Below are 115,494 nucleotides of genomic sequence, written 5' to 3' on the forward strand. Positions count from 1 at the left end.
GCTATTTTATTTGCTGTGCCCCTTAAAGCACAGCCCTCGAAAGGAGGGCATGAAAACATACACGAGGGAGAAGCCTTTGGCTTTAACCACTTGCTATGCTTAGTGTATTAGATATATGCCACAAAATTCCACTGAATTTTATTCAGTTAAAAAAAATTACAGTTAGCAAGACACACAAACAGGCTGCTATAGATTGAATGTTTGTGTCCTGGCTCCAATCCCCAACCCCCTGATCTCCAAGGTGATGGTATTTGGTGATAGGACTTTGGGAAACGATTAGGTCATTAGAGTATACCTTCCTGGATGGCTCTCATGCTCTTATCAAAGATGCTCCAGAGAACTCCCTCACCCCTTCCACCATGTGAGAACACAGCAAAGAGAGCCATCTGTGAACCAAGAAGCCTGCTCTCACCAGACACTGAATTTTCCAGTGCCTTGATCTTGGACTCCTCAGCTTCCAGAACTGTGAGAAATAAATGTGTGTTGTTTATGTCAATGATATTTTCCTTATAGCAGCCCAAACAGACTAAGACACGGACATTCGTCATTTCCAAGTTTAGACATGTTCCTAACACCATCAGACATCCCTTGTCCCCTCCCATCACCCCCCACTCAGCATGAGGCAGCTTTTCTGTACTCAGCTCTTAGGTAGGTGCTTTTCCTATTAGTGCCTTTTATGCCTCCAGATTATCCTTCTGGCCAGAACTGTTAATGCATTTGCACACAGGATTTGAATATTTATTTGTTATCAAATACCTGATACTGTGTGACTCTCAAAAGTGTACCATTCCCCTTACCACACAGGCTCTCAATGCTTCAGGATCATTTATAAAAAACAAATCACTGAGACTCCCGTAAACACCAAGAGCTTAGGTGTATATGTCCCTCGAACAGATGCATGTACTTATTTATTTTTATCACTGTGTGCCCAAGCTGAATCAGAGAGCAGCCACTGTGCTTCTTGTTAGGTAGATGCCCCAATAAACAGCAATAACTCAGAGAGCCAGTAAATGAGTGCATTTTCCCCTTTCATTAGAGTTCTAATTTATTTGATGTTTGTATCTAGTGGGGAGAAAGGAGGTGTGAGACTGGAGAGCAGGCTAGATCTCTTCTGGGGGTAGAGGTGACATTTTGTGGCTCTTTGTATTTCCATCACACTGCTTATTTTCCTTTGTAAACTCCTTTCAGAAGTCCCTCTCCCCCCATTTCATGAAATTCTTCAAACCACAAGGAATCCATGTTAAAAATATGGCTGTAGCTCATTCTTCCAAAAACCAAGCTGGACCCACATTGACCCCATAGTTGCCAGCTCAGTTTCTATGGAATCAGAAGCATCTGATGATACAACTTCCAGTCTCCTGATTTTTTTCTTTTTTTTTCCCCATCCTTTGTCCACTCTTGTATTTCTCTACATTACCTTTTGGACTGCCAATGCCCTAGATTTGCCCATGGGGAGCTTCGTGGATGACACTCAGCAGCAAAGGGCTGGATGCCTCTGAGTTTGAGCTATAACTCTCCAGTTTTCTAAAGTTTTTTTCTTTGAGATTTATTACAGTGAAAGGTTACTAAGACACTGTAATTCTCAGAATATGACTGTATTTTATTCTAAATTCAAAAATTACCATGGCCTCGTATCTATGTGTCCACATCTATGTATCTTAAAAGTTGACAATTCTTATGCAGTATAGATTGGGTTTTAGATCAAAATTTATTCAATAAATATTTATCGTGTGTCTTTACATACTAGGATTGAGAATACAGTGGTGAAAAACAGAGAGGTCCGCGGTCTCCTGGAGTGGGCATTCGAGGAGAATGGGTTCCACAATTCATTTACTCCATAAGTCAGAGAGAAAAGCAGTGTTAGAAACTGGAAGGGAATAGGTATTTGCCGTGTTCTCTAGTACACATACCATGGCCACAGATTTGAAAAAAAATTTTCATCGCAAAATATTTCAATTACTTCTTTTCAGCAAGTACATGCTCATTATTTTCTTCAGACTAGAAATTACTTTATCCTTCTTTTCTTTGAAGTTCTCTTAAATCTGTTGTTATTCAGTGTCTCTATCCAATTTCTCGTCAAATTGCCCTATTTGTAGCTTCCTAACGTTAACACCTCAATGCTGAAATGAAGCCTATAAAATGACTTAGGGGCTTAAACTGTGTGTGAGGCAGAACTGGTATTTAAGTCCTTAATGAAATTATGAGCTTTGAAAGTGTTGCATTTTGAGTTTACAGGGGTCACTCCTCTTTTTTTTTTTTTTCTTTTGCAGAGGGCGGTTAAGGAAGGGTGAGGAATACTCTTACTACACATTTATTACATTTATTGTCTTCTCTTTTAAAATACAATTTTCATGAACTTGTGATTTATGAGCAGTTCACACTGCTTGAAGGCATCTGTAAAGTTTGTGTATGTTTTTCCAACTCCCAAAGCAGTTTCTTTCTACTGGTCTAATTCTCGCAGGCAGAAAAGCTAAAATATATCTCTCATTGCTTCCCCGATCTCTTGCCAGAAAAGTGAAAGGGGGCGGGGGACAAGAATATAGAGAAGAAAAGAGCATGAAGGTGGAGAGAGGGAAAAAGGAGAAGGAAGGAGAAAAATGAAGGAGCATTGGAGCGCTGGAGCACTGATTGCGGACCAGCAGATCCAGAGCGGCCACAGCGCGGAGCCACCGGCGCCCACTGGTCCCCAAAGCTGCCAATCGAGGCGTAATCCTGTAGGAATTTCTCCCGGGTTTAGCTGGGAGTCACATTGCCGCCTCCTCTCCCCCTGACGCCCGGAGGAGCTGGGAGAAGCAGGCAAGGGAGGGAGGGAGGGAGTGGGAGGAGGAGGAACGGAGGAGGAGGAGGAGGAGGTGGAGGAGGAGGAGGAGGAGGAGGAGGATCGGGGGAGGGAGGCGGCGGCGGGAGAGGAGGAGGGGCGCAGCCGCTGAGCCACTAGCCCCGCTCGGACGCGCTTCTCTCCAGATACTCCCGGAGCTCCAGCCGCGCCGACCGCCCGCCCTGACCGCTCTGCCCCCAAACTTCAGCTGCAGCTACATTCCAAGCCATCTAATTTATTCCTCAAAACCAGCAACTGAGCCGCGACACTGGGAAGGAGTCCGCGGAGGAGTGAAACAGCGGCAGAGCAAGAAGAGCTCTAGAGAACAGCCTCCCAGGAGCAACAACTCGGCTTCGGGAGTGTAGAAACCAACAAGTGAGAAAAGCGCCGCATTCCCGGGGCGCAGCCGCGGGCGGCGAGAGCAGGCGCAGGAGGAGCCAGCTAGCGCCCCTGAGCCGGGAGCCCCAGTCCCCGAGCCCAAGCCGCGGTCGTTGCGCCTGCTCTGCCCCGGATCCTTCTGTACCGGCTGCGCCGGGCGCTAGGCAGTAGGCTTCGTTTCGCCCTCGTTGCAAGCGGCGGCTGGGAGCAGCCGGTCCCCGGGGAATATGCGGCGCGCTTGGATCCTGCTCACCTTGGGCTTGGTGGCCTGCGTGTCGGCGGAGTCGGTGAGTGGGCCAGGAGGGGGAAGCGCGTGCCGTTTCGGGTGCTCGGGGCCGCGGGGAGTCCGCAGCGCCCGCGGGCAATCGGGCAGCGCCTCCTGGGGGATCCCTATCCCCGCTCCCCACCCGGACCTGGCGCTTGGTCCCCGGGGATCTACTGGGACAAATGCGCTCGCTCCTCCACCACTTTCCCCCTTGCCTTCCCTTCCCGCAGAAAAGCGCTGCTCGCCGGAGTTGCCGCGAGGTCCCCGGGGATGAGGTCCCCGCGAGAATCGCAGTTTTGTCTAACCGCAGAGGCCCGTGGAGTCCCTCGCAACTTCGCCCTCGAGGGGTCTTGCTGCCTGGCCCGACAAGGACCTAGGGAAAGGCGGGGGGGGGCGGGGGGGCAGAACAGTCGGATGGCCGGCGAGGGAACCCGTTCCCTCCGCGCGCTGGGCGAGACCCAGGGACAACCTGGAAACTTTGGGGTCCTCTCCTCCACACATCACCCCCCATGCTAGCTTAGCTTTCCTACTCAGTTGAATGCAAATTCTGGGGAGGTGGGGTTCCGATTTAAGAAACCTGAGAGTGTCCGGGGAGGAAAGTTGCAGAAGTTCTTTTGTTTGATGTTCTCTGTGGCTGGGGCCAGGTAGCAGACACTTCGTGGAAAGGCTATCTCCCCCCCCCCCCCCCCCCCCCCCCCCCCCCCCCCCCCCCCCCCCCCCCCCCCCCCCCCCCCCCCCCCCCCCCGCTGAGGCCCAGTCCCGGGTCCCGCGAGGTGCGCGGAACGCGCCGGAAAATGCTGGGGCCCGGGGCTCTGGAATCCCAGTCCTGCGGCGACCCCTCCTCCTTGAGGGGCGGAGGGCGGCCCCGCGGGCCCTTAGGGGCAGGAGGACATTTTAATACGGATTACCCTGGAGTGCGGCTTGCCGGACCTGGCCGGGTGCGGGTGACACCAAGCTCGGCCTCGGGTCGCCTGGCCATCGGGGACCGAGGCTTTCAGGCTGCCACGCTTGTCCTCGCGGGCTCTGGCAGGGGTGCTTCCGAGGGCCGGTGGAGTTTCTTCTCCCGCCCGGGTCGGCTGCGGGCACCCAGCCTCCCGCCGGCCGCGGCAATGGGAACTTATATTCTCCTCCTTTGGGTCGAGTTTCTGGGGCTGGAGTTTGTTTCCTACGTCGCCCGATGAGCGCCCTCTAAAGGGATCTGCCTCCTGGGCTTTTCTGGTCGGTGGCGGCCCCTACCTGGGCGCCCCGAGCTTTGCCAGGCTAAGGTGGAAGCCTGAGCACCCAGATACTGTCTGCAGCCTCAGTGCGTTCCGGGGCTTCGGTGACGGAGTGCAGCTGTTTCTGACCTTTTTTAGCTCCCCATACCTCCTCCTCTTGCCACCTAGTAACTTGTCCAGGGTGGTTTTGTGAATTTTTCCTCCTCGCCTTTGGAGTGTTACTTCCCTCTCCCTTCTCCCTTCTCCCTCTTTTTGGAGTTGAAGCAGCAGTTCAGGAGTTGAAAACCTCTTGGGCACTGAGCAGCAGATGGGCGTTTTCCATCAGTGTGGGAGCCGCTGTGTGTGCCCGCAAGGTCCCCAAACGTTACTTAAGATTGAAAAGCAGGTAGAATTGTACACTGTACACAGAAGAGATGAGTATTTGGGTGCTTGGGCTGTAAAACAGAACTGCGAGCCTTATCAGTATTTCTCTTTGGCAAATGATGGGCTAATCCGTTGGGACTGGTAATCTCCCAGCCAGTTATGAACTTTGACTCATTGTACACAAAAAGGAAGAGATTCTCTGTTTATTTCAGGAAAAAAAAAAAAAAACAAAACGTTATTGCTCATCTCGTTGCAAAACAGGGCAAAGGGAGAACTCCCTCTAAAGGTTTTCAAGAGAAGCCTGCCTAAAAGGCTGTACAGGGGTAAGGAAGTCCTTCTTTTGGTCAAATCCTGTTCAGGATTTGCCAGGAAGTGTTTGGGGATTCTCCAGAAAGAATGTCTCTATTTTCTGGTTCTCTGGATTTTTGCATAAATCTGATATTGCTCCTTAAGGAAGCTTTGTGGCTGAACTGTTTTCCTACCTGGTGACACCTTTCCCCTGAACTCTCTTTGTGGATCTAATATTTTTCATTTCCTACCAGGATTAGATGCTTTCCCAGTGAGCTCCTTCACTGTGGTCGATACTGTTTTCAGTAATTGGACTACCATCCAGAAGTGTGATTAGATATTTTTAAAATGTCAACTTGGAGACTCTAGCAGAGAGTCTTTGTTAGGCTGTTTCAAAGCCCAGGATGGCCACTAGTCCATATCAATTACTTTTTAGTTTCTGTTTCATGTATAGCGGCATCAATGTAGGTGAAGTTGATAGACTTAATTTTTTAACAATTAGCTATTACAGCACGTTATTTCCAGTACCTCGTATTTTAATTTGAAAACTGCAGCAGTTTCCTGGGAATTAGAAGTAGTTAGAGGTCTTCCGAGCTTTAAGTCTGTCTTTGTAAAGAGGAAAGGAAAAATGTCTGCAGTTATTGAATTCTTGAGTTTTATACTAAGCACAAGGCAAGGTAAGGGCGAAGAGGTTCTTAGCAATGAAGGCTCAAAGCTATCCGTGAGAAGAAACTGTGGCCCTTCCTTTCTGGATGCTGGAGACAGCAGTGGTGATGCATTCATACTTTGCACCAGCAGGTTAGGGCTTTCGCTGCGGGAACACCATGTGAGGGGAAAGACTGACTGAGTGTGGCGGTAGTGATATGCTGCTGTTTTTCTATCCATTTCTTTTTTTCTTTTTTTTTTTTTTTAATTTTTTTTTTTCAACGTTTATTCATTTTTGGGACAGAGAGAGACAGAGCATGAACGGGGGAGGGGCAGTGAGAGAGGGAGACACAGAATCGGAAACAGGCTCCAGGCTCTGAGCCATCAGCCCAGAGCCTGACGCGGGGCTCAAACTCACGGACCGCGAGATCGTGACCTGGCTGAAGTCGGCGCTTAACCGACTGCGCCACCCAGGCGCCCCTCCATTTCTTTTTTTAATGTGACTGTTTATCTTTAGAAATAATATATTGCAGACTGCTATAAACACATAATTGGAACTGGAAATATGTTTAAGAAGAGGAAGTGTTTTGAACTAGTGGAGTTTCAGTGTGTGTGAATTAAAAGAAACTGTCAAGTCATTTGGACCCATGCATTACCTCTCAGTGCATTATAAAAGGCAGGCTTTGGAAAGTTTGCATTAGAGAGAAAAATAGAATTGGAACCATATAACCTTTTTCAGTTCTTTAAAAAAAATATATTTTGGCTGCTCTAGTAATGAAACAAATTACTTTTGCTGGGGAATTTTATAGAATTTCTGTTTCTCTTTTAGTTGGGTGTTAGCAGTAGGTAGACATCATTGGAGAAAGATCTTGTAAGATCAGGCTTGTGAAAGATGGTTGTCCTAAAAGGAATTAGAGTTTGCTCTCCAATTCCTGTTCCTGGGGCCTGGTACATCTAGTTTTGAAGGGCTGGGTAACATGATTACTCACATAGCACCTTGAATAATCATTAGTTTGGAGAAGATTTCAAAAGATTACCTAGTTTTTTTCCTGGGCAGGAGTAATTCTCAAGTCTCCAGAAGCCCTGGGAGACCTGCCTGGTCAGCCACAGGTGGCCTGGAGTCTCCTCAGGTTGGCAAAGCCCTGAGGCTAATCCAGCCACCCAGAATCCCGACAGCTCTGTCATTAAGGTTTATAAGGAGTCTGGTCAAGCCACTGTGCTATTTGGCATGTCAGCTGGCAGTGATCCAATAGGTGGTATAAGGAATGTCATCTGGGTTTAGATTCTCACAACACAGTCCCTTTTCAATACTGCCAAAAATCCAACTAAATGATCTTGCTCATCATTTCCTTCTTTTTTTTATATTAAAATTTGTTTAATGTTTATTTATTTTTGAGAGAGAGAGAGACAGAGACAGAGACAGAGTGTGAGCAGGGGAGGGGCAGAGAGAGAGAGAGAGACATAGAATCCGAAGCAGGCTCCAGGCTCTGAGCTGTCAGCACAGAATGAACAGTGAGATCGTAACCTGAGCCAAAGTCAGAGACTTAACTGATTGAGCCACCCAGGCACCCCTCATCATTTCGTTCTTACCATGGAAGAAGACCTGCCATTTCTGCCACCATCAACAGTACACTCCAGTATCTCAAAATCACCTAATTCTTTCATGGCGCAGAAGCCAAAATAAACTTTTAGAGGGGGGGAAAAAAAACCCAAAAAAGCAGGAAGGAATGAGGAAGAGGCTTTGATGAAAATAAGCTAGTCTTATTTACTTTTTTTTAGTTGTGCCAGTACCATCATCTTCATTCTAGGCTTTTGGATTTGAATTTTGAAGACATCCTTGACTCATTCCACTTTGTTGATGTCCATGTCCAGTTGGACTTTAAATCCACCTATGTGGTCATTCCACAAACACTGTTCAGCACCTACTGAATGCCCGAGAGAAAGCATTGAACAAACCAGGCAAACTCCTCTGTGTTCTTGGAGCTCACATTCTAGTGATCCAGGTAGCTTCCTCTTTAGTTTTGTCTTTCTTGGGACCTGTGCCTTTATGTCAGCAGCTTTTTAGCTGTCCTTCCTGCCCGGATGTTCACCTGCTGTTGGATTTATCCTGTACCATTCTGATGGTGTTCCCATGGTCCTCAAACCTCCGTGTTTCCTTGTTATCATGGCATGGAATCTAACTAAATATCTCTGCCAGGTTTAGAAGATGCTCATAATATTGCTCTTTCCTATTTCTTCCCCCTTGATCACTCCCATCATGTCTCCCAGCACCTGCCTGCTGGCCTCACTGTCATGAACACTCTTGGGACACAGCCACCTCTTTAGTGTTTCTCCTTTAACATTCTGTTGATTCAGACCCAAGCCCCAGATGGCCTTTCATGTTTGACTGAGCCCTTGTTTTTATCTTTCTGTAAACGATACAGCAGACTAATGATGAGAATCGTTGGAAGCGTGTAAAAATACAGATTTCAGGGCTTCATCTCGGACTTACATGATTAGTAGCCTGAAAGGGGGTGGGGTATTTTTATGAAGCATCTCAGATGATTTTAATGAATCAGCCACATTTGGGAACCACTGGTCTGGGTCACATACTTTTCCCCTTCTTATATGCCATTCTGTGTTGGTTGGTGGGCTCCTGGCAGTGTATAGCTGTGTGACCTTGGGAACCACTGTAAACACGAAGGGCTTTGGCATGGGAGGCGGACAAGCTGGGTTCACATGCTGCTACTTTGCCACTTACTATAGTACTTGGACAAGATGCTACAACTCCAAGTCACTTGAAAAAATACATATGTACATGTGTATAATTTGGACCTGAATGCCTTTATGACAAGATTATTGTGGGCATAAAATGAGGGTGCATAGGAATGGTGGTTGAGGCACAGAAAGTACTAAGTGGTTTTTTTCTTCCTTTCTTGGCCTCTGTTTTCTTGTCTATGAAATGTGGGAGCTGTATAAGATGTTCTTAAGCCCTCTGACATTCTAAGAGGTGAATTTTCTCTTCCATTGAGATTGATGCCATATAAGGGGAGGGCCCTCTTTTCACACATTTCACCCCTGCTCAGTGCTGAGCTTGGTAAATAACTGTTAATGATCCATACTTAAATGCAGGTGCCCGTGGCAAGGGCAGCCGGGATCCATCATTTCTGCTGAAGCTCAGCTTTGCCCTGGCCACTGAAAGCAGTGTGTCTGGGATCAACTGAATCCACCAACCCATGGGTGTACCTGGGCTAGTTTGCCAGTTTTGACTCACTAGACCTCAGTTTCATCAACATTGCAGTGTTGGCGTGAAGAGTAAACAAGACGAGGTCAAGTCCTGCAGTCATTGGTGTACATCCATGCTTCCTCCTGTTTGGTTCCATTGAGATTGTAGCAGACTGGAAGGAGAGAGTCATGTCTGTATTGCATGCTGGAGTGAAGCTGGTCATCTGAAAGGAGGTAGCAGGGCTGGTGAGGGAATGTTGGGCAGTGGGGGTGGGGGGAGTGGAGAAAGAGAGTATTTTTTGAGAGTAGAAATGCATGAAATTTCTCCTTTTAGCAATTTGAGTTTCGGTTCCTACTATTAAAAAATCTCACTATGTTTTGACAAGTCTGTTTCTGGGGCCGCATTAGTTTTAGCAACAAGGCTGGAGGGGTGACTGCCTCTGAATAGCAAAGAACACTGTTGAAATAGAATTGTGAATGTTTTTCTTGATTATCTCAAAGAATTGGTAGGACTGGGAGAAGGGGAGAAACCTTGAAGTCTTTGGAGATTTCCTATTTGAATTTCATATCAGCAGAGAGAGGCCAACTGGTATGCACTCAGTGATGTGAGAGCCAGCTCCTGGTCTTGGACTTCAAGCTATGGAAAATGTTGTTAAAGACAAGACACGTTTTTACATTTTTTTCCTCTGCTGTTCAATTCGTTTTGTCAAAAATGTCACAAAGATGCAGAAAGTGCCCTTTACAAAGCATTTGGATGTTTATTTTCTTTGATGATTATACAGGTATATTAAATACAAATAGTACTGGTATTTAAGGAATATGTGCAATTAATAGAGTTTAGTCTCATGATAAGATGACACATGGAATGAGATACTCTTAATCTTAAGGGAAGATTATTTTTTTCTAGTTCTTATCAAGAAAGAATAAAAGTCAAGTATTAGTTTTGTGTGGTATATTATTAAATATAAAGACAGCAGAAATAAATGTACAATATTTAGGGCAAAAGTGAGGTTTTGCATACATGCAGTTCATTATCTTAATCCCTGTGGGACCTCAGCTTCCCTGTGTATAAAATGATGGAGTGAACTAGAAGAATTTTCTGTCTTTAACATTTAGTTTTTCTATATGCTTCCGGGTAAGATTGGAGAAATGTTAAGATTAACTTAATCAATAAGTAATTATTAAGCTCCTGCCAAATACTTACTATTTTATTACTGAAACAAGGAATTCATTCACATTACTGAAAGGTAAGTCATTTCCAAGAGCTGATGGTGATCAGTTAACTTGAATGGAGTGTTCATCATGTACTGGGATTATATACGTTGCTCTGAATGTTCATGATCTAGTGTTTTCTCATATATTTTCTGATACAAGCCAGTGTAGCATGAAGTTGATGTGATGGAATTCACTTTCAGTCTCGACAGAAGAAAACATAACTTGTTGATATAATTTGGGGGGCTTTTTTTCTTTTAAGTTTATTTATTTATTTTGAGAGAGAAAAGAGCCTGTGAGTGGGGGAGGGGTAGAGAGACAGATATTCCAAAGCCTCCTGACATGGGGCTCGAACTCATGAACCATGAGATCATGACTTGAGCCAAAATCCACAGTTGACACTTAGCCAGTTGAGCCACCCAAGCACCCCAACTGACACACCCCGGCGCCCCTAATTTAGAGGGCTTTAAAAAAAATTTTTTTTAATGTTTATTTTTGAGAGAGAGACAGCGCATGAGCAGGGGAGGGGCAGAGAGAGAAAGAGACACAGAATCTGAAGCAGGCACCAGGCTCTGAGCTGTCAGCACAGAGCCCAGTGCAGGGCTTGAACCCATGAACCATGAGATCATGACCTGAGCCAAAGTTGGACGCTCAACCTAGTGAGCCACCCAGGCGCCCGTTAGAGGGCTTTTTAAGGCATAAGTCACTGACGGGTCTCAGGCTTCTCATTTGGTTTCTGGCCTAGATGCCCATTTCTAGAGAGGGGACTTCAACTGGTGCCTTCCCCTCAGCACTGGAGGGGAACCCAGTGTAAGTGCTGTGGTCACCACAAACAAGAATCTAAATGAGCAGGCAGTATGGTAGACTGGCTCAGAGCCTGGTCATTGGAGGTCAGACTTGCCTGGGTTTGAATCCCCTTCACTGTGTAACTTGAGACAGTTTTCTTAACCACTCTGCTGTGCTCAGTTTTCTCCTCTATAAAATGGAATATTCTAAACAAGATTTTTAGGATTATGCGAGACAGAATATGTAGGAGCTTTTAACACATGTTCATGTTTTATGTCATGTGTTAGTTACTATTCTTCTGATTCATGGTTTTCTGCCTCCTTAAAGAGTGGGGGCTTTATACACCACATGGGCTTATCTGATCAGCTCCAGCCCAGAGACTGGCCCAGGAGATGAACGATTGAGCCTGCTCTTTTTTTTTTTCTTTTCTTTTTTTTTTTTTAATGTTTATTTATTTTTGAGAAAGAGAGACAGTGTGCGAGTGGTAGAGGGGCTGAGAGACAGGGAGACACAGAATCCAAAGCAGGCTCCAGGCTCTGAGCCATAAGCACGAACCGCGAGATCGTGACCTGAGCTGAAGTCGGATGATCAACCGATTGAGCCATCTAGGTGCCCCAAGCCTGCTCTTTCATAGCTGGGGTTCTCTTTGCTGATTTGAGGAGGCCTAGCTCTATGTTGAGACATTGGAGATATGTTTGGATTCAGCTTTTCTCTAAACATGGGTGATGTGAGAGGATATGTCATTAGTTATTTCTGAAAGGGTCTTTGCAGGAACTAGATGAAGCTGTGAGTGTTAAGATGTGAATGCCCATTTTTTCCAGTAATTTTACCTTTTCAAATCTATCCAAAGGAAATACTCATAGCTGGGTAAAATGCGTTTATTGAAGATTTATTAATAATCGTTAAAAAATGGAAACAACTTGAGTATATAATAATAGATTAAATAAAAGATTCTAAATTATACATTAAATATCATACAGCCATTAAAAATATGTTTGAAGAATGTTTATAACTTGGAAACTGTTTATAATAGACAAAAAGTCTGATAAAAAGCTATATATAGTGACACTAAGGTTATATTAAATAAATTTATATGTGTATGCATAGATCTGTACATGTGATAAAATGCACAGAACTAAATATATGCATCCACACAGATGCAAACGAGTACAAGTAAAATTTAGGAACTCTGAATAAGATTAATGGATTGTGTCAATGTCAATATCCTTGTGATAGTCATGATAGTTTTATGAAATGTTACCATTGGCGGAACTGGATAAAGAGTAGAAGAGATTTCTTTGTATTATTTCTTACAACTGCATGTGAATCTGTAATTATCTCAACAAAAAAAATCAGTTTAAAAAAATGGCGCCAGATGCAGAGAGTTTTACCAGTACGTTCTGCCGATCCTTGAAGGAATAGATAATAATTGTTGTTATAGAGCTTCCAGAATGATAGAGGCTGTTCTTCTTCATTTTATCAGGTTAGCATTACTGTATGTCAAAATCAGACAGGGAGGGCATAGGAAACAAATCTACAGGCCAGCTTCACTTACGATGCCAAAAATTTACGTATAACATTATCAAACTGAAAATGGCAGCTTACTAAAAAACTGATGGAGCCAAATAGAGTTTATCCAAGGAATGCTTCAACATCAGAAAAGCAATGCAGTCAACAGTTGAAGGGAGATAACAATATAATCATCTCAATAGATGCAGGAAACATCTGAGAAAAGATTGTAAAAATGTTAATACAAGCGTCTCTAATTTCTGGTTAACTGAAGGTTTACTATTTAAGGTTAGTACATCTGTGCTGATGGCTCGATTCACTTGACATGTTTAGCAACCAAAAGATCACTGTTTACTGAGTCGTGAGGCAACAGTGTCTAGTTGCCTGGGTGACAGGTGTGTGACAGTGCAATGAAGTATGGGGTCATAACATATGTAGATTCTAATCCATATGAACTTGTAGTTCTGGCTTTGCCGAGTTTCAGTTTTGTGCTCTCCCAAATTAAGATGACACAGGAGATGGTCTTCAGGGTTTTGGAATCCAGTGTATTGGGGTTTGGTTTTCGGTATTACCACTTGAAATCCACGTGACCTCGAGGAAATTTCTTATCATTTCTGACCTTGTGTTTTCAGTGTAAGACCGAGAATTATAATATTTTGCTTTTTGGTTATTTTGAAGATTAGCTTCAATAATGACTGAAAACTTCTAACGTGCTTTAAGCACATTTGATTCTCTTTCCTTCTAGCTTTAAATTTTGTGATTCTGGAATACATTCTACATGCATAAATATGTATGCATATTTTTTTTTGTTTCTCACTTGCATTTTGACCCCTGACACCAAGGGCCATGTATTTTCACAAATTTATGACCAGTTTATTTTTTACCAGGCAGGGTGTGATGCCGAATTATACTTTCTTTCTGCCATCATCTGTTTCCTCAGTTACATTCAGCTAAAGCTCAAAAGAGACTTGCATACAAGTTGAAAATTTAGTTAAGACTTCATGAAAGCTTCATAAAACCTGACATAGTACTTGGGATTACCATTGTCAATGCTTACAGAAGGTCAGTATTGGAATCTTATGCTGTAAACCCTGATTTATCTGTTAGGTTTGCTAATGAATTAAAATCTTAATTTTATTTCTGCCCCGCTTTGAACTCATTTAGATGAGAGTGGTGAGTATTTTTATTTCATAATTTGGGCATCCCCCTGCCTTTTGAAAGTTCACATTAGGCTATTGCATTTTTATGTAAGACCTATCTTAGTACCTGTTTTCACTAACTGAAAGAAATCTGAAGAGAATTTTCGCTTTTACGAAACAAGGCAAGAAGTGAAAATACGTTGGGCGTTTGTTTTGTGGTGAGCCATTATGGAGGTGGCATGTACCCTAAGCATCAAGAGGGGCACCGCCAGTCTCCTTCCTGCAGAACTACACACAGCATCTTCGCATCAAACCACTGCAGCTTTGAACTGTGTGAGCATCTGTGCTTTATCTTGATTCATTTTGTGTATCCATTAGCAAGATGTGTCCTAAGATACCAGAAAAGCCTAAGGGAGGTTATTTTTTGGGTCTGGGAATGCTCAAAGGTTTTTCCCGTATAAATTACTGGTAATTGCTTCTTCGCTTTCTGCCACTTTGGCTTACGAAAGGTTTCATGGGAACTCTCTGCTTTCGGATAGCGGGAGGAAACTGTATTAGATTTGATTAGATTTTTTAATGGTTCTGATTGGTTATTGAATGAAGTTTTATGTTTGGTAAGTCAGTCAGTTAAGACTTAAATCATCTTGGCACATCGACCAAGAGCAAAGCTCTTTGCTGGTCTTGCAAGGTAAAAAAAGAAATTACGACATGATACCTACCTTTAAGCAACTATCATCTACCTTTTGATTATTTAGGGGAATTGAAGATGTATTGGGCCCATAGATAACACGTACATTATATGTATCAGTCTGAATCTAGTTAGACATGCCTAGGAATCAAAACTGCCAAAGAACTATATCTACAATTGAGAGGGATAAGAAGAACCCCTTGTAGAAGAGAAGTCACTGCTTTCCCAGAAAAGCAAAAACAAAACCTTCTTTGAAGTGGCATGATGTGTTGGAGAAAAATAATTCTATTCATGACCTGAAGACATTTGATGTTCAAGTTTTTTTCTCTTTCCCCATCTGTTCTCTGAGGAAAGACATCTGGGTATTAAGATGTATGAAAGACACAAAGATTAAGAAATTGTTTAGAACCTGAATAATTTCTTGGTGTTTGTATCCGAGAGGAGAGAAACCTTACATTTCATATAGTCTAATTTTCCATACTGTATAAACTTGGGGCACTGTCAGGTGAGAACTAGACCTTATGTGTTTGGCTAAGATCAAATAGTCTTAACTGATGAATGAAAGAGGTATAAAAGTGTCAGGATGATTTTTATTTTATTCTTTTGGACTCTGCCTTTTCATTATGTAACAATGGATTTAGAGCTGGAATTGACTTTTAAAGGGAAACCTATCAGTATTTGTCCAATATCATATAGTTAGTGGTAGAGCTATATATTGGACCTAGGCCATCTGATTTGTTAGTAATTTTTTTTTTTTTTTTTTTTTTTTTTACCATAAAACATTCCCTTTCTGGCTCCTTCTTCTCCTTCATTGTGCACATTAATGATTAGCACCTAATACACTTACTTCTGGCCCATGGTTGGTACGTAAATGCAGTATCAAATGGAACATACATTATATGTTATATGCTCTGAATCAGTGTGGTTAATGTGTTCTGTGCAAAGTGAATAATTTAAAATGATGTTTAGATAATTTTTTAACTTGCAGCAAAACTTTTGCTCTGGTGGACTCGATTATTATCCACAAACATTTTGGCTAATTCAGGGAGGAGAACAGAAAGCACTAGGATTTGGAGATACCAGGGGCTGACGTAAATCCTAGGAAGAGTGTGGAGACTTGTAGACAGAAAAGGAGATGAAAGGTTCTTGGAGATAAGAATCAAAACTAGAAGCAAAGTCCTCATGAATTAATACCACATTTTATGGGATTAAAAAAAGCTGCTATGGTAGGTTGAGGGAAGAAGAGCGTTCCTTAGATTTTTATACTAAAAATATGTCAGTGCTTTCCTGGAAGAGAGAGGCTGAGGCACTTCTGATCCAGGTAGAAGTACTTTTTTGCTCAGTTCCTTTTGCTGGTGTTGGGCGTAGGGTCATCTTTTCTCCCAACATTTTTCTCTTGAAAACATTTTTGGTAAATCTTAGCGTAATAACATAAATATATTTGCCTCATCGTTTTTCAGAAAATTAGTCTGTGGGGTGGTATTTTTAAGAAATGAATTTTATTAAAGGACACTAACATTGAAAATTACTACACAGACGTCCTACTATGTACTTAGAGCCATGATAGGCACTTTCCATTCTTGTCTGTAATTGTCTCACAACTGCCAGGCGGTGTTTGCCACGACTGCATTTTATGATTTTATGTGGCCTAGCAGAAGTTAGATCCTCGTGTTTTGGGGGCTTTTTTTTTTTTTTTTTTTTTAGCTTTAAATAGCCCTGACATGATACTATTATCTTTCAAGAGAGCAGTGAAAGTATTTAAATGTATAACCAGTTTTTAATACAGTCTAACAGGTGTAGCTCAGAAAAATGAAGTGTCACACTTCATTTGCATTGGTTGTCCAAATACCCTAGATCACCCATATTCCTTTTTTTTTTTAAGTTAATTTATTTATTTTGAGAGAGTCACCAGGGGAGGGGCAGAGAGAGAATCCCAAGCAGGCTCTATACCAGTAGCACTGAGCCCCACATGGGGCTCGAACCCATCAAACCCACAAACGGTGAGATCGTGACATGAGCTGAAACCACGAGTTGAACACTTAACTGACTGAGCCACCCAGGTGCCCCACCCATATTCTGATTTCTTTACCAACGTGGAGCCTATTGCTTTGATGGCTTCTCTCCATAAGCTTGTGTCTGGTAATGGGGGAACTAAGGAGTAGAATTCACAGGGTCTCTTTAAATTCTCAGCTCTGCCAGTGTCTGGCTGTGTGACCTTGGGCAGATTACTTAGTCTCTCTCTGCCTCAGTTTTCTCATCTGTAAAAAGGAGATTAGTCACAGTAGCCACCTCATGGTGATGCTGTGAGGATTAGTGAGTTCTTGCATGTCAAGCATTTAGAAGCGTGCCTGCTGTGGAGTCAGCACTGGTCTCTGTTGATGCTGATTGAAATGGACGGCTGATTAGATGTGCTGATCAAAGAAGAGAGGATCCTCTTTGGAGGTTTTGAACCTGAGACTGAGAAAAATGATGGTGCCATGGACCAGATGGGAAAGAAAGGATAGGCTGATTTCTTTCTTCTTTTTTCTTTTCTCAATGTGGCTATTGTGTTTTGGTGAAAAGAAAAGGTGTTTTAGCCTCTCTAGCTCTTAGCTCTGGAGAGTGAGGGGCATGTTCTAGATCACTGACTCGCACCCCTTCCTGCTGATTAAACTCATCTGAGGAACTCTGAAAAGCTCTGTATGCCTGGGCCCCACCTGGGACATCAGACTCCGTGGGGGGTGGGGCCCAGCTGCCCAGCTGGCTGTAAAAGCTCGCCAGGTGATTCTAGCTTCCAGAAGGTTTGAGAACTACTGCTCTGGGTGCCTTCATGGACTCCTCCAGCTTAGAGGCAAGTCTAGCAGGTAAGATTTTTGTCTTCTTCTTCTTAAGTTTATTTATTTTGAGAGAGAGAGAGAGAGAGAGAGAGAGAGAAGGAAAGCATGAGTGGGGGCAGGGCAGAGAGAGAGGGAGAGAGAGAATCCCAAGCAGGCTCCTTGCTGTTAGCTCAGAGCCCGATGTGAGGCTCCAACCCACGAACTGTGAGATCATGCCCTGAGCCGAGTTCAGATGCTTCACCAACTGAGCCACCCAGGCACCCCAAGATTTTGTCCTCTTAAACCATGTTTCCTATTGCTTGTGACCAAGCCCCATGGATTTCAGTGGCTTCCCAGGACTGCCCTGCTGCCCATCACAGTCCAAAGCTGTATACAAGAGGATATGCTTGCTCCCTTCGGGATTCTTCCTTTTCTACTCTTCTCTTCAACATCTTTTTCTGTTGGCTCATACTTTTCTGATAGTTTATGTTGGTAGATTATGATACATGCTCTTTACACAGAAGATTATATACGTATAAATTAAGTCTTTCTGAGGATGTCTTTAAAAAAAGGAAACATTTCCCTTTCCTTTCAAAAACTTTCCTTAGTGGAACAAAGGATGCTTGTCCTCCTGGCCTGGTTGCAGAAAAGCATGTTTGGTCAGCTTATTAGATTTGCCTGAGTTCATGCTTTGAACAGAGAGATTGTGTTTTCCTGATTGGGAATGTGTCCTAGAACTTGTCTGAAGTTACTGATCATGTATAAGCCCCACACACGTGTCTTAATGATGGTCCTTTTCTTCAGTTTATACTTTATTACTTCAGCTCAGCTACTTGGACCTCGTTCAAGTTGAATTAGTTCCATGGAACTCTACTGTTTCCGGGGTTGAAGTAGGGAAGAGCGAGTGCTTTTGGCTATCCTGTGAATAAGACGTCTGAGTTGTCTTTAGTTCTTGCTTCAGTAAAAAAGCAGCGGCCCATTATCTAATCTATTCATAGTTTACTTTGTTCAGATATCTAATTTGGGAACATGTTTGCCCTCACTCAATTCTGAAACACAATTTTCCATCCCTTGAATAAAGGGGGCTATCTTTAATTTACTCAGGAAAAAAAAAAAACCTTGTTTAAGAATTCTAGAGTTTTCAAAGCTTTTAAAAATTGCTCTGCAGGATAACATTAAAGTGCTCACCCTTTAGAAACTGCCACTCAACATGTATCTGTCCCACAATGGAGTTGGAAGGAGGATTATTCTGAGCAAGCTGTTAAATAAACCATTTGCTAGGATTCATATGCTTTTAAACCTAGTAAGTCTGTAATATCTAGAATGAAATTCAACATTGCTGGGTTTTTTTTTTGGGGGGGGGGACAATCGGTGTAAATGTCTTTCCAAAGTATGAAGCGTACATGTAGACTAATCTTAGAAATTAAGGGAGTGGAAATGTGAATTCTACCCCCCCAACCTTAGTGTGTCCCTGACACATAGATGTTGCAGAGCGCTGATATAATACATTTTGTACATAGAAGTGTTTGTTCTCATGGGGTGCCTGGGTGGCTTAGTCAGTTAAGCTCAGGTTATGAGCTCATGGTTTGTGGGTTCGAGCCCCGCGTGCGGTTCTGTGCTGACAGTTCAGAGCCTGGAGTCTGCTTCAGATTCTGGGTCTCCCTCTCTCTCTGGCCCTCCCCAGCTCATGCTTTTCTCTCTCTTTCTCTGTCTCTCTCACAAATAAAATAGACATTAAAAAAAATTAAAGAAGTGTTTGTCCTCGGTGGAACTTGGAGTCTATCGGGAGAGTCATTAACCCAGGCATTAGGTCAGTTCTCTAAGTGTGGACAGGTCAGCAGTATCTGCATCACCTAGGAACTTGTTAGAAATGCAGCTTCAGGGCCTGACTCCAGACCGACTGAGTCAGAAATCTGAGAGTAGGACTCTGCTTTAAAAAGCCCACCGGGTGATTCTGTTGCATGCTACTAGAGATTGAGAGCTACTGAGAGTGGTTCCCACCCCTGCTGTCCCAGACACTATTGAATGAGAGCCCCTGCTTGTGGGGCCCGGATATCAGCGTTTTGTTTTTGTCTTTTTTTTCTGAGCTGCCTTGGTGATTCTAATGTGCAGCCATGCTTGCGGGCCGCTGCATTAGGGCCTCGCTACTCAAAATGTGGACGCCAGACCAGCATGAACATCACCTGGGAGCTTGTTAGAAATACAGAATCTCAACCCCACCTGAGACTACTGAACTGTAATTTGCATTTTAACAAGGCTTCCGGCGACTCATAAGCACATTAAAGTTGGTGAAAACAGTATAGAAATAGTGAGTTTTCTTCCTAGAAGCCGGTTCTAGAATGCCCTTCATTTACAAGTTTTGTGAGGTAGGCAGCACAGCAGCTTTGTTTGGCTTCTGCCTGGTGTTGACTCAGGGAAGCTGGCATTGATCCGGGGGAGACAGTTGGCATGGTAGCTATTGCTAAAAGGACCTGGGACCCTCGGGTGTAACAACAGCCTGTAAGCCGTCATCAAGGGAGTGATGGCAGTTAAGACACTTGCAGGTGCTAGCAGCAAAAATCCCAACGCAGATTGGCATGAAGAAATCAAAAGGAACATTGTGGCTCAGGTAATGGGGGAAGTCCAGGAATGTGAATAAAGGAAAAGATAAATCTGTTTATCTTTGGCAGATTGGTAAGTGCTTTTCTTTTAAAATGTTTTCAGTGAAGTGGTTTGCATCTTTAACTGCTAAAGATTGTATAAATAGAGGCCTTTAGCACATCAAACAATGGTGAGTGCCACACAAAGGATGAATTGCTGTGTTTACCCTCTCATTTGCAAGATTTTGTTTCCTTCAAAAATATATATATATGTGTGCGTGTGTGTGTATATTTTATATATATATATATATATATATATATATATTTGTATCTTACTCATTACAGAGAGGATTTGAGGTGATTTCCATGACTGCATACCTTTTCCACAACCTTTAGAAGAAATTATATAAATGGTTGAATTATACTCCTGCAACCAGAGCTTTCTAAAAGCTTACCGTGTAATGTTTTTCGAAAAAAGTTTTAACAGTCTTAAATGATAGAAAAATAATACATGATATTCACAATAACATGCTATTTCCAAGCTTCTCAACTGAATGCTTATTGTCCTTTTAATAAAAATGTGGACTGCAGGCACATTTGATGTAAATGAATTAAAAATTTCATTTGCCCAGAACTTTGTGTATTACGTTAATATGATTTACCCAAAACACTATTGTTGGTTTAATAAATATTAAGAGAACATTTGTGAGTTGCCTCCTGGTGTTTGCTGTTTCTCTCCTTGGGCATTAACTACTCTTGTGAGTCTTTACCAGGCTGTTTTTGTTGTTTTGTGCCTTGAGGTATAAATAGAGGCAGAGAACCCGGAAGATTCAAACAAATTCCATACCATAAACTATTTGCAGATGTGTTTAGTATTCATTCAGGAGAATTAGTCTATTTAATATAAAATTACTTTCTTTTAGTACTCTAGAAGTGCAAGAGGTTCAGTTTTTATTTTACTGGAAATTTCAAAAACAGGAGTAGAAAGATTTTCTGGGGGTGCCTGGGTGGCTTAGTTGGTTGAGCATCTGGCTTCGGCTCAGGTCATGATCTCATGGTTCCTGAGTTTAAGCCCCGCATTGGGCTCCCTGCTGTCAGCGCGGAGCCTGCTTCGGATCCTTGTCCCCCTCTTCTCTCTGCCCCTTCCCTGCTTGTTCTTTCTTTCTCAAAAAAAAAAAAAAAAAAAAACACAACAACAACAACAAAAAAACCTTCTGGAAAGCATCATCATCGACGAAACACCAGGAAGATATAATGTAATGACTTACATTTGACCCTTTGTCTTCCTGGATCTTCCTTCTTTTGGACAATCAGGAATGAAAGGTGTGGAGGCTTTTAAAGGGGCAGATTTTGATTGAATGGAAGGAAGACCTTTCTAAAAAGTGGTCGCAGAGGGAATAGACCACTTCAGAAGTAGCGAGGCCCCACACCTAGAGGTAATAAGCGTGTGTTTGGCTGTTTGACATCTTCAAAACCTCAGCTAGCTGGGAGGTTAGCTGATGTTTACAGCTTCCTACTAACCTTAGATTCTGTCGTTCTTACCGTATGTTGAAGTTGAAGGCTGAGCCACTTAAAATATATTTTGTTTCCTGTCCTGATAACTTGGCCTGACTGAAACTAGACATCAGGTTTGGCCCTTGGTTGAAGGAGTATGGCATTCTGGGACAAACTTTCTGTAGACTAACCACAAAACCTCTCTTTGCCCAATTCAGGGGACCGTGACTTGACTTGGTGTGAGCCAGAGAGATGTGTACCTGGGAGATAAAGTTGCAGTGGGTGGCCTTGAGGGGGTAGGAAGAGAGCCTCTAGAGGTGGAGAGGCAGAGGGAAAGGGGCCACTGGCAGAGGTTTGGGAGGTACCTTTGGCCTGCTAAGCATCCATTCTTCTACTGGTTTGCCACACCACACAGACCGACTGGTCGAGGGCAGTCATGTCGTGCCATGATCACACATGACCCATGGTTCCTAGCACAAAGCTTTCCTCGTGAGGCTCAAGCAGCCATTGTGAAAAAACAAGACTGAAACAAATGGTGCACAGGGACTCTGGGTTAGGAGCCATTTCTTTACCTCTTTTGCCCAAATAGCATGCACTGTGTGTTTCCTTCTTTATCCTGGGTGAAGCAAGGGAATAGCAGACAGGTAGCCAAAAGACTTGGATTCTTGCAGCTGGCCTTCCTCTCTGACTCTCGATTTCAGCTTAGGTCATGATCTCTTGGTTCCAGGGATCTAGCCTTTAGTCGGGCTCTGCACTGGCAGCACAGAGCCTGCTTGGGATTCTCTTTCTCTCTCTCCCCCTCCCTCACCCCTCCTATGCACACACGTGCTCTCTCTCTCTCTCTTCTCAAAATAAACATTAAAAGAAAGAAAATTTCCCAAATGCCTATAAAATTGATGGGAAGAGTTATTATGAAGCAGGTGAAAAATGTGATCATGACCTGTGATCTGACCCCCCCACCCCCTGCCAATACCTCCAGTTTCCAGCTCATTAGCCCCAGGCTGCCAGAGGAAAGGAGCCTTTCCAGGCTGATGGGCCTAGTACAAAGTGCTGTCCTCGTCCTGCCTGGATTTGAATTTTCTGGGTGGCAGTGGGATGGATTTGTTAAAAAGTCACATTCTTGGTTCTGACCTTAGTCCCTGTATTTGAATGTGGTCAAAATGTACCGAAGTTACAGAATAACTGCTCTGGCTGAGTGACCAGAAAGCTTGGACTAAGTTTCTGTGGACCCCACTTCTATGCTCATCTTTTGGTGCTTTTAGTTCCAGCTCTGAGGTCCTCTACAAAATGCAAAATTTGCCACTGAGCTCCGGATCAAGACCTACATTATTGGGAAAGCGGTCATTTCAAAAAAGTGCAGTTTATCTGGTCATGCAATAGGCTGAATGTCAAACAGTATCTTTTATGCTACTTGCAGTTAATGTACCTAATATTTAACAGCTCTCTTGAGATTTAACTCCCATGCTACAAAAAGTCACCCACTTAAAGTGTACTGTTGAGTGGATTTTAGTATTATCACAGAGGCATCGGTCACCACAGTCTAATTTTACAGCATTTTCATCATCCCCAAAAGAAACCCTGTATTCGTTAGCAGTCGCTTCTCATTCCAGTCCCCAAGCAAGTCCTAGGCAGCTACCCACTTACCTTCTGTTTCTGTAGACCTGCTTATCCCAGACCTTCCGTGTGAACGGAATCCTCCGATGGTTGGTCTCCGTGACCAACTCTCTTCACTTAGCATGACGTTTTCAAGGTTCATCCACGTCTGAGCGTGTGTCAGGACTGCATTGCTCTTTATTGCTAAACCACACCCCGTTGTATGGATATGCCAAATTTTGTTTAGCCATTCGTCAGGTGATGGACATTTTGGTGGTTTCAACATTTTGGCCATTAGGAGTAATGCTGCTTTGATCATTCACGTACAAGTTTTTTGTGTGGATGTATGTTTTCGTTTCCCTTAGGTCATGTGGTAACTCCATGTGGAACATTTTGAAGAGCTGCCAAACTTTTCCAAAGTGTCTGTAACATTTTACGTTCCCGCCACAGTGCACAAGGCTTCCAGTCTCTCCACATCCTTGCTCATGCTTGTTACTGTCTGTCCTTTTGCTTATAGTCATTCTGGTGGGTGTGAAGCAGTATCTCATTGTGGTTTTGCACTTACCTAATGACTAATGATGTTGAGCATCTTTTTGTGTTCCTATTACCCATTTGTGTTTCCTCTTTGGAGAAAGGTCTTTTTAAATCCTTTGTTTTAAAATTGGGTTATTTATCTTCTCACTGAATTTTAAGAGTTCTTTATATGCTCTTAATATAAGTCCCTTATCAGACAATTCATTGATATTTTCTCCCATTCTGTGGGTTGTGTTTTCATTCTTTTGATAGTGTCCTTTGAAGCACAGAAGTTTTCAATTCCTATCAAGTCCTATTTATCAATTTTTTTTTCTTCTGTTGCTTTTGGTGTTATATGTAAGAAACTATTGCCTAACTGAAGGTTGCAAAGAGTTATTCCTGTGTGTTCTTTGAAGAGTTTTGTGGTTTTTAGCTATTACATTTAGGTTTATGATTCAGTTTGAATTTTTGCATATGTTGTGGAGTGAAAGTACATTCTTTTTTTTTTTTTTTTTTTTTGCATGTGTTATTTATTTGTCCCAACACGTTTCGTTACAAACACTGTTCTTTGCCCCGATTGTATGGTCCTGGCACCCTTGGTGAAAATCATAATGTAAGGATTTGACCATAAATGTAAGGATTGACCATAAATGTAAGGATTTATTTCTGGAGTCTCAATTTTATTCCACTTATTTATTTACGTGTGTGTGTGTGTGTGTATGTACACAAACACAAGGGCATGTTAAACTTGGTTGTGAATGCTGTCTTTCCTTTGGCTTCAATTTAGGTGGATAGGAAATGGAACAAAATTTAAAAAGTAGGAATTTCAGACATTAACTGCATAAGGAGACTTGGCCATGAGGTCCCTCAAGCCTCTGTTGAGTCCACTTGCCAGGGATACACAGAGTAGGTAGCCGGGTGGTTGGTATGCTTCTCTTTTTATTCCTTTCTCCCCCTTCCTCCTGAAGTGGAATATGTTGTGGAATGTTTTGGAGTGGGGCACATTTTAGATCTGTGGTCTTGGCTTAGCCTTGCCGGTCAGGACTTGGTTAAGTGATCGTCAGGAGATCTGAATCTCCTTCACCCTGCATATGGATTCTTGGGCCTGAAGCCTTTGGCTGTAAAATGAAAGAGCTTGACTAGATTCTAATGCTTCTCCCCCAATACCCCCAATCAACTTGAAATTCTGTGATTTGTGTGCCTGGCCAGCCCCTAAAAAGTGGTACATCTCCTCATTGTCCTCTGTACATAAAACCAAAGGAATAAAGACCCCTTATTACTTTTACTCCTATTTTCCTGCTGATTCTGGTGGGAAGAGGCTGGGAAACAAACAAATAGTGGGAATGAGTGACTAGCCCTCCTGTTATTTAGTGTAATGGTATAAAAAGCCTAGTCATGTGCTCTTAATGTTTCTTGGTTATCTTAATGTTTAAAGACGGAATGCATGACATAGCGAAAGGAAAACACAAGATTTTGCTGTATGCAGTATGCTTCTGCCTTGTGGATATAGTTGGAGAGACTGCCTTACCTTGAGAGCAGTTAACTACAGATAAAGAGTGAAACTTACTTCAGAAATGTCTTAATTTTATTCTTGGGTTCCTGGGAATTTAGAAATATAGGCTTTTAATTATTCACAGCTGGTGCATGAATAGAGTGGTAATAATAATTAGGAATAAAATGGCTCACCTCTTAAGCTGTTAGTTTTAATCCCCTAAATTTTTTTGATCTGAAGTCTTGAAGTCTGGCAAAGTCTTGAAGTCTGGCAGAGTCTTCAAATGGAATATTTGGAGGAGGTCCATCCTAGGTTTTGGTCAGGAAGTATGCAAATCTGCCTTGTCTTGCTAATTTGTTACAAGGGTTTTGATGGTTTGATTTTCATGCCTTCCAACGAAAAGCACACGTCACACAAAGCTAACCCACACTTAACAGAATTTATCTGGACATCCTCACTGCAGACCCCCATTAGGCGGAAACCAGAAAGAAGTACCATCAGCCTGCATCAAAGTATATGGGGCACTTGTAGCTTCCGATGTGGTCCTCCGCAACAGGACCATTTCTGCTGGAGGAACTTGGGCTTGTTAGGGGAGAGAGCCTTCGCTTTAAAGGCTCTTGTGAATGGAGGCTGAACCAGGTGCTGCCCTCACAACTTCCTTGGGATAAGAAGAACTCTTTCAATTCTGATAGTAGTCTTAAAAATCATAAAGCTGATAAAACAAGATATTTACAACCCCCTTTTTATAAAATCCTCAGATTCCAAAGTATTAATACAGTTTATTGGAAGAGTTTACTTCCCATGGTTTCTTAATGTTTCATCAGAGACATGTTTCAAATGATCAATATTTATTAGAGAGTAAGTATAAAAAATAGCATGTGTTCTTGAAGAATGATTTGGATTGAAGTTGTATTCTGAGAAATTTTAAAACAGCACAATAGATGTTTTCTTTTTAATGTTTACTTATTTTGAGAGGGGGGGAGAGAGAGAGAGAGCAAGCAGGGGAGAGGCGGAGAGGGGGAGACACAGAATCTAAAGCAGGCTCCAAGCTCTGAGTTGTCAGCACAGAGCCTGATGCGGAGCTCGAACTCACGAACCACAAGATCATGACCTGAGCCAAAGTCAGACGCTTAACTGACTGAGCCACCCAGGTGCCCCAACAAAATAGATGTCTTATGAGAACATGTAATTGTATCAAATTATTACCTTGGCTACTTGGGGAGAAGAAAAAGCTCAACTTTATATTTCTTATGTCAAGTTTTTGATCGCAATTAACTTTGCATTATTTTAGAAGTAGTCGTATAACCTTATTTGTGTGAACAAATTGGTACTTTTCCTAACTAATGCTGGCCGCTAATTTGGCTGTTAGTAAATAGTTATTAACTGAAACTAAGTGATTCTCCTAATACATCATCTTTACCTTTGTCCCCGGACTTCCTGGAACAAGATGACTTTTGTCAGGTATAGTTGATAGAAGAATCCTGCCAGGGAGACTTAGCATTGACAACCTTTTTACACTTGGAAGCACACCTTGTAAAAAGCTCTCTTGAATCACAAGTGGAACCCATTTTACGAGGTTAACCTGTTTAAGTCACCTTATATTTCCAGGAAAACAAGATCGAATTATTTTTACTTTAGGGCCATGGCCCTTCAGTGAAGAGAGGCTGTGACTTCATGGAAACACTAATCAGTGTTAGAAATTAGTGTGATGTCTATAAATTCAGCAGTTTCCAAATGGGTGGTTTTTGCTACTTTCCTCACTTTTGCAATTTCATGAAATCTTGTTTGTCAGAGTGAACAGAGGAGCAGTAATAATTCCACTAATAAGGAGTTCTCTATCCCTGCCCCTCAAAGAGCCTCCTTTCCCATCCCAGACTGTTTATATATGATCAGCATGTGGACACCGTGCATGCTTATGTTTTAAGTATTTGCTTCTGGAGAGCCAGCTTGAAAAAGCAAAACAGAAAAATCCATTGGCGTTTTGAGAGTTGAATCTGCAGAAGATGTTGTTTGCAATGTGCCGAAAACATAAGGTCCAAACAGCCGGAACAGGCCTGGTGCCAGGCAATTTCACTGTGAGAGAAAGAGGAGGTCTGAAGCAGTCCTTTTAGGATTATCTCCAACTCAGCAGCTGCTGTCTGAGTTTGATTATGCACATCCTGCTCTGGGAGACCTGCATTAACCCTTGGGGCCCCTGGGGAACATCAGGGCTGTCTTTTCAACAAAAGACTCTTCCTTTGGACACCCAAGGGCAAAAGCCAAAACAGTATGGAGGTTAAAAGAAGGTGGAGCTTTTGAAGATTGAATTTGAGAGAACAATCTAGGAAGAAGGCTGTAGAATTTCGGGCTTGCAAGTGCCTTTTAAGTAAGACCCTTTAATTTTACTGATGGGGAAGCAAAGGTGAAGCTGGGTGACTTTGCCCGAAGAGAACTAGTCAGAACCAAAATTCAGGACTCCTCATTCTCTGGTTAGAGCTGTTCTACATCCTACCACATTCTTGATGACCCAATTCTCATGTCAATACAAACCCTACCATTTCGAAAACTGAGGACTAAAGGGAAGAAACTTTAAAAAAAGCATTTTGGAATTCTGTATTAACCACCTTTTATAGACTGCCCAGGCATATTCAGGTTTTCTTTCCAAGCAGTAGTGTTTTATCATTGTGTAAGTCTTAGGTGAGCAGCAAATACATTATTCCAGTAAATTCTGTGCATGATTCTTAAATCATGTTGGGAGGTGTTGGGAGGCAGAACAAGCATATTGGAGAGAGGTGTTGGGAGGGAAAACTGGAAATGGGAAGACCGCTCTGGAAACTAGGAAGGATGTTGGTGTAATGAATCTTTTGTTCAACTATGGCGGTCTGGAGCAGGGCTGCAGCCTCTGAAGATTTATGGCCTCCAGTCTGGAGAAGGTAGGTGGGCTCACATTATCTGTGTTGAGGAGCCTGTGTGGGGTCTTTGAGCCTAAGGTTGTCCAGGTAACAGAAGGCTTTGTCCAGGTAACAGAAGGCTCTGTCAATAGAAGATGGCCATCTCGCATTCTTTGAGAGTAATGTGTTGCTGTTTATTCCACGTCTGTGTCGGGAATTGAAAATTTTCCCTGCTTTGTGGTCAATAGGATCCCCAGTTTTCTTCCTTTTAAAGGCTGGGAGCATAATTTCTCTTGGAAAAGAATATGTTAAATCCAAGGATATCACCCAAATGGGGGAAGCGCTCTTGCCAGTTGAGCTGAGTTGTTTGATATAATGGAACTATTTACCATTGCTGACCTAAAAGGTATTGATTAAGCAAGAGAGAAAAATCATGATGCTCTTACTCATTCAAATTCCAAGTGAATCTGGAATCTGTTGTTACATGTTTTAACAGTGGGATTTTTTTTTTCTTAATAGCAGTGTTTTTAATTGCTTTATTCATCTTCAAAGGTGTGAGCTGAGTGTCCTTCTGTGTCCCCCATCCTTTCTACGAAGCTTGAAAGAAAATGTTACATTTTGGATACTCTTTTGAGATATGGTGAATGTCTTTGCGTTTATTCCTCTTCTAAGATTTTGGTGACCTCTAGCTGTAAATAAAGGGGAAAAGAGAGGTCTGGAGCGCACAGAAGGAGACCTCTCAAACAGGCAGTTGTAAGAGTTATTTCAGAGCTGTGCTTTGGGTAATATTTTTTATTCAGTGGCCTAATTAGGATATACCCATGTCTGCTTAGTGACTGAGCTTTTCGAAGTACTGTTGGCCTGAGTCTTTCAAGTGTTGACCAGATACTTTTACCCTCTCCTCTGGCGGGAGATGAGTTTGGGCAGAAGGGAAAGCTACTGTTGTTTTTGTTCTTCACCAAAGACCAACTTTTTGGATACCTTTGGAGAAGGTATCAAAAGGGGGTTGGTTAATCCTTTCCTCCTTTGTTTCCCTTAATGGAGGATAGCAGTGGCTCTTTGCCCCCATTGAGAAACACTGTGTCAATGCTGTTAGAATGTTGTAATGATGTCAAAAGAAGTAACTAAAGTCATTTTTCTCTGTAAGAAGTTATTCCAATTTATATGACCTATTATAAAACTTTTTGGAGAGCCCTTTGGACAGCTGTGGCTGGGAGAATAGATTAAGGACTTGTGATCTGTGTTTATTTCATAGTTATGAAGGTGTGCAATTGGATGTTTAGCAAAATGGGCCGTTTCAGGATATAGGGTGTAAGATAAATCCTCTGTGTGTACTGCTTCCAAATCCTCACCTTGACCAGAAGTAACAGTCTTCAGGTGGTAGCTTTCTCTAGGCAGAGGATCTATAGGTCTGTTTCTGGATTAGTTTTACACAAATGAAGTTCTCTCCTGCTGTTCTTGCCTGGGATTGGAATTTTTCCTTTTCACTGCTTGTCACTTGGCGTTTGAATGGAAATATGTCCTTCCTTTCAGAGCCAGAAGATTCTGGTTAATTCATCAGGAAAAATTTCTCCGTGGAGTTATTAATTCAGCTTCTCCATAGTATAGGGCTCACACTACAGTGATAAACCTCTGAATTTGAAATCTCTTCTAAGTATCTTTTTTCCTTCAAAAAAAGAAAAGAAAGAAAGCATACAATGCATTTCTGAGCAGCTAAAAATCCCACATTGTATAGCACTGTCATTCTCTATAATCTCTTTTTAGAAGATTTGGTGGTGTTTTGCTGCTTGAGCTCAACTACGTTAACATGAAGTTTTAGGCTTTTGAAGTGTAGAAGTGGTTCAGGATTAATAACCGGAAGACCCTTTAGATTCTCTTGAAGAAAGATGAATATCTGGTGAATATACATGAATATCACATATTTGAAAATGTTATTTATGAATGTGCCTTGTGAGTTAAGCTTGCCCTGGTGGGCTGGGCCTCTTCCAGGGGGAGTGTTTGGACTCCAAGGTGCTTTTGAGAGAGGAGTCTTTCATTCTTGGCATTCTGGGGGAGATTTACATCTGTAAGCCAGATAAAAATATGTGGAAAGGTGATTAGTTTAATTGGCCCAGTGTTATAATTATCCAGTAGGAGGTGACTGTGGGATGGCTATTATAGTCCAAAATGCCTGGTAGGAAGGGGAGGAGACTCATTGAGAGAACACCAGCAACATTATAAACGTGGTTTAAACGTGCACTCAGTAACAAATTACCGCGTAAGAAGGTAAGAGGAGTTCTTAACTATTTGGGACAAGAATCTATCCCCACAAAGAGGTGGGCTTTTTTTCAATTGTGGGGGAATTCTAGTGATTTCTCTTTCCTTAAAATAGTAACAGGATTTAGGGGAAGTAAACTCACTTGAAGTGTTTGTAACATTAAGACCATCATTCTACAGTTGTCGCTCCACTCAGGGTGGCCACAATGGTGGTGGTGTCTTAGCCTCTTTCGGAAAAAAAGCCCAGTGCAGGGTCATGTTATAAAGTGGAGTATTTTTCTTTGACATCAAAGGGCGGGGAATGTTCTGCAGACAGTGAGCTAAGAAGTAGGGAGCAGGCATTCAGTACTTGTGTTGGGAAACTATGTGTGGAATGTCATAGTTCATGGACCAGGGACCCTGAAGTGAATCCAGGTGCCTGCATGGTGCTGTTTTCCTGGAGCAAAATGACTGGAGGCAGAAATTGCAGCCAGATGAACCAAAAATAAAATTGATGGCTTTATTGGACATTCTTTTCATGAAATCTAACTTTCTAATGTGCACATATATCACCCTGGGGATGTCATTATAAATGGCTGACCTTTTGTTTGGGGGAGCTGATGTTCACTGTGCAGCTCCACTCAGCTCGGCTTTGATTCTGGCCCACATCTGTTGAACATGTGAAATGATGTATGTGTGTGTGTGTGTGTGTGTGTGTGTGTGTGTGTGTAAATTTTCCCCCCTCTGAAGCACACTGACAACTGACTAAAAAGATTTAATGAAAACCAGTCAGAACTAATTTCAGTTAGATAGTCCAGCTTAGGGTATTAGCTCTTTTGGTTTCAGATGTAGAAGTTATAGCTTCCTTAAAAGTCATGGTTGAAGGCAGGAAGTCTCCTTGGACCGGGAACTGGGTTTCTTTGTCTTAGTTTGCCCCACTGCTGCCCCGGGTTAATGATTGCAGGGTGGCTGGGAATAATGAGCCAGTGCCACAAAGCTTGTTATCAACACGCTTGAGTGATACTTAAAAATCTTTCCTCTTCCATCTTCCCCCTTTCCCATAGAAGTCAGAGCACTGCTGTGGTTACACCTCATAAATACTGCAGACCCCATTGGGCTATCGAATGGGACCTAATGTAGTGTCATTTCTGCACTTCAGTGGGTGGTTCTTATTTTTGTGTGGTTTACTGCTCAATCTTGCAACGATGTGATGTTTGAGAACTTTCTAACAATTATTGTTCTTTTATGGAACCAGAATTTGAGTGAGACAAGACTTTGACCATTATTTAACAGGCCACCTAGATTTCCATATGAGCTTTAGAGGACATGTCTAAGACCATACCCTACTGGATCCCCAGATCCTTTTTTTTTTTCCCCTTGTTTTTTCTTTTTTTTTAATCCGAGGTTACTTCCAAGCCTTCTGAATCTGCTGGGGGAGTGGTGGGACTGGCCTCTGGCCTGAAGGGGAGAGACAGGTATCCTTTGAGAAGGTGGTGGCTCCATACAACAGTCTTTTCCTGAAGGTTGGGTGACTGCAGTTCTAATACTTGGGCCTGTTTTGGATGTCAGAGTCATATTCTTCATTTTTGGTGACTGCTGCTGATTATTGGCATCGACCCATCCACGATTTATCTCGGCAGCTAGTATGATGCCTGACCTACGGTAGATGCTCAGTAAATATTGGTTGACTGAATGTAACCTCCAGGGGTAGAGAGGGAGGCCTGGTGGCATGTGGGGAGAATGACCATGCTTGGGGATAGGTTCACGAGTTTTACTATTTCTGCTTCTGATGTGTTGGAACCCACCCTCTACAGCAATAGAGGCAAGACTCTAATAGCATAAATACCACTAGAATCCTTCTGTTTTCCATTACTGTCGTCCCTGTCACTGCTTGTCTGCCACAGGAGAGTCCTAACTGTTCTCTCTGCCTCTGTCAGTGCTTTAACACTAATCCAGCTGTCCAGCTCTCATCGTTGTCTTTATCCTTCTAAGACAGAAATCTGATCAGGGCACTCTCCTACTTAAATGCCCTGCCGTGGCTCCCTGTTGCTTCCGATAAAATCCATACTTTGTTAGTGGGTCACACGGGGCCCCGTGTGGTCAGGTCCTGCATGCTTCTGCAGCATCAAACCCCAAAGTCTCTCTGCACCCTGTATGTAGTGTGTGCAGCCCTGCCGGCTGGTCAAGTGGGGGCTCTAATCTACTAGGTGGATTTAGAGTCCTGGGGTTTTAAAACCAGGGGATTTTAGAACTTGCATTGAATGTTTGGAACAGGAGTGGAATAATTCATGTTAAGTAACCAGGGAAAATTGAGATGTTAAGAGATCTTTGCATGTAAGCCTTCAAAAATCAGTTTAATAAAAAGTTTGTTTTTCAACTGATTCTATAGTTCATCTGGAAGAATACATGTGTGTGTATAGGTTCATACACACACATATATGTGTGTATATGTATATACACACACACACACACACACACATTTTAATTTGGAGAAAGAATGAGGCAAAGATGTGTACCACTGGAGATTAAAACATATTATAAAGCCATAATAATAAAAGATGATGGGAGTGTAAAAAATATGCAATCAGACAAAATAGCACGTCTCAAATCCTCAGTGTATAGAATAATAGGTGATAAGTCATTGGGGGAAGGGTACAGATTATTTGGTAAAGAAGGTTGTAAAATTGAATACCATAAAAAAAAAATCTTGCCTCAGGTCATATGCCAAAATATCAGTCATGTGAATTGGAGTTAAATATGTTTTTATCTTTATTTTTATTATATTTTCCTTTTTAACATTTATTTATTTTTGAGAGAGAGAGAGAGAGCACGCACGCGTGAGCATGAGTGGGGGAGGGGCGGAGAGAGACACACACAGAATCTGAAGCAGGCTCCAGGCTCTGAGCTGTCAGCACAGAGCCCTATGTGGGACTCGAACCCATGGACTAGGAGGTCATGACCTGAGCCGAAGTCACACGCTTAACCGACTGAGCCACCCAGGCATCCCTATAATTTACTACTCTTAATTATACGTGTCTCCGTATACAGTAATGGCAAAGAGATAAACCTTTGGGGAAAGCATGCCTTATCAAGGGGATTTATGATCCTTAATATCCTAGACCATATGAGGTATCCTGTGTAAGAGACAAGCTGTGTTAGACTCCAGCTTCTGAAATGCTCAAATTATAATTCACAATGTGACTTTGAACAAGATACTCTCTGGGCCTTGATGTCCTCGTCTGTAAAAGGAGAGAGTTGGGTTAGATCAGTTTACTGGGCTAGATTCCAGTTTACTCACTGGGATACCCTTGCACACTGTGCCAAGATTCAGATGCTCCTTGGCCCTTAGGGTAGCTGGATGGAGCCTAGGGGTAGCTGGTGAGAGCATGGGGAGGAGGCCACAGATCTATCACCTCTGGCCAAGAAGAGCCATTTGTTTCCCCCAGGGAGTTGTGCAAATAGTACCACAAATCACACTTAATGTTTGAAGCCTGTATGAGGTGAGTTGCTTTAAATTCAAGAGGTGAAAACTAGGTGGAAAAGGAGATAATTTAAAATATAATGGACCTCTCATCTTTCCCACTCAATATTCAATAGCCATATTAAAAAATGAATAGAAGAAAATACATCAAAATGTTATCAGTAAGGGGCGCCTGTGTGGCTCAGTGGATTGAGCATCGGACTGATGAGTTTGGCTCAGGTCATGACCCTCGCAGGCTCTGTGCTGAGTGTGGAGCCTGCTTAAGATTCTTTCCCTCTCCCCTGCTCACATACTCTTTCTCTCTCTCTTAAAAAAAAAAAAAATTATCAGTAATTACAGTAATCACTAACCTGGTGGGCTTATGGGTAATTTTTATTTTCTTATTTATAATATCCTATATCTTTCAGATTTACTAGGTTAAGAGTGGGTTAAGTTTAAAATAAGACTTGTAATTGAAAACCTCACTTGTAGCCATATTCAGAACTCCATGAGTGACCACTGTGGCTGTCAGTGTTAAGATTCTAACAAAAATAAAATGCCAAACCTGGACTGACTTCTCATGTAAATATCCTGGGGCACTTTCATACCCTGGTTTCTTGCCCAGTGCTTATTTTCAAGGCTGCTTTAAGATCAGCAGTAACCTTTGAGCAGAAAGCCTATCTGTAGAGTGTGTTAGAAGCCTTCTCCTTACTCAGAATATCTTATCTCCAAAGTTGTCTTCCTCCCAGGTTTTCTTCCCAAATGCTTTCTTCCCTCTTTTCCCCTTCCCAGTGATCCCTCCAATCAGGGAATAATCCTTCTTTCTTTGTTCCCCTTGATCCCCAGGGTGTATAGAGTTAGATGTCCCTTGTGCCCTCTTAGCTAAGCGACAGAGATTCTGTTTTTAATTTGTCCCTTATGTACCACCCTTCTATTTCCAGTATTGTTTTTTCCTCTCCCAGGTTCCTCTTGCTTATTTGCATCTTTCTGGTAATGAGTTGCCTACAACTTTCAGACTTGTAAGGGGAAGGTGGGGGGCAGTGGTGAGGGCAGGGAGTGTAGGCTTTTTTTCCTCCCTTTTGTTGGTTTTGCTTTACTCTGTGGATAAACACTATACACAGTAAAGGTGTTTAAACCCTATTTTTTTCTGGCTTCTCAAACCGGTACTTTTCATTGACTGTAAACATTTTAAGTGTCTAAAACCTATGATTGTTTTGTGTAGATGGTGGAGGTAGTGGACACATGGGGAATTAGAAGTGCCATTATAATTCTTTAGCAAAATTTTAGAGTGATTAATAGTGAGGCCAGCATAAGTAATGATGTATGGTCATTATTTATAAAAGTTAGAATATACTCTGGTGTTTGTATTAAAACTATGCTGAATACAGATAACTTTCTTTTATATAATACCTTAGGATCTTGTAGTGTGCCTTGACATTCTGAATATAGATATTTTTTTTTTAATTTTTTTTTCAATGTTTATTTATTTTTGGGACAGAGAGAGAGCATGAACGGGGGAGGGGCAGAGAGAGAGGGAGACACAGAATCGGAAACAGGCTCCAGGCTCTGAGCCATCAGCCCAGAGCCCGACGCGGGGCTCGAACTCACGGACCGCGAGATCGTGACCTGGCTGAAGTCGGACGCTTAACCGACTGCGCCACCCAGGCGCCCCTGAATATAGATATTAACTAAGTTATTAAGTAATAGGAATTTGTAATTGGTAGAATGCTAGTAAACGACATTGTAATTATAGATTTAATTTTTATAGTAATGTTGATTTCTTATAGTGGTGCCAGGGCAGTTTGAGCCATTGTGACAAATTTGTTGAGTGCCTCCTAATTATAAAGTATGCTCTGCAGTGTAGATGATAGAATCACCTAGTTGGCCAGGCAGTAGCTCTGACTTAAAATTACAGAGTTACAGAATGTCTGAATTAGCATGGACCTTGTGTCCCTCTCATCTAGTGCTTCCCAGCCATTTTCCCATCATGGTGTACCTTGAAAAGGTTTGCATAGCTAACTGTGGGGAAAACAAATGACCTCTTTTGGCTGAAGGTGATGGATCTGGGCCTCCATTGGGGGCTCTGCCCAGCTGCCTTGAGGGCCAAGGGCCATCAGAATCTTGGTGCAGCTGGGAAACTGTAACCTAATCTAACCCTCCCGCTTTATAAGTGAGACACCTCTGTGTTTACACAGGAGATCCAGAGAGATAAAGTAGCTTGTTCAAGGTTACATAATGAATTAGCGATGTCATAGTAGTTAGAATTTGAGCATTTCAGAAACTTGTGTCTCAGTAGGACTTTCTTTTACATCGGATGCCTCATTGTGGTCTTCTTCCAGGACATTAAGAACCATAAAAACATTTTATGGGGCATATTTTCCCAGAAGGTTTATCTCTTTGGCATGTTTTATACAGAGACGTATATGGTTAAGAGTCGAAAATTATATATTTCTTTCGCACAACCTGAAGACTAAAAGGTTGTTTTTCAACAACAACAAAACTAAGGTCACGAAACTAAAAACAGCCTAGTGTATGTAAAAAACAACCAAATATTTACACAAATCAAGAATGTGCTCAAGGTATAAAACCTGTACGCTTGGGAATTGTCTTGCTTTTCAAACTCACTGTTTAAACTCCTTAAGAACACTAGGAAACTGGTTGTCTGGCATGGTTTTATCATTGAGTTCTAGTAAGTTCTCTATCTACCCCATGATATGATTTACCAGTTCTATGTAATGGTAGCCTGGTTCAGTCTTACATACATCCATGTGTTATCCTTCACTTGATCATTCCTATCCATAGCTGTGGCAGACCTAGTTCTGCCTCTGAGAGAGGGATGCATACTGGAACATGGCATCTTGCCTTCGCTTCCTTGACTGAACTACAAACTCTACCAGTTAAGTATTACATTTAGGCAGCTTTATGAAACCTAGGAATGGCTTTTTCATGCAGCTTAAAGGCATGATGTCGAATGGCAAAACGCAAACAGGAATGATTTGTGTTTGTCAACCAGGAGCATTTATGGAAATGTCCATGAGGAGTACTGCAGTAATCTGATGATATGGACTTGCCCCTTGAGAAATTTAATTTATGGGTGAGAAATTTGAAAATAGAATGGCTTATTCCAGCTTTCTCATTTTGTTTCTTCATTTAATTTCCCTCTCTCAGAGGCAGAACTGGGTCTGCCACAGCTATGGATAGGAATGATCAAGTGAAGGCTAATTCTTCACTGCACTCTGAAACATGGATGCTTCCAGCTAGAGGTTGCATTAATGGCTCAGTGCAATTTCTTGAGTATCTGCTGGATGGGGGACACCATCATATTTAAGTGCCTAGTGTATGCGTGGCAGGGCTTTAGATGATGTGGATGCAGCAGTGACATAGGTACAGTCCTGGCTTCATGGAGCTTGTGCTCAATCTCTTTGGATACTCTGAGAAATATGAAGATGTACCAAGTCAGGAGGGAATCCTGGCCTCTGGGAGCTTGCTTTAAGATTGATTACCTATGAGCTTTCCCTCTGTGGTGATTAGACAAAGAGTCTGATGTTGGTCAGAATACTGGAAACCTGACTGTGTGTTGCATTTTTGAAAAGCTCTTAAGACCTCAGTCTTCCTCACTGAGGAATTTTATACCAGAATCTTCAGTAGCCAGTCCAAGCTGACCGTGGCAGTCTGTAATAAAAGAGCTAGTTAATCAAATATAATGCTTTATGAAATAATGAAGGTATATGTCATCAGTACCTTTGTGGGGCTCTATTATGAAAAATAATACAACGTGATTAATTCTGGGGACACTTAAATTTTAGGGGGCTGAAAAGATTGTGACAGTAAGAATTTTCCTCCTTATCAAAATAATTTATAAATGGTACAGAATAAGAAAGAGGACTAGTGGTCTGGCAATTCTAATTTTTTTTTTTTTTAAGATTAAGAAGAAAAAAATAAATCTGATCTTAAACCCCTTGGAATTTGAAATCTTGCCTGTGTCCTAGAAGCTTCTTGGGTTGCTCAGGATACCCAGCCTAAGGTTTATGTCATTATGGCTAATGTCATGGTGTCTAGGTATCTCAGAGCTGACACACAGTTCTCAGGAAATTCTGAAAAGAATATACTTAAGGAGCAAATGCATGCAGTGGGGGTACCCTTTAGGGCTAGCAGGGTTCTCTGTTGGGGGACATAACAAATCAGGCAGTCATATGGTGTCCTGTCAAAAAGACTGCATAGAAATCAGTGCCTTTACGTTCAGGGATGTTAAAAAAACATTACTGACTTAAAGATTTTTCTTTGGGACATGTTGGTTATTTTTTCTGGTTTCAAATGCTATTTTAATGAGTCCAGTACTTTGTAGTGGGGCTATATAACCTATAGCCATGAATTTTAAGGATAAGTTAGGGGAAAAAAGTCCGTTCTTTCATTCCTTGAGGGCTAATGCACTTAAAAAGATCTGTCAGCTTCGTCTTTAAACTCTTTTTATTTAAAGCAACCACCGACTTCAGGCCTAATTGGTTCCTGAACGTTTAGTCTTGAGGCATGGCCATAACACAAACTCTTATTTCCTGTAGGCTGTGTTAAATGTAAAGCTTATGTTTTATATTGGGCTTCCATTCCTGGAAGTTTGTTTTGTGATATAAAAATACATATGAAAATATACAAATGTACTTTTTTTTAAAACAAATATTCATTAAATATTTCATGCCAAAGATACTGAAGATCATAAAACATTCTGTAAATGCTACTTTGGGGGAATTTTTTTCTGTTTAGGCTGAATTGACTGAAGCTTGTTAGAGTCCAATGTTTAAATCTCCCTAGACCAAATGTAGGTATTTTTCCATTGCTTCAAGGATCTTTAAATTTTGTCACATAATAGGGTTATCTGCCTCAAATTGTGTTGCGCATGAAAAGTGTAGAAATGCAGCTAAGTTTCTTAATTACTAAAAGTTGGAGGGACAGTTGCCATGGCAACTTCTTCAGCCACCCATGCTCTGATATTTCAGAAGGATCTTCTTAGCTGAGCTCTGAATGAAATATTAAGAATTCAATCAAGTCTTCAAGATGCAAAGAGCAGTTGCTGAAGCAATTGATTTGCCATAAGTATAGTTAGATCAGACATCTGGGTCTGTACCGTCCCCAGCTGAGAGTCAGCCTTGCCAGTCCACTGACCAAAGCATTGACTTTGGATGTAGTCCTTCGTGGGCCTGATTGCCATCCATTTTGCTTATCCCTGTGTGGCTCTCATGAAAGGCAGTTGCAAGTTGAGCTGTCTTTGGAATTTGCTCCCCAAACATCATTAAGATGTTCTCCTTTAATCTGTTTGTGTCTTAAGAAAGAACGCAAAATACAAATTTTGACTAAAAGACCATTTTCTGGTTTTTCTTTCAAACAAGAGGACAAGGTGGTGCCTGGCATTATCTCATAATAACCAGTACTGACCATAGAATAGCATGTGTCTGTGTCTACATGAGCTGTTGGAGTTCCTGAAGAAAAGACATTAAAGGAAGATCTTTTATCTCGCATCTTTTCAAAGATGAAACGCATCTAAACGTGAATGACAGGGTATGAAAGTGTTTTCTTCAAACATTTTGGGGCACTTGCTTTTTTTGCTTACTGACCTCAACTAGATTTTGTACTCTATAGGGTTGCATACATGGTAGAGTATGTATTTGTGGATTCATGCTATGTTGACTCTGATTGAATTTGTATTTAAAAAATTACTGAGTTAGCTTAAGAAAGGAAGAGAAACAACAATCTTGCTTTATTGCTCATTGTCAGGTAAACATCAATCTATAAATCAATATGTGTTAAGTATAATAGATATTTACCTAGCAGTATATACCACAGGGATCAAACGGAAATATGAAGAATGATCCCTGCTCCCTTTATTTGCCTGGTCTGATTTCCTGGCCAGTTATTAGTGATTAAAAAGCAATAGTACATAAATTAGATTTTCACTAAAATGCATTCTATTCACATTCTTTTCATTCATTCAGTTTTCCTACGTTGCATAACATTTCTGGAATTTGTAGTCTAATGGGTTATTGCTCAAGTTTTCCAATTTTCTAAGGTGTCATATGTGGATCAAGGTATAATTTAACCCTTTCCTACCCTTAGGATGTCCTATGATAGAGATTAACAGAAGCAGTTCTAACAGGTTAATGTGGTTGGGGAAATGGGGCCATGTTGACAGCAAGAGTTGACAGAAGATATGCTTTTAAAACAAGTCATTATATTCAACCTTATTGAGATAATTAGATTAAGCCCCTAAGAAGTTTTAGGGAGTAAGAAGATAGAGTACAGTTTTTATTAGGAAAATCATGTGTGCTTATGCATTTCTGATGTTCGTTCAGAATCTCAAGATGGCGGGAGGAAAGAAAATGGAAGCTTCCTGCCAACTACAGCAGTAATGTCTTGAAGGCTATCAGAATTGTACACAGTGGTGGTTTTCAGTGGGGCCTCCTGTGCCCACCAGCCCATCTTGGGAGGTCGCGTTGTGGTGATAGTTGCTGCCCAGAGGCCTTTCCCCCTTCTTTTTTAAACTTCTGTGGCTTTGGAAGCCAGGATTTGAAAAGGTTTAGCAGTGTTTGTTCATTCTGTAGTGACTTTCTCTTTCCAGATAAAGAGGCTATCTTCCTCGCCTTTATGAGAGTAGATTTTACTCATGCATTGAACCTGTAGTGTTAAAATAAAAGCTGATAAAAGCAAGATAATTTAGGGGGAAAAATCCCAGATCATCAAGTGAGTTACCAACTTATGCATTCTCCTGGCATGGTAGAAAGTAGAAGAGAGCCTTGGGAAGTGTTGTCTTACCAGGTTTTTTTTTTAAATTGCCAATTCGTCTGTTTTTCTTAAGACATTTTAAATATTCTAGCCCGAACAAGAGACTTGAAGTTCTCTCAAGTTTGAAGAGACTGTGTCCTAGTCTCTGAAGTATAGTTAGTTCATTGATTAAAAAAAAAAAAAAACTATGGGAAAACAACACATGGTATATCCATACAGTGGAATATTACAGTCTTTAAAAAGAATGAAATTCTGACACATGTTACCATGTTGGATGAACCTTGAGGTCATTAAAATGGCCAGTCTCAAAAGAGAAGTATTGCATGACTCTACTAATTTGAGGTACCTAGAGTAGGCAAAGTCATAGAGACAGAAAGTAGAGGGGCAGTTGCCGGTGGCTGAGGGAGGGGGAAAAAAAGGGAAGCTGTTTAATGGGCTCAGAGCTTCAGTTTTACAAGATGAAAAATGTTCTGGAGATGGATGGTGTTGATCATTGTAGTGCTCTGTGAATGTATCTAACACTTCTGACCTATACATGTAAAAATGGCTGAGATGGTAAATTTTCTGTAGATCTTAACTACAGTTTTTAAAAGGTATTTATGAGCACCTGATTTTGGGGTTTGGGGAGTTGATTATACTTGTGACTGATCCAAAAGCCCCCAGCCTTGAGGGGGCTCACAGGTCAATGAGAGGTGAGGGTGCAAAGCTGCTGGGATGGGGAATCCAAGGTCATGTCACGGTTAAGGATGCTTTGGTCCTAAAGTTGGGTGACCCTGACCCAAGCCATGAAAAAGGATGTGAAATGGTTCTCTTTGGAATTCCCTTTTCTACCCACCTTCTCTTCCCAACACATAGCCCCCTATGCTGTATCCCTAAACCAGGACCTTGGGTCCTTTAACCAGCTTCTGCTTCAACTGGATTGCTTTCTGCTCTGCTTCTCAATCCAGCTTGGCTCTTCCTCACTGGCCTGTGCTTTTAAATCCCCTATTTGATGCGCATGTATCTCCCATTTACAGCCCGCATCGTTTTCTTTCTTGAACTATGAATTCAGAGAGGACGTGGGCTGTGTACTTTGACCTTTGCAGCACCGAGCACAGTAAACCATACTTAATGAATGTTTTGGACGAGGATGAACCCCTGAAGTTGGAAGCTGACATTGCTAATGCCTATTTAATTGAAGGTTATTAATGCCTCTTTAGCAGTGAAGGATAGTTCTGTTTCCAGCAGGGAACAAATGAGCCCTCCAAGCTTTTTCCAGTGGTCCCAAAGAATTCACAGTCAGGTATTACCCCAGTACATGCTGGCCTGGACTCCCCATCCCAGAGAGGGGTGATGGGGCAGTGGGACAGCTTCTATTTCTTGTGCAGGGTTCAAGGATGGGAACTCAGGGCTGGGGTAGGTCTGAATATTTATGTTCTAGTTCAGCCTATTAAATACAAGATTTTCTTTCTCTTTCTCAGTGAATAGGCTTTTCTTTCTCCCCAGAATAATAGTTGTAAGTAGGGTCACCATATGTCCCAGTTCCTGCTTTAATTATGAATACCTCCCCCCTCTCATTCTCAAAAATGCCCTGGTTTGGATAATTCATATTATCACTCCAAGAAGGCATATGTAGGAAGAATCAGTTATTAGGGGAAGGTGGGGAGAAGTAACTTGGGCTTGCCAGATACTCAAGAGGTGAGGAATTTAAGAAAGAGCTGTGTAGTCTCACATGTTGGATATTCTTTGGATGGGAAAAATTATTTGGCTTTTAAATTATATGCATGCTAGTGTAATATGTTAGAATTTGAAAGTCTTGAGGGCAGCATGGGATCAAAGGATTTATTTTAATTAGTCATACTATAGAATCCTTTAGTGCAGGTTAACAGGTTAATGTGTTTACTTAGAGCTTTAAACATTTTTATGGCTGATGGCAGAAGAGTTCACTGCCATGTACAAATGTGAGTATATACCTTGCATTCATTTCCCTAACTATGAAAATGAATTCCAGCCTGCTGAAATTCTGTTTTCTATGTGTATGTATTTAACTAAGATAATTGTATAGTGGATAGTCAATATTGAATGACCTTAGCTATTAAGAAAAGCCAAGCTGGTCATGAAGGAAATTAGGTAGGACCATATTAATATCTTTATATTTGTTAAGGGAATACCATGTAAACTGAACAAAGTAAGTTTTTAATGTTTTTTTTATATATTTTGAGAGAGTGAGAAAATAAGCGAGCAGAGGAAGGACAGGGGTTGGGGGAGAGAGAACTCCAAGCAGGTTCAGCACTGCCAGCGCAGAGCCCGATGTGGGGCTCGAACCCACGAACAGTGACATCACGACCTGAGCTGAAATCGAGTCGGATGCTTAACCAGCTGAGCCACCCAAGGGCCCCCAAAATAAGTGTTTTTTAAGCAAGTATCATTTAGGCAGTTTTTTGTTGCAAGTTTCAGTTTAAAGAGGTTTGGGCTAATTTTCTTTAAGGAGATGTACCTGTTTAAGTAAATGGAAAGTCTAGCTGCAAGGTGCATTCAGGGTTGTTGATCCAGCAGCCCAACTGCCTTAGCACTTTTCTGTTTATTTCCTTTCTCTGCTCTGGCATCTTTGGCATCTGCTTCAGCCCGAACCTAGCACTCCTTTCATTGTGGACAGTCATCGTATTGAATTTTATTTAATAATGACTGTGTGTACTTAATTTTTTTTTTAATTTTCAGCAGACCCAGTAATATTACCTTATATTTTGAAAAGAGCTTTTTGCAATTTTACCAAGGACCTTCACATCCGTCTTGTTGGATCAACAAAAAGTCTTACTCATGGAAGAATTACCATTTGTATTTTGCATGTGAAGAAAGGAGAGTGTGAGTGACTTACTCAAGGTGTTACAGCTGGCAGGAGGAACTTGGACTTCGACCCAGGTCTTCTGACTTTATGTCCATTGCTCTAGCCATGATGTTCCCTCTGACTTCTTCTCGCCCAGTTTATTTCAGAAAGATTGTTTTTTTCCAGTTGGCTTTCCATTCAGACCTAGTTTAAGGTTGTGCCACACTGTTCCTTTTTAGAAAAGAAATAACCTGGGTGCCTTTGGGCTGATTGGATGTGGTCTCCCCATCAGCAAAATCATGGTATTAATGCAAAATTATCTCCATCCTATGGGCATACCCAAGAGGGGCCAGGGGCCTCAGTTCAAATATCCTCTTGATGGCTCTGTTTCCATTGCCATTGCATTTCCAAGAATGGAAATAGGGATTTTTTGTTTCATCTGTGTCCTTTAGCTCTTGCCCTTCCTGTTGGACTGTCCTGTCCATTCTTACCTCACAGACTCGTTCCACATGAACCCGGTGAAAGGCTACTGCCTCAATGCTATTTTCTCTATTCTAGTAATCCCTCTCTTGAGCTCCTGTTGTAGCACTTTGACTTTCTCTTGTGACGCTTACCCCCCCCCCCCCCCCCCCCCCACACACACACAGTTTTGCACTCTAGGTATCTGTCTTTATTACATTCCTCACTCAAGCTTGGGCTGAGCTCCTCAAGGGCAATGACCATTTCTTATTTATCTTGGTGTCCCCATAGCACTTAGCACTTAGGTTTGTGTTTTGTTTTGTTTTGTTTTGGATAAAGGAGAGTTTTAGAGATGGTTATGCCCACTGTGATAAGATTTGAGGATTGCAGAAATTTAAAACACATGGATATTACGTGGAGCCTTATTATCGGTATAATTATCACCTAGTTTGTGCATAATTTGAAAAAGTAATTGCGTGTTTTTATGCAGTAGGTTATCACGTACAGTTTTAAGTCTGCCCTAGTTTTTACGGGCCTATTATTTCATTACATTGCTTAGGTGTTTTTCAGAATGCTGCTGTGAAGGGAGAAGAGGACATGTAGAGTTGAGGTCCTTTGCAGAAGCTGGGTGAGCTGGCTGCTCAAGCTGCTGCATATCCTGTTAGGCTAAGCCGCGGCACAGCTGTCCCTGCCTGACCAGCTTTTCTTTTATAGCTTGCGTTCACTGCATTGGCTGAGAGAACAAGTTTGAAGACTTTAATTCTCCTCTGCCTGGCCTCAGATTCAGAAGTATTTTGGAGGACTTTTGGAAAACTCAGTGGACAGCCTTTGGGTGGTTTTGGGAGTTTCCGCTGTTTTATGTAGACTTTTTTTTTTCTTTTTTTAACGTTTACATATTTGCATTTCATTCCACATTCTTCTAATTCAGTAGAACTTGGATTGGTCTAATAACTGGTGTTTTTAAAAACCAGGCAATTCTGATCAGAGGTCAGAGAAGAATTCTCCTTGGGAGATACCAGAATTGATCAGTGTCGGGGACAGAGTATTGAGATAGACCTTTTAAAATGTGTAAGATTTAGGTAGGTGGAAAGGTGGGTATTTCCATGTACAGGTAAGAAATAGAACAAAGTCTAGGGTGAGAATGAGTGTGTCCTGTTAGTGAGGGTGGGCAAGGAGGATCCTAACCAGGCTTCCATGGAAGACTGCTTGAGAGCAGTGGTTCTCAAACTGTGGGTACCTAAGTGTCCAGTGAACTTCTGAAATGTTCACATTCCTGCATTCTACCCCACCCTGAAATTCTGTCAATTTGGGGTGTTCTGAGGATTAGGGTGTGGCCTGCGCATCTGCATTTCTAAACATCCCACTGCTCTTGAACACCCCGGAGGGATGGAACCCTTGCTTCATGGAGTAAAAGAGGATAAGCTGGCAGGGTGGTGGGGACTACGTTTAGGTGGTCCTTCCATTTTTGGATTTATGGTGGGGAGACTAGAGCTCCAGCTGGAACGTCTGTCCAAGGCTGCTGGTCACCAATGCCCCTGGTGTGGTGACACATGCCTGAGGGGACTGGGAGAAGGGAGGATCAGGAATTAAAGGGTAGAACTTTTCTCACAAGAAGGTACAGACAGCTTTAAAAGGAGTTTCCTCTTCCGTAAACCGCTAAGAGATTGTAGAGAAAATTTCCATTTAAATAATCTGTTGAAATTTTTTAGTAAATTAGCCTTTTTAATCTACCCCTCTAGGAGGTTCCACATAGTCATCCAAAATAGCCTCAGAAAATTAAAAATAGACCTACCTTATGACCCAGCAATAGCACTGCTAGGAATTTATCCAAGGGATACAGGAGTACTGATTCATAGGGGCACTTGTACCCCAATGTTCATAGCAGCACTCTCAACAATAGCCAAATTATGGAAAGAGCCTAAATGTCCATCAACTGATGAATGGATAAAGAAATTGTGGTTTATATACACAACGGAATACTACGTGGCAATGAGAAAAAATGAAATATGGCCTTTTGTAGCAACGTGGATGGAACTGGAGAGTGTGATGCTAAATGAAATAAGCCATACAGAGAAAGACAGATACCCTATGGCTTCACTCTTATGTGGATCCTGAGAAACTTAACAGGAACCCATGGGGGAGGGGAAGGAAAAAAAAAAAAAAGGTTAGAGTGGGAGAGAGCCAAAGCATAAGAGACTGTTAAAAAACTGAGAACAAACTGAGGGTTGATGGGGGGTGGGAGGGAGGGGAGGGTGGGTGATGGGTATTGAGGAGGGCATCTTTTGGGATGAGCACTGGGTGTTGTATGGAAACCAATTTGTCAATGAATTTCATATAAAAAAAACATAGCCCAGTCAAAGACTGGTAGAGTCTTGGGGTTTGACTTGGAATCCATGAACCCTGAATGGCCCCAAGGACTTCACATATCAACTCCCAGAAACTGCAGTGTTTTGTGTGGACACACATTTTCTGGGGAGAGGGTCTATAGTCTTGGTCACAATCTCAAAGGAGCCCTTACTGTGATCTTGGGTAAGATGATTTAATATTTGGCTGATGGGTTGGCTTGCTTTCTCTCTCCTGTCTCTTTTTAAAAATCTAAAACCAATTCCTGGTAGTGGAAAAGATTAGCCAGAAGAACAAAGAAGATTCAAGTCTGTTGGATGGAGCGATAGTGGAGCCCTAGATTTACCTACAGAAGCTCTTCCATTTGTTTTTGTGTGGGTGGGCATGCCATCATTAATAATAAATCAGAGGAAGAAAGGAACAGGGAGCTTTCTATAGAATGTGTGATGAATTTTTCTGTTCCTCATGGAGCAATTTCGGTGGTCTCCGCCGAAGTACAAAGAAAGGGCTATTTCAACAGCAAGGAGGCGAATTACCGGTTATTACTATCAAGTTTGGAGCTGAGGAAAAAAGCTGGTGTGTGAAACAGAGCTACGTGTGAATGGATTTCTCAAGTGTTTCATTAAAGATTCGTCGGAATGGTTAGCCCTCTAACCATCCTAGAGTCTCTTCTTCCTTCTGATTCCTTTGTGGAATTAAGAAATGCTTTTGGGAAGAAGGACTAAACAAGCCTTTTGTTTGAATTTCCATATATTGATTAATGCGCCCAGCAAAGTATCCTGCTGTGAATTCCCTCTGCTGATGATGGTAACCATCACAAAGAGCAAGGCTTTTCCTGAACTGGCACTTTCCACACAGCCTGTAGGCTGCTATATTGGGTGTGACCATTTTTAAAAAGCCACAGTGCAGAATGAAAATGGGCCATTTCGAAATGGCCTTTTGATTTGCAAGACCTTTTTGTGTCAGATTGAATGGTCTCATATCTGAGTTGAGGGGAAAATGCAGGCTATTTTCAATTTATTATTGTGTCTTAAAAGTTTGATTTGACCATGTTTCAGTGGCAGTAGAGGTCTACTGGCATCTTATGCCTTGGTTAGACATGTATAAATCTGGTTCATTAGCTTACCTCTAAAAGACTTCTACAGTCACTTACACAGTGTGAGTCAGTCAGTATGTATGGATCTAGAATGCCTAATGATGACTCAAGCTCACCCATACACTTGGGGACCACCTCCCCGCCAACGCTCTCCACTGTGCTATTTATGGAAGAAGCCAACAGCAATTGTTAGGTGTCAGCCCGGACAACAGGGTCTGGGTTCATTTGCCTCACCATGCTAATCAGTCCTGCAGCCAATCTGGGCTCTTCTTAAGACTTGCAGATGGTGATAAACTGTGTCAGATGTATCTGGGTAGGGTATGGTTCTTGGCTGCTGATTCAGGATATCAGGGTGACTATTACGTAAAAGTGTGGCGTCTGGGCTTAAAAGATGCCTTCTTTTCTTAATATCTGAGTGGATTTGGTGTGGGTCCTGGTTTGAATTTCTATGCAGAGTTTTAATGCAGCTTTTATAGATGTTACTAATAGTGGTAATAAAGATAGTTGAGATATGAAGTATTTGTGTTTTCCCAAACATGAAAGGTAAAGGAGGAAGAAAGTTCCAAGAGTCCCAAGTGCTTTTTGTTGCAGATTTCTGATGTGGTTCATCCTGACAGAGGGAATTCTTCTCACCTCAAGGCAGTCTTCAGACTGGAGTGAGCCTGGTGTCACCTTCCACCTGTTTTAACCTCTGTTTTAGCCCCTCATGTTAGGGCTTCCTTTTTTAGTTCTTGAAGTGGCAGGGATATTCCTGAATATTAAGGACCTACTGGAAGTAGTTAGGACTAGAAATGGATGAATGAAATTCCTGGTCTGAGCCTTCTCTTTAATAGACTGCCAGTTTTAACATTGAGAATCTGCTTTGCAGTGAACACAAAACAAGGAATTTGCAGACTTTGAAGGCTGCGCACTTCACTGTCTTGATGTCCATTTTGGTTGGTAAGTAGGACCGTGGCAGTAAAAGAGCTCTGACCCCAACTCTGTGTGGGAGACATAACTTCCTAGAATGTCCTAGAAAACAGTGCACATGTGAAGCAAGCATTCTATTTAATGAGTTTTTGCAGCAGATTGTGTTTGTATAAAATTTTCTCTTATCACCGTTCTGGCAAATAGAAATCAAATGTGCCTATGTATCTTTTATCTCACATATAGCAAATTACATCTGTCAGAAACATTTCTTTGGTAGTCCAAGTATATGAATCTAAAAACTGAGTGTTTAACAGAACACCCTGATACTGAAATCGAGACACTCAGTTTCTTAAGCAAATTTTAGGAAAATGTGTTCTTTATGAACAATTTTGGGAATTTCCAAACTTTCCCCCTATTTTCCTTCTTTGCATTGCTCACCCTCCTCCAACCAGAGGACTTGACATAGGGGTGTGTGTGTGTGTGTGTGATGGGGTGGGGGGAAGTTGGGGGAAGAACAGACACAACCTTTTTTCCCTTAGGTTTGCCTGTGTTTCCTATTCTTGACTTACAAGCCCCCTGAGAAGCTCTGAAGACTCGGACTTTGAGGGTGTCTTGCAGGATATGGGAGAGGTTGATGTGAATAACAAAAATCGTACCTGTTAACTCTGAATATGGGACTGAAGCCTTGATCTCGGAGAACTGTCCAGCAGCTGCCAGGAACTGAGCAGCTTTTAGAGAAATGAGTGGCCTATCAGCTACTGAGAGAGAGGAAGTTCCTTCCTAGTAACAGGAACACTGAGAAGCACTAATCTAGCTTAATATAGCTGGTATGCAGAACCAGGTCTAGGTATGAAATAGAACCAATTATAGGTATATAACTACTACAGCTGGCAGATAGAACCAGTTGTTCTTCACCTAGTAGGTCTTTGAAGCCAGTAATTTGGGGGATGTTTATTATTGGCCCTTTGTTTCTCCTTGTTTAGAGGATCTTCTTGGGCTGATCTTTGTGCCTCCCGTCAAGGAAAATAGAGCTTGAAAAATCCTGTCAGTCTCTCTTCTGAGAGCTGGAACAATCAGTCACATGTCTGCACACCCTGAAATGCCTTTGTGTAGGGATTCAAGAAGTGTTTACCATTGAATTTGATTTCTCGAAATTTAATGAGCATTGTTAAAAACAAGATCTATTTCTTTATGTGGAACCAGAGCCTAGAAACCTTTGTAAATGTAGTGACACGTATACTCTCCTTTCAGGTGAAAATAGATAGAATAACTTTTCAAATTCATCAGTTTTGAAATCCGGTTCCCCTTTGGAGATGGTTTTCTCTTTTAGGTTTGAAACTTACACTCGGGCTTTCTGGGTCTCCCCAGTGTGGTACTTTCCCCGCAGCACAGTGTGGGGACTCTCTGTTTATATGAAAATGGGAACCTAAAAAGTTCGGCAAAGACCAATATTGATGAGTAAGTATGCCGTATGATGTAAAAGTTGAAATAAAATGGAAGATTGGATGGCTGGCCCAGTCTGAGTCTAGGATTTTGGATAGGAGATAGTTTAATTCAAACAACTGATGTATGGAGAATGCTGACCATCATTCCCAGAGAGAGAGAAATTCCACTGACAACGAAAGTTTAATGGCTGACAGTTCATCGTTACTGACACAGCACTTGTGTCAAAAATGCTCATGAAAAAGGAGTTTCAGTACTCCTCCTTTTCGTGTGTATCACATGTCTGTTGACTTGGGCTGATTCCCACCCAACACACAGGTCCTGGGGAAATCATTTAGTAAGACAGCCTGAAACAAGGCCCCTGACCTCCCTTTTCTAGGCATGTTTTATTAGAAAATAAAAAATGTTCGATTGAAGTATGCAGCAGTGATTCTTAAACTGGCCAATCGTGACCATCTAGTGCCCTCTGTGATTATTCCTCTTCAGTCTCTAGAGCCCCCAGAAGCCTCGTGTGTAGCTTTCACTGATGGGTGAGAAGAGTCCAATTGCTTCCTGTTGATGGGTGTCCTGATCTTTTTTCTAGTCCTGGTTTGACAAGTCAGCTCTTGGTTCCTACCCACAGTGTCCATGATCCTGTGTCTGACAAGGCCCCCAGGTGTACACAGCTCACAAATCCCTGTTGAGGAAGACTTGGAACTTGCTCAGCCGGGGATTACCATGCTCTCACCTAAGTCCTGCTGGCGAGCAGGGCTGCTGGAACGGTGGCTAACTGTCCGTGGGGAGCTTCTACTTCATTCAGGCCCTTCTCCCAGGGGGCATTTCTTTGGCCTATTCCTAGCCTAGGCAGGTGGTGTAGATGCAGAAGAGCCCTGTCATCCCCTTGCTCTGGGCTGCATCACCTTCTTTCTATAAGCCTCCAGAAATTCACATCTCACCCACTAATTGAGATTAAGCGAGCAAATCTGCCCGTGGTTATAATTTTCCTAATTAAACCCATCTCTTCTTCATGGGACAGTATAAAACAGTTTAAAACAGACCATTTCCTCAGTAAGTAATTACTAATAACTAACACGATGTATTGCTTACTTTGTGCCAAACTGCTATTCTAAGCAATCTGTGTTTGTTAGTTCATGGAGTCCTCCTGGCCATCTTAGAAGGCAGGTATACTATTTTTAGCCCCAGTTTATAGGTGAATTAACCAGAGAGACACAGAGTGGTTAAGTAACTCACCCAGGTCTGGTGGAACCAGAAATTAACCCATCTAAAGAGGGCTCCAAAGTCTGGCCCTTTACCTACTGTACTTCTCATTAGCAAGTGTAGGCTAGTTTCAGGGTGCTTAATTTTGGATTCTGATGGGCTTTTCAGGTGATTGAATTTGATCATTTATGAGATAGGAAGGTCATTTCTGAATCTTCGGAGGAGAGCTGCCAAGGAAAAAGATGTGATTTACACAGGGCATTTGGCAGACCCCAGTGCTCTGGGACTTTCTCTTCTTGCCCTCTGAATCCAATGCTGTGAGCTCGGATGCCAAGCCCTCTTGTGACCATTTCCTTTTTCTTGGAATATATGTTCTCAGATATCTTCATCTTCCTTCAAATCTTCTTTTCCTCTTTCCTTTTTCTTGAACAAGATCAGCCTGTGTTCATTCTTAGGGTGCAGGATATATGCCCCATGAGTCAGGACTTGATTGGTGGGAAGAGATGCCAGTTCTTGCTGCCTCCCTGGAAGGCTTAGATGTCTTCTGGTTTGGGGGAAAGTAACAAATTACCTACTTCAGCATCTGGGCCATTTATATCAAAATCAAAGAAGCTGGGCCACATTGGTATGTACTTTTGGCTTGCTTCTCCCGCTAGGTGTGGCCCCTGCTTTAGCCAGACCCTGTTCCAGTTAATGTTTGAGGCTCTAGGTGAAATGAGGAATGAGATACAGATTCTAGTATCTAATATGTAACTCTGGCTTGTTTTTACTCTGAGCTCCGTTTTGGGATTATATTCTATCCAGAAGCCCCGAGAAACTTCTTTCCCTCTTTTGTTTTGATATATTAAAGTTCTTGAATTATATTCCACATTATTGATCTTGGCAAGTGTGGGTTTTGAAATTGAGAGAGAAGTAAATGGTGCTTTGTTGTTACTGTACATTTGTTTGAATTCTATCCAACGTCTCCAAGGAAGGAATCCTATCAAGCCAGTCTTTTGACATAAAATCAGTTTGTGCTTTGCCTTTTTAAAAAATTGATTGATTCATTCAATCCGTTTGGTGTGCACCGTGTCTGTTTATTCTGATTCAGTATCATTGTCAAGTCATAAGTTTTTCTTGAACAGACTTTTCTAGTAGTTCCACTTACAGACTGTCTTCCTCTTCATTCAAGACTGAAAAGGACAAAGGAGGTTTTAGGTTTTTGTCACTGAATTCTAATGGGATTAAAAATAGTGTTCTACTGTTTTTGAACCCTCTCCATTTTTTTTTCTTGGTTCTGTTGTTCTTTAGAAGAGACACTTTACAGGTGTTTAGTATATTTGGTTAACTTTTCATAGAGCATGGTATCCCCTCCCTGCCGTGTTCAGAGAATTGGAATGATGAAATTCCTGTGGAGTCTTGAAGCATCTTGCCTTTGTTACGGAGTAATGCTTCTCTAGTCATTAAGCTTATAAGAGTTTTCTGGTATTGAATGAAGGAATTGTAGGTATTTCAGGAATTCTTGATTAGCTATTTTTATAATCAGACTGATGAAGAGAAACCAGTTCTCATCTTGGGGGGGTTGTATAAACTACAAGTTTCAGATTTTAAAATGATGCAGACATCTGACAGCCTGATTTTATAAAAATGCTTTTACACTGAGGGGGGATTTTGCCAAAAAACATAAAATAAGTTTCATTTGATGAATATTTGGGAGAAAAATGTGTTTTGTGAGGCATCATTTGAAAATAGACTCAAGCCCTATAAACCGGGATGAATTTCAGAAAATATCACAGGCATTTGATTTTGATATAAGTAATCTATAAGTATATGTATCCATATAGGTTGTATAGGAGAATGCATTTTTATAAAATTGTATGCGGTTTGGTTATTTTGATTTTTAAAATTTTTAAATTTTTAAAATTAAAAAATTTTTTTTTCAACGTTTATTTATTTTTGGGACAGAGAGAGACAGAGCATGAACAGGGGAGGGGCAGAGAGAGAGGGAGACACAGAATCGGAAACAGGCTCCAGGCTCTGAGACATCAGCCCAGAGCCCGACGCGGGGCTCGAACTCACGGACCGCGAGATCGTGACCTGGCTGAAGTCGGACGCTCAACCGACCACGCCACCCAGGCGCCCCTAAAATTTTTAAAATTTAAAAAAATTTTAAAAATTTTTTAAATTGAAGAGACCTCCAGCAATTGTAACTATAAATGACTGGAAGGTATATGTTTTAATATATAAGTTGCCTAGTTCTTGCTTTTGTTTTTGTTTTTTGTTTGTGTTTTGAGTCATTACTCTTGCCAAGTTTGATTGCTTTAGTAACTTCCTTTTCAGAAGAGATAAGGGTAGTAGGAAGTTGTAGAGATAAGCAACACTTATACCAACATCAGTTTTAAAGCACCTTCCTCTTTTTTTTTCCCTTGGTATTTTTTTGGAGGCAAGAACTGCACACACCAATAACAGAGTAGATAATACACCGTTTGTCCATCATAAAGAGTCACAAATCTATTCTTCTCTTTATGCTTTATTGCTCTACTTTAGAATATTGCCTTCAGACCATGAGAGCTACTTGTATTTTCAACTTATTTGCGTTTAATTTTATATAAAGATTCATAATCTGTCTGGTTTGGCTCCAAGCTCTCTATATAATGAGATAATTGATTGATTACCCACAATTCTGGATTTTTACCCAGGATATTTTTCCTAAGGAGCTTTACGTGGTGATTATTTAAGATACAAGATTCTGGTGTATTGAAATATAATATATAGGAGTATCTGAGCAGCCTGCCCTCCATTTGTAAAGGGTCATCATGCAGATTAAAATCCAAACTTTATTAAAGTCTCGAGTTCTGTGAATATCATTCCCTTCATTGAAGCACAAATATGAGAGCATTACTCTTAAAATGATATCATCTTTGGGCACATGTTTCCTAATTAAAAGGAAAAAAGTAGACTTTGTGCAGATCGTGGTTTATGTTCCAGCCCTTAATTAAAAATAATCTTTAATCTTACAATGCTGTTAATTTTCCAGATACTTTACAAAGCAGTTTCACATACTTTTACCTAGTTCGTTCCTCACAGGGGTGCTTGGATATGGGTGTTCGTGTCTTCAGCTGACACTCTGAATGGGACAGAGGCCAGGTTGAATGCCACCAGCCTGTTTTTGAACTGAAACTTGGGCCTTGGGTTGATTTGGGATCCAGTCCATTTTCTAATGTGCCTTGCAAAGCTCTGTGGTTTTGATTTTCCTCTTTTTAATGCTACGATAAAGACATATCCTCAAGGCACTACTGGTCCCTGTCTCCCCACCCCAAGTGTACCCTGCCCTCGCGCCATTCAGTAGCCAGCGGCAGCCTGACAGCTTTCCTGAGCTTCTCCTGCAGATTCCACTTCCTCCAGTGGGGGGGGGGGGCGGCGGAAGGGGGCAAAGGGTGGTTTGCATAAGTGGCTGTCTACCTGTAGCTCTCTTCTCTCTCCTTGCGCGTCCTTCTCCCTTTCCTTCCTCCCCCACTGAAGGCTGGTTGTCCTTCAGGCCTCTGCAAATTTTTTTTGACCAACCCTCCAGCCCCCCACCCCCACTCTGCATGGTCTTAACTCCGCTCCTCTCTCCATGAAAGCAGTTACCTCTCTGGGCTATTTTTCTGGCATTTGGTTGCCTCCCTGATTAGAGCAAGCTTGAGAAGCATGGGGACTTTGTCCAGTTTTGCACCCGGTGTTGTTTCCTTTTTTCTATTTTTTTTTTTAAACATTTCTTTGATTTCTCATGCAGTATTCTTTTTTTTTTTTTAATTTTTTTCAACGTTTATTTATTTTTGGGACAGAGAGAGACAGAGCCTGAACGGGGGAGGGGCAGAGAGAGAGGGAGACACAGAATCGGAAACAGGCTCCAGGCTCTGAGCCATCAGCCCAGAGCCTGACGCGGGGCTCGAACTCACAGACCGCGAGATCGTGACCTGGCTGAAGTCGGACGCTTAACCGACTGCGCCACCCAGGCGCCCCTGCACCCGGTGTTGTAAATGGAATTCATTCCAACGTGACTACAGAAATTCTACTCGGAGACACAGATGCAATTAAAGGAGTTGCTACACTCACAGGTCCTAGAAAGGGGTGGCAAGACGTGCCATGCAGAGGGCCATGTGAGTGCCCAGGAAGCAAGCTCAGCCAAGCAGGTGGGGAGCTGGAGAGAATGAGGTCCCCTGGGCAAGCACCTTCATTGGACTCAGGATGGAGCGTACAAGCAAAGGCTTGAGCAGATTTCACTGGTGCATTTGGATGTCACTGGGTCAGAGTGGAATGCAAGAAGGAGAACTTGTGGCAGGGACCAGCCTCATCACACTCTTCACTGGATGCCTGAGCCAGGATACCGACATCCTATTTGTAGGGATGCAGACGCATGGGGAAAACAAAACTCTAGTTTTAAAAATCTACAGTGCACTCCTGTTCTCAACCCTGGCACGGTGCTTGGCACATAAGAGGGCTCACGTGTCTGGATGAATGGACCGATGAATGAATGATAGAGACTTTGTCTCCTTTCTTAAGCCATTAGAATAATGGGGAGCCTGTGAGCTTCCGTTAATGTCCATTAAGAGGAACTGGTAGAACACTCAGATTTGACCAAAGTAGACCTCCTTTATTTTGCTTAGTCCTAATACCAATCACTTAACCGATATTTATTGAGTGGGGGACAGGGCGTGAAGTGCTGTGGCTCTTGGTTCTCCATCTTAGCATTGCTTCATGTTTACAGAGCCACGAGGATGATTTAATTAGTTACTGGAAGCCCCCAGGTAAAAGCACACAGATAACAAATATTAGTATTTATTTAGGGCAGCTGCATAAACATTGAAACGTGAATGTGTGTCACTGGTGGAGTTTAATAAAGTGGGCTAGATTTAAAGTTGTTCTCTTTGGTGTATAATGCTTTCCGGTCTTAGAAATTTTCAGGAATGAAGCCACTTCTCAGTTACTCTGGACAAAACTTACTCTTCAGATTTAATAGCATTTTCTGCACCAGTCACCTTCCTTTGTTCATCTTTCAAACTCCCTTTATTGACCTACAGTTGAGGCATCCGTACAAATCCGCATACTTCTTTGCTGCAAAGAAAGGTTTGAGATAGTATAAATTTTCTCTTGGTCTAAGAATAGTATATTTCCAGGTTGAGCTACAATAAATCGTCAAACCTAGTAAAAGCTAGACCTCTCAACTTCCTCCTGGGCTTGCTTGTTAAAATATAGTTTGTTTGGAGTGAATTCTCAGACTGTCATACACATATATTCAAATGTGATTAGGTGACATGCGTGGACATACTACTTGAACTAGAAAGCTTATGATGTGGGTTATTTTTGTAATGTTATTTCCGATTTCTCGCCATTACGTTCTCTTCTTTGGGGCTGATTTGAGAAGTTAACTATATATAAACCAGCTGTGGTAAGACATTTTATTATGTTTAAAAGAAAAATGCTCCTTCCTGTTTGGTTATGCAATCCCCCCCACCCCCGTGCACACACACTTTTAAGCAATTTTAGGATTATTTTAGTATCGGTTTTGCCATGTGTCTGGTCAGTTGGTGTCTTCATAGAAGAACGGTGCTGTTTCTTGCTGCATGGTATTTTTATCTGTTTGATACTTGCCCCAAACCCAAGAACATGATACCTGTGTTGTGTAGTAGGAAGGTCCTGAAATGCCAGGCTTTTTTTTTTTTTAAGAAGATACATAAGTACAGGAAGAATACAAGTACATTAAACTGATCCTGAGGATAGCTGTCAGGGCATGTCTAAACTTTTTCAACACTCAGTGTACTTTGTAAATAAAGCCCGTAATTGGTATGCATGAGTAGTTAGAGCAGTTCTAATTGCATGAAACCCGTCTGAGAGAAGGGACCATTCTGTTTTTGGCGGTTGAAGAGATTATAAGTGTAGGGTAGAGCTGTGTGTCATTTAGAAATGGTTTGCTAGGGTTCAGACATGCTGCTTTTCTGGTGGGTGGAGATGGGGTTGAGAGGAAAATAACTAGATTGGCCCTGGTTCTTGGGAAGGGAGAAAGGAGTCTGCAATTCCAGCTCAAGAGTTGGGTAAGTAGGAACAATGCTTAGGCTAAAGAGACGGCTGATGGTCTTGTGGCAGACAACTGACGGGCCTTCAGTGGGTAGGTATTGTTGCCTCTGTGACTGCTTGTGTTGGCCGTGGTCTTCACCTACACCCTTGATGTGTGTGGAATAGTTCTTTTCAAAGTAAACATGCAAAGAATTTCTGGATTTTATCTCCTGAGATGGGCTTAGGGTTTGTTGACGAACGTTCCTGACACTTAGTGGGTGCTCTGAAATATTTAGTGACTGAATGACTGAATGTAATTTTTCAATGGGATAAGTCCATGTAAACCAAATACCCATTTTTGAAGCATTTCCACAAATCTAATGAAACTTCTTACTGTGTGAATAACTAATGATATAAATTAGTCAAGCACTTCAGTGGAAAACTCTGAAATCAGTGCATTCATTATCTTCAAAGTCCCATATAAAGGCAACGTTCAGAGTATTTTATGAATTGCTAGTGGAGGAACTGGTTTATTTTTTAGACTGTTTCTCCATGACTTCTTGGAACTGCGGAGTTAAATCTCCTCATGGTAGTCTAATGGCTAAAGTTATCTACTTCATGCTCAGTCTGGGGGTAACTGCTGCTATGTGGGGTCTCCCCAAGGAATAACCGTGGAAACAAGGTTGCATCATTTGACCCAAGAGCCAGTGGGGACCAGGTGGGATATGATGACAGGAGAGGGGAGTCAAGGCTGAATGGCCAAGGAGGAGGGGAAATTTGAGGTGGGGCTTAAGGGATCTAGGATTTTGACAGCTAGACGGGAGAAAGGAAGGGACTGCTGGAGAATCTCTGTTCACTTGGAGATGCAGTTGAGTGTGGACAGTGAGCGTGGGTGACCACCTTGTGGAGTTGTTGGTAGAAGGTGGGAAATGAGGTGGAGTATGGGGCCAGGGAGGGGGTTTGGGATTTAATAAGATAAGTAATAAGAGGCTATTGAAGATCTCTGAAGAGAGAAGTGGAGAATGAAACCATGGTTCATACTTCTCTAAGTTAGAGTGCAAATAAGCAGTGCAATCATCCCTGTTTTATAGGAAGGCAGATTGATGAAACTCGAGAGTTCTTCAGCTGAATTCTCACCACGTTGGCTCTAGTCCAGGATTACTAAGCCAACTTTTCTCTTCCAGTTATTACCAAACTTTCCAGTGTGGAATGAATCAAATACTTGGGGAAACAAAGCACCTGGACTTATATGAAGCCTTTATAGCTTCACATAGGACCAGATGCGAGTTTTTGAGTTGGTATTAATTTTGATCTTAAAGATGACAAAGTATCATTCATTCCCCCCCTCAATTTTCGGTTGGTTTAACAGCCTCTTTGAGATATAATTCACATACCATACAATCTCGCCATTCAAAAAGTATACAACTCAGTGGTTTTTAATATATTCAGAGCTATGCAGCCATCACCACAATCTAATTCTAGAATTTTTCCATCAAAGTTCCCTTCCCCACCCCTCCCAAATCCCTGTATCCATTAGCAGTCGCTGCCCCCCACACCCCACCCTGCAGTTTTCACCTCCTTTCCCCCCACCCCTCTAGCTCTGGGAAACCACTAATAAAATTTCTGTTTCTATAGTCCACTTGATTTTTTTTTTTTTTAACCAGTATACCAAATGTTACCACGGACTTTGGCATCAGGCAACCTAGGTTCAAACCCCAGTTTACTAGTTCTGTGACCTTGAGAAAATTTCTTAACTTTGTGAAGTCTGCTTGCATCTCTTTAAAATATGGATAATATCTACTTCCCAATTGGTGAAGACTAAAGGATATTTATGTAGGTGTGTTTTGTGAAGTGCTACAGGAGTTAATTGCTCCACAGTTAATTGTTCCACTGAATTATTAAAGGGTATCAAATATTAATCCTTTAAAATAGTTGGTGGGACATTATAGAATGCATAACAAATGTTTGGATGTGATGGGGTAGATTTTTTGTTGTTGTTCCTGTGACTTCAGGGTTTGACTTTCAGGATGGAAGACGTATTTGTGTTTCCAGGTATAACCCAGGATGGTAGTACTTAAACTATTTTTGGATCACAAGCCCCTTGGAGAATCTGATGAAAGCTATGCACGCACACTTGATTTTATTTTTAAAAAATCAGGAGGTTCGTGGATCCCTTAAAACCATCCCTACACTCCCTACCTACCAGGTTAAGGACCCTTGGTCTTTTAAAAGAGAGATAAAATGATGCTTCAGAGCTGGAGCGAGCAGTCTGGCACATAGACAGGAAAACACAGCCATCAGCCAGAAGTGTGTTTACTGTCCAGTTCATAACATCCATGTAAAAGTGTACATGTGTTTGGCCAAGCAAGGTGGATACTGATCTAGGCACAGAAATGCACCTACATCTCACATTGAGAAGTAATCTCTGGAAGAGCTGGCAAGAGGAAGAACAAGCAACCAGAGTATCTTTCATATTGCAAGTAATGCCCCTCCAGCCTGCACATTTTAGAACCCTTGTATAAACTAGCATCGCATTCCGAAAGGACCAGTGGGAAGTGGGAATTCACAACAGCCTCACTTACAAAGGTGAGTGGGATGGCCTTGATTGAGTTGATTCTCCAGATGGCTGTTACTCACAGGCCACTCGATAACACTGCTGTTTATCTCATACCTGTTAAATGGCCTGATGGTGCAGCATCCCTCAATGGATTCTTTTTTTAAGTTTGTTTTTTTTTTTTAACATTCATTTTTGAGAGGCAGAGAGACCGAGCACAAGCAAGGGAAGGGCAGAGAGAGGGGGAGACCTTGAATCTGAAGCAGGCTTCATGCTCTGAGCTGTCAGCACAGAGCCTGATGTGGGGCTCAAACTGACCAAATGTGAGATCATGACCTGAGCCAAAGTCAGATGCTCAACTGACTGAGCCACCCAGGCGCCCCTTCTCAATAGATTTAATAGAGAAGTTCTTACCGTGTCTACAAAGCAGATTTCTTCCTTACCAGTTCTGGTTTCCTGCTTACTTAATTTGAAATGCACTGTTATGGGAAGTTGTTTGGGCACCCGTGGTAAAAGGATCAAACTAAGAACAGATCTCAGAGGTTTGGGACAGGGAGAAAAGGTGGGGTGAAAGCCAAACGAAGAGTGGCCAGGTGGCCCCTGTCAAATAAGAAGGAAGATCCCACATGCTGCACAGCCTTGAGAGAACAGTCCTTTATCAGATCTGTCTTCTGCAAATATTTTCTTTCAGTATGTGGTTTGTTTTCTTATTTTCCTGGCAGTGTCTTTTGCAGAGCAGAAGTTTTTAATTTTAATGAAGTCTATCTTATCAGTTATTCCTAAGCAGTGGATCCTGCTTTTAGTGTTGTATCTAAAAAGTCATCGTCATAGACCATATGAGTTCACTTGTGTGGAATCTAAAAAAAACAAAACAAATGAATAAACAAAAAACAGAATCAGACCTATAAGTACAGAGAACAAACCGATGGTTGTCAGAAGGAAGGGGGACGGAGGGTTGGGCAAAATGGGTGAAGGGGAGAGGCTGAAGCTTTCGGTTGTGGAATGACTGAGTCACAGGAATAAAGCACAGCATAGGGACTACCGTCCGTGATATTGTAATGGCATTGCATGGTGACAGACAGGAGCTACACTTGAGGTGAGCATGGCATAACATTATAGATGTGTCAGATCACTATGTTGTACACCTAAAACTGATATAAATTGTGTGTCTACTATGCTTAAATAACATTAAAAATAAGATGTCATTGTCATACCCAAGGTCATTTAGATATTGTCCAATGTTATTTTCTAGGAGTTTTATAGTTTTGTGTTTTACATGTAGGTCTGTGATCCATTAAAAAAAAAAAAAAGTTTATTTATTGAGAGAAAGAGAGAACGAGCACAGAGCCTGATGTGGAACTTGATCTCATGACTTTGAGATCATGACCTGAGCCAAAATCAAGAGTTGGAAGCTTAACCGACTGAGGCACGTAGGCACCCCGATCCATTTTTTTTTTTTAATGCTTTGTTTATTTTTGAGAGTGAGAGATAGGGTGCGAGCAGGGAAGGGACAGAGAGAGGGAGACAGAGAATCCCAAGCAGGTTCCACACTGTCAGCTAAGAGCCCGACTTGGGGGGCTTGAACTCACGAACTCTGAGATCATAACCTGATCATGCCTGAAATCCAGAGTCAGGCATTTAACTGACTGAGCCACTCAGGTGCCCCTAGGTCTTTGATCCATTTTGAGTTAATTTTTATAAAGGGTGTAAAGTCTATCTGGACTTGTTTTGTTGGTGTTTTGTTTTGTGTTGGGGGTTTTTGTTTTTGTTTTTGTTTTTTTTGCAAGTGGGTGTCCAGCTGTTCCAGCACCATTTGTCAAAAAGACTACTTTTTTCTCCATTATATTGCCTATAGTCCTTTCTCAAAGATTGGTTGACTGTGTTTATGTGGGTTCATGCCTGGGCCGCAGCCTTTTCATGATGTAAAGATTACCAACCGGACAGAGGTGGCATCTCCAATGGGGCTGCTGCCTTGCTTGCCCTTGGCAGGGTTTCTGAAGGTGATGGTCTGCCTGGGGAGCCTGGATGGTAGGGGGCTGGCATGGAGGGCACTCCCTGTGGGTGTTAGTAGCTCTGCAAGTTTGAGAAAAGGAGTCCTTGTTTTCAGAGTGAAAGGGAGAGGGTCTGCATTACTGGAATAACGGTGAGTCCAGTCCTCACCTCCTCCTCTTCTGCAGGCTCCTCGGCCCTAACATACTCATTCTAACTGATAAGATAATTAGAGCAAAATTTTGTGTAACCACTGGAACCAGGGATTCCATTGAAACAAATATAATTGGTAATCCTCACCTTCAATTCTTCCTTCTAGTGAAACCTACAATAAAATTAGGGATGTTTTCAAGCAGAGCTTTTGTGCTTAAATTACCCCATTTCTCTTTCCTTAGCTGTAGGCTAACCTAAATTCCCTCTTTCCCAGTGGGGGACTTGGATAGTTCTCCTGTGGAGGCCAAGGTTAATTTAGTGATGTGTTAGTGACTGGGAGAGGGGACATGTTCACAGTAGAGTTCCATTCCTTTCTTTCTTTATGTTTCTCCCCGGTAATAACGCTTAACTTTGTGGCTTCAGACCATCGTTTTCACACCTGTCACCCCAATTTGTTTTTCTGGCTCTGTGTTCTTTTCTCTCGAACCATTCCAGCCACCTGATGGACATTTTCCCTTGGACACCCTGTGGGTACCTCAAATACCAAATGCAAAAATCTGCCCGTCTTCTCCCAAACTTAATTTCCATTGCTGTGTCTGTAAATGGTATCAGCAAGAGGTCTCTGTTGCCAAGTCGTTTTGGAGTTTCCGCTGCTGACATTTTATAAATCTCTCCCTTGGCCATATTCTGTTGCCTTGCTCTAGATTAGCCTTCTTGACAGTCTTCCATCTGGCCTGCCAAACCCAACCTTCTAGGGTCTCTTTCTTGCTCCCCAAATTTTCAAGAGCTCAAAATTTCCAGTTAAAGTTTGGGCTTCCCAGGCTGGCACTCAGTCTCCTGGCTTTCAGCAACTTTCATCTTTTCTAGTGCCCCCCGCCCTCCGCCCTCATGCTCTTGGCTTCCTAACTAAGCCAAGTTCTCTTCGTGTTCTCTTAGTCCTTCCATTTCCTGTAAATATCTTCTGTGTTTTCACTCTTATATCTTTGTTCTCAGACTTCTAAGCTAGTGGTCCTCAAACTTTAGTGTGCATTGGGCCCACATGGAAGGCTTATGACCACATAGATGGCTGGGCCCCATCCCCAGATTTTGATTCAGCAGATCTAGGGTGGGGTCTGAGAATTAAGTCCTAATAGGTGTCTGTATGATGCTGATGTTGGTGGTCCAGTAACCCTACCTTGCATCTTGAGAACCGCTGTTCTAAGCAGTTTTGAAAAGCTGGATGTAGAAGTACTATAGTTCATACTTAATACATTTAGGCTAGGGGATAAATTTAATTCCTAAGGAGGCCATTAGTTATTCAGATCTGTGAATTAGAGTTTATGTACAAAAGTGCTAAAATTATGTTTTTGAGCTCAAAAAAATATATATACATATACTTTAAGCTCTTAATCTGTGCCAGCTGACAGGCCCTTTGCCTGTAAAAGCATTGTTAAATTAAGGGTTATACTTGTGTTTCCTCTCTACATATTGGATGAGGATACTTGCCATATTTATCCATGAGCCACCGATGACCACACTCTGTCATTACAGACCAATGGGCCGTACAGCCAGTCAACTGCCAATTACGAAACTACAGGCCTGTGTTTCAAAAGTGGTTTAGCCAACCTGTGCCAGCATCTTGGTGGTTCCTTCTGTGACCAGCCTAGGCATAGTCTTGTAGCATGTTGTAGCTTGATGACTTGGTAATTATGACCTTTTTTTTTAAAGACTCAGGTGTCCCCAGTTGTCCTGGTGAGAAGGCTTACGTTGTAGTTTTATTGTTAAATGTAGGCATCATTTCCCTGTCTCATTCAAAATGGAAATGTAAGCCACCTGTACCCCCCTGTGGGGCTAGGAGAGGAGGGCCAGGAGGGCACTGTGGCCATAGGTCCATGGCTCCTGCCTAGGCCTATGGGCTATTTAGAGGCACTTTCGTGTTTTTAACTTTGCAGGGGCATGTTCAAGCATGAATGTGATTTGAGTAGGGCATTTGGGACTCCTTAGAAGGTAATCAGTACCTCATAGAAGAGCTTTCACTTCTGTGCTCATTCGGGTTGCATTCTCCTGGCCTCAACTACAGCCCCTTGCACACAGAACTGCGTGTGTTGGTTGCCTATGGCCTAGCCTCAGAGAGAGAGGGAAAGGACCTGTAACTTAACAGGGCTTCTTTCGTGAAGGATTCTGAAGTGAAAGCTGGAAGAGTGCTTTCTGATTGGTGAACGTACCTAAGGTATTTCCCTTATATATCTGGACTTTTGATATCTAAGTGAAATAAAACTTCCCAAGGGAATACCTTGAGATTCGTCATTTTTTCCCCTGTGGTTCATCTTACAAGTTTTACTATTGCTGGCAGTTAAGTGATGAAATTAGCCCTTCCAGCACTTTGGGAAGAGTACCTCACCCCTCGTTTTTGGAGTTGAATTTTGTGGTCCTTTGGAACACTGACTTACTTGTCTGTTGCCATATCTGAATTCATTCTCTGTACCTTCTTCACTCTGCATCGTACACTTTGATAAGTTAACAATAAGATATCCTTTTCTGCCCAGGCGTATTTATTTATTCTTTTAAATTTTTTTTTCAATGTTTTTATTTATTTTTTGGGGACAGAGAGAGACAGAGCATGAACGGGGGAGGAGCAGAGAGAGAGGGAGACACAGAATCGGAAACAGGCTCCAGGCTCCGAGCCATCAGCCCAGAGCCTGATGCGGGGCTCGAACTCACGGACCGCGAGATCGTGACCTGGCTGAAGTCGGACGCTTAACCGACTGTGCCACCCAGGCGCCCCTATTTATTCTTTTAAAGTCATGCATTGAGGAAAGGAATTTTTAGGAAAATTGTAATGCATTAAGCATGTGCATTAAAGTTATGAGATGTATCAGGTATTTTAGTTATAGTTCATTATGAACGGATACCATATGAGCAAATTCTATGAATATTATGCATGAATACACTAAGCCCTCTTTTCTGAAGTTTGTTTTAGAAAGGAGATGCCCATTTAATATTAGTCTGGTTAAGTGAGTCGATATTTGCCATTTGTGAATTTTCAATTTTTAAAAAATGTTTTCATTTTTTTCTAGAGATGAAAGTTTTATTAGAGATGTTCCAATCCAATCTCTTGTTTTATAGGTGAGAGCAGTGAGGTCCTGATAAATCATACCGACCCCCAAAACCACCTTGAATCTGACTTAGGTTTTGATTTAGAGGAGATCTTGGGGTCTTGTGGGATTATCAAATCTTCATTGTTTTTCTGTGCTGAAGAAGTGAATTTATGTTAAGTCTTAGTTTAGTAAGTTTTGGATATACATATGTAAGAATATAACATATATAAATCTCAACAAGTGTATGCATATGTGGTCTTGTCTATGAGGATAGAGACAAAGTGGGAAATAGGGTGGCGAGGGTAGAGAATTGAACATCTGTGACCCCGGCAGCAGCCTCTTCTGTGACTACAGTGTTGAGTGGTGTCTCGAGGCTGTGTCTCAATTTTCCCTGACCCCAGTAATACCTACATCACACATAGATTGGGAAATACTGCATTTTCTTCAACAAGGGCTAGAAATAACTGATTGGAAAGGCCACACGGCCAACTGCTATGAAGAAAATGTAGACATTTGAAATGTAATGGTGTTTCCCCTGCAGGTGGGAAGGAGGGGCCTAGGGATGGATAATTGAGGAATCAATGAGTTGGAAGTTTTGGAGTTGAAATTCTGCAACCGGTTGAAATGCCTGAGTTGCTACTCCACAAAAGAGTCATACTGTTAGTGAAAATGCAGTGGGCATCCCAACCACAAGAACTGAGTCCCAGTCTTCTTTTCTGCCCCTTATGCCACTTAGTAGCTGTGTCATCTTGAGTAGGACCCTCGACTCACATCCTTTTTGACATTGATGATGTTGACTACCTGGTCTACCTTACCTGGGTGCAGTGAGCACCCACTTTCCCCGGATGACATAAACGTGTGTCACAGACATAAAGCAGCAAAAGGAGATGTCTGGTGTTTTATCATGATTATCATGGTTATATTATTTTGACTGTTATATTGACTAATTTTTATTGTGGGTTTCTTAGATTCTTCTCTTAAAAATATATGGAATTTTACTTTAAAAACACATTTCGTGTAAGAACATTGGAGTTGACTTTGGTAAATGAACTTAAACACTTAAACTCTCTCATGGCCTTTAAATATTTCCTGACTATTTAAGGGAGTTTAATTTGTCCTAATGCTGTAGAGTTAGGAAACCGTTAATGGTATTGTAGCTCCAGAAGCAAAGGCTGCAGCTAATTTGTTAGAATGGTAAGGATTCGTGTGAAAGTGTTTTCAAGAATTCTATTCACAATATTTCTGGGAAAATAATGAAATGTGAATAATAACAGATTCTTTTTTTTTTTTTTTTCTGTTGAGAGAGAGCCAGCAGGGGAGGGAGGGAGAGAGAGAATCTCAAGCAGGCTCCACTTTGAGTGTGGGGCTAGATCCCACCACCCTGGGATCATGACCTAAGCCAAAATCAGGAGTCAAACGATCTCAACCGGCTGAGCCACCCAGGTGCCCCCATAACAGGTTCTAATTGGGCATGTTTTACCTGTCTAAAGAAGTTCCTATAATAACTATTGTACTCACTACTTTTATATCAGATACAACTAAAAAGCATATATACGATAACAAAAAGTGTTTTAGCTGGTTGTGCTTAGTTTCCCTGAGATTGGTGGTCTCTATTTTTTTTTTCTTAAGTCATTCTGACCTTGCAATATGAGAAAGATGTTTATAATTTTTATACTTTAATCCCATTGTGAGCATTTATATTTTGGGAGCGCTGAGTGTGTGTGTGTGTGTGTGTGTGTGTGTGTGTTTAAGTGTGTCTTTATTTATTTTCTAAAGTTTACATAACTGAAAATGTTTCAGTAAGATGACTATAACACATTGTATCGAATGTCATCAAAGTCTGACTTCCCAGAATTCTGGTAGCAAGAAGATCGGGAAGAATTCTTATTTCTCAATTGCACTTTGAAGAGAAAATGGAGTCTTATGAATGTCTTAAGTTTTGGCATGTTCTGTCATCTTTAAGAGTATTCACAAGAATAATTTAGTTGTCATAGATAACTTATTTTTACCAAAAAGCCTCATTACCCAACTGTATTCTGAGAAGTGGAGTGGGAATAACATCTATTGAGCACCTACTGTGTGCTAGGCACTGTTATTTCCTGGATGGGTGGTCTAATCTAATCTTTTTTAGAAGAAGGAACTCCTATAAGGTGGTGTAGTTGTTCGAACCTAAGTCTGCTGCACTTTGGAAAGTCCATGTTTTTCCCACTGCTTCCTTATAGAGGCATAATTACTGACTCTTATCTAACATGCCAGTGGAGCTTATTCTAAACTTAGGGTTGCCTCTGTTTTCTTTGCTTTGTCTTACAGAGTTATCGAGATAGGAGCCAGGTAAACCCTCTGTCTGCAGCGAAGCATGTGGGTTTTTCCTCTCTTCCTCAGAAGTTCTTAATTAGTCCTGGCACATCTTGTGGTGAAAGAATACATCTTGTGGGGGTGGAAAATGAAATGTTAACTGTAATGAATAAACTTGTTGGCCAGCCCAAAGAGTTGGTTTTTAACCAAAAGGCGGAGCAGCTCGAATGAATTTGTTTTTCATAATGGGCCTTTAAAACATAACCAGAACCTCTTGGAGATCCTAAACAATGGTCCAGTTGCTGAAACGGTTGGATTAGTACTTGGCGTTAGAGCCCTGAAGCTCCGCCTGTGTTAGCTAGGCAGGTAAGGTGGCCGGAGGGGTGGGTAATACATGTGGGTCAGAAAGTTCAATGACTTGCGTAAGGGAAAACCTGGAGGTGGGACTGGTGCTTGCAGTTCCCGGTTCATAGATGGGAAATGAATTCCACAGGGACTGAATTGGAGCCCTCTTTTCTTGTGTCTGCAAGTTTGTAGAATGTGAACTGATCAGGTGCTATGAGTTGAGCCTGGGTCTGCGGGAGCCAGGAGCTGGTTCGTACAGCCCTGGTCTAGCACCATAGCTCAAGTCACCATTTTGAAAATGTGGGTCTTTAGTCACAAGGGAAAGGAGGAGAAAAGCAAATTCATTCAGGAGACAGTTATTGAACATTTTCTGTGCTCAGTAGAGAAACAGGTGGCATGGGGAAGCATTCATGTCTTTGGGGTAGGCAGATATAAGTCACAGTGTAATACAAGTAAGAGGCATAAAGAGAAATGGGAAAAGTCATTATGTAAGCACAAAAGGGTGAGAAGTTTCATGTGGCTGGTGCTTGGGTAAGAGTGGTAGAATGTTCTTTCATGCCCATTCCCCCTTCTTACAGTCTCAGCTAGATAGTCTTTCCTCCATGAAGCCCTTTCCCTGACCTCTGCCCCAAGACTGCGGTAAGTTCTCCTGTTGTGGGTCAGAGCATACAGTGGGTCACCCTTGGCACGTCATCTACCCCCTCGATTATAACTGGCTCCTACCTGTCTCCTACCTAAGTTCCCATGAATGGAAGAACCGTGTTGACACAGCGCCCAGCACTTAATAGGTGCTTAAAATATTGGCTAAATAAAATGAAGCTCTTAAGGGTGAAGTCTAGTTGTGGAGGGCCCTGTAATAATAGATATTTATTGATAGTTTACTATGTGCCAGGCACTGTAAAAAGTGCTTGGCAGGTATTAACTCATTTAATTTTTAACAAACTGGAAAATAAGTGTTGTCATTCCATTTTATGGATGAAGAACCTGAGGCACAGAAAGTTGAATGTGTTCTCAAGGTCACTCAGCTTGTAAGTGCAGGGCCTGGCTCAACCCTTACCATTTGGATCTGGAATGTGGCTCTTTCTGGCTTCCTGTCTGTCTCTGGCTTGCCCTGCAGGGGAATTTAGACCGGCTTCTGGAGGCGTTGGGGCTGTTACTGCTGTAAGCAGGAGAGTGTGTGAGCCCATGCCCCCTGTGGTAAAGTAATCATGGTATTGATGTGTAGATGAACTGTTCGAAGAAGAGAGCTGCCTGGAGCGGTGAAGTCACTCCTAAAATGGCAACAGCAAGACATATTAGTGTGATTTATTGACCTAACAGACAGAGCACTTACTATGCATCAGACACTGTTCCAGGGACTTTACAAATATTAACAGATCGAATGCTCATGGGCAGGTCTCTTAGGTGGGCACGGTTACTATCATTTCCCTTTTGTAGATGAGGAACCTGAGGTTCAGAGACGCCCCACAGCTGGTAGGTGAGGTGGCAGGGCCAGGCAAGTCTGGTTCCAGGCTCTTCCCCACTTTCTCTCATGCTGCCACTGAGTCGTCTTGTTAAAGGGAATAATTACTAAGTAGTCGCTGGTGATGTTTCTATCACAGATAGTACAGGATCTCAGTGATATTTTGGAGACCGATCTTTCCATTTCCAGAAGAATCTGCTCCAAAGATCTTTGTCTAGAAATATATATGTGATTATATTCTATTTAATCTATGCTTGGTTTAGAAGGAAAACATACACATACACACAGACACTGGTCTTGCCCTTGAAGAACTTCTATTCTGCTAAGGGGACATAGGAAAACAGACATATAAAAAAAATTTTTTTTCATATAGAGAAAGATAAGTGAAAAAGACAAAGTAACCCGGTAGGTACATATCCTGTTACGTAGTGCTATCCACTATGGTAGCCACTTGCCTGCCACACGTGTCCAGTGAACATTGGAAATTTGGCCAGTCCATATTGAAGCCTTTTGTAAGTGTAAAAAGTACACTGGAATTCAAAGACTTAGTATGAAAAGAAAATTATAAATCTCCCGGTTCTTACATTGTGTTAAATTAAGTTTTTATATATCAGATTAAATAAAACTTACAAGAAATAAGTGAAGTAAGCTAGGCACAAGGAGACAAATACTGTATGATTTCACTTATGGGAGGAATCGTCAAATTGCTAGAGACAGGCGGCAGAATGGTGGTTCTCAGGTGCCCGGGGGTTATGGTTTGATGGGTAGAGTTTCAGTGTGGGATGATGAAAAAGATCCCGGAGATGGATGGTGGTTATGGTTACCCAACAATATGGATGTACTTAATGCTACTGAATTGTGAACGTGAAAATGGTAAAATTCATGTATGCGTTACCACAATTCTTAAAAACAAAAAATGAATTTAACTTAAAATTGGACTACTAGAAAACTCAAAATTCCAGATGTGGCTTGTGTTCTACTTTTATGAGACTGTGCTGGGAAAGAGGGATGGGTACGATGGTCAGGAAAGGCTTTTTTGAGGATATCCTCAAAAAGAGAAATGAGTCCTCTGAACTGAGAACGAATTGAGCAGACAGAAGCTTGAGGGAAATTTTAGGTAGATGAGATGCTGCAAAGGCCCTGGGGTGGGCACAAGTTTGTATGTTTGGGGAGATAGGGTGAGAAAAGGATGGAAAGTGGGGAGTTCTAGATAATGCAGTCTAACAGGCCATGGTGAAGTGTTCAGATACTACTTCAGCTCAACTTGAGAACAAAGCAATAAAAAAAACACCATAAATTCTGTATAAACTAAATCATACAGAATTGCTGATGTTTTTGACCTACAAAATGGCAATTTCATCTGATTAAACCTGATATTGTGTTTGTAGTTTGGAGATTGGATCTTTCATATGCCTGGTCTGCTAGCAAAGAACACACTTTATTGTTTTCTAATAATTTTTGCATTGCTAGGCGTTCAGAAGACAGCACCCCCTACCCCCACCCCGTTGGCTTGTGGATCACCATGCCTGGCAACAAATCTGTGTTGAAACAGAAGAAAACCTAGCTGACCACAAACTAAAACTGTCAAAAATAATAAAAAATCTTGTACTACCTTGAACATTTCCTATCTCATAAACCTCCCTCTTTGTCAGCTTGGTGGTTATTTGGAACCCAGAGGGAGAGATAATAGTGTTGTTAGCACGTTTGGATCTTGTCTCTGTCAGGTCACGGCGGCATTTATTATTGCACAGGTAGACTTTTTCTTCTGGAAAGGTTTTGGCTCAGGACAAATGGAAGGGTTAGCATTCTCAGTAGGGGGAGGGTCATTAGGAAGGTAAGTTGGGGGTTGTCCTTGCATTAAAGGCCATCAGTGCTGGCTCAGGTAGTCTTGAGGCCGTGTTCTGTTTCCCGGGTCCAGCTTGCCAGCCTCATTGTGTGTTATTACTGCCTTTTCCCGAGCAGGGGCCCTGAGACAATGAGAGGTGACCCCATTGGAAGTGCTGCAGAATGAATCTTTTTCTTAATAGTCCTTGACTCCAGAGCCCCTGGTGGAAAATGTTTGTTCATATGAAAGGGGAAGGTGGTTAATGCCTAAAATCTTTTCATGGAAACATTTTCTGGGCTTTGAAACATCTCTGGCCACCTGCTGGGGAGTGAGTCCAGCCAGTGATGATGATTTATCACCTTGTGCTCTGTTCTTTGGTGGAGGAGTTCTGTGTCCTATTTGAACTCCTCAGTGAAACGGTCCTAGTGGCTCTGGGCATCTCAGGTGGCATGAGGAGGAGAGGTCATGACTGTGGCTTCCCAAGGCTGTTTAGAGTTTAAAAGTTGAGTGGATACTTTGTGCTCCCCTGAGATGACTAGACCTCTCATTTCCCGAGAGCCTAGGTGCTATGTGGGCTGATTTTCTAAAACTAGTAGAGGTATGTTCTGTCCCTTTATTGTGTAATTATTGATATCTGAGCCACAAACCAGAAATCCCTCTGGATTTTTCAGCTCTGCGTATATTGTGTTCCATTTCTGTGGGATTACTGTTACCTGTTTACCATCAAAAGGTCAATTAACAGAAGTCATTAATTAATTCAACACTTCCTAATCTCATGAAGAACTCCTTATTCCGAGAGGTTTTTATGGAGATGGAGTGAGGTTAAGACTTAATTACAAAGCCTACAAATCCTTTCTTCATTTATTTCTCAGCCCTGATCAGCTTCGTTTGTTTTTCTTTGGTTTTGCTCTAGCGAAGGTTTGCCGCATCGTTGTGACCACTGTCTTAGCTGTGACACTGACTAACAAAGCTGTGTGACCTTCCTGCAGGTGGCTTGTGTTTGGGGAGCAGTCAGTGGCTTTTTTAACACGGCACCTGACCTTCCCAAAAGAGCGAATGCGTCTACACAAACATAAATAATCATTTGTGTTGGGTTTTTATTTGTCAGCTTACACTGGCCGTTTCACAGAGTGCATCTCCTTGGTCTTCCCGTGAAACCCTGGCACTGGTGGCTTGATTATTTTCTCCTTTAACCCACAAGGAGACTTGTCTTCAGAGTTTCAGTCCACATGGATTCTCTTCCACCTCCCCGCTGCTACCACGTTGCCGAACTTTCCGGCACATGGCCAAAGGGCTACATGAACCCAGTCATTCAACAAAAGAGGAGAAAACTATCATCTCTCAAGTATCCTTTCCAGTTCTTACTTTAGTAACCCCTACTGGCACATCCTCCTTGCTCATTCTCCGAATGTCTCATGTCTCAAACACAACTTAACGTCTGACCACACCCCTGCCTCTTCCTACATGCCTGAGTCCGTGAAGGACCTACCCTTACTTGGGGGCCCAAATCAGAAACCTGGGTGTTCTTCTCAGACTTACTTATGTGGGTGATGGTGGGCAAACCATGTGATCCCCAAGGCTCAGGGAGCTGTAGAATGGGGATAATGTGATTGTCCTGCCTTGCTGGCTATAGAGAGTATTTTGGGGTCTTATCAACACACAAATACTCTATAAGGACAACAGCTATTGTCATAAAAAGAAAAAAACCCAACCTTTATGTCCTCTCACTTATATCCTCTCACTTATTCTGCCAGTTTGGAGACCCTGTAGATTTTATCCACATTAATACTGTTGACTTCATCCTCTCCTTTGCAGTCCGTCTGCCTTAGATCTCTTCCCTAATTATTGCCATAATCGAACTCATCACCCTGACTGCAATCCGGGCCCTCCAGTGCATTGTCTACAATACACCAGGCAGATCTTTCCAAAAGCACAGATTTAAACTTCTCCTTGAAGTCCCTCATTTCCCTTACAGAATAAATAGAAATCCCCTAGTTGCTCCCCAAAGGCCCTCCATGATCAACCCTTTCTACAGCCTCTTCTCACACTGTCATTTCTGTTCCAGCACACATACTCTCCCCTCCATGGTGCAGGCCTGGGACTCCCCTGGGTTCTCCATCCTGTCTTGGACTGTTAAATGCCAGTGTTTCCTGTGCCTGTTTCTCCTGTCTTCCTCATTCCCTCCGCACCTCCTCCCTTCTGCCTAGCTAGACCAACTCGCCTTTAGCTCTGTGGTCTCAGCACCTGGCACAGCACCCTGCACGTAGTAGGGGTTCAGTAAGTGAATGAGTTAACTCTTGGCTTAAGTAGATACAGAGTGGCCAGCATCTTTAGCCTCATGGGCTCCACGTCTCAAGCCTGTAGCCTCTCTGGAGGGTTGGCTAGGGTAGACACAGTCTGGGTCTTCAGGGGAAGACTCTGGGTTGGTGGCTGAGCCACCAGGAGATGTGGAGTGTGCACTCAGGAACTTGAGGTGAAGAGAAACGAGATCACTGTCACCACACTTTGCCTTATCAGCAGCAACTGTCCCATCAGGGATTTATCCAGAGTTGCCATGTGGCTATTCAAAATTTAAACCATAATGGCCCCTAAATACCTCATGCAAAAGCAATCATCTTTCCCCCCAAGCAACATCCAGCTAAGAGTGGTTATCTGTGGTTACCGGGTACAAAAGCTCTGATAGCTGAAAAGTAGCAAAGCCTGACCTACTGTCCACACAGGCTGTAGGGTCCTATCCTGTTGTGCTAGGAACCACACCTGTCTCTAGTCATCTGACAGCTTTCTGTGGAAGGTTTTGAGGCACTAGTCTGGTCTTACTGTTGTTCTGTGAGAAAGACATTTAACACCTCCCATCTCTATGTTACGCTTTACTTCTTGGGGAAACTCAAGAACCATGGGAAAATTATTGCATTACATGTATGTTCTAAACAACTCGAAATCCAAACCTGGGGGATTTGCTTTGCTCCCATAAGATGCAAAGCCTACTAAATATGTTTCCTGGGTGAGTGTTGATGTATCTGACTTTAGTGCTCAGATTATAGGTGTGCCTGAAAAAAAGCCACATGACCTTGGCTTTGTGTCTTGTAAATGTATGTACCTGCAAACCTGTGTCACAGAGAATGCTGTGACCAGGGAAAAGGGTTCTGTAAGACTCTGGTTGCTCCCTTTGTGTTTGTTGCTCCCTTTATGTAGTATCTACTGAAGTAGAACATAATCAGAAAAGTACACAAATCAGGAGTGTATGGTTTGAATTTTCAAGGAGCCCTTTTAATATATAAGTATGTAATACGTTAATCATTTAGTGTTTGGTGCTACCACCAATTTCTTGTTTGATTAATAAGGGGCTGATGAGAATGGAGATAGGAAGGAAGTTCTGAATTCTGTTCTTCTGACACAACTGTTCAGCGACTTTCCTGTCACACGCTCAAGAGGCAGAATTTTGTTTTCCTGGTGGTAATATCTGAGTTACTCACAGCCTGTAATTTTTACCTCCAATCCTGTTTCTTGAATGAATTCCATTAAATCCTTACACGTAAAAATGGTCTGTTCCCATCTCTGTGTGTCAGATGCTTATTTGTCCAGTGAAGGATCACCTAAGAGTCTAGCTGTACATGCTGTTCTGGTAAGTCCCTTACCTTGATTGGTTTTGTTTTTTCCCCTTACTCGTATATCTTCAAAGGTGGAAACCCTTTCCCTTTGGAACTGTAGTTTATCTTTCAAGTTCATAGCTGCCTTTTCTTCTAGAAGACTGTCTGATCACCTGTCTCCCTTCCCGTGCAGTCTTTTGTGGATCCAGGTAGTTTAAACCACCTAAAAACAGGCTGGTTTAATTTTCAGTGAAGTTCAGCTCACTCTTCCGTCTGGCCTGAAAAGCATGTTTTCTTGTCCCATTAGTGAAGAACTGTTTGTCTTGTGATCAGCCTTAGTGTCCCCTGGAAGTTTTTTCAATTAGCATTCCCTCTCCTCCCCAACTTTTTCATTACGAAAATTCTAAAACACACAGAAGACTTGAAAGAGTAGGACCGTCTCTTCCACCTACATTCAATAATTGGTAGTATTTTACCATATTTGCTAAACTCTCTTTTATAGAGAGATTTTTCTGAGTTGTGCTGTTGATAGCAAATGTTAGTCATCTGGATACTTCACTCCTGAATACTTCAGCATTCAGCCCCTTTAAGGACAGTATCTTCTCTAGGAAAGTTAATGATGAGTCTAGGCTATTTCTAATAGCCAGTCTGGATTCAGATTTCCCCAGTTGCCCTAAGTATGTCTCTTTCAGTTCTTGCTTTTAAACCAGAATGCATTGGAGTTTTTATCCCCTGCAATTTATTAATGCATCAGACCACGAAGTTGGGCAGGGGGGAAATGGTGCAGCTCATTACTTAATACATGAACACAAACAAGCCATCCTCCCAGGAGAGGACTGCACTTGGCCGCCTGTTCTTGGCAGTTTGCTTCCTTGCTTGATGGCAAGAATGGGCGAATGGGAATGAATTCATAACACTGTCACTACTGTGAATGGGCCTTATAACTTCTAGAAATCTGGGAATGTCTCATTTGTTTGGTGAAGCTAATTGAGTTTGATGCCATGGGGGTGAGGCAGCCAGGTACACACATTGTTAGCAACTTGGAGCCATCTCTTGTGTGCTGGTTTGCCAAAAACCTGTTGTCACTCTAGCAGGAGGCTTAGCTCCGGGCAGAATATTTGGGCAGGCTTCAGGAGTTCTCCAGGGATAGGGACTTCATGATAATTAATAGACTTTCTTATTTAGGGGGAGGGGGCAGGGGAGGAGTCTTTAAAATTTTTAGAATAATTTTGGTGCACAGACTCCTCCAGCCTTCCCTTTTACCTTATTATTGGGTACCTTTGTGTATGCAGTCATCATGGAGCTGGTGTTGGTACGTTATTGTTAGCCATAGTCCACAGTTTATGCTAAAGTTCACACTTTGTGTTGTACAGTTCTGTGGGTTTTGACAAATACATAAGGGCATCATGTATCTACATTCATACAGGATAGGTTCACTGCCCTAAAAATCCCCTGTGTTTCCTCCCTCCTTCTCTGGCAACTCCTGGTCATTTTACTGTTTCCATAGTTTTGCCTTTTCCGGAATGTCCTACAGTTGAAATCTTGTAGTATGTAGCCCTTTCACATTGGCTTCTTTCCCTTAGAAGAATGGAAGTTCTGCATGGAAGTTTCCTCCATGTCTTGTAGTGGCTTCAGAGCTCATTTCATTGTTGGGCTGGACCATATTTTGTTTATCCATTCACAAACCTTGATGTTCTATTTTTAAACAAATGGTAACACATTTCAGTGCATAGTAGGTATTTGACAAATAGTCATTAAATGACCTAGTTAGAGCGAATCCTTAATTCTTCTGACAGGTGTATAATGCCCAGGGAGAGTCGTGATGGAAAAGGCAATTATGTTGTTAGGCCCTGGTTTCTCCCAATGTGCGGTGATTATTTAAGGAGAGCACTTGTCCCTCAGTGGCTTAGCCTGGCAGCAGTAGATGGCTTCCAACAGCAGTTTAAAAATTCTGTCTAGAACTGCACTCTCCAATATGGTAGCCATTAGCCACATGTGGCTATTTGAATTTAAATTGATTAAAAGTAAATAAAATAAAACACTCAGTGCCTCTGTTGCACTAGCCATGTTCCCACTGCCTGATAGCCATGTGTGGCTAGTGGCTACCATTTTGGACAAGGCATGTATAGAACATTTCTGTTAATTGTACTGTTACATGTATAGTAAATTTCATCAGATAGCCCTAATCTAGGGCATCCAAATAAAAGGATGGGATTGGCATTAGCTGACCAGGAGACTGACTCTAATTCTGGTTTCTATTTAATGCCTGAGTGTTTTGTGCTGCAATGGTTTTACAATGGAGGAGAGGAAGGCCAGAGATTTGTTTGCTGGAGGAAAGTTGCTCTAAATAACAGACTGGGGATAAAAAGGCTGCCCAGGCCAGTGAAGCTGTGAGACCCTCCTTGTGTGGAAGGCCTGGGAGGTATGGCTTGACAAAAGTTTAGGCCCTTGATCAGCCAGTGTTAAGGAGTTTTACAGAACCCTCAGCTCTTGCTTATTTAGTTTGGTGAAAAAGCGGGGGCCCTCTCTAATTTGAAGGGTTGGGGTGGGTGTGGAGAGGGAGGTAAACTTCTCAACTAATAAATTTGCAAAGCGTATACCCATCCCTTCAGTAAACCCCTGTGGTCGTTGGATGCTGGGAACAGGAAACCTGAATGAAGATCAGATACTTACCACAGAATCATGGTTCACTCCCTTGAAATTAAAATTATACTTCCTTGGGAGCAAAGCAAAGGGCAGCTAAGTTTTCTTGTTTTTTTGGCTTTATTGCCAGCTCTTTGGATTTGACCAGATCTCATTTCATTCACGTGGTAAGTGCCACGCTGACACAGTGTTACGGGCTGTCTGCTTGGATTCCAGTTCTGTATTCATTTTATGTAAGGCGTTTTAATAAAGTCTGGGTTTTTTTTTTTCCTTCTAAACAGAAGTACAGATAACAGGACGTTACATTAAACTGTGCTTTTCCTTAATGTCTAATCTAGAAATTGGCTGTTGAGAATTTTTAATATAATTTTTAAATGAAATGCCAAGTTGTCCTATCTGCACATTATAGTTTTAAACATTGACTTTTCATTTTTTGGAATATTTGAGTTTCTAAGAGGCCTAATGTGGAAAGGCAGATTTGACAGAATAATAGATCTACCATAATTCCTGGGAAAAGACTTGAAATATTCTGGTATTTGGAAGTTCAGTCAGGATGTGACCGCTTTGGAATCATGACTGTCTATAAACACAGGCTTAAAATTGATAGTTTTCTCTAAGAATAGGCATAGGGAAAACAGCATATATTGTCTTGCAAATAAAGAATTGGGAAATGCTAGAACTCAAATGAAGACAGATTTCCCTTTAGTCTTTAAGTTAGTGTCACCTGCTAAAAGACTCTTAGTTCCTGATGTTTAATCAGTATTTAATAATTATCAAATTCGTTCAACTGACTTTCCTTTACAAAAAAAAAAAAAAAAATGTTTGCCCTAGAATGAAAGGCAGGATAACAGATGGGTTTCTTATATCTGCTATGGTTTTTATTTAATTTGAAAAAATATATTGTAATTTAGATACTGTTTCATGTTAGCCAAGTCTAGAGAAATTGATTATGGGTTCTTAGCACAGGATTGTTTTCTTAAAAGCCGTGAAAGGGGAAGGAATCAATATTAGGGCTTTCTGAGTGGCAGCTTTTTACAGAGCCCCGCCCCCCCCAGCACGATTGATTACAGCTGCTTTTGTAAGAGATTTAAAAAGAACAATCTGTATTAAAAACATCATCTTTGGTATGAGCTTGCACAGTTCCAAATGGGTTTCCATGGGGGCTGTGCTGCAATGTGACTGCTTGAAGGGATTGTGGCCGTCCCCGGCGGGCCAGGGCAGCGAGGCAGAGGAAGGCTATTAGGTGAGGAGTTGCTGGCATGCATGCCAAAGAGGTTGCCCCGGCAGCTGCAGTCATTCAGGCCCGGATTCTGCAGTCTCCAGTGCAGGAGGGCAAGAAGTGAGTAAGTTTTCGACAAGTGGTGTGTAAGGTTAAGCATCAGAAAAAGAGAATCAGCAGGTCTGCTTTTATTCCAGAGCACCGGCCAAAGGCAGGTATGTCCAGCTGAAGTTGGGAATCATAGAAACCGAGATCTCCACAGCACTCCATATCCCCAGCTGTTTCCCTGAGGCCCATGGACATGTCTTCATTGGGCATCTATACATATGTGCCATGACTGAGTTATTCTAGGACTGCACATGGATCTCCTACCAATTAAATAATAAACACTCTGCGGGCAGAGGCAGGGTCTGGAGGCAGGGTGCCTGGAACAGTCCAATCTATTAGAAATTGGTCCCATCTCAGAAGGCTTGTGATGGAACCCAAGTGAGAGACCATTAATGTGGACCCGGCCCCCGGTGTTTTTCATTGTCCGTGAGACTGCACTCTCTAGGAAATGAAGAGGTACAGATAGCCCTGGTGGCTTGCATCCTGAAAGGAGTGGGACGGACTTTTTATATAGACTTTGTCATTGGTTGTTTCACAGGGGCATTTGTGGGAATGGGGGTGGTCCACTAATTTGGGAAGACTTGAAGATCCTGGGGAATGTGGGAATTTTTAGAAACTAGTGTTAGGTGTAGCATCATCAAGTTTTATTTGGCATTCTTGGGTGCTAAGTCACCGCAGAGGCCTTTGGTACGGCTTGCTTTGGAACGATGGAATCAGCTGGTGGGCTGCTTTTCCTACTGGATTCACTTGGAGAAAAAACAGATTTCCTTGAGATGGTCTGCTGTATTTTAACTCATAACTGTTTCTCTTCTTTGTCTACCATATTTTTAGAAAACTAAGTGCTATGTCTCTTATGAAATGGTGCTTATGAATGTGTGTTCCAGCTGAGACTTTTAATGATCACTAGTGAATCAGCCTCCTGTGGGGGCAAAAAATAATAACGGTATGCTCTTTTTAAATAGATACAAAAGCCCTTCTTAAATATTATTTTTTAATTGAGCAGGTAATTTAACTGTCCTGCAGGCTGTCTTCTGCCTCATCTTCCACACCCCTCCTAACAGTAGTGCACAGTTCCATCAGCAAAATGTCAGAATGTCTTTTCCCATCTAGATTCTGATAGACGTAGATCAGAAAGACAGAAGGCAGCTCTAGGTTACCTTTTGGAATTTGGGGAGCTTTGGTCAGATGTCCGTTTACAAAGCCAATAAAGTGTTTATTGTTGGTGGGGAAAGAATAGGACTCTTTCTTCCTCGTCATTTGGCAAGTCAGCAAATGTCATCTTCACGTAAATGACTCAAATACAACACTTCAGCATACCAACAGGAGCACTTTCTAAAATGTGTTTGCTTAGAGGTGGTGCAGGTCATGTGACACACATAAACGCACTCTGTGAGGCACATGCTTGTGTCCAGGAGCTCATGCTCCTGCCTCAAGTGCTATGGTATAGCCTGGGGAGGCTCCATTTCTTGGAAAATTTCATGCAGGGTCTATGATGGATTTCATAATAGACTCTAATGATATTCTTAAATCTTTTTTTTAAATTTACTTTAACATTTATTTATTTTTGAGAGAGTAGTGAGCGAGCAGCGGAGGAGCAGAGAAAGAGCGAGACACAGAATCCGAAGCAGGCTTCAGGCTCTGGGTTTGAACTCACGAACTGCAAGGTCATGACCTGAGCTGAAATCGGACGCTTAACTGTCTGAACCACCCAGGCGCCCCAATATCTTTAAATCTTATCCTGGTTTCTCTGTCAAGGAAACCATTTCTTTAAAAGCTGCTTGGCCCTCGCCTTTTTTTTTTTTTTCCCACTTGGTTAAAAAGTTTGGTCAAGAACAATTCCTTTATATAATAAAAAGAAATATGGGGCCTGGGGCTATGAGTCTTGGGCAGAATCAGGGTGTTTGTTTCCAGCAGGTATCAGGAATGTGAATAATCCCTTGGGCATACAGTACAGCTGCTGCTTTGAACTTGGCCCTGGGTCTTAAAAGCCAGCTATTCAGAACAGCTTGGCTCTAGAGTGAAATCAGTGGTCTTACCGCCTTTGGATTTATCCCCTTCTTTCTTGTTTTGTTACTTTTATTTAGAGAAGTGTGGACACACTTTCAGTCTTCCAAGATAAGAAACCAGCAACAAATGTCATTGTTATTGAAAAAGTCCTCCTAGATCAGGCAATCATTGTGTCAACCCAAAGGCTTTCTGGAATTAGCAGGAGAAGCAGAATGCAAGGCTCCCCTTATAGACAGACAGACAAGTGTGGTAGAACAGACTCTGAAAACCAGGAGCGATGTGGAATATTCAGGGGTGCACTTGGCCTGTCGGCCCTGTGGGCATGTCAGGGCTCAGCGTTCCAAGTTCAGGTTTTGTCCTCCGTAGGCAGGGCCTAAGCTGGAATGGAAGCTTGTGCACTGGGAAGCTGGGCAACCTCACTCTGACATGGAGTGGCTTCCTTGCTTTAACCTAGGAGCCAAGAGTAGCTAATGAGATGGGTAATTAAACCCAGGAAACTTTAGAACCTGGAATCTTGTAATTGAATATCCATTGTGCTAGACCTTTTGCTATTGTGACCCCTGATGAAATGGATCGGGTGTAGACCAAGCACTGTTGTGTCATTCTGTGGCACTTTTCTGAAGTGTGAAGTTTTCTTTTTAATGCTTGTCACTTATACACCTAATATACACCTAATATAATTCCATGTTTCTTTCTTTAGATTCTAAATATAGATATACAGATATATATGCACACACATGCGTATGCACTTGTCAATGTTTGAATGCGTGAACTGTTAAGTAATAAGTTTGTTTTCAGAAGTTCATTTGTAGTATTGATGTTTAGAAACTAGCCCCTGGTTATTTGTGACTGTGACTCACTGGTTTTGTGCTTTCTGAGCACTTAGCACCATATGTATATATGTAAAAATGCACAATAATATCATTTAGGAAAGAAATCACTCATAAGCCACCACCATACCCTCACCAATGAACTCTCTTCATTTTCCATTCCCCTGCCAGTGTTTGGCCAAATGATATGAAACTTTAACGGTGTTGTAATATTAGGAAAAATTAAAACAATATGTGCTTTCGAAATTTAATGTGTTGTCTAAACATTTTTCTTTGTTGCACTGTGTATATGATTTTTAATGGCTATGCTGAGAAAGTTAATCTAGCACACGTAATTTACAGAGCTCCCCTGCTACAGTTGGCCTTTAGGTTGTCTCAGTGATTTTACCTTTAATGCAGCAGTAAACACCCTAACTTTTTTTCTTCTTAGGATATTTCCTTAGGATAATGCCTGAGAGTAGAAATATCTAGATTTTGTATCTTTTTTTTAATGTTTACTTTTGAGAGAGAGAGAGAGAGAGAGTGTGTGTGTGCACGCGCACACGCACAATCAAGGGGCAGAGTGAGAAGAGGACAGAGGAACCCAAGCAGGTTCTGTGCTGACAGCAGAGAACCCGAATATGGGGCTCGAACTCACAAACCATGAGGTCATGACCTGAACCAAAACCAAGAGTTGGATGCTTAACCGACTGAGTCATCCAGGCACCCCAAGATTTTCTGTCTTCTTAAAACACATTACCTGTGTGCTTCCCAAAGGGCCTGTGCCAATTTCTGTTAGTTGGCATCTTTTAATTTTTTAAATGTTTATTTTTGAGAGAGAGAGAGAGAGAAAGACAGAATGTGAGTGGGGGAGGGGCAGAGAGCAAGGGAGACCCAGAATCCAAAACAGGCTCCAAGCTCTGAGCTGTCAGCACAGAGCCTGACACGGGGCTCGAACTTATGGAACTGTGAGATCATGACCTGAGCCAAAGTCGGCCGCTCAACCGACTGAGCCACCTACACACCCCTGTTAGTTGGCATCTTTTAAATCGTCAAAGTGTCTCTTTACAGGCCAGTACTCAAGTGTCCCGTATTCCTAGTAACATTCAAACTCAGGGCTAGGTGAGCCCTCTGAAGTACAGGCTGAGCTGGAAATTCCATCCATCAGCTGTTGCTAGCTAGCCTCAATGCAAGTTGGTTCTGGGCATCAGCTGGAGCCTGGGAGGGTGTGGTCTACCCTCTGGACAAAAGGTCTTTCCCAATTTCCTGTCCCATAGGCTTCCTGTGGCATTCTGTCAGCCCCCGTGTAGGGTGGAGAATATATGTGTTTGTGCCTTGGGACCTAAAATTGTAACAGTTGAAAACCCTTAGAGTGAATTATTAAATCTAAACCAGAGCCTGTTGGCTTCTTGTGCTTGACTGGGAGTCTGTTTCGTTATGGTAGTTTTTACAAAACACTTCTGAGTAAGAAATAAATTCCAAATCTTTTTTTCCCCCCTCTCTTGCCAAACTCCACCAGGAAACAGAATCTCGTTATTTCAGTTAGAATATATTAATACTGACCCTCTCCAGCAGTTGGGACTTTTCAGGTTAGGATCACACGGCTTCTATTTTTACTCTAGTCTAAACTGTGGTCATATGGATAACAAAATAAATACTGGAATATTCTAGTTTAGAGGGGGAGAGGCGGCAATGCTTATAATAACATGGCTACAAACCTCTTGCTTTCCTCTGTTTGATATTCCAAAAAAGGAAGAAAGCACAACTTGGAACACATCTGTAAGTAATGAACATTTTCCTTTTGTGTATCATGCATATTCAACATAATCCCACTCAAAATCCCAGCATTGCTTTAATATACATTGCTTCGTAGAGCCCTATTTTTGTTGCCAACAGATTTAATTCAGGACAAAGCTTCTTCCCTTCTCTCTTTGGATTAGGAATATGAACCCTTTACCACAAACAGAAGGAAGAATTGTTGGTGTGTAAATTAAAATAAAAACTTAAAAAAAAAATTGGTGTGTCCGACTTCCCTCCCCTCCTCTGCCGTGCCCCCCTTCACTTCCTTGTTGCCTAAGAGGAAGACTGGTTTTTGTTTAGCATTAGCAATAAACCAATTTCAGGAAGAGTATTTTTTAAAGACATATTGATTGAATTTTTGTAATTCCAGTGTTTCAGAATTCAAAAGCTAGAAAATCTAACTGCTTTGAATCACTTTGTTTTTTTTTTTAAGAGGAAAATTTTACCATTAAGTACACTAACTCAGTGTTACTGTAAAAAAATTTTTTTAATGTTTATTTTAGAGAGAGAGACAGAGAGAGAGAGAGAGAGAGAGAGAGAGAGAGACACAGCATGAGCGGGGGAGGGGCAGAGAGAGAGAGGGAGACTCAGAATCTGAAGCAGGCTCCAAGTTGTCAGCACAGAGCCCGAAGTGGGGTTTGAACCCACAAACTGTGAGATTGTGACCTGAGCCGAAGTTGGAGCTTAACCAACTGAGCCACCCAGGTGCCCCACTCAGTGTTACTTTTTAAATGCTCTTCAGCCATTTTAAAGTTCTCCACAGACCAACACTGTCTCTGGCTCATTGGAGGCATCCCTAATGAGTTGGTGGTTTCTTCTAAGGTCATACTTATCTTTATGGCTCTTCTCATAGTATAAGGCAGAAGTGCAGATTGCCCTTTTTAAAGAGACCAGGTAAGAGAATGTTGATCTAATTTTCCCAGATGTGAGGTAACCAGGTAATGTCATTAAAAAGCGTGGTTATTTCCTTTCCCCAAGTGGCTGTAAGCTTGGGTTCAGCCTTTCTGAAAAATGTGACATCTTCCTCTGTTGAGCCTTTATCATGTGTTGTCTCTTGGAGCACAATGATATAGGTCTGGTAGAGGATGCAGAAAACAGCAGACCGGGTCCCGATTCTCAGACCGCTTCAAGGAATGTACATTCTAAGGAGTGAGATCAGATTCCCACTCTGTGAGGCATCCAACAGGAAAATCCCAACCAGAGTGGTAATTCCAAATGAGTGGTTGGAACTTGAAGAACTGTAAATAGATACTGTAGGAATTCTGTCATATGCTATGGCTTGGTTTGTTTCAGAAGGTTCATGGAACAAGTTGGATTTCTCCATAGTTGCCTATGATTTTACGTTAATTTGTTTTAAATTTGCCATTTTTATGAGCAACATCCTGCCTCACACTTCATACCTTCATGTGATTCTTCCTTCATAAAAGCAATGATTTTTTTTTTCAGAGTTTGGGTTTATTTTCCTAATATGCACAAGTAAATAATTTATAGGCATACCTTGTTTTATTATGCTTTGCAGGTATTACGGGGTTTTCTGTTTTTGTTTTTTATGAATTGAAGTTTGTGGCACCTCTGCATTGAGCAAATTTATCATCACCACTTTTCTAACAGCATTTGCTCACTTTGTGTCCCCGTCACATTTTGGTAATTCTTACAATATTTCACACTTTTCATTATTATTGTGATCTGTGATCAGTGATTAGAATTCATTGAAAGCTCAGATGATGGTTAGCATTTTTTAGCAATCAAGTACTTTGTAATTAAGATATGTACATTGTTTTAGACATAATATTACTGCACACTTAACTACACTCTAGAGTAAACCTAACTTTTATACGCACTGGGAAACCAAAAAATTCATTTGACTCTCTTTATTGTGATATTTGCTTTATTGCGGTGGTCTGGAACCGGACCTACAATATTTCTGAGGTATGTCTGTGAATCCATTCCTCACTTTATGGAAGGTACCCTAAAGTTTTTCTTAAAGTAAAAGGCATTAGCTTTCTGGGTAAGTAATTAAGGACTAGTATAGGTGTTTGAAGCAGTTCTAAAGACCTTTCTTGAGGATTTCTTAAGTAGGGGATTTACGAATTTTCTTTCATGTGTGACCTCACCTTTGACCTTGGCTTTTGTATGTATTATATACAGGATGGTAGAATAAGCATGGGACATGATTGGGTACCAGGTAGTTAGTTGTCTGTAAACAAACCCTTAAAATAAGTGCTTGTAAATACAACAGTATTTGCTTGTAAGCTTATGTAACAAGCAAATGTCACATACTCAAGGACAGCAGTATCTTTTTCTAACAATAAACATAGGGTTCTTTCCTTCTATTACATCTTTGGTTTGGATGGGACACTTGAGAGGGATGAAGGTATTACTGAAAATGAATGGCAATTGATAGTCACGACTCCAGGGATCCTTCATATGGGAAACTTACAGGACATTAGGCAGAGAAGAAACCGTTAAACTCGAACTCTAACTCTTAACATAGAATTTTCTCCCTATCTATGATGCCAAGAATACTAGTTCTGAAAGATGTTAAATAGATACCCTGGAGGGAGGATTTCCATGGCTAAGGTTTGTAAGTGCTGGATCAAGCAGGGTTCACCGTGACTGTATTGGAGTTCTTCTCGTGACCTTTATTATGATTAGGTGTGAATCACAAGAAAAGCAGGTGAGACGTTAGGCACAGCATGGCCAGCACCCTCAGTGAGCATACAATTTGAAGTCCAGACTTGGATATGAAGCCTGCTCCCCACCTCTGAGCTGTAGGTCTTTGGGCAAGCCTCGGGTCCTTGGTCTGCAGTGGAGATTGTTGAGATGATTAAATGTGCCAATGCTTATAAAACACTTAGCACAAAATGCCTGGCACATAATAAACACGTAACAGTCACCTACAGCTAATCCTTTTGAACCCCAGGCTGAATGGGTCTGATATCTTCATGTTCTGGGGAATTACAGTGTAATAGAAAGAACCTAGAATTAGGTGTCTGAAGTCTTGGATTTATCTTTGGCCACCAACTAGACTGAACGATTTTCAGCTACTTTGCCACTGTGGTACTCTGTTTCTTCACTTTTGAAGCAAATAGATGATCTTGATGCCTATAGTGTCCAGTCATGCTCTAAGATTAATATCCCTTTGGGCTAACCTAAACCAGAATTGGCAAGTTCACCTTAAGGACAAGTATACCATCTCTGAGTGACTGTATGGGAGAAAATTTTAATTATTATTTCATTTACGGTGTATGTTAGCTATTAATAAAATAGTTTATTGAGTCATCTCTGGAAAGATAAGCTAAAGTTAACAGCCAGTTTGGCACTTTATAGTCACTATAAAAATTAATATGCATTTGAGTCTAAATTGGGACAAATGTGCCTTTATCCCAAAACTAAGAGAAGAGTATCATCTAAGTGTTTGTTTTCTATGGTATGATACAGAATGCAATATTAGGCCACATGAATATTTTATTTTTATATCCGAAGGCTACTTTTCTGAAGGTCAGTTCTGGGGTGTCTGGTATCCATGAATAGTTAGGTTTTCTACTTTCTGACTTTGTTATTAACCTAAGTTTAAACCGTAAAGTGAATTTAACACCTGCTGCTTTGAGCTCTAATTATCTTGACCACTGTTTATCGCTTGCACTAGTTTAAGGCACTTAGAGAACATTCATCTAGTAGATAAGGCAGTGTATCTTTCAAGGAAGACCTCAGATTTCTAAATAACTGATTTCCACACTGGCAGTTTGAAACGTAGTATTTGTTCAAAGTAGGCTTTATCTACGTGAGAAAATCCAGTGCGTAGATTTGTTCAGTTGCTATGTCACAAATTTACTTTGTTGAGAAAGTAGACAGGTTGGTGATATTACTAAAACCAAGACTGGTCCACTGGATGGTCTTTTATGTGTTGAATTAACATTTCTCTGTTCATTTATATTCTAGATACAGTTACAAGTTTGGGCTGAATCGTGTTCTCAAAATACTGGTTTCATCATCCTCAGGCATGTAAGACCTAGGTCACCATTGCTTTCCTCAATTTGCCATCCTGAAAGGAGTTTATTTCCTCTTAGAGGCGTTACATAAAAGAAATCGGTGTGACTGCATCTCTTGAGTATGTCGTGGAGCCTGGGGTTGGGTAGAGGAAGTGGCAGCAGCTGATACTGAAGTGCAGGTGAGGCCATATGGTGAAAGCACTTCTTTCAAGGCTAAGGAGTTTTTATTTCATCCTGTAGGTGACAGGGAGCCAATAAAAGGTTTTCAGCTGGGAGTGACACCGTCACATTTAAGGGTGGTCCCTCTGCAGAGAATGGATCCAAACACAAAGACGTAAGCAGTGACCAAGTAAGGAGGCCTTAGTAGTTAATGGTCCAGGCCTGGTATGATGAGGTTGCTGTGATTTGGGGGCCAGGGGAGGGATGGAGTTAGGGTGGAGGCAGGTATGTATCTTGCCTTCCCTGAGGCATTTTGGGGATGCAAAACTGAGTCCAATATGCATTCTCCTCTGGGAAGAACTGCCTCCTCTCTGCAGGCAGTTTGGTGCTCCGGGTTCGGTGGCTGAAGGTGGCGTAAAGTATCAACCTCTATCTCGGTTTGCAGTAGATTCCCCCCCCCCCCCCTCAGTATACCAGGCGGCTTTCCACAACTTCCCTTTGCTCTCCTGTGTTCACATCTTGCATCAGCCGAGGGGGAAAGGTCTGAAAGACCAGCTCTATTTTTCTTGCAGCTCGTACTCTGAGCCCTCTTAGCCAACATCATTGGCACAGCCTCACAGAAATGGTCAGTCCCAAATTAAACAGCCTCGTTATGAAATCCTCCAGTTGGCCGGCTGCTCCGAGCTGCTGGGCTGTGTCTACGTACATTCTCTCCCCATTCCTTTTGTCCAGTGGCTCTGTCTCGTTGAGCAAGAAAGTATTCAGAGTATGTCCCGGGGTTTTCTGCTTAGTGAGGCAGACCACATTTGGCTAGGTGTAAAAAGAAGTCCTCTTGAGTCACCCCTTTCCCTGGCTTTCGAGAGATGCACATCTTCTTTCCCCAGGGGAGTGGTGGTGCATAATCCATTTCTCTCCCCAGGCATGTTGACTGCAGAAGTCTTCTGCAGTGTGGAGTCTTCACAAAAGACATTTGTCATGTTTGGGAAGGTGTTTTTTATTTAAAGGAAAGACAGTGGAGATATTCTTTGAGCATCATCTGTTACAGTGTGAAAAGGGCCCTGCTTATTGTTCAGTGGACTTTGTGGAAGGATTTTGGTAATTCCTCCTATGCGCTTGGCGCCCCTGACATCAGAGCAGGTGATAACTTTTAGTTTGAGGTCATAATTATGGGCACCACACTGGAGGATGGAGGAGAACATACACGTAGCTGCCCTCAAGCACATTAAACATCCCATTGGCCCCACGACCATGCTGGAGCCCCGCAGACCCCGACTGGCTGAGGGCAAGCCAGCTTCTCCAAATGCGCCCAGACTTCTACCCCAAGTCCTGTGGCAACTCAGGCCTGACACCATCCTCGTAAGGGTTGTCCTGGGGAAGTCTGTTGCTCGTCAGGGTACCCAGTGTGGCTGAACTGTGAGGTGGCCAGAATCCCCTGGAGACGTTTTTGGCCCAACTGTCTGTTCGTTGTGACAGATGTATTAGTCCGGACAGCCGCCGCACCTAATGAATAGAAACGCAGTTTACCCGTAGGGGTTAAATATCTTCGTGTGACCCATGCCCCATCAAACTTCTTTGACAGAGCCAAGAGGAAAATGAAATCAATATGAACAAAAGACAGATAGGTCTCTAAGATGTGAAAAGATACTTTTACTTACTTTTCAGACTCTGGGCTACTTAAATAGATGCAGTGCAACATGTATGGCAAGTTTGGGGGCAGATGATCGCGCAGGCTTAGAATCGAGAGATTTTTAACCTTAGGAATCCTGGAGGTCTTGTGACATGTGTAAACTCTGAAACCTGAGTCAAAGGCCAATTTGTTTTAGGTAATCTCAATGGACAAATATTTATTGAGTGCTCATGTACTTTGAGAGAGGCAGGGAGCACGCTGGGTCATTGAAGACCTGCCTTCAGCAAGTTGGACCCAGCTGAGGCACAAGAGAAAGTGTACATGAAACAGTGAGAAATGGCAGTAAGAGTTTAGGGCTTAAACTGTTCATACCCTATAAAATCCTCTAGCAGCTTCTAGCTAGATGCCGTACAGGGACGGGGAAGTCAGAACCTTTTTCATAGACAGGATTTGAGAGAAAGAATGAGAGGGTCCTCCAGACGATGTTCACAGGACAGAGTTTAACATAAGCAGGACTGAAAACTGTTCTTCGGTGTGAGCACAAACAGCCTAAGCAACGTTTGCTGAGCACCTAGTGTATGCCAGGAGCTGTGATTACAGGGAGCCGAGGTGGATTAAAGATGAGTGTGGCACCGTCCTCGCCTCAAAGCCGCCGAGAGTCTGATAGGGGTCAGTTGGGTTGATTGTAGAGCTGAGGAATGTGGGCCTCCTGACACGCTTCACAAGCTTTGGGAATTACTGCCTGGAAGGGTGATGATGGCTTTGGAAGCCAGTAGGATGCAGGATGGCCTCAGATTGCAGAGTTCAGCTCTGACCATTCTACCAGAAAAATTCCAGCACGCTCTTGGCTCAGGGTGGTCACTCGATGCCTACAAGCCAGCCCACTGGAAAACCAGTCCCTAAGGTTTTAGTTCTCGATGTGCCGGTGTTGTGGCTCACAAAAAACGAGTTCCCATACTTTTCCATCAGTTGGCACTGAAGCCTGGTGGAGAACATGGGCTCAGGTTTAAAATGCTTCAGCTTCTTGAGGCAGCCACTGAAACCCGAGAGAATAAAGTTGGTCCTGTTACGGAGGGCTGGACCCATCTGCCCTCTTAGGAAGGTTCCAGTCACGGCGACCGCTGGAACACAGTTTTATTTTAAGAGGAAATCTAATGAAAGCCAGTGTTGTAAGGAAAACATTTTTTTTTTTTTATAATTCCTGTTAGGAACAAACATTCAATTTATATTTAAAAATAGGACAATAACGAGTGTTGCCCGTTTCTAAACACAAATGTTGTTTAGAATCTGACAGTCTGCTTTGTTTCTCGGTTTTCATGAGATACTGGTGGTAAAATATCAGTTTACTGAAACCATTTAAAAAAAATTATACGTCTCCTCTGCCTCCAATTCATGCGAGTACTCTTCTGGCAAGATTAGGGTGAATTTTAATACTAAAACTCTTACTGAAGAGCTAAGAAGCCGGGGAGCTGGTATACTTAGCGAACGATCCCTCTCCATATGAAGTGTGTGATTTGCTGTTTCCAAGTGCCAGTAATATAAAAAGAATGTGCTCGTGTGGGTTTATCTGCATTTGTCATTAAGGCTCTGCTAAGCCAGTGAGCCCTAGAAGCGGGCTTGTGGGGGCTTTTGCCCTTGTCAGATGAACCCCACAGGCACTGCTGCTCACAGGGTGCCCTGCCTGGCGTCGGCATGGATCTGGGCTGCCTGGACAACTGGGAAGCTCTTGGGTGTAGTGATAAAGGTCTGAGTGTGGCCAAGCCTGCGAATATTTGCAGGGCCTTGATGGATCCTTGGGTCATGATTTGGCAGAAGTGTGGTAATACTATTGTATTCATCCCCAAGAAAGTCTTAAATAATTTGAATGGTTGGTAAGTTTCCCGGTAAGGAAGCCTCACAGTGACCCTGTGACAAAGAGAATGCCTGAGCTGGTGACCCTGTAACAAAGAGAATGCCTGAGCTGGCTTATAACTAGCCCTGGGACCACCAAACTCAGGCAGCTTTAGTGGAATATAATGAAATAAGCCCCTGATAGGTGCTTACGTCTCTGAGCTGTTTGGTTCTCCTGGATTTTAGGCTACATAGGCTTCCTTGGGGGGCTTTTGCCTGTGGTTAGCCTGTGACTTATCAGGATGTCCTGAGGAAGGGGAGGGTGGAAATGCGGGTTCAGAGGATTGGAGGAGAGAGAGAGAGTCACTGTGGTGTAAACCTGAACAAGTAAGATAAATGAGCATGTTTCTTGATCTCTCACCATCCTGAATCCCTTCTCATTCTTCTCTCAGAGAGCAGAGCCGACATCTGATAAAGACATGTACCTCGACAACAGCTCTGTTGAAGAAGCTTCAGGAGTGTATCCTATTGATGATGATGACTATGCTTCTGCATCAGGCTCAGGTAAGGCTGGCTACTTCCATGCCCACCTCCGTTCTTTGTGCTTGCACATGCACCCACACCCATGCACATGCATAGGTGCACATGTGTGCGTGCACGTGCGCACGCACACACACACACGCATTCTACTGGAACTCACTTCAAGGAGGCAGGCAGGATGCAGGGTGGTTAAAAAGTCAAAATGCCTGGCAGCATATTCTAGCTCTCTGCCACTTAAGCTGTGAGATCTTGGGAACGTATTTGACTTAGCTGAGCCTCCGTTTCCTCATTCATAAAATGGGAGGTAGTAATAGTCTCTATCATGTAGGTTGTTGTGAGGATTAACGGGGTGAACATATCTACAGCTCTAGGAGTTTAGTGCTTGGCAAGTAGTCAGTGTCCTGTTAACATTAGTTTTGATTTTATTATGAAGGCTTTCAGAGTGGTACAAGTGGAATCTACCCTTAAATCCCTCAAATGCTAGTTTCATGAAACTACCAATCCTGTGTTATAGATTATGGGTGGGACCAAGAAGAGTTATGCCTTCTTACTCAAAAGTGGGAGGGAGAATGTAGCAGCCAAATAAAATCATGATACAGTGATATCCTTACTCCTCTGGTGTATCACTTATCTAGTAGCTCAGTAATGCTGCATAACAAACCACCCCGAAGTGTAGTGGCTAAAAACAACAATCATTTATTTAGCTTATTATTCTGTAGATGGCAATTTAGGCTGGGCTAACTGGGTTCCCTCATGTGTCAGTGGCCAACTGTAGGTTGGGTATGCAGCTTTGCTGATCTGCACTGGGCTCTAACATGTCTTTGGGGCAGACTTGGCTCTGGTCTACACAGTCTCTCATCCTCCAGTGGGCCAGCCATTTGTTCAGAGCAGGAAGCAGAGATCCCAAGAGGGCAAGTATAAGTGTGCAAAGCCTCTTGCACACTAAGCTTAGAATTGGCACAGCATCACTACCACGTTTTATTGGTCAAAGTAAGTCACAGGTCCAGGCCAGACTCCAACTCTTAATGAAAGGATGTACAAAGTCACATTGCAGAGGATGTGGATATGGGGTAGGGGGTGGGTATTAAAGGATTCTGGCCATTTTTGCAATCTACTGTAGTGATAAATGTTTCACCTGTACCAGGAATGCACCCCCCTCCAAGAAGCTGGGAAGGAGGAAGAGCTTGTGCATATATTCAACTAACAATCAAGTCAGGAAATTGTGGTCAGCAGTATGCTAGGAAAGTCTTCTCCAAGACCCTTCTTGTTTTGAGTTTTCACTGTAGATTCAACAGATGGCAAAAGTTACCCTGAATGTGGATGTCTGTAATCAGATTAGCCTGGGCTTCAGAATGACCAAGAACAAACTAAAATCAATTGTATCTTTGGTAGAGATCTACCTATATAGGAGTGAGTGTTTTAAGTTGGAAAAAAGCAAATCTGAGAAAGACAAGAGAGGTGGTGGCTGACCTAGTAGCAATGAGCTTACAATGCAATCTTAATGTAAAAATAGCCCTCGTTATTCTTGGGGAAGTGATATATATCACACATGCAGAATGAGTGTGGAAAGAGTTGTTCTCCATGGCCCACAACACTATTAATATCTTTCACTCATGGCACCTCTTTTCTTCCTCTAGCACCTCAAAAGTGCTTTGTAACTGTCATCATCAGAGTATCCCAGGAAATAATAACTACGGACCCCTTTTTTCCCCCATTTCACAGATCTTAGAACCCAAGAGTTGTTAGATTTGTAGCTATTGTTCAATCACTTTGCTGACTTCTGCCAAGATTGTGCTGAAGTTTAATGTAAAGAAAGCAGGTACACAGTCCTGCTTCTCTGCCACCCTTGCAGATGAAAGGGGTCTGGAGTGGGTCATTTGAAATCCTGAATACATTAATGAGATGGATCGAGCTAAGGCTTGCTTCCACCTCGGCTCCAGCCCCAGGCAGATCACTGCTGCAAAGAAGTGCATCATTCTGGACTTTGGAAACCTCCTTATGCTGCTTAAAAGTATATTGATTTGCAGCTTAAAGGTGGTAGAAGTTGTAACCAAAATTTATAAAGCACTTCCTGTGTGTCAGGTACTTTTCCTATACTTACAACATCTACGTAAGGGCAGATTGTTATTGTCTCCACTTTTCACATGGGAAAGCCTGAGGCACAGAAGGATTGAGTAACTTGCCTTAGATCGCACTGTCAGAGTAATGGAGCTGGGGTAGGGACTAGGGAGTTGGGCTTGAGAGTGTGTTCTTTTTTGCTCTTTTGTTGTCCTGCCTTCTTGTGTCATAATACCCCACTCTAGAATTAGGCCACCCTGCCTAGCTGATGCCCAATCCCAGCTGGAAACTGGGATCCTCTCCAGGGTTTTGGCCATTGTTCCTTCTGTCCTCACTCCTATCTTAACTATCTAGTGGCAAAGCAAATGGACTGGAGGAAATGGCTGGAGGCCTAAAGGGTACTTCCTGGATGAAGAGATGGGGCCATGCTATATGTGTGGACTCAAGAATGGGCATTAATGAATATGAACACTCCGACCATTCACTTAAATATTTCATAGGCATTCACTGTATGCCAGACATAGTGCCTTGTTCTTGGGACACAGAGATGAGGAAGACTTGGTCCCTGTCTTAAGGGGACCAAGCACCTGAGAGAAATGTAAAAATGAGAAAAAACAATTATAACACCATGTCAGGAGTGATATTCTTTTTTTTTTTTTTTTTTTTTTATTTATTTTTTTTTATGAAATTTATTGACAAATTGGTTTCCATACAACACCCAATGCTCATCCCAAAAGGTGCCCTCCTCAATACCCATCACCCACCCTCTCCTCCCTCCCACCCCCCATCAACCCTCAGTTTGTTCTCAGTTTTTAACAGTCTCTTATGCTTTGGCTCTCTCCCATTCTAACCTCTTTTTTTTTTTTCCTTCCCCTCCCCCATGGGTTCCTGTTAAGTTTCTCAGGATCCACATAAGAGTGAAACCATATGGTATCTGTCTTTCTCTGTATGGCTTATTTCACTTAGCATCACACTCTCCAGTTCCATCCACGTTGCTACAAAAGGCCATATTTCATTTTTTCTCATTGCCACGTAATATTCCATTGTGTATATAAACCACAATTTCTTTATCCATTCATCAGTTGATGGACATTTAGGCTCTTTCCATAATTTGGCTATTGTTGAGAGTGCTGCTATGAACATTGGGGTACAAGTGGCCCTATGCATCAGTGCTCCTGTATCCCTTGGATAAATTCCTAGCAGTGCTATTGCTGGGTCATAGGGTAGGTCTATTTTTAATTTTCTGAGGAACCTCCACACTGCTTTCCAGAGCGGCTGCACCAATTTGCATTCCCACCAACAGTGCAAGAGGGTTCCCGTTTCTCCACATCCTCTCCAGCATCTATAGTCTCCTGATTTGTTCATTTTGGCCACTCTGACTGGCGTGAGGTGATACCTGAGTGTGGTTTTGATTTGTATTTCCCTGATAAGGAGCGACACTGAACATCTTTTCATGTGCCTGTTGGCCATCCGGATGTCTTCTTTAGAGAAGTGTCTATTCATGTTTTCTGCCCATTTCTTCACTGGGTTATTTGTTTTTCGGGTGTGGAGTTTGGTGAGCTCTTTATAGATTTTGGATACTAGCCCTTTGTCCGATATGTCATTTGCGAATATCTTTTCCTATTCCGTCGGTTGCCTTTTAGTTTTGTTGGTTGTTTCCTTTGCTGTGCAGAAGCTTTTTATTTTCATAAGGTCCCAGTAATTCACTTTTGCTTTTAATTCCCTTGCCTTTGGGGATGTGTCGAGTAAGAGATTGCTACGGCTGAGGTCAGAGAGGTCTTTTCCTGCTTTCTCCTCTAAGGTTTTGATGGTTTCCTGTCTCACATTGAGGTCCTTTATCCATTTTGAGTTTATTTTTGTGAATGGTGTGAGAAAGTGGTCTAGTTTCAACCTTCTGCATGTTGCTGTCCAGTTCTCCCAGCACCATTTGTTAAAGAGGCTGTCTTTTTTCCATTGGATGTTCTTTCCTGCTTTGTCAAAGATGAGTTGGCCATACGTTTGTGGGTCTAGTTCTGGGGTTTCTATTCTATTCCATTGGTCTATGTGTCTGTTTTGGTGCCAATACCATGCTGTCTTGATGATGACAGCTTTGTAGTAGAGGCTAAAGTCTGGGATTGTGATGCCTCCTGCTTTGGTCTTCTTCTTCAAAATTCCTTTGGCTATTCGGGGCCTTTTGTGGTTCCATATGAATTTTAGGATGGCTTGTTCTAGTTTCGAGAAGAATGCTGGTGCAATTTTGATTGGGATTGCATTGAATGTGTAGATAGCTTTGGGTAGTATTGACATTTTGACAATATTTATTTTTCCAATCCATGAGCAGGGAATGTCTTTCCATTTCTTTAAATCTTCTTCAATTTCCTTCATAAGCTTTCTATAGTTTTCAGCATACAGATCCTTTACATCTTTGGTTAGATTTATTCCTAGGTATTTTATGCTTCTTGGTGCAATTGTGAATGGGATCAGTTTCTTTATTTGTCTTTCTGTTGCTTCATTGTTAGTGTATAAGAATGCAACTGATTTCTGTACATTGATTTTGGATCCTGCAACTTTGCTGAATTCATGTATCAGTTCTAGCAGACTTTTGGTGGAGTCTATCGGATTTTCCATGTATAATATCATGTCATCTGCAAAAAGTGAAAGCTTGACTTCATCTTTGCCAATTTTGATGCCTTTGATTTCCTTTTGTTGTCTGATTGCTGATGCTAGAACTTCCAGCACTATGTTAAACAGCAGCGGTGAGAGTGGGCATCCTTGTCGTGTTCCTGATCTCAGGGAAAAAGCTCTCAGTTTTTCCCCGTTGAGGATGATGTTAGCTGTGGGCTTTTCATAAATGGCTTTTATGATCTTTAAGTATGTTCCTTCTATCCCGACTTTCTCAAGGGTTTTTATTAAGAAAGGGTGTTGGATTTTGTCGAAGGCCTTTTCTGCATCGATTGACAGGATCATATGGTTCTTCTCTTTTTTTTTGTTAATGTGATGTATCACGTTGATTGATTTTGCGAATGTTGAACCAGCCCTGCATCCCAGGAATGAATCCCACTTGATCATGGTGAATAATTCTTTTTATATACCGTTGAATTCGATTTGCTAGTATCTTATTGAGAATTTTTGCATCCATATTCATCAGGGATATTGGCCTGTAGTTCTCTTTCTTTACTGGGTCTCTGTCTGGTTTAGGAATCAAAGTAATACTGGCTTCATAGAATGAGTCTGGAAGTTTTCCTTCCCTTTCTATTTCTTGGAATAGCTTGAGGAGGATAGGTATTATCTCTGCTTTAAACGTCTGGTAGAACTCCCCTGGGAAGCCATCTGGTCCTGGACTCTTATTTGTTGGGAGATTTTTGATAACCGATTCAATTTCTTCGCTGGTTATGGGTCTGTTCAAGCTTTCTATTTCCTCCTGATTGAGTTTTGGAAGAGTGTGGGTGTTCAGGAATTTGTCCATTTCTTCCAGGTTGTCCAATTTGTTGGCATATAATTTTTCATAGTATTCCCTGATAATTGTTTGTATCTCTGAGGGATTGGTTGTAATAATTCCATTTTCATTCATGATTTTATCTATTTGGGTCATCTCCCTTTTCTTTTTGAGAAGCCTGGCTAGAGGTTTGTCAATTTTGTTTATTTTTTCAAAAAACCAACTCTTGGTTTCGTTGATCTGCTCTACAGTTTTTTTAGATTCTATATTATTTATTTCTGCTCTGAAATTTATTATTTCTCTTCTTCTGCTGGGCTTAGGCTGCCTTTGCTGTTCTGCTTCTAGTTCCTTTAGGTGTGCTGTTAGATTTTGTATTTGGGATTTTTCTTGTTTCTGGAGATAGGCCTGGATTGCAATGTATTTTCCTCTCAGGACTGCCTTTGCTGTGTCCCAAAGTGTTTGGATTGTTGTATTTTCATTTTCGTTTGTTTCCATATATTTTTTAATTTCTTCTCTAATTGTCTGGTTGACCCACTCATTCGTTAGTAGGGTGTTCTTTAACCTCCATGCTTTTGGAGGTTTTCCAGACTTTTTTCTGTGGTTGATTTCAAGCTTCATAGCATTGTGGTCTGAAAGTAAGCATGGTATAATTTCAATTCTTGTAAACTTATGAAGGGCTGTTTTGTGACCCAGTATATGATCTATCTTGGAGAATGTTCCATGTGCACTCGAGAAGAAAGTATGTTCTGTTGCTTTGGGATGCAGAGTTCTAAATATGTCTGTCAAGTCCATCTGATCCAATGTCTCATTCAGGGCCCTTGTTTCTTTATTGACCGTGTGTCTAGATGATCTATCCATTTCTGTAAGTGGTGTATTAAAGTCCCCTGCAATTACCACATTCTTATCTATAAGGTTGCTTATGTTTATGAGTAATTGTTTTATATATTTGGGGGCTCCGGTATTCGGTGCATAGACATTTATAATTGTTAGCTCTTCCTGATGGATAGACCCTGTAACTATTATATAATGTCCTTCTTCATCTCTTGTTACAGCCTTTAATTTAAAGTCTAGTTTGTCTGATATAAGTATGGCTACTCCAGCTTTCTTTTGGCTTCCATTCGCATGATAAATAGTTCTCCATCCCCTCACTCTCAATCTAAAGGTGTCCTCAGGTCTAAAATGAGTCTCTTGTAGACAGCAAACAGATGGGTCTTGTTTTTTTATCCATTCTGATACCCTATGTCTTTTGGTTGGCGCATTTAATCCATTTACATTCAGTGTTATTATAGAAAGATACGGGTTTAGAGTCATTGTGATGTCTGTATGTTTTATGCTTATAGTGATGTCTCTGGGACTTTGTCTCACAGGGTCCCCCTTAGGATCTCTTGTAGGGCTGGTTTAGTGGTGACAAATTCCTTCAGTTTTTGTTTGTTTGGGAAGACCTTTATCTCTCCTTCTATTCTAAATGACAGACTTGCTGGATAAAGGATTCTCGGCTGCATATTTTTTCTGTCTAGCACCCTGAAAATCTCGTGCCAATTCTTTCTGGCCTGCCAAGTTTCAAAGGAGAGGTCAGTCAGGAGTCTTATAGGTCTCCCTTTATATGTGAGGGCACGTTTACCCCTTGCTGCTTTCAGAATTTTCTCCTTATCCTTGTATTTTGCCAGTTTCACTATGATATGTCATGCAGAAGATCGATTCAAGTTACGTCTGAAGGGAGTTCTCTGTGCCTCTTGGATTTCAATGCCTTTTTCCTTCCCCAGTTCAGGGAAGTTCTCAGCTATTATTTCTTCAAGTACCCCTTCAGCACCTTTCCCTCTCTCTTCCTCCTCTGGGATACCAATTATGCGTATATTATTTCTTTTTAGTGTATCACTTAGTTCTCTAATTTTCCCCTCATACTCCTGGATTTTTTTATCTCTCTTTTTCTCAGCTTCCTCTTTTTCCATAATTTTATCTTCTAGTTCACCTATTCTCTCCTCTGCCTCTTCAAGCCGAGCTGTGGTGGTTTCCATTTTGTTATGCATTTCGTTTAAAGCGTTTTTCAGCTCCTCGTGACTGTTCCTTAGTCCCTTTATCTCTGTAGCAAGAGATTCTCTGCTGTCCTGTATACTGTTTTCAAGCCCAGCGATTAATTTTATGACTATTATTCTAAATTCACTTTCTGTTATGTTATTTAAGTCCTTTTTGATCAGCTCATTAGCTGTTGTTATTTCCTGGAGATTCTTCTGAGGGGAATTCTTCAGCTTGGTCATTTTGGATAGTCCCTGGCGTGGTGAGCACCTGCAGGGCACTTCCCCTGTGCTGTGGTGTATAACTGGAGTTGGTGGGCGGGGCCGCAGTCAGACCTGATGTCTGCCCCCAGCCCACCGCTGGGGCCACAATCAGACTGGTGTATGCCTTCTCTTCCCCTCTCCTAGGGGTGGGATTCACTGTGGGGTGGTGTGGCTCGTCTGGGCTACTTGCACCCTGCCAGGCTTGTGATGCTGGGGATCTGGCGTATTAGCTGGGGTGGGTAGGCAAGGTGCACAGGGGCAGGAGGGGCAGGCTTAGATCGCTTCTCCTTAGGTGATCCACTTCAGAAGGGGCCCTGTGGCAGCGGGAGGGAGTCAGATCCGCTGCGCTGGCTGCCGGAGGTTTGGCTCCGCAGAAGCGCAGAGTTGGGTGTTTGCGCGGAGCGAGCAAGTTCCCTGGCAGGAACCGGTTCCCTTTGGGATTTTGGCTGGGGGATGGGCGGGGGAGATGGCGCTGGCGAGCGCCTTTGTTCCCCACCAAACTGAGCTCTGTTGTCAGGGGGCTCAGCAGCTCTCCCTCCCTTTGTCCTCCAGCCTTCCCGCTTTCCGAGCAGAGCTGTTAACTTATGACCTCCCAGACGCTAAGTCGCGCTTGTTGTGGGAACACAGTCCGTCAGGCCCCTCCGCTTTTGCCAGCCAGACTCGGGGGCTCTGCTTGGCCGGCGAGCCGCTCCTCCGCCCCGGCTCCCTCCCGCCAGTCCGTGGAGCGCGCACCGCCTCGCTGCCCTTCCTACCCTCTTCCGTGGGCCTCTCGTCTGCGTTTGGCTCCGGCGACTCCGTTCTGCTAATCCTCTGGCTGTTTTCTGGGTTATTTAGGCAGGTGTAAATGGAATCTAAGTGATCAGCAGGACGTGCGGTGAGCCCAGCGTCCTCCTAAGCCACCATCAGGAGTGATATAATATAGGAAAATGCTGTACAGCAAAAATTTGAGAGTTAAACATAGTATTCTGGTGCTATGGAACATACGTACCTTGGGGCACCTGGGCAGCTCAGTCAGTTAAGTGTCTGACTCTTGATTTCAGCTCAGGTCATGATCTCAGAGTGGTGAGATTGAGCCCTGGGTGGAGCCTGCTTAAGATTCTCTCTCTCTCCCTCTGCCTGCGTGCCTGCCTGGCTGCCTGCCTCCCTCCCTCCCTCTCTCTCTCTCTAAAAACAAAAACACCCCAAAAAACTAAAAAACAACAAAAAACAAGGGAACACACATACCATCCAATGTCCAACTAAACCATCAATAAAGGAATTGGTCCTAACTCACAAGGACACATAAAACAGTAGAGGAGACAATAGCCATGATGTTTTGAAAGCTGGAAAGCAGATGGTCTTGTAATGGAGAGAGGGGATTACGTTGATTCTGAGAAAGACAGTGTGAGCAGTAGTTTCCCAGGTGGAAACGGGCTCTGGGCTGGGATGTCTCAGGCCAGAGAGAACAGTGAGAGTTTGAAAGTCAGGGATGACAGAGATGTGATCAAGGGGGCTCCCGGGTCTCTGGTTCGGGCAAGAGGGTCAATGTACTTTAATAAAGATAATAAATACAGTAGAAGAACCACCCGAGGCAGATCACTCCTCTGTCTCTAACGTAAGAAGTGTTAGCTGGAGGGAGTTTTCTACTTTACACAATCTCCTCTCTTCTCAAAACAGATTCTCCTAATTCAGTGAGTCATATTTGTAACTGCTGTGAACAAAGGGGGGTCTTGAAAGCCCTTAATGGAAAATTTTTCATTTGGCATTGAAAAACATTTTTTTGCAAGGAAATGATTCATTGTAGGAGCAAATCAAGCATATTATGTGTCAAACTTTGACAGAAAATCAGGTAGGCTGTTAGAAATGAGAAGTGTGTTTCTAGAGCCATCATTATTAATGACACATTTACATACCATTTTATATGTACGGTGCTTCCAAAATATATCCCATTCAGACCTCTGAGAGTTCGTTCCTATCCCCACTTCACACACGAAGACACTGACGCCAGCATTCCTTGCCAAAGGTCAAAGCTAAAGATGCCAGAACCAGTCCTAGATTTGTTTTCAATGCCAAATCCCATATGTATTTCAGATATACTCTACCATTTCTTCTCTGTATGATGAGTGTACGTGCTAAAGTTGAAGGAGATAGTTGATAGAATAAAATATTTTAAAATGCGAAATTGAAAAACAAAAACCAAAGCAACAGCGTCCTAGCCTCTTGCCATGTTTCCAACACAGCACCTCTTCTGAACTACTTATTTCATTTTACCAGGATCCTGTGAGGAATTTAGAGGTATTTGTCTTTCACTCCTGTCTGAGGAAGCAGGTTAGAGTTGCAGAGTTTTGAGTTTGAGTTTGTTACACATTTGACAGATGATCACCTTAAAAAAGAATATTGTATTTGAATGTCAGAAATTCTTAAATGCTATTCTGGTAAAAAGGCAAAAATAAAAATAAAAATAAAATAGTGTCCAGGTGGCAGGCAGTTGGCGGTTAGTTACTCATTGAACAAATACTGGAGTGGAGCCTGTGGCTACTGGGGATTCTATTAGGCAATCGGAGAGCAAACAGATGCAATTCTTGGCCTTACAGAGCTTCTAGTCTAGTAGTGGAGATTTCAATCAATAGTTGTGTAAATAAATGCAGGATTACAAATTTGTGATAAATGCAATTACAGTAAGAAAAGTGGTACTAAAAACCATTTAACAGGGGCGCCTGGGTGGCGCAGTCGGTTAAGCGTCCGACTTCAGCCAGGTCACAATCTCGCGGTCCAGGAGTTCGAGCCCCGTGTCAGGCTCTGGGCTGATGGCTCGGAGCCTGGAGCCTGTTTCCGATCCTGTGTCTCCCTCTCTCTCTGCCCCTCCCCCGTTCATGCTCTGTCTCTCTCTGTCCCAAAAATAAATAAAAACGTGGGAAAAAAAAACAACAAAAAAACAACAAAAAAAAACCCATTTAACAGAGGACACTGAGGTAATATGGAAGAGAGGGAGGATAACATGAGGAATGACCTTGGTGCTAATGTCTGGAGGTGAATTAGGAACTAGCCAGGTGAGGGCTTCTGCCAGGAGATCAGGGACAACAGGGGAAAATGAGGCTCAAGGAGGCTGGAAAAGTGGGCCAGGGCTGGACCCTGCAAGGCTGGGCTGAGGCATTTCCTATACATCTCGAGCAGTGGAGTGCCATAATGGTTTTAAACAGGAGGATGATGGGGTGACAGCCAGTTTGTGGGCAGTGGAATGAAAAGGGGGCTCTCAGAAAGAAGGCAGGACAGTGGCTTGTGGACAGTTTATGGTGGCAGTGGATGAGAGTGGTGGCCCTGGGACTGTGAAAAGCTGTTAGAGTGAAGACATATTAAGAAAATAAAATTGGTACAACTAGGGGATGGATTCAGTGTGGGGTAAGGAAGAAGAAGTCAGAGTTGTGACTTCCAGGAATGGGGGGTTCTGTTTGCTGCCCGTTAACACCAGATGACCACCAGGTCTGTAGGGGCAGAGGGAGATTGTGAGCACTGTTTTGAACATGTTAGAGGTGGATGGCACCTTCGAGTCACTCGAGTGAAAATGTCAAGTCGGCCAGTGGATGTGTAGGTCTGAATTTCAGAGAAGCAATTAAGCTAATGATATAAACTTAGGTTTTGTTTGTATTTAGATGGTTATTGAAGCCGTGGCTGTAGGTGAGGCAGAAAGTGTAGAGTAAGAAGCAGCCTGGGGCTGATGCTCAAGGAACTCTGATATTTAAACTCTAGGTCAAAAAAGCCTGAGCCCGCAGAGGAGACTTAGAAATAGCCCAAGAGGTGAGGGGGAAAGCCGGGAAGTCAAGTCCTAGAAGCCCAAAGCTAGTATATCAAGAAGGAGACGACAGCTGACCAGTGTCCAGTGGTGCTAGGAGGCTCAATTATATGAGGACCACTCTGGAAGATGCCTTTGGATATGGCAGCGTGGAGGACATTGGTGACCTGATTAACAAGCAGCACTGAAAGCGTGATGACAGGGGAGGTCAGACTAGAGGGGGTACAGATAGCTGGTGAGCAGGGATGCTGATGAGGACCCACAGCACCACTGGAAAAGTCTTGGCTATAAAAAAAGCAGAGAGCAGCAGTTCCCCTCAGAGAATAAAGGGCCTACTGGGGGAGAGTCTTCTCTTTCTGTTGTTTTGTTGTGTTTTAAAATGGAGAATGGGGGTGCCTGGGTGGCGCAGTCGGTTGAGCGTCCGACTTCAGCTCAGGTCACCATCTCGTGGTCCGTGAGTTCGAGCCCCACGCCAGGCTCTGGGCTGATGGCTCAGAGCCTGGAGCCTGTTTCCAATTCTGTGTCTCCCTCTCTCTCTGCCCCTCCCCCGTTCATGCTCTCTCTCTGTCCCAAAAATAAATAAACGTTGAAAAAAAAAAATTAAAAAAAAAAAAAAAATAAAATGGAGAATGTAGGGGTGCCTGGGTGGCTCAGTTAAATGTACGACTTCAGCTCAGGTCACGATCTCGCAGTTTGTTAGTTCAAGCCCCGCATCAGGCTCTGTGCTGACAGCTCGGAGCCTGGAGCCTGTTTCAGATTCTGTGTCTCCCTCTCTCTCTGCCCCTCCCCCGCTCGTGTTCTGTCTCTCTCTCTCTCTCTCTCTCTCTCTCTCTCTCAAAAATAAATGTTAAAAAAAAAATTTAAATGAATAAAATGAAAAATGTAGCATGTTTCAACATAGGAAAGGAAGAAATCTCATGCACAGAAGAGTTTGAACATTCAAGTAAAAGAGGAGATCCTTGAGAGTGTTCAGGACAATATTACAAAATATGCCAGGCTGCCCATGGATCCCTTGGAAATCACTTTATCGCAGTGAAAACTGCAGGAAAGTTAAGTGTGGAATTCGTTTTTTAAGTTTATTTGGGGAGAGAGAGAGAGCACAAGCAGGGGAGGGGCACAAAAAGGGAGAGAGAATCCCAAGCAGGCTCCGTGCTGTCAGCATGGAGCCCGATGCCGGGGCTTGAACTCATGAACCATGAGATCGTGACCTGAGCCAAAATCAAGAGTCAGAGGCTCAACCGACTGAGCCACCTGGCATCCCTTAAATGCCAAATTCCTGAGGAGCAGGTATTTTGAAAACACATGGCCCTGTCAGTGTCCATCCTGAACAGTACCATCTGATGATATAGAAATCTGTGTTGTGATTCATGTGCTCAGCTCCTCTTTGCTTGTTTTTTTCCAGGAGCTGATGAGGACGTAGAGAGCCCGGAGATGACCACATCCCGACCACTTCCAAAGATAGGGTTCACTAGTGCTGTTCCCAAAGTGGAAACCACGACATGGGAGATCCAGAACAAGATACCTGCTCAGACGAAGGTGTGTTTGCTTTGCATTGCATTACCGGGTTATTGTGTTTCATTTTAAAAATTGCACAGAATGTTCCTTTTGAGAAGCCCCACTTAAAATTATGTGAGGACAAATGGTCTTTCATCATCTTGCTGTAAATGGTTCTTTCTTACTCTTTATGATCGTTTTGACGTTTACCCACCGACTCCTTCATTGTTGTTTAAATAAACGTTTTTCTTCAGAGCAGTTATAGGTTCATAGCAAAATTGAGTGGAAAGTTCCCATGTGCCCCCTGCCCTCACACAGACACCACCTCCCCCCCAGAGTGGTACATTTATTACAATTGATGAACCTAATTGATACATTATTTTTACCCAGAGTCCATAGTTAACCTTAGGATTCGCTCATGGTGTTGTACCTTCTGTAGGTTCTGACAGATGTACCTCGTGCTGCCTCTTTATCTCTCCTGCCCCCCCACCTCCGGAAAGTACTGATCTTTTTACTGTCTTCATAGTTTGGTTTTTCCAGAATGTAATAGGGTTATCACCATACAGTATGTAGCCTTTTGAAATAGGCTTCTTTCGCTTAGCAATATGCATTTAAGTTTCCTCCGCGTCTCTTCATAGCTCAGTAGCTCACTCAGCTACCTACTACTACCTACTACTTTTATCACCCCGGCCTAGCTTATATATGGATATTTTTTATAGGGTGCTAAGGGTCTCAAAACCCAGTTAAGAAACAAAATTTTTTGTTTACTTGGGCTTAAGCCAAGAAAATTTGTTTTCAGTTCATAAAGAATTTTTTTCTGAGTCAAAACCATTGTGAACTTTACACATGATGAAACGGGTTCTGGAATAAGGAAACTCCAGGTTCCTGTCTCATTCAGTTACTTCTTAAAGTCTCCTCAGGCTTGTCATCAGCAGAATACAGACTTGACCTCTTTCAGGGATAATGATGAACGTGGTTGCATCTCAATATATTTATTTTGAGCTGAGTTACTAAGAAATAAGGTCTTTGGATTTAGAGCCAAAGTACTAGTTGTTGAAAACTATGAGACTGGTGATTTTGGCCTTATTATCATTATATTGTAACTAGCCGACCACCTACTAGTGGGTAAGCTATTTAAGTTGGAAAATGCATATGAAAGTCTGAAGAAGGCCTAGGCTTTAAATCCTGGATCTGGTCAAATTTCTTAGCTTCTCTGAACCATTCCTCATGGGTCCGTGAGAAGATTAAATGTGGGTGGGTGCCTATAGTATGGCCCCTGAGACTCAGGAAGCCTTCTGTAAGCCTTGACTGAATTTGGTTAGAGCAATCACCAAATAAGCCTTATAACTGCAGCAGGAGGCTTTGTAGATGGCCCAGGGCTCGCAGACTGCTTATGAAAACTTAGAAACACAAGTGTCCCCTTTGAGAGCTCCTCCATCTGTTGGTCAGAAATGAGCTGCTGCCAAGCTTTAGTAGGAGACAAGATGTGGAGGGCTGTCCCCTGAAGGTAGTGACACGTCTCGTCTGGAGTAAGAAGTGCCCCTCTACAGGCAGGAACGCATGACAGCTTCCCACAGTTTCATGTCCCTCCCTCTGTCCCCGCTGCATGGGAACAGGACAGTGAGTGACAGAGCTGGATGCGTTTCTGCAGATGTGGAGGGGCCGTGGCCAACCCTCCTCACACTGGAGGATGCTCTGTAGGATTAAGAAGAACCAAATACTGTCAGTAGCAGACTGACTTCACAGGCCAGGAGAGGGGAAAAAAGAAGGTCCCTGAACACGGGCAGACATACTAGTGTGTGCTGGCTCCATGTGCGGGAGCTGCTCTGTCAGTGCATGGAGTTGAACGAATGAGAGAAGAAGGAAGAAGGGGAGGAATGCAGGGTAACTGGTGCCATTGATGGGAGGATGGGGAGGGGGCCCTCAGTGTGGGTGGCACAGTTCTCCAGTGTGACTGTTGAAAGATGCATTTGGCGTTCCACGGTTTTATTTGACCGCTTGTCATGGCTGAATCTCTTGTGACCATTAGGACCCACTAGCTTGAGGCAAGAAACCCAGTTTTGGCTTTCAGTGATAAAAATTGTACCCTAAACAAAATCTAATGTGACAATCGAGTTCTGGTCAGTTGACAAGAACGAATTTAAAATTGATTTCAATTTTTAAAAATTGGCCTTAAGGAATTAATTGTGTCAGGTCTAGATAAAGAAGATAGATAGATGTTTGGCAGATGAGCTCAGAAATTAAGAATCTCCAAACATTTTAATATATGTATATTCCTAGTATCATTTATGTTCAATGAAGTGATTATTCATTGCTTCATGAGAGATTTATGGCATGCTACTCCTCATCCTAGGTACTGATAATGATACTATTGATAATTAATGATTTAATTTTCTTATAGTTCCATGGTACGGCTTAAACATTGCCTCTAGGATACCGTTAATGTCAACTTTTGAATGGGTCTGACAGTGGCATCAGCGTCACTGTTACAGATATCCTATCTAGTTTGTTGTAAATTTATGTGACAGCAATGAAAAGAACCCAGGTGTTTGTTGAAGCAGAGCATTACTCATCATCTTTTACTTTGGATACATTTCCAAGGCATCCCAACAACCAGACGTGGATGCAACAGATCTTTAATTGACTTCATTTAATCATCTGTGTTGCCTTTTTGTAATTTCATTTTGCACATATCCACAAGAGTTAAGGTATTTCAGATTAGTTCCATCCTGTAGAAATAATCCTTCTGAATCAAACCCCTCCTTCTATACAATAAAACATTTCAACTTAAAGGATAAACGTTCCATCCAGAACACCTGGAAGTTTGTGCACTGATGGACTGTCCTTGTAAGAAGATGGCGGCCCCAGTTCAGTTTCTTTGGAAGCCTAGTGTTCAGTTCACTGAGGCAGGGACCCATGACCTCACATACTCTGGAGTTCAGATGGATCCACCTGGTCTGGTTAGTGGTCCTTCCTGGATATACCAGTGACCTTAAGCCACCCCAAAAAGGTGAGGTCTTTCCTTTTTATGTTTAGACTTGAGTAGACGAGTAGCTGGCTCCCATTTTGGATGAACTCTGGCCTTCAGAAAGCAATCAGTCACTTAACTGGACCACAGCTGAGAGTCCTAATGAAAATGGACTTGGCTGTTTGTAGGCAGACTAGTAGAGCTGATAAGGATTATTGTCTATAATAATAGCCAATGCAGTTGACAGTGTTTTCATCAGTAGTGTCGGTCAAGTAGAACTTCAGCCTGGTAGTTAGAGTTTGCTGCAAGAACGTGGGTGTGATGTGATAAATACCTGAACAAGGCTGTGGAAATGGGGACACTTAATATGAGAGAATGGTGAAAGGCAAGTTGGCAGGACTGTGACATGGCAAAACATATGATTTGAAATGTGCTCAAATAATTTTGGGGGCCCCAAAAGAATAGCTGGTACCATTAATGGACATAGAAAAGAAGATCAGTGTTATTCAGTGCTACAGCCAGGGGTTAGTTAGTGTCCTGCAGGCTGCTGGGGGGTTGGGATTAATGCTGGCTGGAGATGAGCTTCTGAGAGTTACCATCTTGGATTTGAGCTTTAGAATTGTGGGATACCCAAGAAGCTGGGAGTGCACGTCACTGAACGGCCACGGACACCAAGGTGCGAGAAAGTGGTATGACTTGGTGTGGATCACACGGGAGCTGCTTATAGAACCCAGACTCCTGAAGTTCTAGTTCAGGGTTTGCTGAAAGTGTAAGAGTGAATAGGTAGAGAGGAGCATTACAGAGTAAGCCTGGGGAGCTACTCTGCAGAGTGGTAGCAGGGAGAGCCTTGGAGAACACCTGGAGAGAAAGCCTGGGAGGAAGCTGTCATCACAGAGCCCCATGTGGCAAAGAGATGAAGGAATAAGGAGACTTGGGGCCATGCTCTTGAGTTGGTGCAGCGAGAGAGAGTTGTAGCCTGAAGAGTGGTAAGAAAACAGATCTTATGAGGTGTCATCTAAAACAACCTAACCATGTCATTAAGGTTATTACAAACTCATTAACCAGCTGTTTTGCCTATACCTGTGATGGGTGTTATATGAAACCATGAACAGCGTGGGTCCATCATAAAACTTGCCCATTGGTGTTTATTCCAATTATTTCCCACATTCATTGTTTGAAAAAAAAAAATAAACCTTGGAATATATCTATTGTATCTTCTTTCCAGCACATTATACGGATTTTTTTTTAATCTTTTCCTTTTTCCAATATCAGTCACCTGAAGAAATCGATAAGGAAAAAGTTCACCTGTCGGACTCAGAAAGGAAGATGGACCCAGCTGAAGATGATACAAATGTGTATACTGAGAAACACTCAGACAATCTGTTTAAACGAACAGAAGTCCTGGCAGGTGAGTAACCCAGTGGGGGCCTGGTGGGAAGGTCCTTAAATAGGCCTGTTTGGCTAAGTGATATTCAGAGGTGTAGGCCAAGCTTGCTGAATGTCACCTTCCTGCTGAGAGCAGTCTTAAGAGACAAGAGTTAGGCAAATGTTGTCTTTATTTTCTGTCAGCTCCTTCATCCTACCGCCTGATACAAGAAGAGGAAAGTTCAGAACTGAATTGGTCCAGAACAACCGGGTGTGGGGGATGGTGGGATTGCAGCTCTGTCAGTCCTGCTCCAAGTCATCCTGATGCCAAAATAAATTCAAGAGAAGGAAAAGTTCTTTATGGGGAGGGCAGTTGACGCAGATAATGCCCAAGGCATCAAGAATGCTGTCTCGAATCAGAGCTTACCTGATGGAAGTATTTATTATTTGATTTTAAAGGGGAAGATTTGCAAGATTTAAGAACACTTAGTCCTCGAAAGGATAGTCCCAAAGCCAAGACTAGAAAGGAAATTTGCTCGCTTTTTTTCATATTTACCCTTACAAAACTTAAGTCAGTTATATCCTGTTATGTGTCTTCGGTGAAAAAGCAATTAGAAGATTAGACTATGAAATGTGAGTACTGAGAACACTAAGGAATTTTAGAGTATGGAGTCAGTTGAGGCCCCAGCCAGATTTTTTCCTGCTGAGGCTTTTGGATGATATTAATAGTAATCAAAGAAAGTATTGTACCTTCCTTGGGAATATCAGATTGGTGTAATGACCTGGTTGTTTCATTGAATCTCGTTTCTAAATGTTTTGGGGTTTTTCAAATGGAGCCTTTTATAAAAGTGTAAACAGATTGGGCCTGACAGAGTTAATTTCTGCAACCTTTGAATCCGTCCTAAAAGTAATCTTCCTTTTTGGCATGTTTCAGCTGTCATTGCTGGCGGAGTTATCGGCTTTCTCTTTGCAATTTTCCTTATCCTGCTGTTGGTGTATCGCATGAGGAAGAAGGATGAAGGAAGTTACGACCTTGGAGAACGTAAACCATCCAGTGCTGCTTATCAGAAGGCACCTACTAAGGAGTTTTACGCGTGAAACTCCCACTTAGTGTCTCTATTTATGAGATCACTGAACTTTTAAAAATAAAGCTTTTGCATAGAATAATGAAGATCTTTGTTTTTTGTTTTTCTCATTAAAGAGCCATTCTGGCACTTTAATGATAAAATCCCATTGTATTTAAAACTTTTCATGTATTTCTTTAGAACAACATAAAATTAAAACTTAACATCTGCAGTGTTCTGTGAATAGCAGTGGCAAAATATTATGTTATGAAAACCCTCTATGTTCATGGAATCGGTTTAAACTTTTATGCGCAAATACAAAATGATCGTTTTTATCCTACGGTTCGAAGATGAAAGCTGTTTAATTTGTGTCCGCGTGTCTCTGATTGACCTTACCAAGTGGTCTTACTTTGTTAATTTATCTGTTCCCCCTCTCCTCTGCACTTTCCCTCTTGTCCCCTTGAAAACAAAACAAAACTCTATGCCTTTTGTAGCTGTTACGGTGCAATTTGTCTTTGGATAATTCAGATAATGGTAATTTAGTGTATATGTGATTTTCAGATATGTAAACTTTAACCTCCACTTTGTATAAATTTTTAAGTGTCAGACTATCCATTTTACACTTGCTTTGTTTTTCATTACCTGTAGCTTCAGGCAGATTTGCAACAGCAAATTAATGTGTAAAATTGGATTATTACCACAAAACTGTTCAGTCATAGCTATCTAATCAGATCTTCTTTTGGGAGGATTTGATGTGAGTTACTGACGAGCCTCAGCAAACCCAAAGATGCTAACAGTATTTTGAGAAGTTGCTGCAGATTCCTTTGGCCACTGTATTTGTTAATTTCTTGCAATTTGAAGGTACGAGTAGGGGTTTAAGGAAAAATCAGTTTTTGTTCTTAAAAATGCATTTAAGTTGTAAACGTCTTTTTAAGCCTTTGAAGTGCCTATGATTCTATGTAACTCGTTGCAGACTGGTGTTAATGAGTATATATAACAGTTTAAAAAAAAGTTGGTATTTTATAAGCACAGACAATTCTAATGGTAACTTTTGTAGTCTTACGAATAGACATCAATTGTAATTTGGGAACATAAAAACTACTGAATAAATCATGTGGCCTAATATTGAAAATGTCACTGTTATAAATTTTGTACATTTTCGATCAAATGTACATCTCCCCTTTGCAAATGACCATCTGCTCTCAAGGATGATGTGGGTTTGATTTCTGAGTGTTCCATAGAGTGTCTGTAAATCAAAACCAAAGAGCTCATCGATGAGGCTGTTTATTACCAGATTCACTTCTGAATTGGCCAGAGGAAATCTGAATGTATCCTGTGTGTGTTCGGGTGTAGCTATTGGAAGACTGCCAGGGAAGGAATAGTGAAGTTGGCAGCCTTTGTAGGATAGCTGATGGCAACGTTGAGAGGGATGCCTGCTTTTGCAAATAATTTTTAGGAGTTAAATTCCAAAGAACCGAAGGGGACTCTCCTGATGTCAGTATCTAAGGTTTTGTCCTATAGACTGAAGACTGATTTACCTTGGAAACTGTGCTCCAAATCTCTCCTGAAGCTTAACGGAAGAACCAATAGACGGAATGCCATAGTTCACACCATAGGGAAGGGAAGAAGGGCAGGGAGGCTCTGTGCATTAAAAGGAGGGCCTCACTGCTGACCACTGAAATAGCTGCAAAGCAGGGGTTCCTGAGGAGGAGATGGAAGTATGAGGGTACCCGGCTGGGTATCTCCTTCGAACTGAACATTTCCTTTTCTGTTTTAACCATAAATTTTGTTTTAATGTGTGAGCCGCCCAAGTAGGAAGAACACCGCAAAAACAGCAACCCTTTCAATACATAATGTACTTTTAATAAAGTATGAATACTGCTTCATTTAGAGACCGTTTCCTGGAATTACCACATAACTCATTAAAAAAGTTTTTTTAAACAGCACTCGGAACAGTGTTTACTTAAATTCTTAATGGCCTTAATTCTCAAATTCCTGTCCCATCACTTACAGAGTCAATCCACTTTGGAGTGATTAAAAGGAAGTTCTAGCACCTTCTAAAGTTGCACAATATCCCTCGATTACAGAGGTTAAGAATGTAGTGGGTATACCTCTAACTGTGCAAAAGCATAGTGAAATTGAGTTCGTAGAATAACAACTGCTTGGAATATCCGTGCCAAGAAAAGAAAGTTTCTGGCAAATATTTTGTCACTGCTGTAAAGCAAAATATTTGTTAAAGTGCCAAAATAAAGTCTGTCATGCTGAAAGTAAAAAAAAAATCATTGTATAGACTGACATCCAGTTTTCTTCAACTGTATGTTTTCTGCCTAGTTTTTATTTTTTATTTTTAAGATGCAGCGACTAGTACTACAAGAAGTGTTAGTAACGATTACCAAGTTCAGGAAAATTTTGGTAAAATTAGAAACATTAAAGCCAATATGAAAACTTCCTGTTTCCTTAACCACATGTAAGTGATTTCCTTTGTGTGAATATGGCTTTTTGTATGAAAGGCTTGCAATATTGAAATTGCCCCATTTTTGGTGGATGGGGAAAGTGGGATGAGCTGATGTTGTGTGTTTTTGTTTTGCATTGTTTAAGTTACAGCTGCAGGTACATAGTACCTGAACTTCAGAATTAGGACCTGGTTAATAAAATTGTCATCTATTCACATTGGAAGTTGATAGCTTCAGAGTGAATGTTTAGTGGAATTTTGGTGATTCATTTTTGCAAATTAGACAAAAGACCCTTGCTTATTGAGAATATAGTCTGATTTTGTAGGGTCTAGGAAATTATCCTAAATTAGTAGAACACAATTACCTAATTCTGGTTGCCTGAAAGAATGTGAATGTCCTGCAAAGGATGCTGGGTCCTTCAAGAACCGGGACAATAAATAGCAACTTCCTGGTTTTTAGGAGCTTACTTCTTCAGTGTCTTCGACATTTTGAAAACTTATAAGCATAGTGAAATTGCTTATGGTAAAAGCATATGGTGAATTTTTAAGTGAGGAACAAAAATATAAAACCTTAAAAATATTGCAGGGTGAATTTTATGACAATTGTCTTTACAGCTTTATTAAAATTCTATAATGGGGTGGTTGAAAATATTTTTTAATATGATTTTTAAAAGACAATGACTTCTTAAAAAAAATTTTTTAATGTTTATTTTTGAGAGAAAGAGACAGAGCATGAGAGGGGGAGGAGCAGAGAGGGAGACACAGAATCCAAAGCAGGCTCCAGGCTCTGAGTTGTCAGCACAGAGCCTGACACAGGGCTTGAATCCATGAACTGGGAGATCATGGCCTGAGCTGAAGTTGGGCACTTAACTAACTGAAGCACCCAGGCGCCCCTAAAAGGCAATGATTTTAAGCAACATAATCTCTTAACTTGAATTTCTAGGTTCTAAGCCTCTGGCAGACATTAGTGAGACCCTAAGTGGTTTTCAATTAAAATTAACCAAGCCAGATGATAAGTGTAGTCTGAATTGAGTAACCATGGAGGTGTTTTTAGTGCTGATATTCTATTACAATAGTGAAAGCTGAGATTTTGCTATTTCTGGGAAGTCAGCTTTAGCAGGCATGGGAAACTTTAAAAACGAATAGAAAAACTGTGTGCCAGTTAGTGGTAAAAAGAGTATCAAAATGAATTTTGTCCCATGCTGTTTCCTAATTCTGGGTGACTTCACTCTTAGGATTTATGGTTCTAAGATTTCATTTTTTTGTTTATCTGTTGCATATGGTTTTTAGCAAAGCTTTTTCTGACCAAGGAACCATGGTGGCTTTGGGGGCAACTTGGTTTCCTGTGAATGAGCTGGAAGGATGTATGTGACCCAAGCAACAGTTCTAATGTACAAACGAAGTGAAAGCTTTAGGCTTTGGTGTTTCTGATGGCACAAATGCAAGATTCATTCATTCCAGTTGCCTTGTCAAAGTAGCATTCAAATAACAAATGCTTGTGCAACTCATCAGAGGTTTAATCAGATGTTTGCCTACTGAGTGTGCCCTGGGCACTCTTTTGGAAGCTGGTGTTTAATGGTGAGTTAGATAGAGACCGTACTCTCATGGGGTTTGGAGAGGGGTATGTGGAGGAAACAAAACTAGCAAGTATGAATTTCCATTTGGTGGTAATTTCCACAGTGGGTACAATGCAGACTGATGTAAGGGACCGAAGGACTGTATTAGCCAGCTAGGCTAGGTATGCTGCGGTAACAATCTCAAAGTCTCAGTAACTTGGAACAGCAAAGATTTATGTCTTGCTTATGCCACATGTCTGTGGGTTGGCAGAGTTCTGCTATGAATAATTGTCACCCTCAGCCCCAATCTCCGGTCAATGGAGTGCATATTGTCTGGAATGCTGCTGGTCACTGTGGTAGAAGGAAAATCACGGTAAGCACACAGTGGCTCTTAAGGCTTCTACCTAGCAGTGACATATGTTACTTTCCACCCACACTTCATTTGCCAAAGCAAGTCATGTGGCCACAACTAACTTCCAGGGTGCAGAGAAGTGCAATCCTACTTTTACCCCAAAGGAGAGAGATGGGGTATTTGTGAACTGCTATGATTATTACAGCCTGGTTAGGAAAGATCTCTGAGAGGGTGAGGCCTGAAAGATGTGTGGGCAGCGGTGGTAAAATCAGGACATTCATCCCAGGCTGTGAGAAGCTCTAAGCAGGGAAGGAGCTTGGCATGTTGGAAGAACAGTAAAAAGGCCAATATCTGACCTTGGTAGTAGACCATGGTAGAAAAGGTGGGGTAAGAAGGCTGAGAAGTGTAAATGCCTTTTTACTGGTCTTCCTTCCCCCACTTTTGTTCCCTTAATTTTATTCCCCACAATGAAGCTAGCCTGATTGCTTTATGATGAAAATTATTTATGCCACTCTCTGCAATGGCTCCTATAGCACTTAGAATACAGTCCTGACTTCTTACACCTGCCCTCGAGATCTTCAGGACCTGACCCCTGGATAATCCGTTACGAGGAGACACAGTGGGGGAGGGGTAACATGGCCACTTAGGGGATCATTATTGTTACCTAGAGGAGAAATGGCAGTGGCTGAGCCTAAGGTGGTAATGGTGGAGATGGAGAAGAGTGGAGAGGAATTGTTTGGGGAGGAAGAATCAAGCAGATCTTGCTAAAAGGTTGGAAGAAGTAGGGAGTAAGGAAAGAAAGCAATCAAAGATGACATCCATATTTTTGGCTAAGCTGAGTGAGTCACATTCTGAGAAGGGGAATATTGGGGAGTTGGCTGATAAGAGTTCCTTTTGGGTCAAATTAAGTTAAAAGGAACTATTAGACACCCAAGTGGAGGTGTCAGGTGAACAACTGAATGTAAGAATCTGGAGCTCAAAGAGGTCTGAGCTAGAGATATTAATATGGGAATACTGTCAATCACTTGCCTGTTGGCACTCCCATTTCCTTATTTTCCCTGCTCTACTCTGTGTGGAAGCTGGAGGGCAGGGAGAGGGATGACCCATGCAAACCACGTTTCCCAAGCTTCCTTGCCAACTGGCTTCTAGGAAAGTTTGGCCAATGGAAGGTTACTGGCAGAAGACTACAGGTCAGGAGGAAGGGAAAAGTCAGAGTACTTTTCCCTGTCCCAGCTTTGGGCAGCATCTCTGGCATTAATGTATCTGTTCAATGGTTTGAATTCCCACTAGTTTAGTTTGTTCCTAAACTCTCATGAACCCCATCTTCCCTCTTGGTCTCTCCAGTCTTAGGGAGGGTAGCAGCTTCTGCTGTTGCTATCTTGCCTGGGTTATTTTGTCATCCCCAGTTTGCTCTTATAACTTTTCCAACATCTTTGTAACTAAGTCCCTGGATTGAATTCCTTCTATTGCATTGCCCAGCATTGGGTTCTGTTTTCCTTCCTCGACCCTGACTGATGACAGGAATGAACAGTATATAGATAGTATTAAAGCCATGGGTCTAGATGAGATCATTTGGAGAGGTAAAAGATAAAGAAGGAGGATGACCCTGGGTCTGCCTTCTAGCACAGTCTGTCTTTTTAGAGGAACCACTACCAGATTCACTCTTTAGTACCAGTCACAGAATTGGGTTTACATTTTCACAGATGCTTTGCAGAGAACAACAATCTTTCATTGCAAGGGGGGGGGGGGGAGGGGGATCCCCATCATGCATCATAGCTCATTTTTGAGCAAATTAATAAGCATAATGAAGTATCCACTTCTACCAGGTTCTTAATAACATACCATATGAACTGTTTTTAAAAGAAAATAAGTTAATTGGGAAGAGGAGAATTATTTGAATGTTCAGGAAATCTATTATTTGTGTTTACAATAGGAAAATATCAGCAAACAAAACACTCATTTTCCCACTTGTAGCCTTGTCCTGGGATCATTGAAAGCAGGATTTTTGCCTCCTTAATTACTTTCTGCTTAGGTAAATACCAGGGTAAGCTCGCATTTCCTCTGTCCGGACCAATTGCAAAGAAAAGCAGTAAAGAGGATACAAAATGTAGATGTACTTGGTTCC

General features: G+C 42.1%; 1 protein-coding gene across 1 annotated transcript; it reads left to right on the forward strand.

The window, feature by feature from the left end:
• The first annotated feature begins 2,817 nt into the window (after positions 1 to 2,817).
• SDC2 (syndecan 2) lies at positions 2,818 to 111,470 on the forward strand. The gene is made up of 5 exons (XM_043601428.1): positions 2,818 to 3,483; positions 90,513 to 90,624; positions 103,521 to 103,654; positions 107,853 to 107,988; positions 108,880 to 111,470. The coding sequence occupies exons 1-5, from the start codon at positions 3,424 to 3,426 to the stop codon at positions 109,041 to 109,043; spliced, it is 606 nt and encodes a 201-aa protein (XP_043457363.1). The 5' UTR covers positions 2,818 to 3,423; the 3' UTR covers positions 109,044 to 111,470.
• The last annotated feature ends 4,024 nt before the right edge of the window (positions 111,471 to 115,494 follow it).

Source organism: Prionailurus bengalensis, chromosome F2 (assembly GCF_016509475.1).
Source record: "Prionailurus bengalensis isolate Pbe53 chromosome F2, Fcat_Pben_1.1_paternal_pri, whole genome shotgun sequence".
Taxonomy (NCBI): domain Eukaryota; kingdom Metazoa; phylum Chordata; class Mammalia; order Carnivora; family Felidae; genus Prionailurus; species Prionailurus bengalensis.

Bases quoted from the DNA above. Each gene is read 5' to 3' on its own strand.
- SDC2 (XM_043601428.1), top strand. From the start codon at position 3,424: ATGCGGCGCGCTTGGATCCTGCTCACCTTGGGCTTGGTGGCCTGCGTG. The intron at 3,484-90,512 runs GTGAGTGGGCCA...TTCTTCTCTCAG, and splicing joins CCTGCGTGTCGGCGGAGTCG to AGAGCAGAGCCGACATCTGA. The intron at 107,989-108,879 runs GTGAGTAACCCA...GGCATGTTTCAG, and splicing joins ACGAACAGAAGTCCTGGCAG to CTGTCATTGCTGGCGGAGTT.